Source organism: Onychomys torridus, chromosome 6, assembly GCF_903995425.1.
Source record: "Onychomys torridus chromosome 6, mOncTor1.1, whole genome shotgun sequence".
NCBI classification, from domain to species: Eukaryota; Metazoa; Chordata; class Mammalia; order Rodentia; family Cricetidae; genus Onychomys; species Onychomys torridus.
Genome location: NC_050448.1, coordinates 81,631,537 through 81,774,157, shown reverse-complemented (window position 1 = coordinate 81,774,157; position 142,621 = coordinate 81,631,537). Strand labels below are relative to the sequence as shown.

The window sequence follows — 142,621 nt, the reverse complement described above, 5'->3', positions numbered from 1 at the left end:
CATGGGTGGAGTTGGGGTGTTGTCCATCCTTGCTACGAGGCTGTTGAAAGACATGAGTTTAGCATTCTATTGGAATGGGTGCAGGACTTAAAGACGGATGGCAATGGGCCTCAGCTCCAAGCTTTAGCAGCTGGGTGACTCTGGGTGTGCACTGATGATTAACTCTTGGTTTCTGTCATCAAGCAAGGAAGATCATAATTGCACCAGCCTCTGCTGGTTGCAGAGAGGTCATTAGATTCAGTAAGTCAGCAACATTTATGGACACTTCACTGAGTCAGAATCAGGTATTTGGGAGAGCTCCCTGCCTAATGGAGGAAAACCATCCCCTGGCTGACAGCACCCAGCTCCAGGACACCTCCTAGGAGCCCTTGCAGCCCTCCAAGATTGAATCTTTCCTTCCCCAGCTCTTACCTACTTCATATTTAGACTCCAAACCACACCCTGTTTCATGGAGCATAAGTAATCCTAGTAAGCTTTGCCTGAATTCTCTGATGACACCCCCACAGCTGTCACCCAAGGCCACACACCATCACACCTGATACTGAGTCACTGCTTATTGACCCACTGAATCAGGGATGGGGTACCTGCTCCTATCCGTGTTTGTTCTCTGCAGTATTCTACCCCTACACCCAGGTGGAATTCCTTCCTTACCCAGGCCCTTTCAAATGGGAAACTTCCCAGACCATTGTTTCTCTTCAGGGATTCATCATTTCCCAGGTGGCTGAGGTTGGAGGTTTCAGAGCAAGGCCCACAGACTTTGAGGTCTGGGTTATTTCTCACGGCGTTGCCAGCCTTACTGTTCGCCCTCAGCTTTCCTTGAAAAGCTTTGGCTGGAAACACATGCCAAAAGGCCAAAGTTCCTGTTGCCTGGCCCTTTGCAGAATTCAATCCAGTAAACCAGGGGCTTCCCTGGGGCCTGGAGACCGCCTCCGGGAAGCAGGCCAGAGCACCATCAAAGTGCTCGATCCTCAGCTGCTGTGGTAGGATGAGGCCTCGCCAAATCCCAGACAACAAGAAGCAGGCCCGGTAATTGAGTCTCAGCAGGCAAAGGGTTGCAGGACCTTCGAGGTCAATGTGCTCTGCTCATCCATAGAGGATGAAGGCACTAGGAAGCTCAGTAGCCAGAATATGGTCCCATAGCAATCAGACAGCACAAGCCTGCCGAGTCCTGCTTCCCAGCCTTTGGATTATTTGTTCTAATCATCAGTCCCCAGTGCTTGCACTAGAAGATTACAGAGACTGTCTTCCACCTCTTACCTTTTGGATTCTGCTGTTCAATTTTTCCAGGGAAAAAAAAAGAAAGCTGAACAGAATATTTTGTGGTTTTTAACCTATGGGTCATGCCCCCTTAGGGTTGAACAATCCTTTCACAGGGGTCACATATCACATATTCTGCATATCAGATATTTCCAGTACGACTCATAACAGTAGCAAAATTAGACTTCTGTAATATTGAAAATAATTTTATGGTTGAGGGTCACCACAACAGGAAGAACTGTATTAAAAGGTCACAATAGGAAGGTTGAGAACCGATGGGTTAAGAGGAACTGGGAAAAAAACTACACATACACACACACACACACACACACACACACACACACACACACACACACTTACTCATAAAGTAATTACTACTATTGTCTCCATCCAGATGTAGACACTGATACCTGAAGCTTGAATATCTTGTGCCAGGTCTCACAACCTACACAGTGGTGCTGGGATTCTAAATCAGGTGACTGTTGTTTATCCAATCATGTGCCCAACATCACACACCCCATGCAGGACCCATCAGCCTTAGGGTCCTTGCTGTACTCAGAGCTGGTTTGACTGGAAGAGTCCTAGCAGTCTCACTTGTGAGGTTGGGTAGCCCAGGCACGGACCAGAGTCAAATACGACGCTTTCATGAGAAGCATTCCCCAAAAGCAGAGACGCCTAGGTGTTGTCGACATCTGGCCAAATGTCCAAATGGTCACAGAGAAAGACCCTAACATCAATGGAAAAGGATGGGAATGTTACGTTCCCTGGTCGTGTGGTCTCTGAGCCTCATTTTCATTTATTTTTTAATCAGTGAAACTAAGAATTCAAATTAGTTCTCCAAGATTCTTACCTCATTACCAAGTAATAAGTATGAGCATATGTGAAAGCAGCCATGCCTGACTTCCCTCTGTTGGCATTGGAAGGTCAGCACAGCTCTGGCTGCAGTGTCTTAATGGAGAAAATACTCACAAGTTGGTCCTTTAAAAAAAAAAAAAAAAAAAAACAACCTCAAAATAACTGTATGTGTTTATGTGGTATAATGTGATATTTATAATACAAGTGTACAATGTTTATCAATTGGATTAAGGTAATTAGCATATCTGTCACCCCAAACATTTATCACTCTTTATGTTGGGAACATTCAAAATCCTTTCTTTTAGCTATTTTGAGATATATAATAAATTATTGTAGATTATATTCTCCCTCCTGTGATTATAGAATATTAGAATGTTTTCCCCCTGTGTAATACTATCCATTAGCTAACCCTTTCCTGGCCTCTTTTCCCTCCCAACCCCCCAGCCTCTGGGAACTACTGTTCAACACTCATCTTCAATGAGATCAACTTTTTAGCTTCCTCATAGGAAAGCATGCAGTTTTGTCTTTCTATGCCTGGCGTGTTTCCCTTAACACAATGTCTTCCAGGCTCACTCATATCAACCAGTCCTTGACTATGCATTCAGATGGCCCTTCTAACCAACACAGCAATCCCTCTTATTTTACCATTCCAACTTACTAATTTCTCAGCCCTCACAGACTTTACGACTTGAGGGGCAGAGACACATTCTCCCCAGACCCTCACATCTCTTTGAAGCAGAGTGCTGTGTACTTGGGTGGAGATGAGCCCACTGGCTCTATTTTAGCTGCATTCCTGCAGGATGAGATCACTTGAAGGACTAATAGCCTAGCTGCCTCCTCCCTATCCTGCTCAAGAGGTACTGGCCACAGATGTGATTCCAGTACATGGTCTCCACCAGTAAGGGCAGAAAGAGAGGAGACCCCACAACTCTTTGACACACTGGGCATTTCTTCTGCATCATCTTTGTAACAGCTCTACCAGCTTACCGAAGAGAAAAATGAGGTCGGAAAATGACTGGTCCAAGGTTCCGTGACATCTGGTTGGCAAGACTAAGAGAAGAAGCCAGTCTGACTCCAAGTCTGCCTCCTAACCATTAAGAAATATGATCTGGCACTCACCTATTCACATCCATCCACTTAGCCCTCCCCCAACCTCCAAATGGAAGTTTCCTCCCAGCCTAAAGAGGGCCCTGAACGCTTCTGTGAACTCCCTTGAGGCAATCGGGCCCCATCCGTCAGTGCTTTGGAGGGTCTGGCCTCCCCTGTGCTCAAAACCCAGCATGAGGCATGCGTCCTGCCCTGCTACTTAATTGTTTGCTGGAAGAGTGCTCGCTAGCTTTCTTGCCCCAACCCTGAGCCATCCCACATGCAATGGTGCCTCCCTGTAATTCTAGCATTTCGAGGCAGGAGGACCATGAGTTTCAAGCCAGCTTGGAGCACAGAGTGAGAATTTATCTTAAAAACCAATCAAGTGCTACAGCAAGCTGCTTCAAGCAAAATAAAGCAAGTCCTGTTATCTGTCTCATCCTTCCTTCTAGAAACAGGGGTGACTTCTGCAACCCCAGAGGCAAGAATGCTCCAGTAGCCTTGCCAAGGTGGTGTGGGAGGCCTCACTGTTCCTGTGGCGGACCCATTGGGTCCTCGGCAATGTTGGCGCTTTGCAGGACCAAGTGACCCAGTTTCCCCCGCGGGGAAGCTAGGCAGTGTGGGCTGTGCAGGCTTTGGCATCTGCGTGTCTCTTCCGCCCTCTGCTGGTTGCTAGGCAGGAGGCTCGCCAAGGCTGGCCATCCCACGTGGGTCCACTGCGGGGAATTCACTCTCCGGCCTGTAAATGTTTGCTTGAGTTAACTAAGTGGATTGTGTGCCATTCTAGGCTCCGGGGGCCGGAAGCAGCCAGAGACAAGACTGCAGCTATACAAACCAGTTATCCAGTCAAACCAGGCCACGGTTCCCAGCCCACCTCTCTCTTTGCTTTCCTCCTTTTTACCTCTCCTCAAGTTCCTCCTCTCGCCCCCCTCTCAAGGCCTGGTGCCTTGCCCGGGGAGAATAAGCCTTTCTCAAGCCAAGTCAGCAAGTCGCTCCACCACCTGATGCATTACCAGTTCCTCTGACCAGTCCCTTAAAACCGTTTGAAGTCCCTCCCCGATTGCCTCTTTTCCTGTCAGAGCAACTGCTTCACTTTTCTGGTGCTGTCTTCAAAAGAGCACTCTCTCTTTTTACTTGATACCGAATCTGTCCCAGACACATCTCCTGGAAGTCCTGGTTCTTGCCCAGGTCATTACTCAGAAGTTTGACTGTCTACCTTCCTGACCACCTTTCAGATCATCGACTTCCACAGTCTTATCTCTGCGATTTCCGTTTCCCCAAACACTTGTGGAACGCCCACGTTGGGCCTGTATTTTTGAGAGATTTGTCTTGATAAAGAGATCTTGAAAACCAAAAGGTCTAGAAGACTCACAAAAGGACCTTCAGGTGTTAAAGATTCTGTAAGTCTGAAGGCCTTCCACGGCAGCCCTATGAACAGTCTTGGTAACAGATTTGGAGAGGCTTTTAATCTCTGTATATACTGTGTTTTCCATTTAGATTGTACAGAGCTCTTTCATGGGCTCTATCTCAGGGAGTGAAAGTTTCTTTATAATAATTTTAAGGCCGAGGAACATGAGACCACAGAGAAGAAAACACTCCTTTTGTGATTGCACAGAAGGGGAAATGCAGTGGCATTCACACCGGACCTTCCAATCCCCAAATCCTGGACGTTCACTCCAAAAACACTGCTGATCCTGTGTCCTGAGAATGGGAAAGAACAGACACAAAGCTGAAATAAAGCAGAGAAAAAGAATCAAGCGTTTATGTGCTGTCCTTTAACTTACTGTTCAAAACAACCAAACAAGGCACGGGCCATTCTTCTGCTTCCCGTTAGTTCCACAGTTAGTAAATCAAAACTTCATTTAGGGGCTGGAGAAATGAGCCAGTCAGTAAAGCGCTTGTAGTGCAAACAGGAGAAACTGAGTTCGGAGCCCCAGAACCCAGGTAAAAGGCAGTGACTCAAGGCAGCATGTCTGTAAGGGTGGTGTGGGGTGTGTGTTGAGGGGTAGATTTTGGGTGGATCCCTGGAGATCGTCAGCCTAGGGCAATCAAGGAGCTCCATGTTGCCTCCCATCTATTGCTATGATAAGTCACTCTGACCATAAGAAACTTAGGGAGAGAAAGGTTTGTTTGGCTTACACTTCCTGGTCAATGGTCCACCCCTGAGGGAAGTCAAGGCAGGAACCTGAAATAGAACAGCATACTATTTTTTGTAGCAACACCTCTGACCAGAGAATTCACTCACAGCCAAGGAAGCACAGCAGGAGCCATTGGAGGATGAGGTTTGCTAGTTTGCTAGCTCACAGGCTCATGTTTCGTTGGACTTCTTATACAACCTAAGACCACCTTCCCAGGAAACCATACTGTCCACAGTGGACTGAGCCCTCCTACATCAGTTCATAATCCAGACAATCTTCTTAGATGTGCCCACAAGCCCATCTGATCTACGGAATTCCTCAGTCAAGGTTTTCCTTCTCAGATAACCCTGGACTATATTTAGTTAATAATCAAAACTAACTAGGACAGACATCCTGTCTCAAAACCATAAGCTGGGTAACTAATATTGAACTCTGGCTTCCATGTGTTCCACATGTACACACAAGTGCCCATACCCACCTGAATATGTATGTTACATAACACACATGCACATGAATGCACACACCCAGAAACTCCTTCCAGCATAAAACCCTATGCATCCCAATTTCAGAGCTGACTCCAGCTGTACCACGCTTGCCTGAGTTTGTGCACACATCTTTGTGGACCTCTTCATTTGGTACTGTGAGGGAGCTAAAGGAGAGTTTCCTCAGAGAACAGGAGTGGGAGAACAGCCTTCAAAAGCAGCCTAGTATGGTCATCAAGGGGTAGTCTAGAAGCTGGTTCAAATCCTGGCTCTGCTGAGTGACCCTGGACACATTCCTCAACCTCTCTTCTCCCTCGGTTTCATCTGTAAAAGGAAGTTACCAACTTCATTATTTGTTGTTGCTGTTGTTGATCGAGACAGAGCAGGTTTTTTGTTTTTGTTTGTTTGTTTTAGCCCAGGCTGGACACCAACTCTTGATCCTTGTGTCCTTACGCCCTAAGGATCACAGGCACGCTTTTTAAAAAGTGTCTGGCTTTTTACTGTGCCTTGAGTTAACATTGTTATACCCAGGGAAATTAACAATATGCAATCTTTGGCCTTTTGAGATACCATGACAAACTTTAGAGAGTTAAGTAAGGTGGTGGCCATCCTGTGGGGGCATATGGGAAGAACCTCAATATTCAGATGAAGATGGGCATTAGGGTGAAGCAGAGGAGAGAGGAACTAGCCAAAAGAGGGCCTGAATGACTTGCTGTGGGACCTGGTCTGTGTGTAAAGTCAGTTTCTCTGAATCAGAAGGATTTTTCTGGAGCATAGAATGCAACCAGGCAGCCAATCAAGCAGGTGTTTCACCAGAGGCCTCAGAAGACCAGGAATTCTCTGCTTCCCAAGAGGTCATATTGCACTGAATGAACGGCACTTGCAGGTAAAGAGTGGGGAGATTCTCTATGGCCCCTTGGGGAAAGTGAACAGCAGAGATAGAGGACCCAGATGGTGTTCATTTGCTTTCCTAGCCTGTTCTCAGGGACAACAAAAATCTGTAGCAGACCTTACTGAGCCCCAAGCTGATAGCACCCTGATAGTAATAACTAAGACATGTGTAGAGTTCCCACACATCAGATCTAGTTCTGAAGACTCAGGTTAACTCATTTCATTATTTACCATTGCTTTGACCATGGGGTTAGCCCCCTTTGCCCAGGGAGAATTGACCACACCAAGGTTCCAACACTTGACCACCAACACTTGACCACCACCATGCAGCAAGCGAAGTAAGTTGGAGGGTAAGAACCAACCCGACCAACTCCACACCTGGTGTTCTTAACCATGATGGAAAGTTGGTTGTTACTCTTAGCTCAAAAATTATTAAAATTGTACATTGAAAATCTTTATCTGGATATATAAAGTTTCAGAAAAGCAGATTTGTTTCGTAGCTTGTGGCAGTATTTTACCAGCATGACCAAAGGGTGTCATTTATAGTATTCTTACTTCTCTGGCAGCTATTTGGATCTTGCTGCATGCCACACATTGTGTGAGGCCCTGGGATGCTCCACAGGGTGGCGCAGACTCAGATGTTGTCCCAGCGGAGCTTTACAATCTGGTGAGGACAAGAGATACTGCACAAATGCAGCAAATGCTGGGAAGGAAATGTTCAGAATGCTCTAGGAGTGCATGGTGGGTACAAGAATTCCTCTAGCCTACTGGGGAGTAGGGTGTTCACCAGAAGAGAAGTACATCTCCCTTCCCTGAGAGAACACTTTGCCAAAAGTCTTCTCTGAGTGAGTACAAACAATGGACACAGACTCAAATTTCACTCAGAGGATTAGTTAGGACTTACCTTCGACTCTCAGGCAAAGCTCAGAGCTAGTAGGCATAGAAAAGCTCCACCAAGGGACTGGAACTCAGTGGTAGTACATGACTAGCATGCATGAGGTTCTCAGTTCAATCTTCCATATTAGATTTTTCAAACAAGAAAGGAACAAAAAAGCTTTGTCAAGAAACTTCTGTGTACCTGCTTCAGAGGGTAAAAATGCCCTCCCAGTTTCCAGATAGCAGACACAAAGGAGATCCTCATTGAGGATTATTTTCCTCATTATCCTGCCTGGCTTTCCTTCATAGAAGTAAGATGTCCTACATGCTCTGGTGTGCTTCAGCTTAGAGCAAAGAGTTATTAGGAACCCTAGCTCTGGAACCAGGCTGATACTTGAGGGTAAATTACTTAATCTCTGTGGTCTCAGTTTCTACTCTACCAAATGGGTTAACAATAGTAGCTACTTCCAGGGCTAAAGTAAGATGTAATTGAGATAACATATACAAAGTTAAAATTATGCTGGATATGCAGTAAGTACTCCGTTGATGTTGAATAGTACAGCTTACACCTTTTTCTATGATAAGTAATGATATTGAGATGAATCTGGATTTATCTCCAGATGTAACATAGAGGAAGGGAGGGTGGCTGTGTAGCTCAGTAGTGGAGTACTTGACTGAGATGTGTGAGGTCCTAGGTTCAACATCTTGTTCTGAAATACATACGTGTGTGTGTGTGTGTGTGTGTGTGTGTGTGTGTGTTCCATTTTTCTAAACAAACCATTGTTTACATGATCTCTGCACCTTTCTCTCCTTGCTTGTTCCCTTTCCTACATATTTACATTTACATTCCTTCCCTGTCTATTTACATTATCTAATTCTATAAGCCTTCAGGGAGAAAGGTCACAGATATAAAATTTCTTGGTGTTTCTTACATGGAAAGAGAAACGGAATCAATATGGAAATTGAATTCTGTTCAGCATTCCCAATGGTTATTTATAAAATTTGCCCAGAGGGAGAAACAGAATTCTAAATATAAAAACCACGTAAAAATTTCCATTTAGGGAGCTCCAGAGTGCTTTATTTCTAATGTGTTATTATGACGGTAGAGGCTATTATTAAATTTCAGACACAGTGGAGGGGCAAGAGATTACCCCTTGGGACCCGAAGGAGGACAGGTGCCCATGAATGTCAATCTGTGGCAGTTCCAAGAAGTGTGCTCGAGAATCCCTTGCCTCCCTCCCAAACAATGACAGATCTGTAATGAAAAAGATAAGCATGTAGCAAGTACAGCCTAGTGTGCCCTATGTATAAGACCTGCACTCAGGGCCTGACCCTGAGAAGGCAGGAAAACAGGTCTCTTATCATTTCCTCACTCCATAACGGCTGGAATGCTTCCCTTCTGGGCAAAAATAATTACTCACCACAATTATACTTGGCATTTGGGCCACACTTTATAGCCACTAATTAGTTAAACACACACAGCAACCTGTTAGACCACAGTGAATTCTGGCTGGGTGCTACGGAAGGAAAGGTGAAGTCAGACCTCAGGCACAGTTCTAATATGGTAGACATCCCTTCCAAGCCCCACTCCTATCTTGGCCCTGCACGTCTCCTAAATCCTCACTATAAATGTGTGTGTTCATCCTCCTAGGCTGAGCATCATATGGAAATAGCTCATAACCTAGCTGGAGAAGGGAGGAAAACAAGATAACATCCATTAAAACAAAACAGTCAGAGGGTAGGGATGGGCTGGGCCAGTGAGATGATCCAGCAGGTAAAAGTGTCTGCTACTCAAGCATCTCGATTTGATCTCTGGAACTGATTGTGGAAGGAAAGAACTGACTCCTAAAAGCTGTCGTCTGACCTCCACACATGTGCTGTGGCACTTGCATCCACACACATCATTCATGGATACACATATACACCCAATTGTTACTGCTTACAGTAGTAATAATAATGATAGAATCAGAGAGGAGGTCAAAGCAGAGAGACTGAATGGAGTTTACTGAAGACTCACTGAAAGAAGGACGTGTGGCTCTGACTCCTGAGAGTGGACATTTAGCCATCCTCCTCCACGTAAGACTTCCCTAACTGCACAGAGATACAGTACCCAACAAGCTCATGCTCTTTTTCACAGTGGCCAAGCTCAAGGTTGAACAAAGCACAAACACAAAGACTCAACCATCTTGGCCTTCTCAACCTGGGACAACTCTGAAGGGGTGGTGTTCTACCCTGAGAGCCCCCATGGACAGGCTGAGTGTAGGGGTGAGTCTATACTGCAACTTTTCTTCTCGATTCTAGTTCTTGTCCTTTTCTTCTGCAGGGGTCCATCTCACAGTTACTCCTCAAAAAACACCACGCCATGGGGAGTCAGCAGAGCCCAGCACACTGAGCCTAGGCAGGTCCAAGCCCCTTCCCACTGCACCAAGGCTGTGCATGGTGTCACACCACAGGCACCGGGTTCCAGGACCTCTATTTGGGGGATGTGGGGATGCGGGGTGGCTTAGGAAAGAAGGCTAAGGCATGGGAGGAGGGAGGAGGAGGGATCTGTGGATAGTATGTGAAGTGAGTAGAAAACTTCATAATAAAGAAAAATGAAAAAAGAAAAAAAAGAAAGAAAGAAACACCATGCATGCTGAACTCTGTTCCAGAGCTCAAGTCCCAGGAGACACAGCAGTGGGAAGTTAGAAGAATGGGTTTCCATCAGGAATGGTCCAGCGGTAGGAAAGTGAGATGCAGGCAGGATCTGGGGATGACTGAATAGATAGGGTGTGTAAAATGAGTTAGGGACAAGGGAAAGGAGGATGCAAGGCGATCATCAGGAGCAATAAAGAGCTGCACCAGAGTCATGGCAGCAGATGCAGTGAGGCCATGAGACCATATAAGAACAAAAAATGAAAAGTCCACACATTGCTTTCAGAAAGGGAAACTCAAACATAAAGGGTTTCTGTTTCTTTTGTCAAGTTACCGCATTTCCAAATAATAAGAGTACTGGGAGCGGGTGTTGTTATGATAAATTATATTTTGGAATTGAATTTGAGTTGAAAAGGCATCCAAGGGGAGACATCTTGTAGGCAGTTGTATATAAAAAACTGAAACGGAGATAAGAGGTAAGATGGGAAGAGGTCAACTGGGAGCTGTGTCAGATTGTATTTCCCAAAGATGGGCCAAAAATGTCTGTGGTGATGTAATATTCTGAAAATATCCCTTACATTCCAACAGACTGGAACTTTTACTGAACTACATAGCAAGATTTAATAATACATCTTGAGGTCACAGCAACATTTAAGACCGCTAGCCTACTGTGTACTCAAACTGTTTAATCTGCCTTTAAGAGACCACTGTAACAATCAACCTTACTTGCCTGGATTTCCCATGCAGACAACTTTTACAACCTGAGCTAATGCATAGCTATGATCTTGCTATGTACTCTTCCATGCCCCAACCCAGATAATGTATGTGTATCATTTGCTAAAAACAGCAAATAGAGAAGTTGAAAGCAACTTCCTAAATCTACCGTAAAGGTTGAAAGAAACCATTTATGGGAATTCATTGAGAAACAATGTCTACCATCTCACCATCTCCTCTGTAGTGTGAATTGGCTGTGTCTCATCAGGAAGTGAAGTCTCATTCCTACCCTGCTGGATCTGAACAGGACTATGATCATTTCCTCCAAGAGAGTGCATACAAGAGACATTGTGTGATTTCTGAGTTTAGACCAGAAACGCTGGGCAACCTCTCCCTAGTGCCCTTGGAATGAAGCCAGAAGCCAAGTGAGAAGTCTCTGTGTCCTCAAATGACTGTGCTGAAGAGATTCTGTACATGAGAAGACAGCTGGTACCGACTGACAACCATGAGAGAACCATCTTGGATATTCTGCCCAGAGGAGATAGCCAAAGCCCCAGCTAGTATCTGTCCTCAGTGACATGGAAGAACTCAAGTGTAAAGTACCTAGTAGTGTCCTTCCCAAACTCCCAATCTGCAGATAGGGTAGCTCGTTCTGTAACACTAGTAAGGGGAACAGAGCCATCAGCAGGAAAAGAGAAGGATCTCATCACTGTGCCTGCACAGTGACCTCCTATCCTCCCCCCATTTGCTCCCCCTTCCCCCATTTACCCTACCCCATTGCCTCATACCTCCCACTTAGCTGCCAGGGGTTGTTCAGCAGTTCTCCATGAGTGTGATTGCATCATTCTCTTCCTTGAAAATCTGTGCTTCCAAGTGGCCTGCAGAGGGCCTCAAGTTTCAGTATGTGTATTCTGTGGATGGTTAATTTTATGTGTCAACTTTACTGGGCCATAGGACAGCCAGTCATTGGTCAAACAGTATCCTGGATGTAGTTTTTTAATGATGACATTAACATTTGAACTAATCACTGAGTAAAGCAGCCCAGTATATGTATGGATAGGGAGGGGTCTAACTGACAGCAGACCTGAATGAAAAGGCTAAGAAGGTACTCCTGTGCAAGTGCTTCAGATAGACATGAGCTTTCCCTGCCTTCAGACTCAAGCCAAACATTAATTTTTGTTGGGTCTCAAGTCTGACCGCTTTCAGTGTAGCACTAACATCCTTGGCTTCTTGTGCCTCAAGCTTGCTGACTGTAGATCATGGGACCCCTCAACTACCATAACTGTGCCATCCAGTTTTTTTGTTTATTTGTTTGTTGTTGTTGTTGAGATGGAATTTGGCTATTTAGCCCAGGCTGAACTTAACTCATGACCCTCCTGCTCTTTTATGTAAATGAGATTAGAAGAATGTTTCACCAAATTTTCCAGAACAAATTCCTTATAGTCAATAACACATATGTACCATATATAACAAATAACAGAAAAGGTACATCATATAAATTCTGTGTATGCCATGCACATGTCATAATAAATCATATACATACATATGACATCTCTTTTTTTTTTAAATTTGAAGCAGAAGTTTATTTAATAAAGTAAATATTCCAAAGAGAGTAGTAGGCTTTTGTTGTAGGGATCAACATTTTTATCAATATTTATGAGGTGAGTGGCTTATTCATGGAGCAAGATGAACCTTTCCCCCTCCTAAATCATGGTGGACGGAGTCTCCCTTGTAGGTTATTTTTTCCCATGATCCTCTAGAAAAGCCTACAAAGGGATGAGGATCAAAACAACAAGTACTGAAACTAACGTTTTGGAGGATCCAGACCCTTTGTTACTGAACATGTGTTTAAAAATGTCCTCCTACCTTAGCTTTTGATGTAGTGGGAAACACTTATCAGAAGCCTCAAGGACATTTGACTACAAAGTGGCGTTCTGACCGTCAGGATTCAGCTACCGAGGCCCAGCTGCACTTTTCCTGGTTACTTTGTATCTTATATCTTTTGGAGACTGCTTAGGATCCCATAATAAATCTCATGACTATCAGGTTAAGACCTCTTACTGTTTTTTAACTTTCTCTTTATTTGTGTGTGTGTGTGTGTGTGTGTGTGTGTGTGTGTGTGTGTGTGTGTGTGTGTGTGTGTGTGTGTGTTTCACATCATACTTCTCCATTCCATTCACTTCCCCATCCCTTCTTATCTGCCCTCTGCCCTTGCAACCTCCCCCCAAAATTAAATTAAAGAGAAAAAATAAGAAGAAAAACAACAAAAAAAGAAAAGGAAAAATCAGTTTCGTCATGGAAGCTGTAGCGTGACACAGTGAGTCACACAGTTAACCCTTTTATTCATGTAGCTTTCCTTGCAAGTGTTCACTGTTAAGAGTTATGGATCTGGTTCGAGGCCTCGGGTTTCTGCTACACTGTTGATACTGGACGCTCACTGGAACTCTCTTGGTTATCCTGCTGTTGCCCTGTGTTGTGGGGATCCTGCAGCATCATGTGCTCCAGCAGATCACAGAGGAGTGGATGTTGCGGTGGACCAACACATGACCCTGGTTCTGGTCCCGGCTAGTTGCGGGGTTGGTCGGCCTGCCAGCTCTCCCTTGTCCTCACCACCAGGGTGAGCTCTTCCTGCATTACCCTGGCTAGTTCACCCCTTGTATGGATGAGCAAGAGGCTGGGCCAGTTCTGCTGCTTTCATATCCTTAGGGTCAGCTCTCCCACTCCTATACCTCCAGGGCCTGTTCTACTGTGCTGCCCAGAAGTGGTGTAGGGGCCACTCTCCTGAGTGCTGCAGCTGACAAGGGGCAGGGCCAGCTCTCCCACCTGCCTCAGGCGTTGATGGGGGAGGGGTGGCTGTGACTATAAGGGCCAGGGCCCAGGAATTCTTTTAAAACAAGGTCCCAAGTGATTCCGATTCTAGCATGGGTGGCAAACTTTAGCCTGCAAAATCCATTCCTTTACAACCCAGCAATTCATTCCCAGTTTTGTTAAATATAAAAATCCCACCACCAGCCCTAAGAGGACAATGGCTTTACTGAAGACTCTGTAGTATATATGTTTATCAGCTTTCCAATTTGAGTTTTAGTTTCTGTATCTTGTTTTATGAAAATAATAATCTTACTAACTTATAAATGTACTACATTGGATTTATAAATGAATATTACTTGTAATACAGCCTTAACTATGTATTTGCACAGAACTTACAAGTGGTAACAACAGAATAACACAACTTTCTGACAAACATTATCTTCGTCTCCACCCCTTCCACTCCTAACACACTGCCCCTTGGGTTGGAAGTCACTACTTACCCAGCAAGGTCTCCCTGATGACGCTGTTGGTGCTACTCTCTTTGCCTAGAAGGATTTCTGTTCCTGTAATAAGTATTAATTGAAAGTATGGCACATGCCAGGCATAATGCTTAGACTTGTGTGTCCTGTGGAAAGTAATTGCTTCCTTTTCTGAGGGCCCCAGGCTCTGAGCGCCACCTTCTCATCACCTCACCATGCCATGATACAGTTAGCAGTGTCCCTCACCAAGAGGAACAGCTTCTTCTGCCAGGGACTACAGCTTGTTCATCTCTTTATTCTGGTCTCTGGCACACTGCCCGAAAGCCAATAGGAACTCAATTAACGTTGATGAATGAGTTAATAAATGAATGATGATAGCCTGGTGTCTGGAACAGCAGAGGTGGCCAATAAACAGTGGTTGAAATGAAATTGGAAGTGCAGGTCAAGAAGCAAGGACAGAGAGAAGCGAGAAGGAGGGGTTGTTTAGCACCATCAAAAAGATACCAAAGATCAAAAAAGTGAACACTGGGGGGGAAAGAAAACCCTGGCTCCGATAAAGAGGAGGTCAGTGGGGCCTGGAGAGACAGCGCAGCCATGAAGAGCACTTGTTGCTCTTGCAGAGGAGCTGGATTTGTTGTCTAGCATCTACACGGCACGCAGAACCATCTGTAATTCCAGTTACAAGGGACCTGCTGCCCTCTTCTGATAAAATAAATCTTTTTAAAAAGGAAGTTAACATTAAAATCTAGAATAAATGGCCATTGACAATGTTTATCACAAAACCAAGATCAGCATTTATTTACTCTTGAAGTGTTCATGGCAATTCTTAAAGTCCTCCTTTCTTTTTTTCTTTTAGATTTATTTATTTTATGTGTACTTCGTTTTATGTGCCTACATGTATGTATATAAGTGCATCACGTGTATATTAGTGCCCACAGAGGTCCGAAGAGGGCATTGGACCCCCTGGAAATGGAGTTGCTAACAGCTGTAAGCTGACATGTGGGTGTTAGGAACCAAATCTGGTTCCTCTGCAAGAACATCAAATGCTCTCAGCCACTGAGTGATCTCTCCAGCCTCTTAACTCTCCAAATCTAGTTATTGGGGGGGTGGGGGGCACTGTGGGAGGAAGGCAAGATGGCTTAGTTGGTAAATGTGCTTGCTGCCATACCAAAACCTGAACTGATCTCCAGGACCCAAACGGTAGAAGAGAACTGAATCCTGCAAGTTGTTCCCTCATCTAAACCACACACACACACACACACACACACACACACACACACACACACACACACTTTTAAAAAGGTAATAAAATCTGGTGACTGGGTAAATGCCTTTTAACCCTGTATGTGTGTTATGCTACAGTCTTTACTACCTAGTTAAAATGCCTACACACCAACTACTAAAGTTTAAAGGGCTTAAAGATTTCTCATTCACACCTTAATACCAGATTTAACTGCACAGTTTTCTTCTTCTGAAAAGCCTGGGACCATTAGCTAAGGGGCTGTCCTCTTTGTTACCTGCTCCTTCTATTCATTCACAAGTATTTAGTGGGTGGCACAGTGTGCTGCCCATTCTTCGGCCAGCGCTTCATGATCCACTTCTAAAGCTTGCTGTCAAGACTCTTAGTCCCACAGTTAGTTGCCTGGATTCCCAGGGCAGCTGAACTTCCTTTTAGGAGTCATTTAGAACTCTTGCCACCATTGCTGCTTCCAGATACAGCATGAATCCAGGCATCCAGCTTATCTCTTGGGAATAGAACGGTTGTCCAGCACGAGTCCTAGGGAACCCTGGTTTACACCCTGCAGCCAAATGAATGCCAAGTTTCCTTATTGTAGAGATTTGGGTGAAAATGGTCTAAAACATTTTCTAAACTCATTTAACTTTTTCTTGGGTTATCTTGTAGGATATTGGGAAATATTGTCATCGGCTGGATATATATATATATATATATATATATATATATATATATATATATATATATTTACACAACAAAAGTGTTCATGTGCCAATGATGTGCCTGGTAGTATGCTGTGGATACAACGGTAACTGGATGTGTAGGCCTGTTCTCAGGAAGTCTTCCAGAAGGTAGACAGGAATTAAATGCACCAGATGTAAGGTAAATAATGACAGCAAACATATTGTGACAGCTGCAGTGGAGAGACACATAGCTAAATAAGAGCCTATATTAGCAGGCTTCTGTCTGGTCAGGCAAGGCGTCTCTGGGGAGGTGACCTGGACCTAATACCTGAAGTATGAGTAGGAGTTCACCTTATGGTGAGGGTGGGAACACATGACCTGAAATAGGAACACTATGAGACAGGAAGGAGGCCAGCGGAGTAGATGGAGAACATCGTGAAGCTAGAGTAGTTACAGAGGTCACACTGCACAGGGGCTTGTGGGAAAGGACCTTATACTGAAAATTCATCTTTTTATCTGAAAATCTAAGGAGGTCACTAGATTTGTGTTTCAGAAAGATCATTCACACTGCTACATCAAGAACTGATTAGCAAAGGACTTAGGGCACAGTGAGCTATTTGGAAGGTTGTAGAAGTAGTTTGTTGAATAAAAAAGGACTGTACTTGGAGAGATGCTAAAAAGAACTCACTCATGTATCTTAGATAAAGTCCTTTGTTAAAAAATCAGCCAAGCCCACACAGAACTAGTAACTTTGTGCTAATTCACAGATACCCACCTGCTTCCCCAGAAATCTCTTCCTGGAGGACTGGAGACTGGAAAGGAGATGATCTGCTCCCTCTCAGTCCATCTAAACAAAGCACTTGCCCCAAACCCTAGAGAATCTGCCATTTCCATCCAAAGAGATTTTCAGAACTTTCTAGCCTAATGCCCATCTTGAATACCCATGCTCTCTGGGGCCCAGCCTTTACCCATGCGACTGCAAGTTTGTTTCCTGGGTCCAGGAATTTCAAAGCTGGGAGGGATCACAGAAGTACCATCAACTTCAACTATATGGAAGAATTCCTTCTGTATATCTGAAGCCATTTGGAACAAGAGTCAACTCTATGCATAATTACAGTAATGATTAGGCCCCCAGCTACTATTTGTTCATCCTGTTCCCAAGCCTCAGAGATCTTCCACACCTCTCACGATTCACCCCTAACGATTGCTCACATTTTTATTGTATACATACTCTCACAAAAGCTTCAGTGCCAGAGTTATACAGTGAAAAAATTTAGGGCTAGCACGTTTAGCAAAACATGACTTATTTACTCAGAATTCTACTTGGTGCATTCTGCATAGACTGAACTGTTAGAACAAACATATGTAAGTCTCCTGGCTACCTGGTTTGTGCTGAAGCTTTCTTTCACTAAACATTTGCACTGATCTTGTTTCAATTTGAACAGGCATAGTAGTACATGTCTACACAATCTCGGGAGATGGTGGTAGGATACAAATTAGGGACCAGCCTAGAGCAGGGAGCTAGAGGTTGCCTTGAAAAGATAAACAACAAAGGGTTAAATTCTCACTAATATTAAATATACCTGGGTTTTGGCCCCATCCAAGCAAATTCTGGATAGGGATCATGTCATACAATTTTCTTCCTATATTTTCACTGGAGTAGACACAGAGAACATATTAATAATTAGTTGGCTGAAGTAGCCCACGGTTTTAAATGTCATAGAACTATCATTGGCACTCATACACAAGCACTTGCAGACATCTGCATTTCTTTCCTACTACTGCAGATAATCTGCAGCTGGAAGGTGAGTCTGTGCTCCAGCTAACTGTAACTCACAAGTTCAGTTGGTCAGATTTTTGGTACCAGGAAAAATCTGGTCTACTGATTTGTCCAATTGAAATATTGCTTGTAACAAACACAACCATATTTTATCAACTTTATAACTATACCAACTTTTACTGGTGGGTGAAATTTGAGATGTGAGTGATAACAAGACTGCAGAGGTGAGTTACACTGTCAGGACTGGATTCCTGGAAAGACACTGGAAACAGCCAGAGGACATTGCCTAACACCCAACAGGAGGCAGTGCATTAAGTCTTCACCTCATGTGACTTTAGAACTTTATCCAGTAATTGAGTACTCTGGAATCTCCATATTTAAGTGATAATGGTCACTCAGAGATCCACCTGCCTCTGCCTTCCAAGGGCGGGGTTAAAGGTGTGTACCACCACCTGGCCAGGTGTAATATTTTAAGAATGGAGTTTTAACTCTACTAGAGAGTTGCTGGTGCCCTGACAACATTGCAAGGCTCTCATTTTAAAATGAAATTCTAACAATCATGAAAGGATGTTTTGTGTTGATTATAGGAGATTTTGAAATATAAATTCAAGGGCTGGAGAAATGGCTCAGAGGTTAAGCACACTGGCTGCTCTTCCAGGGGACCCTGGTTCAATTCCCAGCACCCACTCGACAGCTTATAACTGTAACTCCAGTTCCAGGGGATCCTAGCTTTAAAGAAGTAACATCATTAATGATATAATACACCATAATAGAAGACATCAAGGGGGACAAGTCAAAGACAACAGTAACCACCATCATAGCTCAGTTTTTGTTCCTGCAAAAACAACAACAAAAATAGTCCTCCCAAGTAATTCATCTATATGTAAAAATGAACTAAACCCATGGCATTCTCTACCTTCAGAGCTGTTCCTTTTTCTTGTTCTGACTGACATCAGGAGCAACGGACTTCACGGCTGATTTCAATTGCTTTGCCATTGTTCTTCAAAGTACACAAAAACAGGTAAATTCCTTTGGGTCTCCAGTAGACTAATAATGTGGTATTTGTACCTAGACCACTTGCTACACTTCCCAGATACTCTAAGCTCAGCATGACTATCATTTGGGGTAAGTAACTCCTGAGATAAATTATAAGAAATATTAAATGTACGAGGTTCTCCTAGCTGTAGCCTAAGCTTTTCATAGTTTTGTATTCCTTTTCTAGAATGTCAATGAATTTTAACTTTAATATTAACAACAACGATGAAAAAGACACTCAAGGGTATTCATAAAATAAAAAATTTGATGAAGGAAATAAAAAAACCTAATTAATTAAAAGATAGTCTTGTTTGCTGAAATGAAGTTTTTAAAAAATGTGTCGTATTTTTCTGAAATAATTCATAAATTTAATAGACCACCAATTACAGACAGCTGTTCATAAGGTTTCATTAATTGATTATAAAATTTATAAGAATAGAACTTAAGCAAAAACCAGTGACAGTACTGGAGAAGTGATGAGGATTTTTAAAATAAGATATAAAAAGTGCCAATTATAAAAGGTTGATAAATTCAATCATGAATTAATTTATTAAATATAAGCTTAAAGTAAATGAAAATATAAATTATAAATAGAAAAACATATTGCACTGCGAGGTGGAGGTGCATGCCTTTAATCCCAGCACTCAGGATGCAGAGGCAGGCTTATCTCTATGAGTTTGGGGCCACCCTGGTCTACAGAGTGAATTCAAGGACAGCCAGAGCTACACAGAGAAATCCTCTCTCCGAAAACTAAAAAAAAAGAAAAAGAAAAAAAAGAAAGAAAGGAAAGAAGGAAAAAACATACTGCTATATATGTACTCTGCAAATAATTAGAATCAAGGATTTATGAAAACTTCGATACAGATAAGATATAATTTAACAGATGAACAAAAGACATAAAATACATATTTTATGGATAAAGAAATACATACAGATGTAAATTTAATAGAGATATGTGACAATAGACAGCATATCTAGTAGTAGTCAGGGAAATAAAACTCCAAAACTATAAAGAGGAATAATTTTATACTCATTTGTTTGGTTAAAAAAAAGTTATAGAGGCTGGAGGGATGGCTCAGGCACTAAAGTACTGACTGCTCTTCCAGAGGAACTGGGTTCAGTTCCTAGCACCCACATGGCAGCTCACAACAGATTGTGATTCCAGTTCTAGAGGATCTGATGCCTTTTTCTGGCCTCTATGGGCACTGCATGCATGTGTTGCACAGGGATACATGCAGATAACATACCCATACACATTAAGCATAAATTAAAAAAAAAACATTTTAAAAGTTATAATGCCAGTGGTATGGATTAATAAGATTAAGATTAAAAAATCAATTTGACATTGTGTTGAAACTGAACATTCAAAATTCTCTGTCTCTGTCTCCCCTGGCCCCAAAGCTTTATTATGTAGCCCTGACTAGCCTGGAACTCACTATGTACAACGGGCTATACTTGAACTCATAAAGGTCTGCTCACCTCTCTTTCCAGAGTGCTGGGATTAGTCATGTGCTACCACACTGGGCTCAATATACTCTTTAATCCAGTAATTCCACCGAGTTTCACCCACCCTTCATCTCCCCAGTCCACTCTAGAGAATAAGATTAGTTTCATAGTTTCACTGCTCATAATAGAAAACAAAACAAAAACCCTGGAAATCATCCATGTGTCTAACAAAAGAAGAATACATAAATAAATTGCATTGTTTTTCCAGCATAATAGAATATTTTACAGCAATGGACATAAACTATAGCTATGTGTGATAATATGGGAAAACCACAGTAAGATGCTGGAATAAAGTTTTGTTGAATGGTCAGTTAGATGGCCCAGGGAGTAGGATAAGCCTGATGACCTGAGTTTGATACCTGGAAACCACAAGGTGGAAAAGAGAGCCCCAAGTGTTGCCCTGTGACCTCTGTATATGCTTGCTCGCACGCGCGCGCGCGCGCGCGCGCGCACACACACACACACACACACACACACACACACACACACACAATGTCAAAGGAGGAGGACAAAAAGGAAAGTCTTTCTGGGCTACAAAGTGAGTTCCAGGAAAGGTGCAAAGCTACACAGAGAAACCTTGTGTCGAAAAACGAAAAATTAAACAAAACAAAACAAACAAGGAAAAAGAGTTGTGGCTAATCTAATCTTAGGTAATCAAGTTTAAAGGGAGAAGATACTAGTAATTTCAAGCGTTCTGTTGTGTAGTGGTTTCCTCCCAGATTAAAACTTTCCATTTTGGAGGGAAGCGTCTTAAGACACAGGATGTTAGAAAGGAGGTAAAACATTCCACCAAACAGGAAGTAAACAATTCAAAGGCTTCAGGAACTTCCTGAAACTAAACAAATATACTAGGTCCTCCCTTCCCAAGCATATATAAGCTATAAGGACCGTTAAGAGACACTCACAGGTGAGCAAAGCCGCCTGGAAGTCGCCAATCATCCAAGGTACCTGGAAGAAGAGACCTGCCTAGAAGAGGCTCAAACCAACCTAGCTACCTGGAAAAAATACTCTTGAACTTGTTGAGCTACCTATACGTTGTATAGTGTGAATGACTAGGCTTTTAGTGACACAGCTATCTTTGAGTCATTTCTGCTCCTATAGTTAATCATTACCCATATTTCTGTAAGGAACACCAATAAAACTTGTTGATGCACCAAACTGGACTTGGGTGGTATCTGTACTTTGGTTTGTAATTGGTTCCCTATCTGAAATCAGTAGACATTTGTTCATGTCTTCCTAGTAACAGTGTCACACAACACATTCATATAGTACCTACCATGTGGCAAATGCTGTTTCTAAATTCTTTATATAGTTTAACCCAGTGGTTCTCAACTTGTGGGTCATGACCCCTTTAGGGGTTGAATGATACTTTCACAGGTGGTTGCATATCAGCTATTTACATAACAATTCAAAACAGTAGCAAAATTACAGTTATGGCGTAGCAAAAAATAATTGTATGGTTGGGGTCACCATAACATGAGGAACTCTATCAAAGGGTCACAGCATTAGGAAGGTTGAGAACCACTGTTGTAACCCATTTAATCTCAGTAAGAAGATTCCTTGATAATTCCTATTTGATAGTTAATAAAACCAAAGTTCAGAAGGGTTAATAGTAACTCTCTTCCAAGGCCCACAGCACAGCTGACATTAATCTAAACTGTCTGGTTTATGCCCTGTATCACTACCTTATAAGGTATATAAATAAAGGATACAATTATGTAGGGCTTAGTCATGAAGAAGTTACAGAATGGTGTTTTTATTTTTATAACAATAGTAAGAGAATACTCATGCAAAGCTCTGTAAGTATACTAGGGCTCACTAAATTGTATACTTTAAGTGGGTTAACTTTATGCTTTGAATTACATATATATTTTGAGACAAGATCTTTCTTTGTAGCCCAGCCTAACTTGGAACTCACAAACCTAGGCTGGCCTCAAACTTCTAATTATTCTGCCTCAGCCTCCTATATAGAAATCTGTCTTTAAAACTCCCCACAAACCACAAGTAATTTCATCATTATATAATGCACACTAGGTCTCCATATGACTGATTGTCAAATAAAGCAAATCTCACTGTCAAGAGACCACTCATTTTACTTTAGGAGATGAGACAGAAAATTTTAATCTTCTATTATGGAAGGGAAAAATGTTCAGTCTTCAGCTTTAGTTCTGTTGGCACATATCAGGAAATTAACACAACTCTCAACTTCTAAGATAAGTTCATATTGCAACATAATTGTGTGTGCACTGAGGATATACAAACAACAAAACCTAGGGAGAACAAAGATAGAAAGAACATTGAAATTATTTTGATATTTTTTAAGTTGTGCATAAACTTTTGCTTTTTCCTTTCATGTTTAAAACTGATTTTAAAGGAGGTGGAAAAAAACTTTATAGAGAAAAACAGTAGGAACTTTTCCCTAAGGCATTGAGTAGTATAACTCCAATGAGCCAACACTGAGGCAGAAATGGACTACAACGGCTTTTCCTCAACATTGTTTCTTGGGTTTTGGCAGAACACTAAAAGAACAGACTGACCAATGTACTGCTGTGGTTCTAGGGGAATTTGTTGCCCATGTAACTCTGTCATAAATATTGAAAGATTCTCCTCATCCAGGGCCGTTGCCTTCATGGATCTGGCCAATGATCCCTTGGAGACAAGAGGAAAGCTTGATTGCCTCTCAACAATTCCACTGACAACACCCAAATAAAAATCCAAGTCCTTGCCCCTTAAACCATGGGTCACTTTTATCCTTTCTCAGCCCTCTGCAAAGCACATGTGTTGTAGAGTCCAAGGAAACATTGAAGGAAGACCCCAGACTCAAACAGTATGCAAGAACAAAGAGCTTTTATTAAACCATCATTCACCTATACAAAATGGCGATGACCCCAGAGGGATGCACAGGTTCCTTTCAAGCACAGCTAAGGAGTGTTTCAGGGTGAACTACATAATTGGCTAAGCAGGCAGCAGTTACATTAGTGTATTTCTAATTGGCTGAGGTTTAGTCTTATCATTTTTAGATACATCTGCACAAGCGTGGACGTGACTCGGAGGAGCTGCTTGGTTTGTCCTTGAGATACTATTTGGCCCTATGTGTTTGTTCTGTCTCTTGACCCTGAATGTAAGGGCCTTGAAGATAAATGGCCCTTTGTTGGAAAAGACACCTGTTTGTTCTTCTCAGAGGACTGGAACCTAAATTCAGTTGTGAAAATGGGAGAGTTTAACCCCTTCAGTGTAAATACAGGCTGCTAAAACCTCACTTAAATAGCTCCATGCTTCAAAGAACACAAAGGAAATGAAAATGAAATAAATCAGTTAATCACAGCCTAACTTCTAAATGTTCAGTGAACATTTGTTTCAAGTCAAATCCGAGCAGAATAAAAAGACTATACTTTTAAGAAGCACTGTGTGCTTCATAGGTCACTATTCTATTCTGTCATGGGCAAACATACATAACAGGCTGTATCATGTCTCTTACTGGTGATGGCCTTTTACTGTTAGCTTTAAACTACCAGTCCTCATGGCTCCAGGCAGGTTACCGGCTCCCTCAGGAAGCCTTCTTACCACCATCAGATGTGGGAAAAGTTCTACCAAAGTACAACCCACCAAGCCTGGATTTCCTCAAGCACTGCCACACATATTGTCCCTTTTCATCCCCTTTTAGTTCTTCCTCCCAGTCTGGTGCTCCCTCAAACCCTAGCCGATTGGCCCTTATCTTTCCTTTGGATCAGTGAGTCATTTCCGTTACTCAGTTTAGGATCAACATAGTCACTACCCCGTCTTTCTGGATTGGCTATTACACCAAGTAATCAGGCTAAGGCTTAATGTCAATTCCCTTTTTGTAATATTCATAGAATCTTGAGATAGATTAACACCTATGAAAAGCTTTTATGCTTTTTATAGATTATGTGTATGAACACTTTATTTCCCAGTATCCAAATTTTTATCTTTCAGTATCACTTTCCACTAAAGAGAACCAGAACTTCTTGTAGGTATGATGGATTTCACATTGGAGGCAAAAAATGTATCAGGTATGCCTGGAACAAAACAGTGGAGCGGGGTCGAACGGGAATAGGATGGTAGATGGAAAGAGAAACAATTGACATGATCTTACAGTTTTGTTGAGACTTGTGTGCTCAGAACACGGGATGGTCTTCAATTAAAAATATAAGCATATGTATACATTACACATATAATTTTAGAAACCACAATTGGTAGTTTATTATCCACATTTTTCTCTGACTGATGGAATTTTATGGTAACAGCCTTTTTAAAAATTATCTTTGCAGGCCTGAAGAGATGGCTCCGGGGTTAAAAGTACTTCCTGCTCTTACAGAGGACTGCAGTTTGTCCCCCAGGGCCCAGGTTGTGACTCACAACCCTGTGACTCCAGCTTCTGGGGACCTGTCACTGTCTTTTGGCTTCTCTGGGCATTAGAACACTAGCATACACACACACACATGTGGTGGGTATTGTGTTCCCTGAAATATTGTGTTCCCCAAAATAAACATATCTGGGATCAGAGAACAGACAGCCACTAGAACAAAGCCAAAAATGGTGGCTAGAAAATGGGAAGAGTAAGCCGTAACAGAAGTTGGGCGGTGGTGGTGCATCTTTAATCCCAACACTTGGGAGGCAGAGCTAGCCGGATCTCTGAGTTCAAGGCCACTTTAGAAACAGCTAAACTTGGTGACCCACGCCTTTAATCCCAGAAACCCAACCTTTAATCCCAGGGAGTGGGGGCAGAAAGAGAAAAGTATATAAGGCGTGAGGACCAGGAACTAAAGGAGTAAAGCATGTAGTTAGTTAAGCATTTAGCTGGTTAAGCGGTCAGGCTTTGGAGCAACACAGTTCAGCTGAGATTCTTGCGGAGAGGAAAGACAGCAGAAGCAGTGAAGGGTAAGGCTCTCAGCTATTGCTCTGATCTCTTGGATTTTAACTCTGCAACTGGCTCTGTTTCTTACTTAACAAGACAGTTACATCTACACACACACACACACACACACACACACACACCACATGAATTTAAGACAGAATCTTATTATGTAGTCTTGTCTGGCCTGGAGCTCACTATGTAAACCAGACTCATCTTGAACTCAGAGATCTGCCTAGTCCTGTCTTTCATGTGCTGGGATTAAGTGAGTACACCATGCCCTGCTAAAAAATAGTCTTTTCTTTTGTTTTATTTTTCAAAACAAGGTTTCTCTGTTTAACAGTCATAGCTGTTCTGGAACTTGCTCTGTAGATCAGGCTGGCCTCATACTCACAGAGATCTCACCTGCTTCTACCTCATGAGTGTAGGGGTTAAAGGCATGTGCCACCTTGACCAGCAAAAATAAGACTTTTAAAAAGCATTTTTTCTAGTACTGGGGTTTGAACCTAGAGCTTCACACATGGTGCTTAGTGTCCTAGGCTGTGTCTCCAGACTTTTGTGTATGAGTGGTACATTGCTCAGGCTAATAAAACAGGATTACAGCTATTTCACAATGCCCCACAACAGTTATTTTTAATACAAGTATGTCTATGCATTACAGTATTTGGGGGTTTATAGTTTTTATATTGGGCTTCTTTCAAACCCTTTGACGTGATCAAGATACTTTGGCCCGAATGTTCGCCACTTCCAGGATTATATGCCGACAAATCAAAACGGTTGAAATAGGACTAGCCAGGTTGCTGTATCTAATTTTCAAGCGGTTTAAAAGTTTAGATTTCAGTTTGGATGCGGGGAGGGGCATTCCTGTTACCTTGTAAAATGTCCTGTTTTAAAACACATCCTTTACTCAGGAGTCTTGTAAGATGTGAATACCAAAATCTTCCCAAACTCTCTTGGGGAGACTGCAGGAAGCCTATTTCCCTTCACCAGAAAGTAAACGGCAATGGTACAGACCACCCGTCTAATCTCATGATCTCCAGTATTACACAAATTTATCCAACACGATTAAGGTACAGGGATGGAGTCGGGGGAATTGAGTTTAGAAGTTGATTATGATTAAAGGACTCAAGGAGGTGGACCCAGGGAAGCAGCAAGGTGGCCATGTTACTGGATCCCAACATGAATTAATCTGAGTGTTAAGGTAGAAGAAACCAGAAAAATGTGACGCGTCCGCACGGCGAGAAGCATTTACACACGAAAACTAAGTACAGCTATATTACGTTCCACAGCTCTTTAATAAATGCAAACCCTGCAGGGATTCACAAGCGAAAACAGGCGCCAGGGAAGGTCTGCAGTGGCCCTGCAGGTCGGACCAGCCAGGAGGCCTGGAGGCTGCGAGCACAGGTCACCGCGAGCCCTCGGGCGGCCACAGAGAGCGGCCAGGTCTCCACGGCGCCGTTTCCTGTGTCCGCGGGCGGGCAGTGAGTCGGGACCGCCCAGGGCGTCAGCGTGACCCGAGGCTCCGTGAACCCTGAACTCACCGCCCCAGCCAGCTGCACACACCCGGGCCGGCGCTTTCTCGCGCACGGGGGTGGGGCTTTTTCAGGCTGCTAACTAAGATGGTGTCGGCTGGACTTCCCGGGACAGCTGCCTAAGGGGATCGAGGGCCAACAGCCGGAGGGACCACCGACCCCATTGTCCCGCCCCGACAGGACCGTGCGGAGCCCGCAAGTTCCAGACTCGAAGGACCGAAGCAGAGCCAAGTACGCCGTAGGTCCTAACAAATGTTCAAGAGAACGCCGAAAGCGCGGGGAGGCGGGCCGGACTCACTGTCACCATCTCGCGACAGCTAAGTGACGTCGCACAGCAAGCGCGTGTTCCAGTCTTTCACCTTCAGACGCCTCAGTTTGTGGGCCTACTCCTTTAAGTAAGTGATGGACAGCGCTGTTGCCCAATCAGTTTCCTCGTCAACATCCAATCAGATTTAAACTTCCTCCAGCCGCCGGAGAAGTTGGAAGACTGGGGTCGAAAGAGAGCGAGAGAGTGAGCGAGTGAGCTCTTTGTCTCTCGCGAGATTGGGGAGAGCCAAGTTCTCAGAAAAAAACGCCAGAACTGATGTCCGGACTTCCCAAGTAGTGGTTTAAAGGACGTGGTCACAAGCCAATGAAAGGGAAGAGAAGGTGGGCTCGCTGCTTTCGCCGTGCTAGAAGTACCGTTACAGGGCAGACTTTTTGTCCAATCAACGCCTCCAGGCTTTGGGTCAGGTGACCATGAAGTGCGAGGGGGCGGAGCTACGGCCTGGCGCGAGGAACCGTTAAGACAGACAACGAATATAACCAATGAGGTACTCCGATTAGGGCGTTGGGAACCCAATAACAGCGTCGAGGCGGGCGCCTTCCCGGAGCGCGGGGAGATGTAAAGACGGACAAATACTTTTTCCAATGAGAAGGCTGAAGAGTGAATTAATTGACCAATGAGGTCTGCGGGGCGGGAGCCTGTGCCGCGGCGGAGTCCAAGATGGCGGCGTGCGAGTCCGCTGTGTGAAACGAGCGCGGGGTGGCGGGTTAGTCAGCTCCGCAGAGACGACCTCCGGCGACCCTCCACGATGAAAGGCAAGGAGCGCTCGCCGGTCAAGCCCAAACGCTCCCGGGGTGGCGAGGACTCCAGTTCTCGCGGAGAACGGAGCAAGAAGTTAGGGGGCTCTGGCGGCAGCAATGGGAGCAGCAGCGGGAAGACGGACAGCGGCGGGTCGCGGCGGAGCCTTCACCTGGACAAGTCCAGCAGCCGAGGGGGCAGCCGCGAGTATGACACTGGCGGGGGCAGCTCCAGTAGCCGCTTGCATAGTTACAGCTCCCCGAGCACCAAAAATTCCTCAGGCGGGGGCGAGTCGCGCAGCAGCTCCCGGGGTGGAGGCGGGGAGTCACGTTCCTCCGGGGCCGCCTCCTCCGCGCCTGGCGGCGGGGACGGCGTGGAGTACAAGACCCTGAAGATCAGCGAATTGGGGTCCCAGCTGAGCGACGAAGCGGTGGAGGACGGGCTGTTTCACGAGTTCAAACGCTTCGGTGATGTAAGTGTCAAAATCAGTCACCTCTCGGGTTCTGGCAGCGGGGATGAGCGGGTAGCCTTTGTGAACTTCCGGAGGCCAGAGGACGCGAGGGCGGCCAAGCATGCCCGAGGCCGCCTGGTGCTCTACGACCGGCCTCTGAAGATCGAAGCCGTGTATGTGAGCCGGCGCCGCAGCCGCTCCCCGTTAGACAAAGATACTTACCCTCCGTCGTCCAGCGTGGTCGGAACCTCTGTGGGTAGCCACAGGCACGCCCCAGGAGGAGGTGGAGGTCAGAGATCGCTGTCCCCTGGCGGTGCTGCCTTGGGATACAGAGACTACCGGTTGCAGCAGTTGGCGCTTGGCCGCCTGCCGCCTCCACCCCCACCACCACTGCCCCGAGAGCTGGAAAGAGAACGAGACTATCCGTTCTATGACAGAGTGCGCCCAGCTTATAGTCTTGAGCCAAGGGTGGGAGCTGGAGCAGGTGCTGCCCCTTTCCGAGAAGTGGATGAGATATCACCCGAGGATGATCAGCGTGCCAACCGGACACTTTTCTTGGGCAACTTAGACATCACTGTGACCGAAAATGATCTGAGAAGGGCTTTTGATCGCTTCGGAGTCATCACAGAAGTGGACATTAAGAGGCCTTCTCGTGGCCAGACCAGTACCTATGGTTTTCTCAAATTTGAGAATCTAGACATGTCTCACAGGGCCAAACTAGCAATGTCTGGCAAAATTATAATTAGGAATCCAATCAAGATTGGTTATGGTAAAGCCACACCCACTACCCGACTTTGGGTGGGTGGTCTGGGACCTTGGGTGCCTCTTGCTGCCCTGGCACGAGAATTTGATCGATTTGGCACCATACGAACCATAGACTACCGAAAAGGTGATAGTTGGGCGTATATTCAGTATGAAAGCTTGGATGCAGCTCATGCTGCCTGGACCCATATGCGTGGATTCCCACTTGGTGGCCCAGATCGTCGCCTTAGAGTAGACTTTGCAGACACAGAACATCGTTATCAGCAGCAGTATCTTCAGCCTCTGCCCTTGACTCATTATGAACTAGTGACAGATACTTTTGGACATCGAGCACCTGACCCTTTGAGGAGTGCTCGGGATAGGACACCACCCTTACTATACAGAGATCGAGATAGGGACCTTTACACTGATTCCGATTGGGTGCCACCCCCACCACCAGTTCGAGAACGCAGTGCTCGTGCTGCAGCTAGTGCTGTGACTGCTTATGAGCCACTGGATAGCCTTGATCGAAGGAGGGATGGCTGGTCATTGGACAGGGACAGAGGTGATCGGGATTTGCCCAGCAGCAGGGACCAGCCAAGGAAACGAAGGCTGCCTGAGGAAAGTGGAGGACGGCACCTGGATAGATCACCTGAGAGTGACCGGCCACGAAAACGTCACTGCACTCCCACTCCTGACCGAAGTCCAGAACTGAGCAGTAACAGAGATCGCTACAACAGTGACAATGATCGATCCTCCCGTCTTCTTTTGGAAAGGCCTTCTCCAATCAGAGATAGACGGGGTAGTTTGGAGAAGAGCCAGAGTGACAAGCGAGACCGTAAAAACTCTGCATCAGCTGAACGGGATAGGAAGCACCGGACAGCTGCTCCTTCAGAGGGGAAAAACCCTCTGAAAAAGGAAGAACGGTCAGATGGCAATGCCCCCAGTGCCAGCACTTCTTCATCAAAGCAGAAACCTCCTTCCCAGAAACAGGATGGAGGGACAGCTCCTGTGGCTGCATCCTCTCCCAAACTCTGTTTGGCTTGGCAGGGCATGCTTCTACTGAAGAACAGCAACTTCCCGTCCAACATGCATCTATTGCAGGGTGACCTCCAAGTTGCTAGCAGTCTACTTGTAGAGGGTTCAACTGGAGGCAAAGTAGCCCAGCTCAAGATCACTCAGCGTCTCCGTTTGGACCAGCCCAAGTTGGATGAAGTAACTCGTCGCATCAAAGTGGCAGGGCCCAATGGTTATGCCATACTTCTGGCTGTACCTGGAAGTTCTGACAGCCGACCCTCCTCTTCCTCAGCCACATCAGACACTGCCACCTCTACTCAGAGGCCACTTAGGAACCTTGTGTCCTATTTAAAGCAAAAGCAGGCAGCTGGGGTGATCAGCCTCCCTGTGGGAGGCAACAAAGACAAGGAAAACACCGGGGTTCTTCATGCCTTCCCACCTTGTGAGTTCTCTCAGCAGTTCCTGGATTCCCCTGCCAAGGCACTGGCCAAATCTGAAGAAGATTACCTGGTCATGATCATTGTCCGTGGTGCGTCCTAAAGTCCATGTGTAACTTGTATTTACTACTTTGACATGGTTCCTTGTTTTGTGATATGTAATGGGATACAGCATCAGATAAATTTCTTTCAATTAGTTTAGTTGATTTTTTTATATCTATATTTTTGTAAATCTCCTTAAAATAGATATTGGGGCAATTTAGCCATTTTAAGTGAAAGGGATTCCCTGAAAGTAGCAAGAAGATGGATTTGCTTTAATTAGGAGTTACTTTTCTTTTTCTTCGGTTTTTTTTTTTTTTCTTTTTCAGTCTTCAGTTTAAAAAATCCTCAAAATAATAAAACCCACAATTTTTAGAATCATAATTTGGAGAAAAGAGCTTTCTGTATTGAAAAAATAGTTTGATTGGTGCATAGATAATTTCTATACTAGAAGCATTGATCAAGTATTGCAAAGTTCAATTATTTTTGCAAAGTTCAATTATTTTAATCAGGTATTTGAGTATTTTTCTTTAAATAGTTTATTCCCAGAAAGTTTGCTTTAACGTATCATTAGTTTTTGAGTTTTGTATCCTGTGTTTGTAGCAGTAATTGGTAAAAATTGAGGCTTGGTTACAAACCATTTATATCTTAAACTGGTCTGCAAGAAATGAGTAAGTGCTTTTAAAAATGAGAATTTTTTGGTAAGGTGCACAGTGGTGTTTTTCTTGACTTTGAGAGGTGTAGCAAATGCAATTCTAATTGTGTATACTTCAAAAGCAAAAATGAAGTTTTTTGTATCCATTTAAGAAATTTCTGGTTTCAGTAATAGAAAGAAGAGTTGTCTGCAGGCTTGTATGTATTCCTTTTTTCTCCCCTTAGTTAGACATTAATCAAACATCTAAATTATCAGAATTTTTTAAAGGCTACTGTAAAATGCCCTTGATATATTTGAAGAAAATTCCTTCAATTTTTATTTTCATATTCAAACAGGAGTAGTGGTATTACATTATTGACAGTGTTTTGAATATCTTTGAGATTTAGTGTTTAATATTTTGACTGCTGTCTGGCTGTAGAGGTTTGAAATGTCAGTGTTAGAAAATCCTTTTTTATTTTGATTTCCCAGGTACCTGTAATTAAAATAATTTAACTTACCTGCACAGAACCCGCACCCCCTCACCCAAGCTGAGGATGATATGACATCTGATCCTTAATAAGGGCTTCAGTTACTTTATAGTGGTATTTTTTGTTTGTTTTATGTGCTCTTCTGCCACTACTTGTGATTTCTAAGGCCATTATTAAGTATGATTTTCTTCCCAATTTAAGTACTGAGGACTTCAAGTAGGGCCCAGTATTTAGTTATGATTAAGAACTTGAGTTTTTGGATCATGGTTGTTTTTCTATCCTATGAAAGTGACTTACTCAAAGCCTTGCAGAGCCCAACTGTTTTCTTTCTGTTATCAAAGCTGGTAGATTTGAAATAGCATCAATAATAGCCCAGAGAAATGTTACATAATTTTAATTTTTCATTGTGACAGGTGTGTAATTCATGTCAGTCCGAGAGCCACATCATCTACTACATCATACTTTTGTTTTTCACTATGTATTTATACTTTTTATTTTAAATAGGCTTTTGAGAAAAAGAATGTACTAGGCTTATGAGCACAAAGGTTCTTGGTGTGCCTATAGGAAAAATACCTGAAATCTACAACTAAGACTTTGGGTGTCTTTTGTTTCCAAAAACAGTAGTTGGCATGAACTAGACATTATTCAGAAGCTGATGCAAGTGTAGTCTGTGTACATGGGGGTTAAGTGAAGTTTTTAGTTAGGTAGATAGATTTTTTTCCAGTTTAAATACTTTTATGGCCTTTAATCTTTTAGGTTTTTTTGGAAGGTGGTTGGGCAAATGATTTTGCTGTTAGAGAGTGAAGTCTGTGACACCTAATTTTATTATTAATCAAATGTGGTGTGACGGTTTTCCTTCTTTAAGAACATTGTTGTTAACAGCTTATTGAAGAGTACTGATTTTTGTTCCATGTTTGAACCCTTAACTGACACTGCTACCTTTTGTTAGATCTGATCAATTAGTACTTCAGTGTTTTTTAAACAATGGCTTGATGCCATTTCCAAATATGTGTATTATGTAAATTAGTTTGGTGCTTACCTACAAAGTGCCATCATATTTGTGTTGCCCACTCTTATGCAGGTTCATAATATCTGTCAATTAGCCACTTAAACTTTCAGAATTTGATTGAAAGCAGTCTAAAACTGTTTCTAAATCTCATTAGCTGTATCAGAATCCCATTCAGGATATTCTTTAAAAAAATTTTAAAACATTTTGTACATATGGGTGTTTTGCCTGCATGTATGTCTGTGTACCACATGCAGGCTGCTCTTCCAGAGGACTCAGGTTTGGTTCCCAGCACCTAGTCCCAGGGGACCCAACACCCTCTTTTGGCCTCTCTGGATACTCATTTTAACAGCTCATTTTTTTTTTCCCTTTTTTTTTCTTTAATAACTTTAGTGCTTTAACTTTTTTTTTCTTCCAGAAAGTACTAAAATGAATGGAAAGGAAAATTTCTTGAATATTCTATTTATGTATTAAATATACTGGTAAAAATAAGATTAAGACTTTATGATCACAGCTTCAAAGTTTGTGGGAAGTTAAGCAATCACTCAGCTTCTAGCAAATGGTTCTACTTAATTGTGGAGTAGTATTTTGCTGGTTGTAATAGGGATTCCTCCTGTAAAGAATTTTTCATACAGAAACCTAAATTTTTAATGTGTACTTGTACACTATTAAACTGAAGATAATTTTCCTTTTAGAATTGACCTCTTAAAATGTACATCCTCTGGCTTACATAAGCTTTTGTTATATTTTGAAGGTTATATTCTTCCTTTGTGACTGACTCACTTAGATCATTTGCTACAAAGCAGTAAAAGGTTTTTCAGAGTCAGACATTTCTGGATTTATTTAAAAACTATGTTCATTGACTACTTTTTTTTTTAATTAAGGTATTTTTGTTCTGTTTCTTTTTTGTTTTTTTTTTTTTTCTGGTAAATTTGCTCATTTTGCAGGCACAGCTTGAACTGTAGTTTGTGTCCATATAAGAACCATTTACTAACACTTCAGTAGTAGAATTATGAGATCTCCTATGGAAAAGGGCCTTAATGACTTATGTGAGGGGGAAATGGAGACAGTTGCTGGACTCCACCCCCCTTCGTGTTTGTCACAAAGTCTGATTTTTGAAATAAGAGAAAGGATAAGAACAAAAACCAGATTAAGCCCTGTTAACTTTCTAGTTAGAGTGATATCCTTAACAGTGGGAAATGATTTCAGGTAACTACAGAAAAATGTTAAGTTTGATGAAGAGTTCTTATGTGTATAATTTGAGTAGAATTGAAAAGTATAAGTACTGAAGTGTTTTCTCTGACTGTTTAGCACATTGGATGTGTGTATTCTTAACAGAAAGTAACACCTGTCTTTGGTGACATAGAAAAAGGTGGTTTGTAAATGGCTTTGTAGCTTTGACCCCTTTCTACAGCCATGGAGTCTTTGTCTCCATATACATTACAAAATAAGCAAAGAGGGGTTGAAAGTTTGTCTAAACTCCATCTTTCTATTGTTACACTTCTTTAGTTATATTTAGGAGATGCTGGTTAATTATAAGTTGGTCATAAATTTGCTTTTTCCTGAACATTTGGCCATGCATTTAGTCAGTTTTTTGAGGATAAAGGATATTTTCAGTCCTATAATCCTTGATGACAGTCTTAAAAAAATACAAATCAGATTCTATTGTTCTCTTGTTATTTGTGTATCCATGTAGTAAATTCATTTCAAGGGTTGTGCCAGTGGATATTATTGGTGCTCTTTGAAGTTAAAGTGGACTATCCAGGAAGGTCTTGTTAATACTATGTTCATCTATAATGGCATAGGGAAATATATATATTTTTAATACTGTAAACGTTTGTACTGAATAACCTTTTTTTCCCCCTCCCGCAAGCAAAACTGGTGAACAGCGGATGAAGATACGGAATTCAAAGCTCTAATGGACCTTTTTGAAGAGAAGTTGTGGCTTATGTGGAGTTTACATGGGCCTCTGATGGAAGAAAGCTAATCTGTTTAGTATTTTGTGCATTTTACTAAAATGGCAGCTTAACATTGTGTATCTGCTATTGTGATGCCAATGCCGGTGTTTTAAGTGGAAAAATGACCTCTTTGCTTTGTGCTGTGTACACAAGATTTCTGGAAAAGTAAAGGAAAACCCTTTTTATGGCTCACACAGCTTAAAAGTAGCTGTCACTCAAACATGGGCTCACAGTTGAGCTGCTTTTGTTTTATTCTAAATAAATTGTTTCTTTTGAGGAAAATGTTTTTCTGCCTGGAAGTGAATTGACGGCAAACCTTGACCCCTTTGTTTGCAGCGGAGGGGGTACTTGTTGCTGCTCAGATCTTGTATGTCTTGAGCAAGAAGCAGGGAGACCATCAATTTCATTTTGACTATCACGGTGTGTCAATTCTGAAGGATCATAGTGTTACAGTGACCCCCTTTGTTTGCAGTGAAGGGGATCCTTTGCTTCTCGGTCCTCAACACGATGAGGGTGCTGTTTGCTGGTGTGCAAGAAGCCGGGGCAAGCACCCTAAACCTCACCACAGTGCACGAGTCGGGGGCTTTGCTGGTTTGAAGAGCCGGAGTTCCTGAAATTTAAGTTTTGATTTATTTTGTTCACCCATCACGTTTGGCTTTAGTTTCATTTTTTAATTTGAAGAAAAGTTTGAAATTGCATTATCTTGCACTTTTAACATTTGCACCAAATTGCCAAAAGAAGGAGAAATGCTCCGGTTGCTTTTTAAATGTTAATGATGTTAATAAAGCCTTTCCTGACACATTTGAGGAGCTCCTCCGTCTCCAGGGGCTTCTTACCAGAGTTATGCAGTGATGGGTTTAGTTCTGAATGGATGAAGAGTTCCTGAGAGCTAGCGTTTGTAATTAGAACCGTTACTTGGTATCTGTGCCTTATTTGACCTGTGGTTCTACATGCCTTGGATGTGCATGCATCGTGACGGTTTCATAGGTACGAACGCACACTCAGGCCCAGTCACTTCGGTTGGTAGTACAGAGTGTGAGGAAAAAAAATGGAGGCATCCTTAAGGAGGAGAAAGTGTTTGCCTTTAGTTCCTGCATTATCCTGTACAGGGGCTCTTGAGCTTTGGAAGCCTGTTCCCAGTACAGGAGAAAAACTCCAGTTTGCAGCAGAATACTTCAGTGCACAGTGACAACGCTGGAGTTCAAGAGGAAGCCAGCAATTCTGCACCTTTGGCTTCAGATACCATGGTTCTTTGCCAGTTTTAAACTTAACTAGTTGCAGACGAAGACCATCTTGACATGCAGGCTTGTTTGGGCTTGTTTTGAATTTTAACCTCGGATGGAAGAGCCCTAGTGCTGTCTTGTCTCCATGCGGGATGATGATTGCTAGGCAACAGGTGATTATCAACCAAGGATGCCACGGTTATACTCTGCAAGGTGGTGTTCCAGTGGTAAACAGCTGTATAAACTTGTAAACAGGTAAGAGAGTTTTTAGAAGTCAAAAATACAATTCCTAGGGTGAGAGCATTTAATGCTTTGGTTATGTTTCTCTGCTTGGAAGTCTCTAGACACTGTTGTTGTTAACAAGCATCTTCCCCTCACTTAGGTGTTTAAAAAATATTGCAACTTTGTTCTTGATAATTATTTTGTATTTTATTTTTGAGTCTTTTATCATCTGAAAAATATTTTAATGTGGGAGCCAAAGTGTTAACATTTTGATTATGGACTTGAGCCTTGGTGTCTTAAATTTTTGGCACTTGCCATTAACCTTTTATTGTGATTAATGGTGCAAGAGGACTTATGGCTATCAAAACACTCAAGGATTTTTTTTAAATTGTGAATTACAGATATTTTATCCAAATGGTTTTTTTTTCCTTGTCCCTCAAAGAGATTATGAAATTGAGGCAACCGCACCTTGAGGGAAATGAATAGGCAGTGTTAAAGTCTTAGCTATTTTCATTGTCCAGTTATCCTAGTAGCCTGAAGGTCCTCTGTGCACATTGATCAAATGTGGGCAAGCACAGCTTTCTTTGTATGTCATACAACTTCCTCACTTTGCTTTAAATGAGATGAAAAATTTTGAATAGAGTTGTTCATAACTTCTTCCATAAGATTTAGGGAATCTGGTAACTACAGTAGCTTGTCTGTACTGGCTTACTTTCCTCCATGGGTTGGTTTGGGCTCCATACACAGCTTAAATACCGGATTTAAAAAAACAAACAAACTAAACAACAACAAAAAAACCACTTCACACTGCTACAGTGAGAAGGACAAAATGAAGAAAACCAGGCCTTTTCACGTTCTTGGTGTATTATTTACAAGTGTTTTTAACCCAAATTTGCTTGTGAGGTGGTTTACGTTAGGCTTTGCTAGTTGAGCTCGCCTTGCATATCTAAACAGTTTATACCTGTTGGAAATGCCAGTTTTCGTTGTATTTTCTCTTTTGCTAGTCTTTTAAGTAGTTTACCAATCAGTAGTCAAATATTTTAAATAACTGGATATTTAGGATGATTATGTTGCATTGCTTATGCATTTCTACATGTTTAACTTTCTGAAGTCTCAGACTTCATCTCAAGAATGAGGGAAAAGTGTTTCAAATCAGCATTTAATGTATTATCTAAAACCATATGCAAAATGGGAAGATACACAGTATAACACTGTTTTTAAACCATGGTATTCATGAAATTATTCTTATCTACACTGAAGGACAATTAACTGATGGAATGTTCTGATTTTAAAATGTGGAAACTGCTCTTTGAATTTATTTGTGTGGTTTCCCAATATCTTTAGAATAATTTAGATGTAGCATATTGTTCTGAGACATCTCTGAATTAATTTGAGTTCATTATTAAAAGCTCAGGAATGATGATTAAAATTGAAAATAAGTATTGCCTTAAGTAAAACAACCTAGATTTTATAAATTGCTATTTCCATAGCTTAAATCGGTTGGTTAGAAGCTTTATGTTTACTTGGGCTTTTTTGAAATAGTCTTCTTGCTTATGAAGCCCAGACTGGTCTAAACTCAAGGTCTTCTTGCCTCTGCTTCTCTAGTGTTAAGATTACAGGCATGTGACACCATATTTGGGGCTTCACAGCATCTAATTAATAACTTGGATCTAATTTAAATTCTTTTTTTAATTCCTTTTTATTTTATGTCCATTGGTGTTTTTGCCTGCATGTATGTCTGTGTTAGGGTGTTGGGTCCCCTAGAACTAAAGTTATGGACAGTTGTGAGCTGCCATGTGGGTGCTGGGAATTGAAACGCAGTCCTCTGGAAGAGGTCAGTGCTCTTAACAGCCTCCTACTTTTAAATTCTTAACAGAGATGTATTGAATGGCAGTATCTTCAAACCTCAGACAAGCTTAGTCTTGGCAGGAGAAAAAGGTTCTGAACTTAAAGTACTTGCTATGCCTCAGCTCAAGTGACTAATACTCATTTTCCAGCTGAAGTTTTTTAAGAGTTTGACTATTGGCTATATATTAGGAACCAAGATTCTGAGAGTAGGAATGAGAGAGTATCAGGTAGTTTCTACCACTGTACAGTTTATTCACTAATTAAGGAATGAAGTATGAAGAGATAGTCAACCACCAGGGACAAGTTTAATAGTGTTTAAGATAATAGGAAAGATGTAACAGATAAGTTGCTGAGGATTTTTTTTTTTTTAAGGTGGTAATGGATATGACAATATGAATAGGTTTCTGAAGTTGGGATGGTTAAGAAAAGCTTAACAAAGAGCCGGGCAGTGGTGGCGCACGCCTGTAATCCCAGCACTCGGGAGGCAGAGCCAGGTGGATCTCTGTGAGTTCAAGGCCAGCCTGGGCTACAGAGTGAGTTCCAGGAAAGGTGCAAAGCTACACAGAGAAACCCTGTCTTTAAAAAACAAAAAAAAGAAAAGAAAAGAAAAGCTTAACAAACTTTGAGATTTATTGTGACCAGCATGGTCTGGAAGTTTGTTCCTTTACATGTTTCTTAGATAATTCTGCTAGGTTTTGTTCATTGGTCAATGGGCTTGTGTTGAATAACACTGTACTAAGAGCGTAGAGTGCTGAGTATACACCAAGGGTTATATGTTTGATGAATTAGAAAAAAAGATAGTATTTGAAAAGAAGTATAGGTAGGAGATAAAAAAAATGTTCTGTTTCAGAGTGGAGAAGAGGATCTTCTAGAAGATAAGCAATTGTTGGAGTAAACAAAACGAAACTAAATACTCTTAACTTAAAGTTACTACCTAAGTCCTAGATACTATGGCACATGCCTCTAATCTCAGCTCTTGGGAGGCAGGCTAGAGTTCAAGACTTTTCTGCAATGTTACATGGCAGAACCTTGTTTCAAAATGAAACAACAGAAGAAAGTTACCTTAAAGTAGCAGTTTATGATCTCTTATTTCTTCAAGGTCCTCATTCTTGCTTAGTATTTAATTTTGCCTCATCAGCAAGGATTGGGGATGTAGTCCAGTGGGTGAGCACTTGCCATAGAGTGCATAAGGCCCTGGGTTTAGTCCCAAGACACTAAACCTAACACACACACATACACTGAAGAAATGCTAAAGTGACCCCAGAAAAGTTGTATGTCTTGGCTATCCAGAGGACACAGGTTCCATTCCCAGCACTCACATAGCTCAGCTGCCCTCTTCTGGCCTGCACAAGGCACAGACATAAGCACAGAACTTCCATCACATAAAAATGTGTGTGTGTGTGTGTGTGTGTGTGTGTGTGTGTGTGTGTGTGTGTAGTATGTATGCGTAGGCATACATGTGAAGGTGAGAGGACAATTTTGTGGAGTTGTTTTTTGTTGTCTACCTTCATGTGGAATCTTATGGACTTTCATAACAAGTGCCTTTATTTTGTGGAAATCGGACCAACGCTTCTCCCATGCTTAAGTATTTGCTATACCATTGAAGCTTCACTTAATTTTCTTTATAGTCATACAGGTTTTCTTTTTCCTTTCTTTTTTTTTTTTAAGGTTTTATTTCTTACGACTTTTGACTGCTGACCACCCTGTGCTTTTAGAATGGTCTTCCCCCTGGTACATCAACATCATTTGCTGCTTGATAGTGTTTCTGTTTTATTAAATTGTCATCGCAATTTTCATTGTATTCATACATAGTTTCTGAAATATGCTTTCTGTTTTTCAAAACTTGCAATTTTTTAATGGTATCAAACCAAATTTTCATCCTAAAATTTAAAGGGTCTAGTTGGACATGGTAGTACACACCTTTAGTCCTTGCACTCCAGAGGCAGAGGCAGAGGCAGAGGCAGAGGCAGAGGCAGGTGGATCTCTAAGTTTGACGCCAGCCTGGTCTACGTAGCAAGTTCCAGGCCTTCCAGGAATATGTAATGAGACTATCTAAAACAACAACAACAAAAAAAAAAACTCAGAGTCTTTCTATTAAATGGATGTCATCTATGCAAAACAGATTTTTTAATTGTATAAATTGTGTAAATCTATTGTATGATTTCTCAGGTAACCAGTGAATTTTCTTTTTACCCAGGAAAAGGACTTAATGATTTTTTTTTTAAATAGATGAGCCTGTTAGTGCACCTATGTTAAATTTTGCTTATGATAGTTCTACTGTTAACAGTGAGGTGCTGTGTATTTTTATTACATATTTTAGTGCATGTTGAAAAATCAGGCCGGGTGGCAGCTGCGGCGCCGCCGCACACCTGCCTTTAATCCCAGCACTCGGGAGGCAAGAAGCAGGCAGATCTCTGTGAGTTCGAGGCCAGCCTGGGCTCCAGAGTGAGATCCAGGAAAGGCGCAAAGCTACACACAGAAACCCTGTCTTGAAAAACCAAAAAAAAGAAGGAAAATAAGTATCTCATATAATTGCATTTTAGTATGTTGAAATTGAATATTAATAGTTTTATTTGTCTCCCAAAATGAATATCTTATAGTTCAGTGTAAAATTTTTTGTTTGTTTTAGGCAGAGTGAGTGTCCGTTGTAGCCCAGGCTGGCCTAGAACTCTCCATGTAGCCAAGGGTGACTTGGAACTTCTCTTTTTGTGTCTTTACCTCCCAAGTGCTGGGATATGCCATCATATCTTTGTTTATAGAAACACACCAGTAAACTGTACTCCTTAATTTTTTTTTTTTTTAACTGCATCCTGTACATCCTGTAGCAGAGTTCTTTACCCTGATTATATGTGTCCCCTCAGGAACTTTGGGAATTTTAATTCAACAGCTAAGGTTCTTTCTCAGATTGATTTGAATTGGGGTAGATAGAATGACTCTGCAAAGCCTCCCTTGATGTAAGTGTGTGGGTATTCTACTGTGCTGTGCCAGCATTGAGAGCCGCTGCTCTAGAGACAAAGTTTATATATACTCAGAAATGCAAACCTTTTAAGAATTGTTAGAAAACAAAAATTAAAAAATTCAGTATAATTATGGTTGTTTAACTTTTAGGATCACTAACTGCCAAAAGTGTGGTCACAGCTGAATAGCATTACATTAGTATCCCTTGGAAGAGTGTTAAAAATATAGAATTGTAGCTCCTCACCTCAGATCCGGTGGATGAGGTGGAGCTCTGCTGGTAACTCGTGGGTACATTAAAATTTGGCTGATGCTTGCCTAGCATGTGGGAGGCACTGGGTTTGAGCCCTGACACCATGTACAAACACGCAAAAGTTTAAGAAACTGCTTTTGGGGTTGGGGATTTAGCTCAGTGGTAGAGCGCTTGCCTAGTGAGCACAAGGCCCTGGGGGTTCAATCCTCAGCTCAAAAACAAAAAAACAAAAAACTGCTTTTGATCTAGATACAAGTATGGTATTATAGGTTGATTTACCCTTAGATATTGGTGTTTAGTGGAGAATTAAATAGATGAGGGATTTTGTTGTAGGTTGTTTGTTGTTTTGAGACACCCTTGTTTTGCTTGCTTTTCTTTAGGGGTGGCTGAAGTGCGTACACACATAAACTTTTTTAAAAAATCAATATTGAATCCCTCTCCTTACTATTTTAGTTGCCAAGTTTAAAGGTAGCCTTAAAAGTACAGTAATTGGTTCAACATCTTTTTTTTTCCTCCTGGGTTTCTTTTTAGGAACTACTGACAAAACCTATAGCTGACTTTTGGATATGGCTTTATTACTCAGCAACTAAAAGATGAGTTCTAATGCCAGACTTCTGGCACTGGCATTGTCCTCCTGTTTCTATAGAAACTGGGTTGAAAGTCAGAGCTGCACAGAGGGAAAGGGTAAGTTTCTTTTAATTCCATATTATAAACCCATACCTTACCGGCCTGGTATCAGTTTCCACATAAAAGTGAGTGGTAAAGTATTCTCAAGTAGGAACTACTAATTTTCACTTGAAAGGAAACTGACATCAAGTCATTAAATATAATGAGGGTTTAAATATGGATTTATTTTTCTAGTGACTCTGACTTCACATTTCTTAAAGGAATGAACTCAGAATTATCACTGTCAGTTTTTACTCAAGGGGGTCACAGTATTGATTTTTTTTTTTTATCCTATTCTATTACACCTTTCTGGTAAGTGAAAAGTGAAATATAGAATATATATGGGGGCGTTGTAAAAATCTGCATGGTTTATGTCTCTTTGTAGATGTCCATTTCTTTTTTCCATTGTAAAACAAGTTCTATTCTACTGACCAGTTCTTAGCCTCTTTTTCTCTTTTAGCTAAAGGATGAGTACCTCTCTTGGGACATATGCATATGTTCTCATCTAGGCTCGGACGTATTGTTTGTAGATTTTAAGACACCTGCCAATTGGTGAGTCATCCTATTGCTGTGGCTTCGGAGGACTTTACTAGACAGCTGTAGAATTTAGATATGAAGTTGGTATACTTGATAATGCAAACTCCTACGATTTACAGCTTGGTGTGTTTAAATAACATTAAAATCTGACTAGCTTTGAGATGGAAAGAAAGACATTCTGAGCTTTCACTTTTAAAAATGATATTAGAGGATATATTATTACATACTATTAGAGGAAAAAATTGATCTTTTCCCCCACTAAAAGAACATGTGTTAGTTGTGCAGACCAAAGAGAAGCACACTTTGGCTTTATTTCCATCAAGATTTGTAGATTTGTCAGTTGTAAAAATAGTATGCTGTAAAAGTTGGTCAGGTATGGTGGCACGTGACTGTAATCCCAACACTTGGAGGATAAGGTTGGAGGATTATGAGATTCAAGCCAGCCTGAACTACATAGTGAGATCCTGTCTGGAAAAAGAAGTTTGTCAGTGGGATAAGTAAACTCTTATTAAATGTGTCCTTAGTTCATGCCTGAAATTAGGTTATTATTAAAAATTTTATATGACTCATTAGTTTTTATTTTGCTAGCTGGGGCTTATATAAGGTAGAAACAACTGAATTTATGATTTTTTTTTTTTTTTTAGGGGGAAGCAAGAGCAGGAAGATGGCTAGAAAGTTTGGCGTACTGCTTGCTGTAAAGCATCCAGGTGCATCTATTCCTTAAGAATAGTCAGTTTGTCCTGGTTTTAAAATGAAAAATCCAAGATTTCATCAGGCTGGAGAGATGGTTCAGTGGTTAAGAACATTTGCTGTTCTTCCAAAGAATCCAAGTTCCATTCTCAACACCCACTTGGCAGCTCACAACCCAGTCCCAAGGGATCCATTGCCCTCTTCTGGCCTCCATGGGCACTGCGTACACATGGTAAACAGACATGTAGGTAGAACACGCATAGACATGAAAATAATATCTTTAAAAATCTAGGGAACCCCCTTCTGAGCAGCCCAGTCAGTCACTCTGATCCTAGTTCACTCTCAACATCCCTGAAGAGTTCTCACTAAAGTTTAGGGTTTTGTAGTGTAGTCTTGGGACTTTGTTTTCTTTTCTAGACAAGGTCTTGCTATAAAATCAAGGCTAGTCTTAAGCAATTGACAGTCCCGCCCCCTCATTCTTCTGAATGCTGAGGTTATAGGCAATGTATCACCACACCTGCTACTAAGTTCTCACTGCTGACTGTTTTGTACTGAAAGATTTTATTGTATAATAGCTTCTGCTGGAGTGGGTCAGTGTGTTAGAGTTTTTAATTTGTTTTCTAGGTATTTGTGTTTGGCTTTGTTTGTTTTTGCTATTGTTTTTTGTCTTCATTTATTTCTGTTTACCACATGTGTGTCTGAAGCCTAAGGAAGCCAGACAGATGAATCATATCTCCTGCGACTGGAGTTACAAATAGATGGTTATAAACTTCCATGTGGGTGCTGGCAATTGAACTTCAGTCCTCTGAAAGAGCAGCCAGCAGTCTTAACCTCCAGTCCTGAGAGGTTCGTCTTTTTACGTGTCCTGTATTCTTTAGTGATTCTAGGCAATGCTAGTTTTTCCCCTGGTAATAAAACATTAAACATTCTAAAAGCTGAGTCCATGTAACTTGGTAATTTTTCGTTGTTGTTTTTAAGAATACAAGTGCTAAATGTGAGTCAACATGAGTGAATATTTGTGACAAAGTGGATTTAGCCTGTGGCTCAAGGGAATTTGCCACTGGGAGACTAGAAAATTATTAAAGCTATTCATTTATTCACTTATCATCTTCTGGAAGCTGCATTGTTGTTACATGGTAGCAGGTGATCTCTGATAATGGTTTTTAATTTTAGGAAGCGGGTTTATTCTTAGTATATTTTTAGGTCAACTTTGAGTTAAAACATTTATAGGTATTTCAGTGAAGTTAGTTTTTATATTTTGTTGGTACTTGCCAAGAAGTAAAGGTAATATAAAGGAAGAATGGGAGCTTTTGTGTTGATTGTTTGAGCTGTGACTTCACTATTTACTGAATACTGTGTTTCTTTGATTTTTAATACTCATTTGGAAAATGGGCACTACAGATAAAGCTTCTAAAGGTTGTGTGAAGATTAAGATTAGATTAGGCGAGGCAGCTGGGCCTTTAATCCCAGCAGGTGGATCTCTGAGTTCAAGGTCAGCCTGGTTTAAATCATAGGACTCTATTGAGGAAAAGGGGAAATATTCAGTGAATATTGTGCTTTTCTTAAACTTTGTATGTATTTGGAGTGATAGTCCTATATAATAGATTCCTGGAAAGTAGTTATGCAACATTGTCAGTTGATCTTTCAAACTAGAGAAAATTGAAATGTGAGTTCCTAGAGTGCTCAGTTTAAAACTAGACAGGGAGTTGGAGATGTAGCTTAGTGGTAGTGTGATTGCCTATGCTGCCAAAGGCTCAGTCTCCAGCACTGTAAAGGAAGTTAGATGAAATTCCTTCCACAAGTTGGGTAAGTTGTTCCATTTCAGTATTGAATGAGTCAGGTTGTAAATGGTAAGTAGACCTCAGAGAAGGCACGCTGCTGGAATTATAGCAGATTGCAAGTTTGCACAAAGGCTTATTTGGAAAGTATCAGGGTATGCATCTTGGAACCAAATTTAAGCATTCAGTTTAGGGTTTTTCTTTATTAAGGAATCAGATGTTTGAAAGTAAGAGAAGAGTGAAGGGTAGAATAATAATAGTTGAAACATTCTGAAAGATTTTTAGGAAGGTTATATTGGAGAAAATGGTTTTTATTTTGGACACAGTTCATACTGTGTAGCCCACATTAATCTCAAGATGTTCTTGCTTTATAGTCTTCTGACTACTGGGGCTTCTTGTATATGCCGCCATTCCCTGCTTAGAAAATCCTTTTTATCCTCTTAAAGATCACCCAAACAGCCAAAAGTTCATTATTCAGAGGCAAATGCTTAGTGCAAGAACCATTATTTATTAACCATAAATGGCACCCACCTTTTGATTTAAACATATTTCCTTCTAAGACCACCTCTTTAACTTCCATATGGAACTCTGAAGAGTCATCTAGATGCTTAATAAAAATATTTTAAATAATTAAATGTAGTGAAAAAAATACTGTTTAAGTGGACAGTAATACCATTCAAATGATCATCAAATAAAGATTTTTATCAAGTTTTATTTTTGTTAGCAGTTCACTAGAAATTTAAGAGACAAAATAATTGAAGATTACTTATAGTCCATAAACAACAATAAACTTGTTTTGGAGGGGATATACCGTTCTTGTCACTAAGTAAGGCTTTATTCAGATTCTAGAGCTCTAGTCAACCAATTACTATATTTAAATAAAAAATAGTTTACAGTTGTCACATTACCATAGCAGAAATGAAAGTTTGAATTTATTTATGATAGTACATTGTGATTTTCATTCAATAGGTAAGGTAGCTGCTTCAACTGATTCAATTTTTAGCTTGTTTGATTAAGTACCAACAATTTAAGTTGCTATTACTCTTCCCACCAATTGGACATCTTGGCAGTGCTAATAAAGCAAGAAGGAATCTTAATTATGTCTCTTACTTTCTCATTTTTACGAAGCCTTTTCTTCTAAGCTTTTGTTTCCAGTGGCTTGTTTAGATTTTCTTTTGTTAAGCTCTTACTTGATTGTAGTCCTTTGATGGTCAGACTGTTTGCTTTTCCATCTTTCAGCCAGTGGTACAAAGAACAGGGAGACTGAAGAGAGGAGATAGCAGGTGCCAGAGAAGTAGAAAGAGCCTGTGTATGTCTGTGTATAGTCATATATCCAGCCTAGGAGGAAGGAATGATTTCTGTGAATGAAGTGAACCTTTCTGTTTGTAATTCTCAAGCAAGTCTTCAACTTTAAAGGAAGGTGTATGTATTGTGAGCCTCTAGAACTAATAACAGCTTCTCACCTGTCTTACCTGTAACTGAATCATTTTCATCTGAGTAGAAACTTGCATCATTAAAAAAGTTATATGTCTAAGGGTGGAGATTGGAGAAAATTAGCACTTCATTTTATGATACTCTTACAAGAAGAATACTGTTTTCTTACAAGAAAAGTAATCATAACTTTTTTCAAAGAAAAAGGAGACTGAACCTTCTTTCATTTACTGAGCTAACATTTGAGTATTTACCATGTTTCTATAAGCTGTGTCAAGAATAGTGCTGAGCCAAATAAACATAGTCCCTGCCCTCATAAAGATTACAGTTTAGTGGGAAAATAGACATTAACCATTTAAATTACGTATTTGGTAAATTCTATGAAGGGAAAGCTTGGGGCTATGAGATTACATGATAAGGAACTGTTTGATAACTAGTTTAAAGGAGTTCTGAAATCTAAATAGTGGGTGTGTGAGCACACACATGTGCAGACATTGGATCAAGGCCCTGGTGCAATGGTAGTCAAGCCCTCTGCCATTGAACTGCATTCCTAACTGAATGCTCTTTAAAATAAAAGTGGAAGAAGCTTTGCAGTCTTCTAATCAATGGCACATACTAGAACTTGAGTAAACATCTACTTAGTTTCAGGTTGGGGATTTAGCTAAGTGGTAGAGCGCTTGCTAGCAAGGCCCTGGGTTCAGTCCTCAGCTTGGGGGTGTGGGGGTGTGTTTGTTTCATTGTGTGATAGCAAGAAGTCAATGTTTTATAATGTCCATAAAAAAGTCTATACTATAATGGCAGTGGTGGTGGCACACACCTTTTTAATCCCGGCACTCAGAAGGTGGAGGTAGGTAGATCTTTGTAAGTTGGAGGCCAGCCTGCTCTACAGAGTGAGTTCCAGGACAGCCACGGCTACAGAGAAACCTTTTTTTTTTTTTTTAAGACTTCTTTTTTTTACAGATTTTTTTTTTGCCCCAGAGCTGAGGACCGAACCCAGGGCCTTGCGCTTGCTAGGCAAGCGCTCTACCACTGAGCTAAATCCCCAACCCGTTTTCTTTTTTTAAAAAAGGTTTATTTATTTATTATGTATACAATGTTCTGCCTGAATATATGGCTGCAGGCCAGAAGAGGGCACCAGATCTCATTACATATGGTTGTGAGCCACCATGTGGTTGCTGGGTATTGAACTTAGGACCTTTGAAAGAGCAGTCAGTACTCTTAACCGGTGAGCCATCTCTCCAGCCCAAGAAACCTTGTCTTAAAATTTAAAAAAAAAAAAAAGTGTTGTAGTACAAATCTTAAAGGGTCTTATTAATAAAAACAAACCCAGAACCAGGTATTGGGGTGAATGCTGGAAGATCAGAGAAGCAGAACAAGCCACAGCTTCCTCACCCCGCCAGTTCCTCAGCTGATCCTATGTCCTCAGACTGGAAGCCTCTATGTCCTTATCTGAATGGGTCTCAGCTGAACTGCTGCTCAAAAGCCTAAAAGCTTAACCAGCTGAACTGCTGCTAAAAGTCTGAAAGCTTAACCAGCACTAGTTCTTGGTCCTCACGCCTTATATACCTTTCTGCTTTCTACCATCACTTCCTGGAATTAAAGATGTGAGTCACCATGCCTGGCTATTTCCAGTGTGGCCTTGAACTCACTGAGATCCATGCCTCCAGAAGGCTAGAATTAAAGGTGTGAGTAACACCATTTTCTAGCCTCTGTATCTAGTGACTGTTCTTTTCTCTGACCCCAGATAAGTTTTTTGTTTTTTTTCTACCTACTCCCAACTCATTTGATATAATGTTTATTGCTTTTTTTTCCGTTCTCTTATTTTAGCTCTGACTTCCAGGGTTTGTGGATTTTGTTATTTGGTTCTAGGGATTGAACCCAAGGCTTCATGTACATACATACTAAACATGTGCTCTAACTGCTGAGCTATACTCCCAGCCCCTTTTGTTTTGATAATTTTGTTTTCTATTTTTAATGTAATGCATGAATGGAATGTTTTATATCCTTTTAAATTCAACTGATTTTAAGGAATTTGCTTATTGATTCCTTGCTTGATTAGTGACCTCTCAGTTAAATGTTTCTTGGGGGTAAGTTGAGGGAGTGGAGTGAGGTAGATTGTGGGCACAGGTGAAAATGGGCTTAAGAGAAAATTGTTTATATCTGTAACATTAATTAAGGATTAAAATATTTGACATTTTTAACAAAGAAGGGGATCATTTGGCATATTTCAAGTTGGATGAAATAATTTGTTTTGAATGTTCTACCTATTTATACTTGGTAATTGAGATACCAGTAGCTTTAAAATTCTAATTGAGATCCAGAGCCAAATATATAATCTTTAATTTTTTTTTAATTTTAATTTTTTTTCGAGACAGGGTTTCTCTGTGTAGCTTTGCGCCTTTCCTGGAACTCACTTGGTAGCCCAGGCTGGCCTCAAACTCACAGAGATCCGCCTGGCTCTGCCTCCCAAGTGCTGGGATTAAAAGCGTGAGCCACCACCGCCTGACAATCTTTAATTTTTAATGGTGGACAAAGGTTCACTACTCCAAGTAGATGTTTTAATACCAATCAAGCTTGAATTTTTAACTTAACATAGAAGCCATTTAAATCTAAGCTTGTTTATTATGGCTAAAGGGTTGATCTTATCCAGGATACCTAGTATTAGAAGTATTTTAACATATGCATAATAAGGTATCTTAGGCATGGGACCCCAGTGTAAACAGAAAATTGATTTGTTTTATGTATACTTTATATGTGTAGCCTGAAGATAATTTTTAAAATTTATTCATTTTATATATGTGTATTTTGTCTGCATGTATGTATGTTATGTATTTTGTACTGTATATGTTCTTGGTGCCTTAGAGATCAGAAAAGGACATTGGATCCCATGAAACTGAGTTATGGATGGTTGTGAACCACCATATGGATGCTGGGAACTGAACCTTGGCCTTAACTGCTGAGCCATGTCTCTATCCCTCTGAAGATAATTTTATATAATACTTTTACTATTTTTGTACATGAAAGAAACTTACGGTAAGAAATTTTACCATTGTGACATCATGTCACTACCATCAAACATTTATTATTTTGAGTTTAAAGATGCTTAACCAACACATTATGTATATGGTTTTATGAGTTATGTAAAAGGGAATTTAGTGTGCTAAGAAGTATTCATTACCATATGTTTCAGAATTTGTTGTTGAGCTGAACTAAGAATCCTATTAAGAGTTTGAAGCCAGCCTGGTCTATAAAGCAAGTTCCAGGACAGCCAGGACTTAACACAGAGAAACCTTGTCTTATGCATGTCCATACACATAAAGTCATACAGTACGTTAAATGTTAAAAAAAGAAAGAAAAAAGTATCTATAGGCTTGTTATTATGTTTCCATTTATTATCATGTTAGAACTTGAAGTATACCCAGGAAGTCCTTGATCCCAAAGTTCCTTGATAGTAGTTTCATATATGAGGTTGATAATTCTGAGACTGGCCTGTTTAATGAGAACTTCCTCTGTTGGGTAGGAGATATAGTGACAAACTTCAAGGTGTATAGACACACTGATTTTATTTCCTTTTATAAAGGAAAATAAATGAGATGTGGGTCTCACCAGGTAGCCGTGGATGGCCTAGACTGGCTGTGTAGACCAGGGTGCCCTCAGACTTACTGAGCTGATGATATAGCTTATTTGTTAGAGCGACAGATCTCCTTGGATGAATGACTTGACATTTTATCCATTATCTTTTCCTGTAATACACAGAGCTAGAAAAGATAACCTGTTTCCCTGTTATTTCTGACTTACAAAGTTGAAGTACCTGAGAGGGGACAGGGAGAGAGGAAGGGTGGGAAAGGATATGTAATTGTTTGGACACTTATGGAAATTTTCTTTAGGACTTTAACCTCTTCTGGAACACAGCCAATTTACATCCATTTAGGATTAGAATTTTTTTACTCTGCACTACATAGAAAGTTCTAGGCAGCCTGCACTATAGAGTAAGACCCTGTCTTAGAAAATCAAAAAAGTTGATATAAATTTTTGAAGTTTTCTTAGAGGGCCTTGAGAGTGAAGATTCTTGTGTACCAAGTTGCAGCAAGCAAAAGGTGCTTGGTGGTTATTGTGTGAATATAGAGATAAAATCAAACTAATTAAAAAAGTTAGGAAAGCTTTCAAGGTATTTGTGCTTGATTTAAGTATTTATATGTATGTGCATAATGTATTTGTTTATTGGGAATGGGGGTATGTATCTTGTATGTTTTTTAGCAAGGGTCTGCTAGAAATACAACAAAGTTTCAAATATTAATTCTTCTTTTCCCCCACAACCTTTCAAAGCTGCAATCTTGGTGCTAAGGTGGAATTCTGGAGGCTATCTACCAGCAAAAATCTGGCAGGTTTGGGTACTCAGTGACATTTAACGTACACTTAGTTTGCTAACCACCCTCAGCCAGGGAACTGAGTGTGATTTGGGCCATATTCTTAAATAAAATTGGGTTTGTTACTAGTTCCTGGAAAAGGATAGAAAGAACCTGGCTGGAGTAGTACAGGAGAGGAGTACAGGAGAGGAGGGTTTTGGTTTTTTGACCTACGTTAAGGAATTGTGTTGCTGTTATATTTTTAGTCATATACGTGATGATAAAGGTATATAAATGATTTTATTTCCCATGTGCTCTATTTATAGATTTTTAATTGTGTATTTTTTAATTAATGGTTTCTAAAGGCTTCCTATGTTTTTTTTTTCTTTCCTAGAGTTATTGAAGTGTTGTATAGAGCTAACTTTTCTTTTCTTTTTCATTCCCATACAGGAAGGAGAAGTATATTGTTTATGTATTCACTGTTACCATTTTAAACAAACAGTTTGACTGAGGATATACTGTTTGCCAGATTCCTACTTAAACATGCCTATACTCTTTTATAGGAATTTCAGCTTTTCATTTGGTAATAGATATGGGTAAGTAAAAACAAGAATCTCTTACAGCTCTGAAGATTACCAGTAAACATTTAGAGTTAAAGGTGAATACAATCATGTAATTTCTTAATTTCTCTTAATAAAATGCTATTTTTATTTTGGTTTTTTCAAGTACTAGTAATTGAACCTGTGGCCTTACACATGTTAGGCAAGTGGTCCACCACTGAGCTACAGCTCCATTCCAAAGAATTGAGTTAATCTGAAAACCAATAATTTGTAGTGTTTTTGGTAGTTGCTGCCGAAGTCAGAACTTGGGAAGACATCTAATGGTCTTTATAAAGTCCTCTATCGTTTTATAGAGGAATGACTTACTGAAACAAGGGCTTCCTTGAAACCTCTTCCTTTAACAAGATGCTTAGCCATGTAACATCACTGTCAATGAGATGTCCTTAGTTTAGTGTCTTATCTTAATCTTACTTGACATACTATGAGCAATTCCAAGAGGAAAAAAAAAAAAATCCATGTGAGCTTTTAGCAGTAGCCTTATTACTACCCTTGACTTGTTAGAACATTTATGACTGCCCAATTCTTAGGATTAGTGGATACAAGTATCAGGAGCTCTTTAAGTATTCTACATTTTGGGTAAGAAAAAGTTATAAACATTTGTTCTGATTGATTGAAAACAAATAAATTTTATAATGCATTAGGTGTGTGCATGAAATAAAAGTTTCACAATAAAGTGGTTCTATTTTCTAATTTGCTCTGTTGTAGTCTGTTCTTTTTCATTTAAAAAAAATATTAGGGGGTTGGGGATTTAGCTCAGTGGTAAAGCGCTTGCCTAGCAAGCACAAGGCCCTGGGTTCGATCCTCAGCTTAAAAAAAAAAAAAAAAAAAAAAAATTAGGGGGCTGGAGAGATGGCTCAGCAGTTAATAGCACTGCCTGCTTTTCCAGAGGACCCAGGTTCAATTCCCAGCATCCACATGGCAGCTAACAACTGTCTATAACCCCAAGATCTGACACCCTCACACATACATGCAGGCAAAACACCAATGCAGATAAAATAAAAGTAAATTTAAAAAAATAAAATAGAAGCCAAGAATGGTGGCACATGCCTGTAGTTACTGCACTTGGGAGATGGAGGCAGGAGGGAGGATCAAGAGTTCAAAGCTAGCAAGCACCCTTGAGGTAGTGAGTTTAAGGTCAGCCTGAGCTACGTGAGATCCTGCCTCAAAAATAATTTTTTTAAAAAGTGCAAACTTGACACTATTACAAATGGTTTTTGTTTTTTAATGATAGGGCAGAATCACTGTTGAGTTATAGTCTAAAAGTAGCAAAAGTGAGGGCTGGCTCAGTTGGCAGATTATTTGTCTAATATGGATGCCCTGAGTTTGATTTCGTTTCCCACCTCGCCCAAGTAATTGATTTCACACTTGTAATCACAGGTGGGGACAGGAGGATTGGGAAGTTCTTAAGGTTTCCTGGGTACATGGGGAGTTTGAAGCCTGCTTCAGCAAATGAATCTTTGTCTCAAAAACAAAACAAACCATTTAAAAATAGCAAAGTGAATTTTAAGGTAAGCTCCTTTTTGTGGACAATGCAAATATAGTAGCAGTCAGCAAGATCAAATATATTAAACCTTTGGTCTGTGAGAATCTAACCTTTAAGCCTGTTCTCTAGGAATAATTTTGTGTGTGTGTGCAAGTAGTCAATTTTTTAATTAAATCAGCAAGCAGAAACTACCATTTAGGTTAAACTGGTTATTTCTAGTAAAGTAAAATAGCACATCTACAGAATTAACTCTCAGATTTTCCTGTATTGGTGATCAGGGTAGAGGAAACATGGGAAAGTCAAATACAGCACTTACACCTGGTACCATTGCCATAGATCCTAGACTATTTTCTTCATTGAAATTTGCTTAGAGTGTGGCTCAGTTGTTACCTGCTATTGGTGGTCCAGAAAGGACAGCCATTCCAGCAAAGAAACTGGCATATCCCAAAAACTTGTGTACTCTAGAATTCTTAGATAGATCAACCTGCAATTAGAAATCAGTGTTAGCCATTTTAAGGATTACCTTCTCCAGTGTGTTATGTTTACGAATTGACTCCTGGGATGATTTGGGTGGCCCTTCGCCCCCAGTGTTAGGAAAGCAAATAGAAGTCAACTAGGGAAGTTTGGCTAGGCAAGGTGTTTTCAGTTTCTTAGTGGGGGACATTGGTTTGATTTTGGTAGGTTAACCTTATGTGGTTCAGGAGTGTGTTTACCTCCCAAACATTAATGATTTTCCTTCTCCATTAGGAAATAGTATTTTGGCAGTCCATGCTTATAATAATATTAAATCCACCTATGACTGGCTACCAGCCATAGGTTTATAAGAAATCTGGTAACATGAGAAGCTGATTTCAGCCTTAGGAACCTGGAATTTTGCCTAGGCCTCGTACACTGTCCTATAAAACTTAAACAATTCAGTTCCATTTGAAATCAGGATTTAAGTCACTTTGCGATTAGAAACAGAGAACTTGTCAAAACAATGTTCTTAAAGTATACAGAAGGCCTATGTAAGACGACCTACATGCCTGTGTTCTAGCAAGAGACAGAGACCCTAGAGCCTGAAGGAGAGGGGTGAATAGAAGATAGTTGGAATCTTGCTGCTGATCTGTTGCTCCTTTTCCTGTTCTATGTGGGTAGTCCTCTCAGCTTCTCTTCTTCACATAGTAAGATAAATAATGACAGGATATAGCTAGCTATAGGATTTCTGAGGTCTCATGCCGTTTTTTTTGTTTTTTTTTTTAATCAAAAAATAATACGAAATTAAAATTTGCTTTCTGGAAAGCTGTTATTGATCTTTGTATTGAGTGGTTTAACATGAATGAATGAGTCTACTCACCAGTACTGGGAGTATTAGTGCCAGGTAGCCACCAGCAAAAATGGCAAAAAAGATTGTGTAGGCCATAAGGAGTGGGAATGTGGTGGCCAAAGGAGCAAGCAGGTTAGTTACACCACACAGAATGAGGTAAAGCTTGTGGTATTGATACTTCTTGATCCAGTTCTGATCAGCAATCCATCCAGAAATGAGCTGACTGACTGTCTCAGTGATACCTGGAACAGCGAATACAGAGTTAGACAATCTATCCTAATACCTTTTGAAAAATGTCAGTGTATAAGCACATCTTTCCCCAAGTAGTAGGACTCCATTTTGTCAGAATACATGAAGGAAACATGATTTTGTACCAAAATAGGATATATGTTACTTTCCTTTTCTAAACACATCTAATAAAATAGCAAAATGCTGCTTCCAGCGGAACATGAAACCATCAAGTTGCTATGTGTGTTTTCTAATTGTGTGTGGAATCCTTGCTAAAAATAAAAAGACCATGGGTTGAAGACGTTTTAAAGTCTCTTAAAAGGTACTACAAGTGAAGATATGAAACTTAAGTGTCTGTCCTGAGGAGTCATATGGTAAAACATGAGAAAAATTTTTAAAAATCTTCCATTAAAAAAGTAGACATGGAGCCTGTGGCACATGCCTTTAGTCCCAGAAGTGTGTGTGTGTGTGTGTGTGCGCGCAGATCTCTGAATTCAAGGCTAACAGTGTACATAGTGTAACAGCATTTTTTCACTGAATTAAGCTTCTACCCAATGAGTAATTGATATCTACTGTGTTAGACACCTGAAAATGAATAAGGTGAGTTGGGTCCACTTGAATCTGCAAGATAGCAGTTTACAGATCTGCTTGAGGAAATGCAAGGTATTCTGCTTAGCCTCAGAAAATGTGCTTTCCCTAGGTTTCTACAGCCCACTCATGATCACTCTTGCCTTTTCCCTCCTTCCTCTCCTTGCTTCAGTTTTAAAATAAAATTTAATAAACTTTTAACAAGTTAAGTCCATTTTTCCTTCTAGGTAGGAAGCTTGAAATAGGTTTTCTTACCAGCTACAGACACAAGGTAGGAGGCATCCATTACGTCAATTCCAAGTGTTTTGGCTCTGGCTACTAGGTGAAAAGTAGGAATGAAATATGCTAATTGACTGAGGAGAAAAGACCAGGTAAATATATAGAAGAAAGGATTTCTAAAGAGAGAAATATCTAAAAGATTTTGTTTACAGTTCCATGAAACAAACTTTTTCTGGTAACTTTTGTCATTGCTCATAAGTAACAGTCTGTTCTTGTGAGGCCCATTGCTGAACTCTTCACTTTGATTTTCTAAGACAGTTAAATTTTTAGTAGATGGTCCAGATTTCTTCATAGAAATGCCTTTGATAGAAGACTCTTGTGTCTCATTGCAGTGTGATGTTTCTGTCCTGTCTGATACCTCTGGTCTAGTTGCAGACAAACTGCTTCCTTTACTTTTAATATCAGAATTGTTCTCTGTTTGGATGTGGATGGGTCTTAAGAGCATACTGGAAGGCACCAAATTCAATGCAATAGCTCCAAATAATATAAGAGCACCTAAGTAGAAGAGAGAAATTGAGAAGATAAGAATACTGTTTGGTTCATGGTACTTTCTATTTATACACTCAGAAAAGGCCAATCTATATAGTCCAATAATTCTTGAAAACACTGCTTTCATGTTTACTTAAAAGTCTATGTGTATGTATGTGTCTCCATGTGCATGCATGTGTGTGCCCAACTGAAGCGAGAAGAGAGAATCAGATCCCCTGGAGCTGAAATTCTAGGCAGTTGTGAGATATCTGATATAGGTGCTGGGAATGGAATTCTAGTCATCTGGAAGAATAACAAAATGCCTTTAACTGCTTAGCCATCTCTCCTTTCTTGCCTCCCAAATGCAACTGAAAGCATTTAATTCTATTGACAATATACATGCTACAGAAAAATGGGATATTTTGGAGATAGAAAACCAGGAAGTTGGACCAAGAAGACATGCTAAAGGAAAGGGGGTTGGGGAGGCAAGTTGCTAATCTGAATGGCACAAAGTTATAATACATTTTAATGGGTTTTGGTTTTCCAGGTAGTTTCTCTGTATAATAGCCCTGGTTGTCCTGGAACTCACTCCGTAGACGGAGGCTGGCTCTGAACTCTCAGATCCGCTTGCCTCTGCCTCCCAAGTGAGTGCTGGGATTAAAGTTGTGCGCCTCCACATACTGGCTTAATGGGTATTTTAAATATATTTCAGTGACTGGATTTTGTTATAGGAAATACAGAATTAGTTGACAGGAATCATGGGGAAAAACACATTAGAAAAGGGAACAGGCTTTCAGCCTGATACTTTTTTAAATTCCCTTGAAAGAAGACATACTAGTCTTGCCTTTGATACTGAGTACTTGGTTTCAGTGTGTCCTGAACAAAGTTATGACTCGTGTTTCTGGAGAGAACAAACTATGTAGGCTTTCTTAAAGTTTGTCAGCTGGAGATTCCCATTCACCATGAGACTACATAGGATGGATCATGTGTTGAATTCCAAAGAGAGTTCTGCGTGGGCTAGCAAAGCCTCTAGGTTATGGAAGATCAATCTCTCTTTCTCTCTTTCATACTTTCTAATAAAGGAGATGTGCTTCTATTAAGTATCATCCTATTTCCCCTCCCATCTTCAGTACTAGGGATTAAACCCAGAACCTGTGCATGTTATAGCAGTACATTCTACAAGTGTTTGCACTGAAGTGGTGTGGTGCTTCATTCCTGTAATCCCAGCATTACCACAAGTTTGAGGCCAGTCTGGTCTACATAGCAAGATCTGGAGTCACCAGGGTCTCACAGTGACCTTGGATCGAGGAAGAGGAATTTACTAGTCTTAAGCTTCACCTTTTGGTGTTGATAGTTTAGAAATTTAGACTGACTCACCTGTCCAGTCATAAAGATCTATCAGGAATTTTGTAAAGGGTGCCAATAGAAATGTCAGTCCCATTCCAGAACGGGCAATCGCTGTTGAAAGACCCAATCGTTTTTTGAAATATTTGGTAATTACCACAGCAGCTACTTGGTACAAGAAAGCAGACCCCAATCCTAAAAGAAAAACAAGTTTGAAATTCCCTTTTTATTAGGTTATTAGTTAACCAGATCAGACCATCTATTTAGGAGCCTTGGGCAATAGGAAGGTTTCCTGTTTCATCTTTTATAGTCTATTTACAGTAGACTCACCTGGTAACAGTCCCATAGTCACACAAAGAAAGGGAATGCCTGTGGCCCAATTGCTGACTAGATAGCCACCAGAAACAAGGAAAGTCCCGAGAATGGACGTAGTTTTTTCTCCAAGTATGTCACAAATAATAGCAGCCAGGGGACCTTAAGAGAAGAAAGAAAGTGCTAAATTAATGTGTTCTGGCATCCCTTAATCCCTATGTGTGATTTGAATGAATGATTAGAAGAAAGTAAGATGACTACTTTAAAATATTGTATATTCAAGAAAATAAAGTTGTATTTGTACTAGTGACCTTTGTTTTGTGCAAAGTTGGATCACTAATCTCCATATTATTAAGTACTGACTAGAACCAGAGGAGAAATTGGTTTGTTTTGAATATGGTCACATAATTAAAACTGAAAGGTTTCACTTTCAGTCTTGGCTCACTGGACTGAAAGCCTTACCAGACTAGAAAGAAACCAGGCATTAAAAATGGTATTGGAGAGATGGCTCAGAGGTTAAGAACACTGGCTGTTCTTCAGAGGTCCTAAATTCAATTCCCAGCACCCATATGGTGGCTCACAACCATCTGCAATGAGATCTGGCTCCCTCTTCTGGCCTTCAGGGAAACAGGCAAACAGAACAATGTATACATAATAAATAAATAAGTTAAGTAAATAAATAAATAAATAAATCTTAAAAAAATTCCAGTCATGAATTAAGTAGTTGGATTCTTAATTCCTTTTTAACCCTCATTTTCTCAACTTAATTACCAAATTAAGTAGTGCTTAAACACTATGATGTCTTTCAATATTGCATATTGATATTAATGCATATTAATAAGTAAACTTGAATGTAACAGTACTTCAACCTTTGACAGTGTTGTCAAAGACCTTTGTGGTCGTTCTCCATAGACAGCAAACTTGTTGCCAGTTTCATACCTGCACAAAAACGGAGTGATGACATGATGGATCCAATCCAACCAATTTGCTCTGAAGTGCCTTCAAACTCTTCTTGAAAGACCACAAAGAAAATTGCAAATGTCTTGGTCATCCCCATCACAAACACATTTACCTAAACCAAAGCATATCAGGGTCCTCCTTAGGTGAGTAGGCTAGTGCTGTTACCAGAGGTCCTATTGCTCCAGTGTTTCAGTCATTACCCATTTTTCTTATTGGTGCTTTCTGATTATGTAATAAGGGTGAGAGAAGCGGTTCATTCCTCTTTAAAATGGTGAGACATAGTCATGAAAATATAGACTTGACATCCCCATTTCAAGTCTTATGAAAAGGATGTGTCACTATTGATTTGTAGGTGAGAAGGAGAAGTTTAGAGAGAGAAAAAAATGCCAATGATGGTACAGGTAGTGAAGTTTATATCCTAGATTGATTCCAGACTCACCACTACTTTGTTTCCTTATTGCATAGCATTTTAGGAGTTTATTCCATGTGCTTTGGGGGAGGGGGGAAGAACACAACTATTTCTATTTGGATACCACCATTCCTCAACTCCTAAAGAATCACGACCAACACCCACCTTTCTTTAATCAGCATTTCTAGTCTTATTTCAGAATAGTATTTCTTATCTGGAGGCAAGAGACCAAGAATTGGCAGTGCTTAGGGGCCTTCCAAAGTTCAGGAAGGAGTCCTAAACAGTTTTCTCATTCTGATTTGAAAGATACAAAACAAAACTTGGGACTGGAAAGATGGCCTAGCAGTTAATTTTGAGACAAAGTCTCAAAAGTTTTGGCTGTCCTAAAACTGTGTAGACCATGTTGATGTTGAACTCACAAAGATCCTCCTATCTCTACCTCCCAAAACTGGGATTAAATACATGTGCCACCACTCCTGGCTTACCTCTGTTCTTAATCATCTGAATTTGGCTAGCTATTGGGCTTCAGTAAGAACTTTTCTTCTTTGTTCAGGTTGTTTCTTATTCCTTCTAACTCTAATGTCTGGGTATGCCAGCCATGAATTGAATGTGACCTGCCCAATAACAGGCTGTGTTGTGTATTCACTGAGTATCAGAAAAGGAAAGGCAGAGCTCTTGCATTTACCCAGCCAGCTCTCTCTAACTCTTAACTTCCTAATTCATTACTATTTGGACTCAAAAAAGATTCTAAAGACATCTCCCAATGTATTTTCACTTCATTAACCAAGCAGACTATTGTATTGGACCCATAAGAATAAGTGGGCCAAGGCTGGGTGGTGGTGGCACATGCCTTTAATCCCAGCACCCAGGAGGCAGAGCCAGGCAGATCTCTGTGAGTTTGAGGCCAGCCTGGTCTACAGAGCGAGTTCTAGGACAGGCTCTAAAACTACACAGAGAAAACCTGTCGCGAAAACAAACAAAAAAGAAATACTAAGTGGGCCTGTGTGTGTGTGTGTGTGTGGTCAGCCTTGACTCATTTTGAAATCATGCCAGTTGTTAGGGTCACTTTTATTTAATGGCAACTTCTTTCTCTCCCAGGCCCTTTTGTAGTATTATCCTCCACAGACAAGTTTCTTCAAAGTCTATTGTGTTTACTTCCTCTTATCATAATATTCCACTGAAAACTGAAGTTCACTAACTTAGTGCCCATCATGTAAGGGCTCTGACCAAGGTTATAACTTGCTTGTTGCTAAGTCAGGAGATTGTTGCTATTTCTATTATGTGACCTCAGCAGTGTCCACACATTGTTTATCCCTGATAATTTCTAGACATCTGCCTACTTCTCCATTTTCCCTCTCTGAATGATTACATTTATCCCCACAATGATTACCCTCAAGATTTGTCTTATTCCTCGTTTCTCTGTTGATTTTATCTACTTTGCCCTAAAGTTCAAACAGTATATTCCTGGTATCTTCCTTAAATTTCGGACCTTACTGTTTTCTTGCCTGTATTGCAGTGTGTCTAGGTACAATCCTCACTAGTCCATTATTGGCAAAGCAACCACAGATGCAATTCTAAAATACTTTCCCGATTAATTTGCCTCATTAAAACTTTATAACCTCAGAGCAACCAATATTCCTGCTCAATCTGTTATTTTTCTGACATTATCTCACTATGCTGCCCAGGCTAGCTTTGGACCCATGATCCTCCTGCCACTGCCTAATAGTGCGGAGATTACAGGTGTGCACCACCACACCTGGCTTTTAATGTGTTTTCTGTAGGCTCTCTGCACCTCTGGCTTCATCTGTCCTCTTGTTAATTATAAATATGTCTGTCTATCAGATTATTCATCCTTAATTAGTGGTTACTGTGTTTCAAGCTGTATATTCCGAGTAGGCATATATGTCTGGTAAGACATACTAAACATAGAAACAGTTATATATTAAAGTATGGTAAGTTACAATGTAACCTTCCTCTGCCTTTGTAGGGGAGCTTGCAAAGTACACTGAGAATTTTTTCACTTTTTCAGGAGTTTAAATTTTAAAGAAAAGCACTCTTGTAATTCACACAGAAATAAATGCATTGCCCTAAGGATGCACATTATTACTATGAGCAGTGAGTTAGCTTGAGTTCATTGTTAATAGTTTGGTATATTTTTTTGTGCTTCAATAAGCATCATCATATTACCCAAGTAAGACATTACTACCCTGATTATGAGGTACTTTTTCTTAGCAGTAACTAATCAAATGACTTGCCAGCCATTAAGAAAAATGTAGAAAAAAGGTGGGAGAACCAGAATATCCAACAATACCAACACTATACACCATTATTTGAGAGGAGGCCCAACCAGGTAGAGCTCTCAGGGTTAAGGCATCTTTAGTTTCCCTGTTAGTAATGTTTCTATGAAAGGAGAGATGAATTTCTGTTCTTTGGTAATGAAGCCAGAATTTAACAAATTATGCTTTATTAAGATTTATAATACACAAATCTTAGCTGAGAAGCTCTGCCTGCTCCTTTCCTATCATTATGGAGGAGTAATGCATTATGTTTTCCACCTCCAGTTTCATACAGATGTCTGTTACTCACCAGGACTTGGGCTCCCATCATGTGGCCTCGTACTGTAAATCTAAGCAGGAGAGGAGTATCAAGAAAAAGTTGTTTTCATGAGTGTGTCTCCAAGTTTATAGACACGCAGGGTTATTTGAGGTACAGCTATGATGGGATCCATCAATGTTTAGAATGGGCATCCTGATAATGCACATAACCACCACTTTTTTATAAAGCAACCCCAACAGTTCTTGGAGGTGAGGTCAAGAAGTCTTAGCTTTACATGTCAGATCTATAATGTTTAATTCTAGTTTAAGTTATGGGGAAGTGGGGATGTGGACAGCAGACTGAAATGTTCCCAACCCTATCAGTGAAGGGGGCTGTCTCACTTGGCTTTCTATTGATATGAAAATACTTGGGGAGAAAAAGGTTTATTTCAGCTTACAGTTTATAGACTATCTTGAAGTCAGGGCAGGAACTGAAGCACAAGCTATGGTGGAATACTGCTTACTATCTTGTTTTCCACGCTTGCTCAGTTTGTTTTCCTAAACAACACAGGACCACCTGTCCAGAGGAGGCAGTGAGCTGGGCTCTCTCACATCAATCATTAATCAAGAAAATTCCCCCCCAGACTTGCCTACAGGCCAGTCTGATGGAAGCAGTTGCTCAAATGCCATTCCTTCTTTGCAGACATGTGTAGGTTTGTGTCAAGTAGACAAACATCAGCACAGGGACGACTGTCAGAAATACTGGTACATGTTAGGCTGAGTGGGTAGTTATTTTGAGAAAGGGTCTTGCCATATATGACTGGCCTTGAACATCCAGCAGTCATCTTGCCTTGACCGCTGAGTGCTGGAATAGTCTCATACCTGACAGGGCTGACTGAGTACTTTCAGAAATGTCCAATGCTAGCCTTAGTATAGTAGAAAATGCAATGTCCTCAAATCCCAGTTGCCATGCTGCCAACGTAGAACTGCCAATCAAGCCTGGAGCATTCTCTGATTAAGAGGTCAGAGAGGCAGAGGAGAGGACTGGATAAGAATGTTTCTTTCTCTTAAGGGAAACAGCTCAGCTGGGTTTAGCTGGGTTGGCCTCTGATCTTAGTAGTTTGGGGAAGTTCCTGGCTGCCTGTCTATTCAAATCCCATTATTTCTGAAGTGATTTTATTATGTTGTTTCAAGCTTTTCTCCAGACAGTTTAGCAGTTTGAAAGGGGAGAGAAACTTACCAGAAAGAAATGCAACACGATCATCCATCCCCATCCTCCATCCAGGGTTTTAGTGTAAGGGGGGGCCTTTTCTTCCCTCTTCATCATGATGCTTCCTTTATGTTATGTATGGAAGATCGCTGGGATAGAGCCAAAACATAGTTGCTTCAGTAGCCAAGGAAGTGATCGAAACTTATGTGGGGTTTGTTTGGTTTTGTGTGTGTTTGTTTTTAAGACCTGGTCATGGTCATGCTATGTAGCTCTGGCTAGCCTAGAACTCAAGGCAGTCCTGCCTTCTCCTGAAAGCTGGGGATTATAGGTATGCGTGGATAAACTTTTAAATTTTATTTTTTATCCATGGTATAAAAGCAATTGTTCCTTCTGTTATTTTACTTTTTCCTTCCCACTTAGTTACATATGAAGTCTGCCTGGTGTAAAGAAGGACTCAGTCTTACTCCCTTGACAGGAATGGCCACTCCACTTATGCTCAGAATCTCTACCACCTATAAGCCAATTCTAGAGGAAGCCATATGTTACCTTTCCAGTTCTGGGAACCAATCCTTGACTTTAAAGAAAAATAAATGGGAGGGGGACCTTGGGTTTATACAGTCCCTTTATATGGCATTTAGGTTTTTTAAAGAACTAGATACCCCAACAAAGTACTTTATCTCTTTGTTAACTGGATACTAGATCAGGAAAAGAAATTGGGAAGCCCAATTGGGAAATATGAATGAACTGAAATAGAGGGTACTGTATAGAAGTTAAGTATTTTGCATGTGATAATGGAATTATGATTCTGCAGGAGACTAGTGTCCACTAGGTATTCAAGATTGGAATGTCATACTGTGCTACCTTCAAACAGAGTTGAGTAAGTAAATACCTATATATTGATAAAGAGAAAATGAATGTGTTCTGAGGAATGGTGTTACTCTCATTTCCAATTGTTAGAGCAGGCTGGTTTGTGTGTGCGCGCACACGTGTGCGTGCTTTCACTCACACTTGTGTGTAACATGTTAAACGATTAGACTGGACAGAAAGATGCCAGGGATGTGTGTGTATCGTGCATGTGCGTGACATCTGTTAGATGATTAGGCTGGACAGAGATTCCAGTTATTTCAAGGCCCCTGAGAAGACCAACCCAACGCCCAGTTCCATTTCCACCTTACCTTTAAGGATGTGTTCAGCAAATGAATCCTCTATAGACAAGGAAATCTGGAGGAAAAATAGTTACTTTTCCTAAAACGTTACTTTTTTCCCTAAGGAATTTCATTCCGCTGCTTGGTGAAAACAAGCAGGCATTGTAGTCAGCAGCAGTGCAGAGTGGTTTAGGCACTCCAGCCAGTGGACTTTACTTCCTGAGGGAGGAGGAAAGGCTGTAACTTGAGCTCAGGCCAGCCTTCCAGCCCGCCCACAAAGGAGACTTCGCCACCTAGATCAAAAAGTTGGAGTAAACCAAGGAGAAAATCCTCCTAGTGACATCTCAAGCCTGAGGGGTGAGGGTGGGGATGAGACATCAGATTTTTGAAACACTTGTCCAAAGTTCGCCACGGAGTCTCAAGACTGGCTTCTAAAGGAACAAAATTCCAGAGATGGGAGAGTTTTTTATTGGGCCACAGATGTTGCTCTCTGATAGAGTGCATGCTTAGCTTGGGTACCTGGGTTTCGTCTCTAGTAGCAAACACACAAAAACCTTCAGTAAATTTTGCCTGCTGTGTGCTCTATTGTACTCACTAAGTAGTATGATTACTAATTTGGGATTTCAGGTCCCATTTTAATTGCTTTTTTGAACCTGATTACTTTAATTTCGGATATTTCCCATGAAAAATGTATACTTACAGTAATTTTAATGAAACATTTTTTCTTACTGCATTTTGGAAATGATTAAGGCTGAGTCCTAGAAAATTACCTGAATAATTCAACATTCCAGTCCAATTTCCTTCCTTTGCTCCACCTTCCACAAAGAAAAAGTAAGTCACCAAGAAAGTGCCTTTGATCTCCTTACACCAACATTCCAGATTTTTAAACCAGAGTGTATTTTAAGCCCAAGTATGAGTTGTTTGATCTGGAAATCTGTACTTTTTGTTTGTTTTTTAAACAAGGCGTTTCTCATCCTCTTAAAGCCCAGCTCAAATACTTTTTTTTTTTTTTTTTTAATTAAAGTGCTTGGAGTAAGGCTTAATTTGGGAGGATGTTCAGTAAGTGCAGCCATGGAAAGATGATGCATGTATGTGGTGTTGGTGGTAAAGATCAAATAAACATTCAGAAGGCAAAACCCAGAGGAAGAGGAATAATTTTCAGAGAGCTCTGTGATAATTATGTACCCAAGAAAATGTTTTTAGTGACCATCCACGGAACTGGTTTCAAGGTCTTTGGTGACATACTAGCTACTCTTTTAGAGCAAAGCTATGATTTAATCACAAGAGATGGAGTTGAGCTTGATGCTGATAGCCCTGCCTGGAGCCCTGGGACCAGATTTGAAATGGAGTGGGACAGTCATCTATAGACCAAGAGGACTTTGAAATCCTCAGAGATGAGCCCCTTCAGACATACCTTTTATATCAACACCTCAGTGGAAACCATTGAGACAGTGAGTAATGATGGTCTGCTTAGAATCTCAACTCTGCATTGTAAGTCCTGAAATTCTGAGCAAGTTAACCTCTTTGAATTTATTTCTGAAACTATAAAATGTAGCTAATGCTGTTTTGCAAGATGGTTGTTAAGGATTAAGAATACTTCTTACTGCCATGTATGGCAGCTCACACTTAGAATCTCAGATGCTGAAGCAAGGAGGACTGCTGTGAATTTGAACAAATCTAGGTTGAAGTCAGACCCTGCCTCCCCCCACCAAAGAACAAAAAATGAAATAAAAACTCATGAATCATTCTTGTTAATCAGAACAAAGAATTATTAAGGTATCTGGGATATTAGTTAACATGTCAGCACCCATACCCATGGACTTAATGAAGCTTACAGAGCCTTTAAACATACGATTAATTTCTCAGCTTATAACCTTTTAACTCTTGGCGATCAAGCTATTTGGTAAGAATTTACCATAATTTCTTATTACTATTGTTCTACTGTCAGGTAACTTATGAGTAGTGTTCAGTCCTTGGGACTTAGTTTAGTACAACATTACCAAATTAAGAAAATGATCCAGCTGAACCTTCCCTTGTTCTTGTTCAGTCCTTGCCTTTAAAAAGTTGGCTGATGGGGCTGGAGAGATGGCTCAGAGGTTAAGAGCACTGACTGCTCTTCCAGAGGTCCTGAGTTGAATTCCCAGCAACCACATGGTGGTTCACAACCACCTGTAATGAGATCTGGTGCCCTCTTCTGGCTTGCAAGGACACATACAGACTGAATACTGTATAATAAAATAAATCTTTAAAAGAAAAAAAAAAAGGTGGCTGACAAAGCCAGACAGTGGCATCTGCTATTGCTCCCAGCACTTGGGAGGCAGAGGCAGGAGATCTCTGAGTCCTAGGCCAATCTGGTGTACAGAGCGAGTTCCAGGATAGCCAGGGCTATGCAGAGAAACCCTGTCTTAAAAAAAAAAGAAAAAGAAAAAAAGAAAAGAAAAAGAAAGAAAGAATTAAAAGAAAAAATTAAGTTGGCTTACAGAGCTGGCCTCTGGCTGGCATTTGGAAACTTAGGATTTCAGGAGAATTCCTACCATTTCATAAATCATGAGTGGATAACTGTTCCCATGGTGAACAATCAAGACTTAGGTTTCACTCCCGGAAACCTGGAAGTTTGTTAACAGAAAATGCTCATGTGTTAGCCTCCTCTGGGCACTGTCTAGTGAACTTCTCTGGCTGAAGATGTTTAATAAATATTATCACACTCTGTGCTGTAGAAATTAAGTACATTCTATATGACTTGACTGAAGGAGAATTCTTAGTGTACCTTGCTTCTTTTTCATTTTCTCCCAAATACCATTTGCTTTTGTAAGTTCTCTTTTTACTATAATAAACATGACGACAGGAAAATGTTGAGTCCTAGTTAATCATGAGAACTAAGTGTCTTAGTTAGGGTTTCTATTACTGCAATGAAACATCATTATCAAAAAGCAAGTTAGGGAACAAGTTAGGGTTTATTTGCCTTACACTTCCATATCACTGTTTATCTTCAAAAGAAGTCAGCACAGGAACTCAAACAGGGTTGGAACCTGGAGGCAGGAGCTGATGCAAAAGCCATGGAGGGTGCTGTTTACTAACTTGCTCCCCATGGCTTACTCAGCCTGCTTTCTTACCGAACCCAGGACCACCTTAGGGATAATACCACCCACAATGGGCTGGGCCCTTCCCCTCAATCACTAATCAAGATATGCCTTATAGGTCTGCCTACAACCTGGTCTATGAAAGCATTTTCTTAATTGAGGTTCCCTCCTCTCAGTTGACCCCAGCTTGTGCCAAGTTGACATAACACTATCCAGCTCACTGAGGAATTGTATGTGCCTGCCATCTCCCAAGAAATGATGTTCTCCAGAGCCAGAAACAGTTGGCAACAGAAGCAGGAACAGTAAGGTTTACTATAAGTAATTAGTTCGCATAACAATAGAGACTAAGAAGCCCAGCATCTGTACTCAGCAAATGGCATGGTAGGATTCCATTCCAAACTAGGACAACAGAACTAAGGTGTTAAGTTCCAGGCACAGTCTGAGGATGGAGGGCCAGTGCCCCAAGTCCAAGAATCAAATGGAGAGAAAGGATGGAAGATTTTTAGTCTGTTCAGGGTTTTGCTGGGTTACAGGAGACCCACAAACACATGTTCAAATGGCCTTGTCCAGACACACTTAACTCAAGTATCTCGAATATCATAGTCCAGTCAAGTTTTAATACACAAAATTAACCATCATAGGGGAGGGGCTTGGGAAACCCCATGCAATCATACTTGGGTTTTAGTTCTGTACAGATAGGAAATTACCTATCTCCAGTGTGGTGGTTTGAATGAGAAGAGATGACTCCACAGGCTCATAAGTTTGTGGCTCCCAGTCAGTGAAGCTGTTTGCAAAGAATTAGGAGGAGCAGCTTGCCTGAAGATGTGCTCTGAGAACAGTCTTGACATTTCAAGACTCTTGGCATTCCTAGTGTGCCTTTCTCGGCCTCCTATTTTGGATCAAGATATGACCTCTCAGGTGTTCCTACCACCATGCCTTTGCTCTACCATCATGGACTTTTTTAATGACCTGAAACTGTAAACCTAATTAAAGGCTTTCTTTTCTAAGTTGCTTTGGTCATGGTGTTTTGTCACAGCAATAGAAAGTCACAAGACCTCTAGCCTTCAGGTCTTCCCAGCACAAGTCTTGCTTTATTAATAAGTTGGATATACTTTTCCCTACCTCAAATGGTTACTGAATGAGAAAATGCTTGCTTCACAGGCACTGCTAAAGAAAGGAGTTACGAGGTAAGCAGGTGTAGCATGATACATGGCATAAGCCATGAGCAGGAGCTAGATCTCGCAGGCCATGTTATCAACTTTGAATTTTGTTCAAAATGCAGTGGATGTACTTGTTACTGAGCATTATCATCACCAGGATGCCCTGTCAGATTCAATGTGGCTAAAATTGAAATCAGTCATCTTCTGTTCTGTGATGTTGACTAGAAAATTAAATCCTTGTTCCTATTCTGTTTGCTCTGTTGCACCCCCCCCCTTTATTTAGTACATTATTTTACAGAACCCATTCTTTTCTAAACTAGGATAATACACAAGATTAAATGAACTAAATGTATATAAATTGCTCAGTTTATGTTTAGCATGCAAAAACTTCATTAAAGACTGAATTGTAAAAGCCAGGCATGGTGGCACACACCTATAATCCTAGCACTTTTGAAGTGGTGCAGGAAGATCAGAAATTCAGGGTCATCTTTGTCTGAATAGTGTTTGAGGCTAGCCTGAGATACAAGACCTTGGTGTGTGTTGTGTTTTAATGGCTCATTACATTTAGGCTAGAATTGGAGATAAATGAGCAGAACAGTTTTACTCATTGGAAACAAATGAACTTGGAAACCCCAGGATTTTTCTTCTTCTTCTTTTTTTTTTTTTTTTTTTGAGAGAGAGAGAGGCTAGTCTGGAATTATGTAGCACAGACTAGCCTTAAACTCGGAGCAATCATGTCTTTGCCTCCCATGTCTGCTAGGTCTAGGATTGTGTTTTAGGTTTTTTGTTTTGTATGGTGTTTTGTTTGTTTGTTTTTGAGACATCCCTGTATATCCCTGGCTGTCCAGGAACTCATTCTGTAGACCTAGCTGGCCTTGAACTCACAGAGATCTGCCTGCTAAGTGCTGGGATTACAGGTGTGAGCCACCACCATCTAGCTAGGTCTAGGATTCTTAGGGCATTTTCTTGAGTTAGCTGCCTTCTAGATTTTTTTCACCTCCTGCCTAACAGACTAAAGCATTTGCTGTTATCTAAGTATTCCTTCTGGTTTGCCTCTTACTGCTTTCTTCTTGCTAGAAACCCTTACTCATTGCATCCATTCTATTCTTGGAGGCCCAGTTTGTACCACAAAACCCTTGTAGTCATGTATTCAGCAAGAGCTTATTTAGTGCCTACTGTGGTGATCAGAATGTAAGACAAAGGTCATGCTCTCACAACAGATTTGGCAGTGGTGCAGATAAAAACTGGGGCATGTAGTGGGCAGCTGTTCCAGCTTTGACCTGCAAGTACTACCCCCAGTGAGGCTTCTGGTAGCTGTCAGCCTACCTACGGCCTGCCCCTGAGGTGGGGCATAGATGGGAGCCCTTAAGACTCGAGATCCAGATGTGCAGGCTCTCTTGGTTCCTGGTAATCCTGGATGCTGGATGGTAGACCAAGCAGAGCTCTCCAGAGAACACCCCCCAAAAAGAATGTAGGCCCTTGTTCAGATAGTGACTATGCTAATCCCTCAGCATTTGTTACACAAATGTAAAAACAGGGCACATTACATGTAGGACAGTGTTATCAGGAAACCCATTTTTGTGTACACTAAAGGATGAATTTAAATAGAGGGTAAGAGTACCTACTGTATTATATAATGAGAAATAGTTTCTTATCTCATTAAGGACATATTACCTATGTCACTTAGGTTAAAGGAAATGTTTGGTCCATGCACCCTTGTATAAAAACACAGACATTTCAAGGAACTTCTGGAAAAGGTAGTTTGGGATAACGATCTTTTTGGAAAAAAAAAAATCACAATTCAATCACTGAGAACATAAAAGTGAGCATGAAGTGCTTAAAGAACCAGAAAAGAAAACTTTCCTCTAAATGGATTTATTGACCACAACGAAGTTCTATATACAAAGTGACCTGGACCTTGGTGACAAATGCCGATACAGGATGCAGGAGTAGGAAGCAGGAAGTCCGTGAGTTGGAGGTCAGCCTGGGCTACACAGTTCTAAGCAATGAGGGCCTGCAATACTGGACTGCAGTGACTGTCTCCAAAGAGCAAAATGACAAAAGCCCAAACAAAACACCTGCAATCCTTTCCACTAACATCTTGTAACTGGCTGTCACATGGATAACAAAGTCCACATTTAGGTGAAGGGCCTAACTTCTGGACCTTTCCCAGCCACACAAGTGAACGGACACAGGAGGCCTGAATCCCTAGGCAGGCTGCCGGAGAAGTGACGGGAGGTGTCAGGAGGCCATTTTGTGCACTGCCACTGTGATGCCATCGTGTTTCTGGATCATAATGTTCCTGAAAGGCAAAAAGGAAAATATTCAGCAAATTCCTAATAGATGGGACTTAAGACATTTGGTTTAAGATATAAGACAACAGCTTTATATATATAAAATCTAAAAACAAGTATGAACAGCTGCTGTTGAGAAATGGCAGCCACAAACCCCTACTTCCATAACCTCTGCCATGCTTTTCCCATCCATAAAGGGGACTGCACTCTCAAACTGAGACAAATCTTCCTGTGAGCAGAAAAGAAAGTAAATCAACAGCATATATGGGCATGAAACAGTTGAGAATTATGGGAAGTCTGTAACATAAAAATGAAATTAACCCTTACCCTTACTACTCAACATGGTCCTGATTTTTTTTTTTTCTGGAGGTTTTTGTTGGTATTGTTGGAGTTAGAATCTAGGACCTTGAATCACTAGTCTAGCCTCCTGGTTCTATTTTTCGATTAAAAACAATTCTTTTTTATTCATGTGTGTGTCTGTGGGTGCCATATGTGCATGGGTGCCTGAGAAGGCTAGAAGAGGAGGTATCGGATCCTCTGGAGTCAGAGTTACAAGTGGTTGTGAGCAGCCAAATGTGGGTGGTAGAAATTGATGCAGGTTCTCTGGAAGAGCAGTATATGCTCTTAACCAGCCCTAATTTTTATTATTATGTTACTTATTTTTTGGTGTATGTATGTGTGCCATTGCTTGCATGTGGAGGTCAGAGGCTAACTTCAGTCTGTTCTCCTTTGACCATGTGGGTTGCAGGGAGCGAACTTGGGTCATCAGGCTGTTTACAAGCGCCTCTGCTTGCTGAGCTATCTTGCCGGCTCCTGGTTCTAATTTTAACCTGGTTATATATTATATATACATACTTAATATATTAATATTATATATTAATATCCTCTTCATTCCCATCCCCCAAACTGATTAGAGTATGCATTTTTAAAAATGATTTATTTACTTGCATTGGTGCATCTGTATAAGGGTGTTGGATCCCCTGGAACTGGAGTTACAGACAGTTGTGAGCTGCCATGTGGGTGCCGGGAACTGAATCCAGGACCTCTGGAAGAGCAGCCAGTACTCCTAACCACTGAGCCATCTCTCCAGCCATAGTATGCATTTTTTAAGGTTAATTTTTATCTGTGTCTGTGTAAGTGTGCACATACCTATATACATGCATGGAGGTCAAAAGGTGTTGTTGTCCTCTGTTGCCATGTACCTAGTCCTTTGATGCAGGTTCTTGTCCCTGAACCTGGGACTCCTTTTCTCTGCTAGACTGGAAGTCAGTAAGCCCCAGCAATCTTCCTGTCTCTGCCCCTCCATCTCTCAACTTGGAGCTGAGGTTAAGGTATTTGTGGGGATGCCCAGCTTGCTACATGCTGCTGAGGTGCTAGAATTTAAACTCAGGACTGTGGATCAAGCTCTCATCTTAAACACTGACATCTCTCTAGCCCATATAGTTTTAGATTCTTAACTTTATTCATTTACCATTTTTATAAAGACCTTTATCTTGGAATATCTTTAACATTTATATTATTTTAGAGAATTCTATTCAACTAATAATTTTTTGTTTTTACTGTTTCCCAATTTGTTTTTGGCAAATTGGCAGCTCATTTTTTCTTTCTTTCTTTCTTTTTTTAAGAATTTTACTTTTTTTTTTTTAAAGATTTATTTATTTATTATGTATACAGCATGTATGACTGTAGGCCAAAAGAGGGCGCCAGATCTCATTATAGGTGGTTGTGAGCCACTATGTGGTTGCTGGGAATTGAATTCAGGACCTCTGGAAGAGCAGCCAGTGCTCTTAACCTCTGAGCCATCTCTCCAGCCCCCTTATTGCTTATTTTAATGAAGGCCTGTCATGGGGCCTGCATGCCCACTGGCCCTACGGTATACTGATTAAGGAACTACTACTGATGGACACAGGGGAAAGCCCAGTCAAGTTTTTCTAAACAGAAAGAAAGGGGTGTGTTGTGATATATACTCACCCATTATCTGATTCTAAACAGACCACAGGAATATCAGTGGGGTCAGAGGTTAGCTTAGCTGCTTGCTGGGCTAGAACAGATATCACTCCAGCATGCTCATCTGACAGGGTACCACGACCTAGAAAACAGGGATGAAATTGTTACCTAAGTGTCTAAAAAGGAATATAAACCTATAGTGTAGTATCTCCTACTGAATTATTCAGGAAAAAGAAACTTAGCTCATAGCCTTTTAGGTTAGGCACGACCATGAAATGATTTTCCCTACCTGATATTCAGCTGATCTCATCAGTGAGGAAGTCTGTCAATTGTTCTTAAATCAGTAAAGTTGTAAATAGCATGCAGTTTTCAGTTGACCCTGTCACCATACTATCTCTAAACATCTTCTCAAGCATATAAGAAAGATGGAATTCAAATCAATGATGATCACACATTTATTTTATAGGAATTATGCTGAAACCAAGAAATTTAAAGGTGAGAGTGTCTCAATGTGGGTAAGGGACTTGTTGAAACTAATTCCTTATGGGAAATCTGATTTTCTAAGCTCAACCTCAATGAACAAGTCATTATTCAGAAAGTTCTGCTGTAAGATCACCTTGCCAGCATATGTGAGGAACTGTAAGCAATTATTTCTGCCAGCATAAGCTAGCTGGGCTATTTTCAAATGTCTCAAGGATTCTTTACTATTGCTTGGGCATGTGTTATTAACTAAATCATGTCCTAGATACTAAATGTAACCACTAAGCTTACAACAGATCCCTGAAATAAAGGCAGCAAGAGCTTGCTTACATCTGAAACTAAGGTAGTAGACAATATACCATCCTGGCAGAAAATCTGGCTTCACTATCATTACATAAAAAAGCCCACAGGTCAAAGTGCAGCCTGAAGGTCTACAGCAAATAGTAACTTCACACCTTGAAGGTTTCACTTACTCAGTTTTAGAGTCTCACATGAGAATTTAAACATTTTCCATTAGTGACCTGGCGAATGCTTCAAGAAATTTACCTTTGTTCCAAATGACTGGTTTTTGTAGATGACATAACCTTATTATCTCTGTCTGTTACTATACCAGCAAAAGTTCAGACTCTAAAAAGGCCTCCATTCGTTATAATAATTCCTAGGTTTACGAGTTTCTGACATTCATTAACTTCAGTCTTTAGCTATTTGTGGTGATATTTTATTTGTGTTTTAATAGACAAAGCTTGCCTGGAGATCAGAGGAAAAAGGCCATTGTAACTAAACGAAGTCAGGCTGCAGTAGCACATGCCCTTAATCCCACCACTTGGCAGGCAGGATCTCTGTGTTCAAGGCCACACTGGAAACAGAGCCAGGTGTGGTGGCACACGCCTTAAATTCCAAAACTAGTTATCCATGGAGGTCTTGAGAACTGTACTGACAGACAGGAAGTGACAGAGCTGGGCAGAAAGAGGAAATGTTGTAGCTGGGTGGAGAGAGCAAATCAGACGGCAGAACAGCAAAGCATATAGGTGTAGGTAAACAGGAAGTCTCGGCATTTGGAAGCTGCAGAATTGGTGAGGTAAGGTTGGCTGGTGGCTTTCCCTATTTCCCTGATCTCTTCTAGGCTTTCACCCGTATATCTGGCTCCATGTTTTTTATTTAATAAGACCATTTAGAAATTCATCTACAGCTCTTCATTTTTTTTTTTTTCTTTTCAAGACAAGATTTCTCTGTGTAGCCCTGGCTGTCCTGGAACTTGCTTTGTAGACCAGGCTGGCCTGGAACTCACAGAGGTCCGCCTGCCTCTCAAGTGCTGAGATTAAAGGCGTGCCCCCCCCCCCCCCCACTATTTACCTTTCTGGACTTTGTTTCTTATCTGTAATTGCTACAGTTTATTGAACATCACATCTTGGTTCTGCACTGAGTGTTTTAAGCTTTGGAGGCAGCTAAGGAATCCTACCTCAACCATTCATTAGTTGTAAAACCTTGGGCAAAGTACTTAATTAAGCTCCATATTTTAATTTCTCTACCACAAAAGGCTTTTCTGAGGAATATTCATGTTTGTACAATGTAAAATACTAAGAACTGTGTCTAGCCAGGTGTGGTGGTGCACACTTTTATTCCTAGCACCTCAGGGGGCAGAGGCAGAAGGATCTTCGTGAGTTCCAGGCCAGCCTGGTCTATATAGTGAGTTCCAGGCCAGCCAGGGCCAAGCAGAGTAAGAAAAAAGAATGGTGCCTGATACTTAAGAGTCCAACACATGTAATTCTTCATTTGTTGCATCATCAAATAACCCAACGAAGAAGGGGGGGGGCGACGGGGGACAGGACATGACACTTCTGTTCTGGGCTCACGTTGCTAGCAGACAGAATAGGAGAATGGGGTTAAAGTCAGATGTGTCTTAACTGTAAAGTCCCTACTTTTACTGACACTAAGTTAAGAGGGGCTGTATTAACAGCTAGCCTCATCTATTTTTCAGAGTTATTGAAGCAATTAAGGAAATAACATGGCCTGACAGACAATCCCTGCATATGGAATGCATTCAGTAATGATTACTCTTTATCTAAAGCCCTTTTCTAGACCACGTGAAAATTACTCAAAACCACTTTAGTAGGGACAGTTGTAGAACCGGGAGGAACATTTCTGCCTTTTAAAAACAACTGAAAGGCTTCAATTATCTAGTCTTACTTGGAGGTATTCTCTATGCTCAAAAAGTAACAGGAATAAAGCTAGAAAATAGTAACAAAGTAAAACTCCCAGTGAACCTCAAAGGGAGGCTGGTATGAGACACTTACAGCCCAGATTAAGTCCTTGTGAATCTGTGCACAGGACTCCAACAATGGATGGATTCTTCATTCTAATTTTAGGAGCACAAGAAAGACGAGCCAGATGATGTGAAGAAATACTTAAATTATTGTAGTACAAATAAGCTTTCTATGCATTAAGTATTAAGCACTTCAAATCAGACTTTTTTTTTTTAAACTAAAAAAGAAAAAGAAAAACTGTGAATGTTAAGAAACCATTTTCTCACAACGGACTGTGCCAGGTACCTCTGGGCTTCTGAGGGCCACAAACACTGTAGTTATCTATAGGGTTTTGTCCTTGGTGTATAAGCATGCTCCAGGATAGCAACTCATTTCAAATAACTGTTAAAAATCTTAAATAAAAGGAACTGCTCCTGGAGGGGATTATGAAGCTAAAGGGGGAGGCGCCTCCTTGTGAGCCACTTTACACTTCCCAATTTTAAATGTTACAGAGATAGCCGAAAAACTTAATGGATGTCTTTACTTCATAAGCACCAAGTAATCGATGAGTGACGCACGCGGGAAGATATGCTTGTGCATTTGCATGGCAGCGCTCAATTTAGCACATCTGGTACATCCTTCCCCCACTTAATCCTTTTCCCAAACTTCTGAAGAGCTACTCGGACCCTATGGACGATTTCGAGGCGACAGGTGATTCGGGCCCCTCTCGCTTGGGCCCGCAAGACTCTTGCTCCACAAGGAAGCGTACAGAGCCTGCGAAACTTTACTTGGAGTCACCCGCGGCCCGGACTCTGCCCCGAGGCGCCCCAAACGTTTCCGCGGACACGCGCAGTCCATGCCACTGGTCCCGCTCCAGCTCCCCGGTCCGGAGCGCAGGACTAGCTGCACGCACTACTCACGTGTCCTCCAAATGCTGCTCCAAAGTCGCTTCCATCCCGCCCGCTATCGGCCCCAGTGCTAGACCCCACAGCAAAACGCTTCCTGCCTCAATGAAAGATTCGGTCATGTGATTTGAGCAAGGCGGGCGCCCGGACGGTGTCTCCAGAGGGACTAAATTCAGCGCGGCGCTGCGTCCGCGCTCTTTACGGAACGTTATAGCTGCTGCTGCGACGTGACCCACGCGGTGGCTGGTGTTCGGCTCACGGTCCCGGGCTTTCAGGTTATTTTCACCCTCAGGGAGGTCTTCAGTCGGGCCTCAGGGCCTCTGTTCCTGCCTTAGCACTTGGTCTTAGTGATTTTTAACCTTTGGATTTCAGTTCAAAGGACTCCCAGCCCTAGCCAAAGTTGGACTTTTTACAAGTAACCCCGCAGGTTTGACAAGGTCTCACCTGGCAGTAAGGCAATCACCAAGAAGACACAGGACCCTTGGGAAGGGGTGCACACGCGGCTCTAAAGGAAGAGATGGCACAGGTTGAAACCCTAAAGTGGGTGCTGGGGAAGTGTCAGAATCTTAACATGTCAAGACATTGGTAGCTTCTTTGCTCACCTGGGCTGGCCTGGAATTCTGGGTCCTCGAATTTACTGCCGTGCTCCACCACACTTAGTTTGCGTTGATACTTCTACTAACTAGGGCTTAGAAAGTTTTAGGAGAAAGTAGGTTTCAGTTTTAGGTGATAATGAAGACCAAGTATTACTACTTTAAAGTAACTTTAATTTTTAAAATTTATATTTCCTTTTTGTTGTTTTGGAGACAGCATCTCATATAGCCCCATTGCCCTCAAATTTGCAATGTATCTGAGGCTGGCCTTGAGCTATTGATCCCTGTGCCTTCAGCTCTCAAATGCTGGGATTATGCCAACATGCCTGGTTTAAAAACTTTAGAATAAACTAACCACCCACAGCCCTACTGTCCAGAGATGGCAGTTCCATAAGGATGTTTTGGAGAATATCTTTTCCATATGGCTGTCTTTGCAAATGTATTATTTCTAATATTTTTAAAAGCAAAATCAACATACATACTGTATATACAATTCTGAATTCCGTAGCAGGCCTTCTTCACAGAATTTATTATAAATACCTTTTCATGACAGTAATTATTCATTTACTTTGTTTGCAGTAGTTGTTATTATAGCCACACCTAAAGTGAGTTTACTGTTCACTAGTGACCAGTTCAGTTGCTCTTGGGTCATCGTTGTGTCCCCCACCTCCATCCTACCCCTGGCGGTGCCATTGCAGTGATGGTTGAGTATTCTTATACCCAGATATTGTGCCTTTACATTTTTTCCTATGGTTAGTTACTGGAAATAGAATTATTGGGTCAAAAGGTATGGTCATTTTAAAGAATATGTATGCATATTATTCCCCAGAAAAATAGTGCAGATTTACACTCAGAAGCTTTGATGAATATGGGAGTGTACCCATGGCTCCCCACTCTCCATTCACCTCTACCTCCTTCTGTGCAGTATGCCTTGCACTAAGTCTCCTCCAGAAACCTGACCTGGGGCATTTCCTCAGTCCTGTTTCTAATCTGGTACCCATAATATAAGGGGTCAAAACCTAGTCCTTGAATTTGGAGTCTGCTCATTACTGGATTGTTAAAATGAAGCTTGCCAATTGATTCTATTTAAGAAGAAGAAAAAACAGAATGAAACACTGCAGGGCAGGCTTACTTCTGACATGTGATTCTTCTGCCTCTGCCTTCCTAATGCTATAATGCTGTTATGCAGGTGTGAGCTACCATGTTTGGATATGCTTCCAGAATTATGTGTTTGTATGTATGCTCATGTGTGTCCTGATGTATGTGTATGTTTGGGATCAATGTGTTTACAGCTATATAGTGTGTGCCTGTGGAGGTGGAGGTCAGAGGTCAGCCTCAAGTCTTGTTCCTCAGGTGCCATTAACCTGGTGTTTTGAGACAGTGTCTATCACTAGTCTGGGACTTTGATTAGGCTAGCCTAACTAGCCAGCTAGCCCCAGGGATCTTCTGGTGTCTACCTGCCTCATTACAAGTGTGTGACACCATGGCCAGGCAGTTATCCATTAGCCCTGGACACTAAATCAAAGTCTTCATGTTTGCAAGGTAAGAATGCTGACGGAGCCATCTCCTCAGCTCCTGGTTCTAGAATTTTAACTTTCTTAGGATTCCAATTTGTGTGTTGTAATTTGGGCTTTTGGGGTGCATACTTTGGAGAAATTACCTGAGTTATAGGTTAATACAATGTGGGATATCCAAATTTTAGAACATCAGTTTAAAGATAATCTTAAAAGATAGTATTAGAGGGTTGGGGATTTCTCGATCCTCAGCTCAAAAAAAAAAAAAAAGTAGTAGAGTTGCACACCATAGGACTTGCGAGGCTGAGGCAGGAAGGGTGTAAGTTCCAGGCTCACCTGGGATTCACATTAAGACTTTGTGTTTAAAAATGTAAGTATTGCTGGGTGGTGGTGGCGGCACAGTTTTGATCCCAGCATTTGGGAGGCAGAAGCAGGCAGATCTCTTGGAGTTTGAAGCCAACCTGGTCTACAGAGTGAGTTCCAGAACAGCCAGGTCTGTTACACAGAGAAACCCTGTCTCAAAAAGCCAAACAAACAAACAAACAACAACCACAACAAAACCAAAAGGTAAGTGATATGATTCCAAGCAAAGTTTGCCCCGGTTATCTGAGAGAACCTGCTCCTTGCCAACTCTATGCTTGTGGAAACAGTATCAGTTCTGCCTCTCTGTGGTCCCAAGGGGTTAAAAATGTTACTGGGTTAAGACTCCTCAGCTTAGCCTTTCTGTTTTGTTTTGTGGTGCCGAGGAGCCTATCTAAGACCTTGATGATGCTAGGGTAATTACTCTACCACTGAGCTCTACCCTGGGCCCAGTTCTGGCTTTCTAAACCTCCACCTCACTGTCCAATATATATAATATGAGTCACATTTGTAGTTTTAAATAACCTGGGATGCACATAAGAAAACAGAAGAAATTTTGACACAGTTTTGTGTATCTAAAAAGTCATTTCAACATCTAATTGATTTTTTAAACAGATATTATTTTTCCCCCGTCTTAAATCGTTAAGATATGAAGTATATTTTGCACTTTACCACATTGCAGTTCAGACTGACCACATTTCAAGTAGTCAGTAGCCTTGGGTGAACACTGGCTCCAGTATTGGTGACTATATCTCCAGGGTATCTCAGATGATCTCAAAGACAGATAAATGATTAACGGGTTTTCAGAAAGGCTACAAATTAAGCCACATTTTTTTTTTTTTTGAGCTGAGGCTCAAATCCAGGGCCTTGCGATTGCTAGGCAAGCGCTCTACCACTGAGCTAAACTCCCAACCCATTAAGCCACTTCTTAAGGTTTTAGGGGTTTAAGTTTGCAGGGGTGGGGGGGACAGGAAGAGGAGGGTATTCGGTATGTGGGAGGTGACAAGGGACAGGATATTGTCTCCTTCTCTGTCTTGCTTCCCTTTTGCCCCCACAGGTGGGTGGAGTAAAAGAAAAGCTGTGGGGTGAAGTGAGGGGCTGGGGACTGGGGTGGTGCTTATTGAGGTGTCTGTGGATTTCTTTCTACTTTCCTTAGCATTCAGGGTACTTGATTACTTTTCTCAGTTTTGAATGCTGGAAACCATTTCTAGAATGATGGGGGAAATCCCAAATACCCATATCAGAACCCTGGTCTCACTAAGTTGGAGTTTTTCATGTGTTTACTTTGCAGAAGTGGAAGGAATGCCTTCTCTCTCTTTGCACACAAGGCTGGCAGAGAAACAGAAGCTGGCTAATCGCTTCCTGGGGAGACCCCCCTCCCAGGGGTTTCTCTGTGTAACAGCCCTGGCTGTCCTGGAATTCATTTTGTAGACCAGGCTGGTCTCGAACTCAGAGATCCATCTGCCTCTGCCTCAGAGTGCTGAGATTAAAGGTGTGTGCCACCACAGCCACCCGGCGTGACTTTTTAATGTCTATGTTTGCACACAGAAACAGGTTTCCTTGTGGTGATGTTAGAACACTCTCTCCCCTATCTCCCTGCTCTGACTTTTTGTACCATTCCATCCTCAATAGGCCAGAGTCTGCTCTTCCGTTATATTTATCTATCACCTTCCCTCTAGTCCTTCCTTCAAACATATTCCCTCCATCTCCTTGTTAGAGGAAATTCTAGAAGGCATCCTTTGGGGAAAAGAACTATATAAATAAAAAAACATTAAGTCCTTAACTTCAATTTCTTTGATGTCTTCCCTCTCCCCCAAACAAGCTCTGAGAAATGAAAGTTCCTGGTGGGTACAGCAGAGAATCCCAACTGAGAATGGGAAGGAGGTACTGGGGTGGGATCCCAGATGTTACATACTGTCTTGGTGCTGTTTCCTCTGCCTTGACCCCTGCGGAGTCTTCCTGAGGGACTGACTGAGGTACAGTGTTGGTGGGCCATGGTGGCACTCCCCTGTAAGGCACTCAGGGTTTCAATAAAGTTGAGGCCTACCGAGACTGCCTAGTAAGTTTGAAGACAGCCTGAATTACATAGAAAGATCTTTAATGGTGGGTCTAGCTGTCCTCTGGGAGCAGAAAGATGTGCTCTCCCAGGGCCACCCACATTGGCCTTTGGACCCAAGTGCTTAGTCACAGGCCTTCGGTGCAATGAGCCATAATGAGCCACTAGGGGGCACCAAGACCACAGAAAGCTGCACAGTGAAGAGCCTAAGAGCGCAGCGTGTGTGTGTGTGTGTGTGTGTGTGTGTGTGTGTGTGTGTGTGTGTGTGATGAGAGTCGATTTGAATAAGAAAATCTGCCTCTTCAGGTTGATGATGATCCAGATGATGCCACCCATGAGAAAATAACAGCGCCGAATGGTAGCTGTAGACATCAGTCTGTGTCCACGGGAGGAGCTGAACTACATAGCTTTATTATGCCAAGTGAGATAGTCCTATTAATTTTATTATTAGATTTTTCTATCTAAAGCTATACATTCTATGTAAAATTATAAAATGCAGTGAGAAAAAAAAAGTCAGCTGATGCTCTAGCCCTAACTCCAATGACTTTAATAAAGGATGAAGTAGAACAGGACAGGAAGGGAGAAAGGGGAGGGGGAAGGCATGTCACAAGGATTGCCCAAGTCTTGCTAGTTCACTCTGAAATGCAGCAGAGGGCCCTGGTGGGGGCTGGGGACTGGAGGACAGGGTGTCCTGATGGCTGACTGTGGCCACCACTGAGACCTGACACTTAGTATAAAGCTTGTCTCCTGAACATGGTATAAATGCCATTAGTGGTTTGTATGTAGGAGCCGGCAGCTATGCGCTGAGCAGCTCACCCTTAATCCCCACATTCTCACTCTCTCTTTTTTTAAATGGTAGCTAATATTGCTATCTCCCTCTTATAGTTAAAAACACAAAGCTCAGAAGACAGTGCAGTGTGTGAGCTGGGTGTGCTCTCACACAGTTATACTCCCAGAACTCTGGAGGCACAGCCTACATGTTTGAAGCTAGTCAGTTCTAGATAGAGTTCCAAGCCAGCCAGGGGTACACAAAGAAACTTGTCAAAACCATAATGAAACTGGCCAGTTCAGTGTCATCCTGCTTGAAGATGATGGTGCCAGAGTGTTACCTTCCCTCCTACACGGCCCCAGGCTGCCTAGAACCTGTCCTAGAACTCAGGGGCAGAGGTAGTGGAAACCCAGTCCACATCTCTTGCTCTAGGCAAGAAATATGAGAGTCAGAGAGGAGAGGTGTCTAATGTACACCTTAAGCCTCATTTGGACCAGGAGCTCCAGTCTTCCACTCCTAGCATGCTGCCTGGTGCTATGAGCCATAGTTAAACCTGCTTCAGAGAAATGCACTGTTGAACATTTATTTCCCCCAAATTCACATGTGAGGAGTCTAACGCCCAAGTACCTTAGAATGTGGCCTTGTTTGGAGACAGGGCCTTTAGAGAGGGCAATCAAGTTCGCATGAAGCCATTAGGGCAGGTCTTATCCTTGTGTAATTGACATCCTGATATAGAGACATGTACAGGGGAAAGACAGGCTCTAGCTATGAGATGTCTGTAAGCCAAGGAGAGAAGCTCTGAGCAGAGCTCTTTCTCACAGTCCTCAGAAGGAAACTACTCTATTTTCAAAACCTTGATTTGAGGCTTCTATCTTCCAGATTTGTGGGTAAACCACCCAGTTAGTGGTTCATTATAATAGCATCCCTGGGGAATGAGTACATTCACGTATCCAGGAAGTCACTGAGTGACTTTTTGTTAACAGAAGGACTAGTTGGAAAGATTGCCCTCCCAGAGACCAAAGGGGAGAGCAGATGAGCTTCCCAGCTTGCTCACTAGAATAGTCTTTGGCTAAGATAATTTTCTTCCATTGGACATTGGCCAACAGTGGTGACATGACCTATTTAACTCAGGCTTTGAATCTTTAAAAATTTTTATGGACATATGTGCTTATGCATGTGTAGGGGTGTATGGTGTATGTGTGTGTGTGTGTGTGTGTGTGTGTGTGTGTGTGTGTGTGTGTGTGAGAGAGAGAGAGAGAGAGAGAGAGAGAGAGAGAGAGAGAGAGAGGTGGTGTCATCCTCAGGAACCTTGTCTACATCCTTTGAGACAGCATCTCTTGTTGGCTTGGAGCTCATCAACTAGGCTAGGCTGGCTGGATTCTCCTGTCTCTGTCTCTCATTACAAGCATGTACCACCATGTCCAGCAGTTTTACATGGGGATGGGGGTTGAACTCAGCTCCTCATGCTTGCAAGGCTTTACCAGTGAACCATTTCCCCATCCCTTTGAACCTGTTTTTTATCTGAGCCTCAGCTAAATAAGGTACTCAATAAATGTGTATTGGGGAAAACAGGCTGATGGCTGCTCTTCCCCAAGCTTCTCCAAGCCACAGAGTGGTCAGGGAGTAGGGTATGGGGCTGTCAGTGAATGAAGGATAAAGTTGGGCACTGTATCCTAAAGCTGAGCTGAGTCTCGATTCTAGAAGACACAGTGAAATACATTTTAGATGAGTAAAGGTGGGCTAAGAACATTTCAGGACAGGAAGCTATCTTCCAATTGCTTTATTAATTTTGCTCCCGAGGATAAATGAGATACAGACTTCTATATCCAAGCCTTCATTAGATGTCCAGTTAATGCAACCATGAAAAATGGGAATGAAGCCCTTATGAATAAAAAGATGATCAACACCAGCATAAAAAAGTTGCAGACTAGAGAAAAGACAGTTTAGGGGAGCTGATAAAATACCCTGGCCTTAATTAGACTGTCTGCATCACATATCAAATCAGACTTAATGTTAAGATTTATTGGCCTGGAATTGGGTAAGTGAAATGAGTTCTTGAAAATAAATGGAAAAGAACTCACCTGTATTAAATGTGTTTTCAGGCAGGCCTGTGCACTGTGCCAAAGCAGGCTATGTTTGCTTTGGCTATGTGCCACTCTACCGGGGACATGCCTCTTGTGGGTCCAAGGTGGGTTTCAGAGATTCCATCTGTGGGGCAACAATGGGTACCATTGTCATCTAGCCCTGCTGTTGCCCTAGCAGAATCCTTGATGGACAGAGAAATATCCCCATGTCTTTATCTCATCACCCACTCTTTCAGTAAGGAATAGTAATAGGAATTCTTCCCTCAGAGAGGGAGATGCTGTAAAACACTGGTTCTCAACCAGTTTGCAACCCCTCTGACAAACCTCTATCTCCAGAAATACTTACATTATGATTCATTACAGTTATGAGGTAGCAATAGAAATGATTTTTTGGTTGGGGTTGGGGTTCACTACAATGTGGGGAAAAGGGTCAAAGCATTAGAGAGGTTGAGAACTACTACTGTACAGACAAGAACTGTTCAGTTCCGCCCACTCCACCATGGAGCAAAGTATGTTTTCTTCCTGGCTGCCACAGTCTACCCTACAGTCCACATTTGCTTCAAAGAGTTATCTGTTATCACAGCATCTCATGCCTGTATGCTACTTAGACAAACTCATAACTCACACAAGGAACTCAGTACATTCCTGGTCTTTCCTCTAAGCTTTCAGGGTCCAGGAGAATCAGGGAAGCCTCCACAATGGTCAAGAGCAGAGAAGGCGGCAGATGTTCTTTCTTTTGTTATATTTTATTTTTGAGGTAGGGCCTTACTCCTGTAGCCCTGGCTGACCTGATTGAAGTAGGGCTTTTGACAGGCCTCCTACTTCTGCCTCCCAAGTGATGGATTACAGGAGGGTGCCACCACACCCAGCAAGGCAGACACTCTTTCTAAAATGCTTAGCTGCTACAGATTCCGACTCTCAGATCTCAGTCTTAGTATCCGTGAACTTGATAGTCACTCTTGTATTTAGAGATGAAAGACAAGTTTTGTAAAGCATATCTATTCAAACCTCTTATTTCATTTTAAGCCTACAGTCATCCCAGGAGAGAGTTCCCAGGAGAGAGTTCCACCTCCATGTTGTGGATAAAGTAGCTGAGGGATGGCAAGGTTAACTGACTTGTCAAGGGCATAGAATGTGAAAGTGTTCAGGCTGTAGGACTCCCAGGCTGGGGCCATCTACCATTCAGGATGTTGATCCCAAGTGAGTCAGCCTCTCTGAAACTCTGTCTGCTCAGCCAGCTTCCATATCACAGACCAGTGAATCAGTCCCACAGAGTGGCCAAGGACTGACTGCCTTCTTATTTCCCTGCCCAGGAACCCAAGGATTTGAGCAGGTGCCTTCAGACACCACACAGTAAATCCATTGCCACATTAATTCTGGGCCATTGGCATTCTACTTTGGGAGAGAGTCTGAAGCAAGAGACTAATGTCTTATTGGTATTTAGGTTGCCAGAGGAGAAGTGAGACAAGTATAACCCCATCCATCAAGGTGGAGAGGGCTGATCTGAAAACAGTGGAGATCACTTTAAGGAATGTTTTTCATTCTCTGGACAAGAGAATATGGAATAAATCAGTCCTTCCAGGGTTGTGCTTGTCTCAGTTTGTATACTGTATATGCAAGCATAGTATTCCTCTGTTAATCACATGCCTGACTGTCCCAACAGCATAGTGCCATGTCTTTTATGAGCTGGGGAAAGTTTTGATCAGAGACATACAGCGAGTTTTCCCCTTGCTTCTTCCAGCATTGTGTGTGCTATTAGTTCTTTCTTCCTCTCCTATCCTCTTTCCCTTCCTCTCACCCTCCTTCCTTCCAGCCGTGTGTGTGTATGTGTGTGTGTGTGTGTGTGTGTGTGTGTGTGTATTGTTTCAGCCTTCTGAGTGCTGGGATTACAGGCAGGGGCCACCATGCCTGGTTGACATTGGCTTTTTTGTTTTTTGTTTTTTTTATGCATATACACATACAGATAGAAGAAGAACTACTCTGTTGCACTAAAGGAATAGCTAACATCTGTTAAGTGTTGATTATTGCCAACCACCAAATACACACACACACACACACACACACACACACACACACGCACACACACACATGCTATTGTATGTGTGTAGAGATCAGAAGACAACCTGCAAAGGTCTGTTTACTCCCTCTGTCATCTGGGGCTTAGGAACAGAATAGAGGTTGTCAGTCTTGGTGGCAAAGGTCTTTACCTGCTGACCCATATTGCCAGTACTGATATGGGCCCTTCTTGAGTTGTTTGTGTCATTGAAACAGGTCCTTCACAGCTTGTGGAACTCAGTCATGTTCTTCAGGCTCATAGTCAAGGTGCTGTGGGCATGCCTGACTGCTGAATGATTCCTATTGCCTCTCACCTCTTCTGTTGTCCTAAGTCACTTTTTAAAAAAGATTTATTTATTATGTATATAGAGTCCTGCCTGCAGGCCAGAAGAGGAAACCAGATCCCATTATAGATGGCTGTGAGCATCATGTGATTGCCGGGAATTGAACTCAGGATGTCTGGAAGAGCAGTCAGTGCTCTTAACCTCTGAGCCATCCCTCCAGCCCCTAAGTCACTTTTAATTTTGTCAGAACAAGGCCTCTTGCTGGCCACATTTGTAGTTTTGTATATTTGAGGGCTATGATGAACAAAACGAGGTGGGATTAATTAAAGCAAGAGAGAAAGTGATGTGACCAAAAGTGAGGTGGATACCAAATGCATGAGGCTGCACAGTCAGGACAATAGGGACCCCCTCCACACCTCCACACCACATACCATCTTCCTAAGCAATAGGAGGACACTCCAAGTTAATAAGAGAAAGTTTGGTGCAGTAGATACATAAGTTAACAACACGCTCATTCATCACCTTCACCAAGTCGTAAGAACTGTACAGGGGGCTGGAAAGATGGCTCAGAGGTTAAGAGCACTGACTGCTCTTCAAGAGGTCCTGAGTTCAATTCCCAACAACCACATGGTGGCTCACAACCATCTCTAATGAGAGCTGGCACCCGCTTCTGTGTACATAATAAATAAATAAATCTTTAAAAAAACTGTACAAAAGGTGTTTTTATATGATTGGCGACACAGCAGACTATTTTCACCAGCATCACCACAAACACAGAGTATGTTGTACTAAAATATTAAGATAACTGATGTCACTAGTTGATAGGCAATTTTCAGCAGCTGGTTGTCCAAGGTCAGCTAGTAAAGGGTAAAATCAGACATAGATGGTAGACTGCAAGCCTGCCACTCCTCATACACAGGATGTGCCAACGATGCATCTCTTGAAGTCGAGAGCCTTGTGTCTTCTTTCCACCCCACCCGTTTGTCCTTGACCAGCTTTAGCCAGCCTCACGCAGATCAAGGAGGAGGTACCCTTTCTTAGCCACCAAGGCTGAGGCGCAGGAGAGGGTCCTGGTCAGGGGTCTGGACAGCGAAAGCTCCAGTAGCAGTGGGCAAGCAAGGGTTTCAGCAGCTTGTAGGGCTCAGTGAGTTGAACGTCCTCCTGGTTGCTCCTGGAATGGATTTCTAGGAGAAGAGAAGAGACCATGGGCCATGGGAAACTGAGCAGCCAACATGTCTGGCCACAGCAAGTGTCTGACCATAGTGGCCTCTGAGAACAGATGCCCTGGCTGTGGGATAAAAAGCTTAGGGGACTACAACACTGTGAATTTAAAAAACCCTAAGCAATCTGCATACCTGATTTTCATACCAACTCTGGGGAGAAACAGCCTCCAGAGGAAAGAGCCTGGCTGGGGCGGAAGCCAAGCTCACTCCTGGAATGCAGGGCTCACTCATCCTCTCTCCTAATTAATGCTGCTTTGGATCTGACAGAGATGACTGCTCTGTCTCATGCTTGTTTGCTGCTTATCCTGTGATTGATGTTGGTAACATTTAAAGTCTGTCAGGAAATATTTCACGGATGCTCTGTGTGGTGGGTGGAAACAGCCAGGAAATGTGATTCCCTAGTTAAAGCAGAATGGGAGCTAGAGGGAATTGTGATGGAAAGGCCTAGAAGCTTGTGGGGTAGGGCAAGCATGCCCTGGGAGCTGGGGGAGGGGCTGGCAGCCCAGCAGAGAGGGAGCCATGGAACTCTCTTTTCTGGGCTTTCTGGTGAAGGTGGGCTCATCTGCGTTGACTGTTAGCTCCCGTTGGCTAAGACACAGGAGGTACAGGATGGAAACTTTGTTTCCTGCCATTCCCAGCATCTGAAATATGTGCCCCACACCCTGCTTCTCCTTACTAGAGCCTACGAATTCACAAGGCTGATCTCAAAGGAGATGGGCTTTTCAAATCTCTAACTTCCACAACACTGGACAGTACTGATAAAGCCCAGGGTTCGAGAGTTTAAAAAAAAACATGGTTCTACAAATATAAAAAGGATGCATGCCAAGGGCCTGGGGACTTAAGATCACAAAGATGGTTCGAAGTGCATTTGGGGGAGCTAGGTGTTTATAGGCATTTACAAGGAAACGCTAGAAACTAATTTCTAGCCTAAAAACAGAACTAGTTGATTATTTTTGCCAAGAATACCGAGATAATTCAGTGGCAAAGACAGTCTTTCACCATAGTGTTGGGAAGTTGTATATCCATGTGCAATGTACCAAGCTGGATCTGTTTACCGTATATAAAACCAAACTCAAAATGAATCTAAGATTAACATACATATTAAACCATGGAACTCTTACAAAACAAAACAAATCAAGTTGAAAATGTCATAGCATTGAATCGCCTGAGCTAACATGTGAGATCCAATGTGTAAGCAACAAAAGAGAAAATAGGTACATTGGGCCACATAAAAACTAACAACACTTTAGTGCATCAAAGGGCACTGTCAACAGAGGGAAAAGGCAACCCAATAATAGGGGAAAGCATTTACAAGTCATAAATCTAATAACAGCTTAATGTCCAGAATATCCAAAGAACTCCTAAAATTCAACAATGAAGTATTCAATCTGAAACATGGACAGAAAGCTTGGATAGGGATTTCTTCCAAGAAGGTATACAAATAGCCAACAAATATGGGCAGATGTTCAATATCACTCATCATTAAGGAATTGCAAATCAAGACCACAACCATCAGAATCATTACAGTACTATTAAAAAATCAGAAAATAATTAAGTGTTGACAAAGAGGTGGAAAAATTGTTGGTAAAATGGTAAGCCATCAGAGAGAATAATATAATGTTTCCTAAAAAAAAAATCTAACATAGGTTATTGAAGATTCTGTAATTCCATTTCTGAATATATGTAAAAGGGACTTGAAAGCAGTTTTGCACACATACTTGTGTATATCCACGTACATAGAATCATTATTTATAATAGCGCCTTAACTTGCTTTCTGTTGCTATGATAAGCACCATGACCAAAAGCAGCTTGGGGAGGAGAGGGTTTACTTCAGTTTACAGTTTATAGTCCATCATTCATGAAAGTCAGGGCAAGAACTCAAGGCAGGAACCTGGAGGCAGGAACTGAAGCAGAGGCCTCGGAGGAGCTCTGCTTACTGCCCTCTGCCCTACTGGCTTGCTCAGCCTGCTTACTTATACACCCAGGACCACCTGCCAGGGATGGCGTGGCTCCAGTGGGATGAGCCTTCCCAAATCAGTCATTAGTTTAAAGAATTGCCACATAGACTTGCCCATTGCTAATCTTACGGGGGCATTTTCTTAACCAAGATTTCCTCTTCCAAGAAGACCCTAGCTTGTGTCGGTTGACAAAAATACTAATCAGAACACTAGTTAAAAGATAAGAACACTCCAAGTGTCTACCAGTGGATGAATGAAAAAGCAAAATTGATGAATAACATACATTGGAATGTATTTTAGCCTTTAAAATGGAGGAAAATTCTCACATACACTACAACATAGTAGACACTGGGCTATGTAAAATAAACTAGTAATATAGAACAAATACCATCTAGTTCCCCTTAATATGAGGTACCTAGAATAGTCAGTAGTCAAATTCATAGAGACAGACTGCCAAGGGGATGGAATGGGAAGTTACTATTCGGTGGATGGAGTCTCAGTTTTGCAAGATGAAAATGCTCCATGAGGATTGGCCGTGATGGTTGCACCACACCGTGAATGTCCTTTATGCCACTGAACCGCACAGTGAAAAGTAGCTGCAGTGGGAACTTCTAGGTTACATGCATTTTAGCACAATTAAAAATTTAAAAAGTGAAACAAAACTGAAGAATCAAAAAACATCATCTTTGGTGTTATCTGCTCTATTATTCTGGTCACAGAATAATTTACATTTTTACTGGACAAGATCTACAAGGTAGCATACAGCTTCATAAAGAAGAGGCTTTGTAGCCTCGCAGGGAGATAGAGTCCCCGAGGTCATTATGCAGTCCTTGGGTAGGCTTGTGAAACAGTGCCCCAAATGAGGTTGGCAGCACACGAAGTTCTCTCCCAGCCTCATTGCCAGGGCTTGGATTATTAGTATTATTTTTTAACATCACAGTCATTTATGCTCCATTTTCCTCACTAGTCTCTTGGGGCTGGCAACTGTGTCTTACGTTCATCTTTGTCTCTTCAACTCATAACAGGCTTGTTAAATAGAAGGAGCAGCAGGGCAGTGAGCCAGGAACAGCAGGCCTGTGTCCCCTTTGTTTGTGTGACCTTGACTGGTCCTGTGAGCAACCGGTGCCCCCGCTTTTCTCTGCATCAAATGACAAGCTGGCACCTAAGTCCCAATTGCCCTGGTAGGCTCTGGGCTTTGAGATCCATCTCTCTGGTTCCTTCCAGTTGTACGGTGCTTGGGTTCTGGTTTGGTTTAACCATCTGCACAAAAAGGGCATTACTCAACACAAACACATAAACCAAACATAATGAACAGATGAGGAGCCTGTTTGAGACCCACAAACACCCGGAGGCATTTTTCTAGTTTTTCTTGAAAGAGACACCCTAGATACCACTTGAAGCCTGTGTCTGGCTCCTGGGCCAATGCAGGGGTGGGGTAGGGGTGAAGGCATGCATTTCTTGCTTTGCTAGCCAAGGAACAGCTGTTTGTTGGTGGCAGGAAGTCTTTTCCCAGAAGCCTGGGGGCCCTGGGTCAGCAGGCCCCAGATGGCAAGAAGCAGGAATCTGAGTCTGCCCTTGAGAAAGCAAATTACTGTCTTATTACAAATTCATGAGCCTCTCACTGCTGTTTTCAATTAAATTCTTGACAAATTCTGCCTGTTCCCTTTCTTGTTTTTCTTAAGGAGTCTGGGTGACACAGTCGGGAGCTCCAGGGAGCTCTTAGTGAAATTAATTTGAGTGCTTTGGAGCGAGATTTGGACGGCAGAGCAGAGCCGCCTGGACCTGCTCCTCTGGCAGGCGCCTTGGGGGCACTGTGGATGTTGCCACCTCTTCTTCTATGCTGTGCAGTGTCCTGAAAGGCCTTTGGGGCCGTGCATGGCTGCGTTCCCACATGTCCCCCTGCCCCTCGTCTTTTGTCCTGGTGCCTTGGAAGTCTAGCTACTTCACTTGGCCATGGGTCTCACTGGTCTGCAGGCACATCCACCTACCCGCTTGGACTGGATCCCCCACCCCTCACTCTCTCTCTCCCTGTCTCTCTGTCTCTCTGTCTGTCTCTCTGTCTCTGTCTCTCTCTGTCTCTGTCTGTCTCTGTCTCTCTGTCTCTGTCTCTCTCTCTTTGTCTCTCTCTCTCTCTCTCTCTCTCTCTCTCTCTCTCTCTCTCTCTCTCTCTCAGAAGCACTCACAGGGGTCTCAGAACATGTCTGCTGTCTGCATACTGAGACAAGTTCCAGATTTCTATGTTTTGGCTTACATTAGTCGTCGCCACAGAAGGATGCGGAGTCTTTCTGCTGGACTGGCTTTTGTTCTCTGTTCCCTCGGCTGTTCTGACAGTGAGGGAGTGTTAGCTCACTCCAGTCCCTGGTTCCCTGGGACTAGCCTTATTCCTCCCTAGACTTTCAGTCTCCACAAAGGAAACTGAGACTCTCTTCTTAACACTATCCACCTTTGGTCGGCTGCTAAGAACTTCTGCTCTGGAAACAGCAAAATTGCAGGTCTAGCCTTTTGTTTTAAGCATGTAGTACTTAACTGATTTAAGGGAAGACTAAATTAAAGGTCTGGAAGAGTTAAATAACGTGTCTAAGAATGTCAGCTAATAAAGACCCTAAACATGAGACTCTGAGCTCAGTTCTAAAGGACTCACATTCTGTTTTATGTTTTATTTTCCCTCCCTTTTATAATTATTTAAAATAAGATTTAATTGGTTTTAAGTGCTCAAACAGAAAACTGAGAAAATCAAAACAACCTAGTCATGGGCAATTTCACTGTGTTAAAACAGAAAATCGGCATTTTCTTTTCCTTTCAAGCCATTTCCCTCTGTTCAGACCCATGTGTGCATGCACACACAGGCAAAATGGAACCACGCAAGCTGTTTCCATTCTTCCATAAATGACCACCAGTGCTGTGTCTGTGAATTCTCCAAGGCAGGTTCTGCCCAACTTTCTCCCTGTGTCCAGTCCCAGACCTAGTTTCTGGGCTGTGTTGTTAAACCTGAGAATTGGAGGAGAAAGACCAAATCCACAATTGCCCAATAAAGCAAGTTGTATTTTGGGGTGCACCTGGGACTGGCCAGTGGGCTGTCTCACCTTAAGTTGAGATTTGGGAGAGCAACCCCTACTGGCCTCTTGAGGTCCTTTTTACAAGAGAGCTAAGGCATTCAAGGGGTGAAGGAGTGGCTGATGGACATTGTTAGACAGATACAATGAAGAGGAAGGAGCTGTAAGGCTATGACTAAGGACATACACCATGTGAAGGGGTCCCAGGTTTAATGTAGGTTGAAAATGTTTTGCAGTTTATATCAGATCTAAGAGACAGGAACTTATTCTTAATTACAAATAGAAACCTTAACCTGCAAGGCATAGTTTTCCTGTTTTAGTCTCCCACTGACTTGCATGGTATATTGTTCCTGTTTTGGTTTCACAGTGCCCTCAAAGACACTAACATTCTTTCAGTAGTTCTTATTTTCCATGACCCTTTAAAGTTTATTTAGCATGGGTTTGTTATCGTATTCAAAGTCTGTCGGAGAGATATAGAAAAAGAATGAATCTACACTCTGAGTGCTCTTCCCAGAAGGACGCTCCACAGTCAGAGTGTTCCTTCATGTCATATCCACAGTGGATTCAGACCCAGTGAGGCATGCACATCCCTGTTAGGTTGCCTGGCTCCTCGCTGCCACTCTACTTACATTCCTAAAAGGAATTCTCCAGTGACCTCTGAGAAACAATTCTCAAAAGTGAACTTCTGTGGGCATGATGGGAACCATTGACCTTGACCTGAAGCCACTAGATCTTGCTTTTCTCAGAGATGAAAAGAACCATATTGAGAGAATAATTATTAATCTAGGAAAGAATCAAGGCTATCTCCACATTGGGGAAAAAAATCTCTGATCCTACAGGAGTCATGTTGGGCCATGTGTCTTATGACCTCTGTCCAAGGTGGCTAGAGTGTGGTGATGTTTCTAGAAGGGACTCGTATAAAAAAAATGGAATCCCCATGCAGCCTTTAAAAGAAATTCCTTTAAGAAGTATCAATGTTAATCTTCTCTCCCCCACACCCTACCTCTCATGTGTTTGCCATGGCACATGTGTGGAGGTCCGAGAACAAGCTTTTGGGAATCAGTCCTTACCTTCCACCTTTTGAGACAAGGTCTCTCTTGTGATTTCTTCTGCTGCACTGTGTACACCAGGCTAGCTGCCCTCAGCCCTCAGAAGTTTTCCCATCTCCCTCTCCCAGATCACTGCAAGAGTGCTGGGATCACAGATGTGTACCATTGCATCCAGGCTGGTACAATGGTACACACTTTTTAAAGCTCAGATTCGGATTACCAGGATTGCACACCAAGCAAGCACTTTTATCCTCTGAGTTACCTTCCTGTCCCTCATCAGCCCTTTTCCAGGGCCAACCTTTGGGTTCTTCGTCAAAAGACTTCCTTAAAATAGTTGATCTTGTTGTTTCTGCTTGTTTTGAGACAGGGTTCCTCAATGTCTGTTTGTTTGAGGGTCTCACCATGTAACTCTGGCTGGCCTGTAGCTCACAGTGATCTTGTCTGCCTCTGATTCCTGAGCACTGGTATTTAAAGGTATGCATAGTAGGGGGCTGCTGTGTAGCCTAGGCTGGACTCAAACTCTCTACCTGCCTCGGTGCTCCAAGTGTTGGGATTACAAGCATGCACTGCCATACTCAGGCAGAAGTTAGTTTATTTTGGGAGCCACTCAGGATGGAGAGGAAAGTGTTGATAATCTAATCTCTACATCATCAGTCCACAGGCAGCTCCCAAAGGAAGAAGTGTGATTCCGACCGAGAAACCTGAACTTGGGGGCTAACTCCATTGCTTGAATTGATTTCTGTGACCATAGGCAAAAATCTAACCTTGGGGCTCCCACTAGGAGTTGAAACACCTTTGATCCTGGACCTATATTTTCTATCTCATTAGATCCTGGACCTATAGTTTTTGTCTCATTAGATCCTGGACCTATAGTTTTTTATCTCATTAATGTTTTTTTAAGCCTAAATGGATAGCTTCTTTGTAGATTCCGTTGGTTAGAAAATACACTTATGGATGTCGACATTTTCCCACTGCCTCAGACAGACACCAACAGTTAACACTGGCATCCTTCCCACTGAGCCTAGAGGTGGCTTCAGACTCAGTCTCAAGGCACTTGCTGAGCAGCTGTTGTTATTCTCCCCCCTCCCCCACTGCCCTCGGGACTGAAACTCGGCTATTTCTGAATTCATCCCAATCACAGGATAAACTGTACATTAAGTTCTTGTTGGATAGAATCCTCAGAAGGCTTCAAGTTTGTTCACTTGCTTTCTCCTAGGATGAAAGGCGCAGGACAGATGGAGGGAGCTGTGTTAAAAAGAATTCTTTTTCTTGCCTCGTCATTTTCTGATTTGAGTCAAGATGTAGATCTTTTGGCATTGTCACAGACATCTTCCCTCCTGCCTGTTCCTAGTCCCTCCTAGTCAGAAAGTGTTTTCTTCCTTTACACAGGGCAGCTCAGCATTGGAGCTAGGCACCCTCTCCTTCAGGGACAGCAAGTGACAGAGACCTGTCATTGCTACTACGCATGTGACTCAGGTCTTTAGGCCACACAGTGAATGCAGACTATATGGAAAGCCTCCCCCTTCCCCATCTCACTCCTTAAAGAAATGCACATTCACCTGCCAAGTTTTGTCTGGGGAGAGAAAGAAGACAGAAGCCAATGTCACTGTGTTGAGGAAGGTTTCTAATCTGCCACCAAGGAAATTGTTTTGAATTGCTTTTATTTACTTTAGTGAAACATTTCAAATGTATGAAAGGCCATGTAAGTTTTTATTAGGTAAAGATACCACACCAATAACCCATGCACTCTCTATGCAGTTTAAGAAATTGAAGGATTATTCTTTAATGAGAAGTGGTGAAGTTCCTGAACTGGGCCAGCTCCCCTCTCCCCAGGGGACTCTGCAGGGACGTGTGGCAGACTAATTGTAGTGGGATCTTGGCTAGCACAGATTTATCATCCGTCTAAAGCATTGAGTTTCAGCAGTCCCTGGGCAGCTCCGTTTATTGCTGCATTCAATCAACACTGGATGCAAGTAATGTCCTCTCCAGGGTAAGACCCTGGTATGGACTGCTGATTGGCGGTCCACAGGTTCTGTCTGCCTGCTCCATCTGCATCATACTGAGATCACTTTAACCCTTGAGTATTTGTGTGCCTCAGCCAGGGTGATCCTGAAGCTCTGAAACTCCAAGGCACTTTCCCAGGGTCTAGCAAGTGACCATTTGCTTCCTCATGGCAGCTCTCTTACCACAATCTCCAGGTGATCTTTTGGATTTATTGTTGCTGAGCATGGGAACTGGCTGTGCCAGGCCTTGGTAGGTCTCTTAGCTTTCCATGTGACAGGTCTATGAGGAGGTAAGACTACTGCATGCTGTACAGGGGAGGTAAGGGCCTGGGTTACCTAATCTTCAGGGGTTTTGCTTGTCAAGGAGAGACTTTTGCCCTCTGAGAACCTGAGTTATGACTTTGCTTAGTGATTTGGTGTGGTGATATATTGTGTACCCTAATAAACTTATCTGAGGATCAGAGGACAGAGCCAGCCACTAGATGAGACTTTGAGGTCAGGCAGTGGTGGCACACACCTTAATCCCAGCACTTGAGATCTCATGCCTTTTCTTGAGAAGCACAGACACCTCAATCCCAGGAAGTGAGATGGCAGGGCAGAGAAAGGTATATAAGGCTTGAGGAAACAGGAACTCACTCTCTTTAGGCTGCCGTTCAACTGAGACCCTTTTGGGTGAGGACTCAGAGGCTTTCAGTCTGAGGATTTGTAAAAACAGGATCAGCTGAGGAGTTGGCAAGGTGAGGTTGACTGTGGCTTGCTCTGCTTCTCTGATCTTTCAGCTTTCACCCCAATATCTGGCTCCCATGTCCAGGGGCTAGAAGTCAAAGTCTGGGCACACAGCCCTCCACAAAGCTCCTGTATGCTTATATCTGTCTCTAACTTTGTCTGACTGCTCCCCATATTAATTTTTTTTGCCCTAAACACTGGGTTTATCAGTATATTTCTCCTCCTTCCCTCACTTCTAAGCAAGTCTTTGCTAATTACCAGGACTCCTTCTAACACACCCGACCAACTGTATCACACTCTTACAGAGGTCTGTACTTAGACAAAGCTATTGAGGAGGGACCCTGTGCTCTTGTAAGGTGGCACAAAGGTTGAGCACAAAGGTTGGTCCTTACCCCCCATTGTCTGGCCTCTAGTCCTGAGACAACCTCTCACATGGTAGCTACTACTGAATGTCCAGCAAATTGACTTAGGGGCTTCCAGCTACCTCTCAACACTGTATTCCATCTCTTCTGGAGCCTCTTCCTCCAAGCTGTCTTCTGTTGTACGAATCCTAATCTTAATAAAAACCTGGACCCAGACATGAGGGTAATTGCTGAAAGATCAGAGAGACAAAGGAACAAGTCACAGCCACCTCTCACCTTACCAACTCCTCAGCAGAAAATGTCAAGCTCCTCTCTCCACCCTGCCTAATCATGTCCTCTCTCTGCCCAGCCATATCACTTCCTGTCACCTCCTCTCTAGTGCTGGGTTCGAAGGTCTGTGTCACCATTGCCTGGCTCTGTTTCTCTTTTAGACTGGATCAATCTTGTGTAGCCCAGGGTGATGGCCTCGAACTCACAGAGATCTATCTGCCTCTGCCTCCCGAGTGCTGGGATTAAAGGTGTGCGCCAACCATCACTGCCGGACCTCTATGACAGACTAGTGGCGAGCTCTGCACGCTGATCTTCAGGCAAGCTTTATTTGTTAGATGGCAAACTAAACAGCACCACAGTGTTTTTCCTTATGTCACCTGTTGGTGGTTGCCGTGGTTCTCGGAGGCAGAATCTCAGTGTTATTGTTCATTCTCTCCATCAGTTAGGGGCAGAAACACATCAGCCCCCAGCGGCTAGCAGACAAAGGTGCTTGCATTTTCCCATGATGAACATGGGAGAAAAGACTGATAAAACGCCTAATGCGGACTGTAGTGACGCACCTGCAACCCTAGCACTTGGGAGAGGAAGGCAGGAAGATCAGTCATTCATGGCCAGCCTCCTCTACATAGTGAGTTTGAGGCCAACCTGGGCTACATGAGACCTCTCTCTCAACAGGGAGACAGGGTGTAGTGGGGAAGTTGAAGGGGAAATGCTTTAGCCAGAGGAAGAAGCCTCCAGCTGCCTATGATGACTTCTCAGCTCTATCACTAGCAGTCTCTCCTCAGCCTCTCCAGGCTCCGCTCACAACCTCCACCCCCGCCATGTGATGCCCTCTCTAGGGGTTCACAGTCACACCTGTGCATCACATCTGCTTCCACTGATGCTTCTTGACTGTTCAGTTGCCAATGTCCCTCTGAGGACCAGAGAAGTAAATAAATGGACCAAGGTCCCACATCTAAGAGTGAGACAGACAGTCCTACCTAAGGGTGTCTGACTAGGAGTTGAGCACCGCTAGTGCTGTGAAGAACGTCAGTGTTATGGCAGGTCTTTATTTAAGCCCCTTCAATCTTCTTTCCTTCATAGGCTAAGCTGCTCGATGCTTGATTGGCTGCCAGACCACCCTCTTGTGTGCGGCTGCCCAGGCAGGGTGACTGTCAATCAAATAGTTTGTCTTCGGTCAGCAGCTAGACTACCATTATGGTAGCCCAGCTGCTTCAAGCACTAAATGGACACCCCCAAGGAAACTCCACCCCAGGTATGAAAACTGCCGTGGAAAGGCCGCTACTGAAGTCATGGCTCTTTTGGGAGGCCTTGCTCCAGTGACTTGCACCAGCTCCTGGAAATTTCCCTTAGCTCATGGTTAACTTCAGTGACCTCGAGGTGACCTCACCGGTACTTGCTTCCCTCTCTGCCCAAGAGAAGCAGTGCCCACACTGAGATTAAGCAAGATGCCCATGAATGGTAGATGGAGGCTACATGTGAAGTCTGTGACTGGAGACATCGGCAGCTGGGCATAAAGATACCATGCCCCTTTCCTTGCGATAAAAGCAGCCTGATTCCTTAGTCTCTCCTGATCAACCGGAGAGGCCTTCTTTCTAGATGTTATCCATGTTATTATTGCAATATCAGGCCCCAATACAAGCCTCTCCTGAATGGCCTTTTGTCTCTATCACAGGTTGATTGGGCTGAGCTAGTTGCAAGAACAGCAGGCAAAATCCTGGATTTTTTTTTCTTCCCAAGACACTCAAAAGCTGCAGCAGCTAGAGGGGCAACTGGAGGATGCTTCCTGTGACTATGGCCAGGCTTCCCCCCCCCCCCCCCCCCACACTCCCCCGACTCCCACGGCTCCCACGGCTCCTGGCGCAGTAAGTAAACCTTTGGCTTGCTTAGCAGTGGAATGTGGCTGAAGAGTTCTAGAGAACTGCTAAGAGCAGAGACTCCAAAAGATGGCAAAGTGCAGATGGCAGAGAGCTGAGACTGTACCAGGCGAGAGGCTGTGAAGAGCTGAGTCAGCAGAAAGCAAGAGCTTGCGAAAGCCAAGTGGAAGAAGTAGATGGCAGTCGCTGGAAGAGTTCCAGAGAGTCACTGGTGTCTAAGAGCTGAGGGCACCAAGACTGGCAGCTTGGAGCTGTAATATTAGTTGCTGGGCCCAAGGCTGATGGCGCTCAAAGTCTAGAGTAAGTCATGAGTCTCTGGCTTTCCAAGTCCAGAGTCATCAGCCTCTGACTTTGAGATGTTAGAGCTATAAATAGCTGGCTTTAAAAGCCCAGAGTCCCAAGTCTGATTCTTAAGGCCTAGAGCTACAAGCCTCTGGGTTTGGAAGTCTGGCCGATGATCCTCTGGTGTTCTGGGCTTCCTACACCAGGGGAGCTCTTTCTAGCCTATTCGTGATGTCCACCTGAGCAGAACCAAAGAACTTCCAGCTGTTTCAACATCAGCAGGTACTGACTTGCTCCAGTACCACACTGGCTCTACTTCTCCAAGTCTTCTCTAAGACTCCGGTGTCTGTCTGCTTCTCCAGTCCACCCTTGCCCTCCTCCGTGTCCTGGGAGGCCGACTTGGGAGCTCAGCAGCAGTGGTTCCAGAGCTGCCTTCTGATTGGGTTTTGTTGGTGGAGTCCCCACACAGGGACATGTGGCAAAAGCAAAACCAGGTTTTCACCTTGCTGCCATGCTCCCTCGTGAGATCCCTGGGTGGGATGTCCTTGTCTGAAGGGTTACAGACCTGCTCAAGGGACATTTTATAGAAGACATTCCCCACTCTGTTCCAGGTCGCTTTTCCATGGGTGATGGCCCTAGTTCTTCCACTCTGCTGTCCTGTCTCCACTCCATCCCTACTGTCCTGCCTCTACTCCATCTTACTGTCCTGCCTCCACTCCATCTTACTGTCCTGTCTCCACTCCATCCCTACTGTCCTGCCTCCACTCCATCTTACTGTCCTGCCTCCACTCCATCTTACTGTCCTGCCTCCACTCCATCTTACTGTCCTGTCTCCACTCCATCATTACTGACCTGTCTCCACTCCATCCCTACTGTCCTGCCTCCACTCCATCTTACTGTCCTGCCTCCACTCCATCTTACTGTCCTGTCTCCACTCCATCTTACTGACCTGTCTCCACTCCATCTTACTGTCCTGCCTCCACTCCATCTTACTGTCCTGTCTCCACTCCATCATTACTGACCTGTCTCCACTCCATCATTACTGACCTGTCTCCACTCCATCTTACTGTCCTGTCTCCACTCCATCCTACTGTCCTGTCTCCACTCCATCCTACTGTCCTGCCTCCACTCCATCCCTACCATGATGGACTGTGTCCTCAACATGGGAGCCCCACATCAACCCTGCCTTAGGCTCCTTTTCCTAGGTATTTTGTCATAACAATGAGGAAAGTAACTAACTCAGCTGGTCTCTCTGTTTCCTGCTGGGACCCAGTGATGCGGTTTCGTCCCTGTGTGTGTCAAATAGCATCCCAGTCTACACAATTCTTCTGGCTCGACTTTCATCATGCTCTTTTCTTTTTCACCCATTCTAGGACCCAAATGCCATCAAAGTCCATTATAACTTCACTCCACTCTGCGGGGGCTGGGCTCCTCCCCTTTTCTCGCCATTTGTGGAAAGAGCTGGTGGCTGGCTGGCCCAGATCCTCCGGGCTGGATCCTATCTGTCTATCTTATCCTGGCTGAAGGTCTCTTGATGTGTTTTTTTTTTTTTTTAAATTAAAATTCTCTGCAGTTATTTATCTCTGTGCGTACATGTGCAGATGCAAGGGTGTAATGTGGAGGTCAGAGGACAACTTGTGGGAATCTCCTACTATGTGGGTTCTTGGGACCCAACTCAGGCTATCATGTTTGGCAGCAAGCACTTTTGCCTGCTGAGACATTTCACCATCCCAGGTCTCTCTCTCTCTCTCTTTAAATTTTATTTATTCTATGTGTCTTTTACATCATATATCTTGATTCCATTCACTTCCCCAACCATTCGCATCCATCCTCCACCCCTGCACACACACACACCCAAATAAAACAAAATTTAAGAGAAGAAAAGGAAAAATAAAATAAAATAAAATACAGCCAAGCGGTGGTGGCGCACACCTTTAATCCCAGCACTTGGGAGGCAGAGGCAGGCGGATCTTCATGAGTTTGAGGCCAGCCTGGTCTCCAAAGCAAGTTCCAGGAATGGCGCAAAGCTACACAGAGAAACCCTGTCTCAAAAAACAAAAACAAAAAAAACAAACAAAAAAAATTAAATTAAATTAAAAATAAAATAAAAAGGGAAAAACTTTAAAATCTTGTCATGGAAGTTGCAGTGTGAACTGTGAGTCACGCCTTGTACCCCTTTTGTCCATATATCTTTACTTTCAAGTGTCAATTGCAAAGAGTCATTGATCTGGTTTGAGGTCTCTGGTTTCTACTACCCTGTCAATGCTGGGCACTCACTTGGGCTCCTCCTGAATATCCTGTTGTTGCCCTGTGTTGTGGAGATCCTGCAGCTTTGGGTCTGCAGGTCAGGTCCTTTCACGGGCTCCAGCAGAGCGTAGATTGGGTGGATGATGCATCCTAGGTCTCTTAATACACTAATTCCCTCAGCTGTTTCTTCATCACCCACAACATCAAGTCTAAGCTAATCAGCATGGTGTATGGGACTTCCACTGCTCTTCACTTCCAATCTACATCCTTACTGCTCCCAACATGCACTGGGCTTTGCTTGTACCCCCACAATTATAAACAGTTATATTCAGGCTGAGACAACTTCTCCTACGCCTGCTGAGTGATCTCCACTCATCCGTTTATTTGAGTAGCCTTCTTCCCCGGAACTTTTCTTTTGTTCACCATGGGATTTGATGCTTCTGCAATAGATATATTTACCGAACAGGAATCTGTTGGCCTGTGTATGTCCCTAAGCTGAGTAGAGTGGACGGGGATTGAATCCAAATGCTGATTTCAAAGCTGATGTTCTTTCCACCACTCTGAACCCTGCTTTCCACAAGGCTACCTGTCCCATGGGGGTTATTGGGAAGGTTATGTGAGATGATACAGGGTAGGTGCTCAAATGAATATAGCTGTGAATAGTTTCACCTCTTGTCTCCAAGGTGTCTGCTGATCCCCTGGCTTCCTGTATTCACCTGGAACATTTTCTGGTGGTTATGATAGTCGAGGCTCCAGCTTGGATAAAGCTCCTGTCAACAAAGATTGGGACGGGGCTAGCTGTGAGAAAGCGAAGCCTGTCAGGTCAGAAGATAAAATGTCGCTGATGGGCAGCACTGCTGATGTGTGTGTGTTTGGTGTGGGGAAGAAGGGGGTATGCAAGCTCAGTGGTGACAAAGTGCTGGCTACTCAGGGCAAGAAATGAGATTTTTGTCTCTGCATTCTCGTCCTGCTGCTTGCCTCCTTTTGGCCATGTCTCGAAATGTCTTGAAATGTTTATTTTATATCCATTTACTTTCTACATACCTGCTAACTTTCATCTTAACAGAGGCGCCGCTATAAGACTTTGAGGTGTTGCAATGGAATTTTCCTCACAGGTCAGCCTGCAGAAACTGAAGGGAAGGGCAGGTGCCTAGTCACCTGGATTTATGGGGCACCTGGTGGACTGTAGTTGGTGGGAAGACAGCTGTGGTACCCCCTTGTCTCTTCTGTCTGCACTCAGATACCAAGGGCAGGTAGAAACACTTGCTGCCCCCAAACCTGTAGGAGCACATCTGCTTAGAGCCCCCAATGTGTTCATGTTCCCAGGTTGAGCAGTGCAGTGACAGGAGACAAATGCCTTCCTGTCTTCTTCCTTACCTTCCTCACATCTTTAGTGCAGGGAGAAGCCCAACTGCCCTGGTGCCTGGAGATCTAGGCACCATTGCTAGGGGCCCGACCGCAAGGTGCAGTTAGAACCAAGTTCTTCAAGTCCTTAGCAAACTTGGTCTGTTTTTTTTTTTTTTTTCTGGTTTTGTTTTTTGTTATCTTTGTCCCTCTGCCACTTAATGGACCTGTCACAGCTTCTGGTAACTGCCTAGGGGACTGGGACTCACAGCCAGGACCTGGGGGCAGGGAAGCTGTCTCCTGCTGGCTCTGTTGCTGTTACTCAGCTTCAGTCCATCCTTCAGGTCCTTCCTCCCTTGGCCAGCCCATCAGCCTGGTGCCTCTGGAGCTAAACTCCACCCAGGTCTTTTTGGAAGTCAGCCTGTACTGTCAAGGGGGTTTGTTAGGATTTGAGCACATCCTTATCCGGATCCTGTCTTTGTAACCATGTCTGAGTGTATGCCTCAGTAACATTGAACACTCTCTTCCCTTCTAGCTCCTGGGCTCCAGGCTGCCTTAGTGAGCATGCTCCAGTTTGTTTCTTTTCCAGGCCTTGGGGGGTGCATCCCCTTGGATGCCCAGATCTCCATCTGGATAAACATCACTGTCCCAGTAACCGTCCATTTGCTAACTGGACCTCCTACTGAGTCTGTCCTCCCTCAGCTGGAGTCTAGCGGGAGGCTCTCATTGTAACCATCAAAGTGGGTTGGCTCTGGTTAGAAAGTGCTCACCTAATCTCAGTTTATGTGGGTCAATACAGAGCTCTGGTCCCATGCCAAACACTTTGGAGGCTGGTAAGCATGGGAGGTGATTTATCAGGGGCCCTATTTCGTTTGTTTATGTACAATCCCCTATTGTAATAATGGAATTAGCAGCCTATTTCCTTCACCTGAACATATACTCCTCCCCAAACAAATGACCTAGCAACCTCAGAACCCACTGGAACTTCCTCCTGCACCAGGCTACATGCACTCACATCTCTGAACAATAATATCCATTGCCCTCACTTTGGGTGCCTGCTGGAGCAAGGCGAACTTTGTCTTTCAAGTAAACTTTTGGGAAGAGTCCCTTCATAACCACATATGCCTGTGCATTGCTGGGCATGATGAAAATCAGATTCCTTGGGAGAAGAGATATGAATAGTAGGAAAAATGAATATGTGACCTAACCTATCAATCAAAAAAGACAACCACCAAACCATGCCCCTTAGTAACCAGCCCCTCCTTCCTCAGACACCATAAAAAGAGACCCCAGGCTGAAACCTGTAACACGGGGAAGAGCACAATGATTGGTAGGTGAAGGGCTTGCCTCTCACTTGCTGGGAAGTGAGCCAAGAACTGAACTGTGCTGGGAATTGAACCCAGGGCTTCTGGCATTTGAAGCAAACCCTCTACCAGTTGAGCCACCCAGCCAGCCCCCATTGTTTTCTTTTTTTTTTTTTTTTTTTTTTTTGTTATCCTCAGCAGTGGCTTTTCCCTAAACCTTTCTCTCCAGATGGTTTCTACGCTCAGATGTGTCTGGTGCCATGGAAGAATGGGGCTTCACACTCTCCTCCTTGGATTCATCCAGCCATAGGAAGAAGCCACTCTCCTGAGCCTGGGATTTAAACTCTCCACTTCCGGATGGTTGAGCCAACCCAGCTCACATGTGTACCTCTGGACCAACAGCAGTTGCTGGGTACATGACGTGGTTGGTTGACTTTGATCAAGAGTCAGTACTGCTGCTGGGGATGCAGTCACAGCTGGTGAGCTCCCTGGGGAAACTACTACTCAGAGAAGAGGTGAGGCTGAACATAGGAAACCCTGATTTCCATCGGGAAGAAAGATGTGGGAAACAGGGTCCTGATAGCAGTGTTTCACAAATGGCAGAGAGATTCAGAGTGGGCTCCACAGGTAAGACTTCAACTCCTGGCCCAGTGTCAGCCATCACCTGCTTCTGTAAACACAGTTTAGTGGTAACTCAGCCACTTCAGTTGGCTTCCTGTTCTGGATAGCAGGTTTCCTGCTATGTAGCAGAGTTGGTTGTGACAGAGACACTGTGGTCCTTGTGTGTGTTGTGTTAAACTGGGTTAGACCAGAATAGGAAATAACAGAGCCTACCTACTCCATGTGAAGACAGCCGAGGTGACAGAGAAGATGCTGCAAATGGCAGGAGCTACAGGACCTGATGTGGGCAAGGGAATGTTCCCCCCAAGACTGTGGCCTCACAGGCTGCCTCGATTTCAGACTTCAGGACTCTTGGCCTGTATACAAGTAATTTTCTGGCTGGGTCATGGTGGCGCACACCTTTAATCCTAGCACTGGGGAGGCAGAGGCAGTTGGATCTCTTATTTTGGGCCCAGCCTGGTCTACAAAGCAAGTTCTGGGACAGCCAGGGCTGTTACACAGAGAAACCCTGTCTCGGAAAAAAAGAAAGGGGGATTTAAAAGAGTAAATTTCTGTTGCTTAAGCCACCAGATGAATATGACAAGCTGAGAAAACCAACACAGACACCCAGGGGTATCTGTCTCCATCCTCCCTTCCTTGCCCTGCCATCTAGGATGCTGTTAAACAAAGGACCAAGAAAGCCAGGCCCTGGCCAGGGGCGGGACAGCAAAAGCCATTTCCTTTATAAGCTGTCTAAGAAGAAAGCCTCTCTGAAAGGGTTTGAACAGTCACTGCCCTCCCTCCCAGGAAGGGAGCTGGTTTCCACAATGTCCCACAGTCAACCCAGGGAGCCTCAGAAAATGAGCTATGGTTTCTGGCCCCCCAGTTTCCCTGATTAAGGGCAGAACAAAGGGGTTAGTAACTAGATCACATTTAACCAAGCTGCTAGAAGACACACAGGAATTATTTTTCTGTGCTTGCCTGCCTGCTGTCTGTCTGTCTATCTGTCTGACTGTCTGCCAGTTTTGGTTGTGGCCTGTCCTGGGTGTACAGAACAAGCTGGATCAGCCCTAGTTGGACACAGGAGGCTCCCTGCTAGGAGGGAGGGTGATCCCCGTAGGACTCAGCAAACTGAGTCCTGCTGTGGTGACTGCCATGCAGCCAAGTGAGTCTTCTAGCCTCCTTCAAGCTGAGGAGGCTATACAGGTGATTTCGAAGCTTCTTCTAACATCCACATGGCAGTAAACAGTGGCCTGTAACTCCAGTACCAGGGATCTAGGGCATCTAACAGCTTCTTCTGGCCTCCATGGGTACTCTACATATGTGATGCACAGACAAGAATATAGGCAAAGCACCTACACACATAAAATTAAAATTAAGCTGGGCTTGGGAGGCAGAGGCAGGAGGATCTCTGTGAGTTTGAGGCCAGCCTGGTCTATATAGTGAGTTCCAGGACAGCCCAGGCTACCTAGAGAGACTTTAAAAAAAGAATTAATTTAACTTAAAAACTTCACAGTTTGTAATGAAATAATAAAGACATATCTTTTGAAAATACCACCCAGTCACTACAGTGTCCAAACACTTGGGTGAGCAATGACTCAGGTTTAGAGAGACAAGATGACTTGCCTGCATTCACCAGTAAGTGATGGACCAAGACAGAAACTCAGTGTTTGGCCCCTGGCCAGGATGGGGGTGGGGACCGGGCTGCGGACCAGGCTGCGGGAAGATCCTGGTGCTAGCATGAGCAGCTGGAGCAGTTTCGTCTTGTTGAAAGGTGAATGTTCCAAGGAAAGACAGCTGATACTGAAGGAGAGGAGGGCCAGGTGCTTCCAAACCTGGGACTTGGCTCAGGATCTGGGCTTGACACTGAGGTCAGTGGGGAGTTCTTGGGGTGACTCCAGGAGGTAAACGCAGATCTCTGGGCTTCAGGATGATGGATGGCAGAGGGGTCTGACTCAGGGATGGTCCAGTTGGGGAAATGGAAAAGACAACAGTGGTGAAGATGGGAAGTGAAGAGGCTGTGGAGTCCACTTGATGAGATCGATGGCGAAGGAAGGCAGGGAAGTTCGGGGATCCAGGAATTCACAGGTTCAGCTATCGAGTGTACCATGGGACCACTAATTGAGCAGAGAGGGCCCGGCAGTGTGCAAACACAATGTGCCTTTGCCTGAGAGCTTTGAACGCTCTGTATGCGGCTGAGTCTGGCCTTGCAGAAGGTAGGGCGGCCAATTAGGAGCCACAGTTACATGGTATAGTAGAGAGCCTGCCACAGGAATGCAGCAGAATGCAGGGAGAGGCTCCTGGCCTGGATGTTGGCAGAGGTCTGGTTTCAGAAGGTGTGGTCCTCCTTGGGCAACTCTGTGCTGTGCTTCTGGGCTTTGTTCTTGGGCACAGGGCTCCATCCTGTTTCTCAAGCTATCCGACAATTCAATGAGCTTCTTAACGGCCTCATTAAAACTTCTTTTCCACTTACCCCAGCCGGGCTGTATTCTGTTATTTACAATTATGAGCCATGAGAATGAGTTTAGGAGGGTGGATGGAAAGAGGTGCCAGGGGACAGGGGTTTGTTAGGGGTGTCAGAGAGGTACCAACATGGAGTGATGTCCAAGAGGCCGTTAGCCAAGTGGGCGGGGGAGCACGGACTTGAGATCCTTAGCACTTTGGGGGCTGTGAAGGCATTGGGATGAGTCTGAACCCTCAGGAAAGTCATTGAAGGGGTGAGAAGAAGCAGAGGAGACTTCAGAGAAAACAGGAAAACCTAGAGGAGATGCTAGCGCGAGAGGAGAGCGTAGGTATCTGTGCCGAGAGACACAGAAGGGCACGCTGAGGGAAGAGGTGTTGGAGATGGTGTGTTAGGCACAAACCAGGTGAAGGGCCAGAGAAGCAGCTTCCTCAAGTGATGGGAACAAGAGCGGGACTGGATAGGATCAGGAGAAAATGGGAAAGGGAAGCAAAGCCTACCCTTTCTAGAAGCCACTGAGCAGAGATATCAGGAAGAAGTGCCCGGGACAGGAGAGCAGCCTGGCTTCATCCATGGGCTCAGAGGAGGAGTTGCATGGTCTGGGCCAGGTGGAGATAACCAGGAGGTGGTCCACATTGCCAGGTTTCTCATCTGTGGGTGATTGGTGTTCTCTGGTACTACTATAATTCTTCTCTTCACACATTCCAGTTACAGAATAAAAAAAAGTCCTAGTTACTTGAAACCCAGGTAGGTTGTGGGGTGAAGATCATATGGGTGGGGAACCAAGCTCTCAGGACTAAGCGGCACTTGGTCCTGAGTTTTTAAAACCTAAGACAAGGTGGGATGGGATCACGAGTTGTGCAAAGTCTGGAGAGCTCAGGCACCAGGGGTAGAGTCTATCTGACCCAGATTAGAAGCCATATTTTCCATGACCTCTCCATGTGGATATACTACAGTGAGACTGCTTGTGTTTCCTTAAAATCTTATGTTGAAACCAAATCCTCAATGGGATAGTGTTGAGATGCAGAGCCTTTGGGTAGGGATTTAGTTAGGAGGGCGGTACCTTCAGAAATGAGTTCGGTGTCCTTACAAAGATGCTGGAGGACTTGCAGCGAGGAAGGGGGTGCTGTCTATGAAGCAGAGTGGGCCCCCACTTGATGATGAATTTGCCAGCATCCTGATTTTGAACTTCCCAGCCCCCTTGTCTTGAACGCCCTAGACTCCATGACTGTAAGCAGTAGGTTTTTGTTATCTATAAATCTCCCAGTCTGAGGTATTTTGTTATAGCAACAGAGCATATTGTGATACTCCCAACTCTCAGTCCCTTATTGGGTCTGGTCCCTGGAGACAACTTTTCTTCTTGTTCTAACTGGTTTCTCATCCCCTTCTGTCACTTTTTTTTTTTTTTTTTTGACAGTTTCTTCTTGGCTTTGTGTAGTTCCAGGTTCTCTTTGATGGCTAGCCTGAATTTATGACCCTACATACAATAAGCCAAGCCCTTTTTCTTCTCTTCTAAGTCTACATTGTCTACCTTAGGAGTTCTTGCCATTTTGTACCATGTATCAAAGCTTATGGTCTGTTCTGGTTTAAGGGTTTTGATGCATAAAGTAATATTACAAAGGAAATCAATCATATCGAACTATAGTTATCAAAATATCTATTAAAACATATTTATAATGTGGTAGTATATAAGCTTCTTCATTAATATGTCAGGAACCCAACTTAGAAATGCTCTGACAGGCATCACAATTTCCATGTATATGGGTCTGAATCCTGGTCACACATTCCTTGGGGGACGGTAGCCCCAGACTAAGAACGCCTGGTCTGGATGCCTGAGCTCTCTTTGTTCTATTGTTAACTTCTTATCTTTGTTCTAAAATGTGTCACAGCCGCCTCAGCAGAACCAATAACAGAAGCGATACATTGTAAGCCATTTATACAAGCTCTACCACAGTTCCCGCTGAAGAAGCACAGTGTTAAAAGAGGTTTGGGGTGGGGGGCTGGAGAGATGGCTCAGAGGTTAAGAGCACTGACTGCTCTTCCAGAGGTCCTGAGTTCAATTCCCACCAACCACATGGTGGCTCATAGCCATCTGCAATGAGATCTGGTGCCCTCTTCTGGCATGCAGGCAGAACACTGTCTACATAATAAACAAACAAAAAAGGAAAAAAAAAAAAAAAGAGGTTTCCTTATGTTTGTAACATAGTTACCATGACCTCAAGACTATCTCAGGAGCCTAACCAGGTCAGGGTTTACACTTGCCAATCCTGTCCCCAGACACCACACACACATTCCCCCTCCCTCTATCCCTCCTCTTCTCTCCTTCCCTTTCTCGCTCTGTCTCCATGATCTGCACATGTACACATGGCTTTTTCACCCAAACCCTCTACTACATGTTATCTGCTGCCCACCAGCCCCTACCATGTCTGCAGATGTGTAGACGTTTGTCCAATACACCTTCTCCACTAGCTTTTTTCCCTCATAAGGGAACCCATATTTTTAGACTTTCTGTCATTTCCCCCACTCCCTCCAACTTGCTTCTCAATTCACCCCACCTCCATCTTCTTGCCTTTGAATTATTGAGGTGCCATGGCTTAGTCCCCCCAACTCACCTCTTCATTCCACATCTGTCAGGCACAAAGTGACCCTGACTGTGTCAAGAGGGTTAACCTTAGCACATCTGATGTTGTGCCCAGCAGTTCCAAGTACTGACACAGGGGAGGGTCACAGTGAGTGCTTGCTTAATGGAGTTTCTGAAGAAAGAAGCAAAGTCACATCTTTCTAAAGCTCCCAGGGTCTCTTCTGAGAACTCCACCAAGTCACCAGCTGTCCCCCCGCCCCCCCCCCCATCAAGCCGGCTCTTCTTCAAGCACTATCATCCAAGACGAGAGAATGTTTTCCGTCAATGCCACTATTTTATCAGATTTCCTTGTTACAATTTCCTCGTGGTAATTATGTGTTCTGGGAAGGAACTAGGGGAAATGGCGAGAATTGGAGGTCTCAAGGTCATGACGCCAGCAAGCAATCTGCTTCAAAGTCAGCGTGTCTGCCTGTGGGGGCCTGGCGACCAGCCACGGTGTCCAGATCCACCGGGATTCTCCTCTTATTAGTCACGGATGCCTGCTGACATTTCTACGTGAGAACCCCATTTTCCACAAGATGCTTTGAGAAAAAGACATTGTGGATGAATAAACCACAGGTTGTGTTTCCCATGTCAACATGAAGGACCCTGGAAAATTCTGCAGAAAGAAACTCCTTAGGTAGGTACACTCAGTGTTCCCCAAATCTCTGGCTGTGGAAAACAATTGTCCATGTAACACCCATAGACTGAGTACCTCTTTTCTGAAATCCTTGAGACCTGGAGTGTCCCAGGTTTGAGGACCACCTTTTCAATTTTGAATATTTGCATATATATATATATATATATATATATATATATATATATATATATATATATATATATGTAATCTTGGATGGGGCATAAGTCTCAACTTGAATTCTGTCTATTTCATGAACACCTCACATACATAGCCTAAAGGCAAATTTCTATCATATTTTAAGTAATTTTGTGCACACAACAAGGTTGCACTGTGTAGAATTCTTCACATGTCACATGATGTCAAAAAGTTCTCCATTTTGGAGCTGTCTTGATTTTAGAGTTTTGGGTTAGGGATGCTCGTCCTGAATTAACATACTAGAAAACACACCTTGGAAAAATACTAGCTTTTCTTATTTATCATGGAGAGAAGATGGACGGTCCAATAAGGATCCAACAGTGTTTCTCTGATCTGTCAGAAGGTTGGGACCAGGGTCTTCCCTCCAGTGAGAAGGGCTGTGCTCTGAGGCACCCTCCCACCAGCCTGCCCCCTGAGCTCACTGTGTGTCTGCTTGCAGACAAGGCTGCTCTCATGCTCACCCCATGCTGCAGGAACCACCAATATGGCTTCTTTCGGCAGCAGCTCAGCCCAAGTTCACTTCACTACAGGGTACTGCCAGAGTAGAACTTGTGTGCTTTCTTATCTTCTGATCCTGGTTCCCGTACCAGGGGCGCTGACTGCTTGTGTGAGTTACCTTTTCCACTGCTGACAGAAGGAAGGAAAGAAGGTTTTATTTTGGCTCACAGCTTGAGTGTACAGCCCATCATGGCTGGGAGATCAAGGAGCCGGGAACCTGTGGTGGCAGGTCACATTGCATCCGCAGTCAGGAAGCATAGGGAGGGGAATGCCAGTGCTCAGCTCTCTCTTTCATTAGTCTGAGTCTAGCTCATGGGATGGGCCTCGCAGACATGGTAGATCTTCCCTTTTCAATTTCTTTTTTTCTGGAAATATCCTCATAGATGTACCAGGAGGTGTGTTTCCATAGTGATTCTGAAGCCTACCAATTAGACATCGAAGACTCACCAGCACACAGGTATTACAGGTCTAGAGCCTGGAAGAGAGCAGACCCGCCCACGTATCTGAGAAGCATCAACACGACTGATGCATTTTCTCACTGTATACTGTCTCCATTTTGGAAATTTTAACCTTTTAGGGGTCAGAAACAGACACCACCTCACCCTCTGTCTTCTCAACCACCTCTGTGCTGAATTCAGGGTAAATGCCCACATGATGCTTGACGGCTTGCGTGTGAGAGAATAAACACTCCTGTAGGCTGCTCAGTGCAGTGTGGGTGAGGAAAAAAAAATCGATGTTGCGAATCTCTTAATTCATGACTGAAGCCATTCTCCTGGCCCAAGCAGCGAAGAAGGATGCAGAGACAGAAATGGATAGCAAGTGAATTGCGTGCAACTGTTGGAAGCGTGGTGCTCTCGGAAGAGTTAGAGCAACCGTCAAAGTACCCTGATGTGTCCATTTTTATCAGTTCTGACGGTGATGCGCTGCTGTTAGAGATTCAGGTCTCATCTTCGCGTCTGAGCTCATTTGAATAACGCTGGTGATGGGAGGGAAGAGCGAGATGAGGCGTCCAGAGGCAGCCCTGGATCCGACTCTATAAATGTGAAGGAGGTAGGGGCAGGACAGCCTGGCCTTCTCTGCTTGCCCAGCGCAAGGCAGGGCAGCAGGAAGTGAGAGGCACTGGAGTGGACAGCGTTTGTCTACACTCCGAGAGATCATGAGAGGTACCATGCAAGTCTTCATCATGTTCCTCCTAGCAACTGTGTCCCACTGTGCCGTGATCACAGGGGTAAGTTTCTAGCCTTCTCCATAGGCTTGGGTTGGGGGTCAAGAGCAGGGTTCTGCATAGGATGTGAGCTGAGAACCACGAAGGCCCTGCTGCTCCAATTCACCTAAACCAAAGGTTTGGGAGGTGGTCACAGTCTAGGAGTTGGGGTGCGGGTAATCTTTTGATGGGTCAGACCTCACCCTAATAGACAGAGTGGGGTTTTGAGAAGTTGTGTGTAAATATAATGGTTTTAAATACATTGGGAGGGCACTGGGATTTTGACAGTGAATATTTAGTAAAATGAGGATTCCTTAGTGTGTGCCACGGGAAGTTTCTTTATGGGGTGGATTAGTGCCTCCCCACCCCCACCCCCACCAAGCCCCATTTGGTTTTCATCGGTGTCTGGTCTACTTGTCCGTGTTAACTTACAGAGCATGCTGGTGTGGCTCAGGGAAGAACACGGTCCCACCTCAGGTCTACTTTCGCTGTTAGGAAGAATGCGCCAAACACCTCCGTCCACTCTTTAGTGGGTTCCCAGGGGAAGATGGGTGGCACTGGCATTGGCAGAATACACCCCAAACGAGTTAGCAGGGGCTCAGCGCAGGGCCACTGAACACCTCACTCTGGGCATGGTGCCTCTCAGATGTCCCATGGAACCCGTCCCCGTCATGTAGACACATGCTGTGTCATGAGCACGACCAGCTTTATCACAAACCAAAACACAGTGCTTCTCCTGGGGGTTTTCCTCGTAGAAGTCAGGAGAAAAAAAAAAGAGAGAGAGAGTTAACTTTTATTTCAGGTAAGTGTGGATAATGCCGGTCAATTCCTGGAACTGGATAAATTTTAATTTTCACAGAAAAGGCAACCTGACTGTCGTTTTTGTAGGAAAGGGACTCCATTCAAAGTAACACACAGTGCAAGCAAATGCTTTGAAGGCAGAATTGCGTCTAGTGAGTGTGACTGTGGAGAGCCTGCTTGTGTTTGCCCTGAAGACAGGGGTGTCAGACTCAGGAGAGACGAGAGGATTGCCACACAGAGTGAGGTTTGGGAGTACACAGTCTGAGGAGCTGCTCAGTGTCAGGGTCACCAAGCCAGCTCCAATATCTATCCCAGAGTAGCAACAGGCACTAAGGGAGGTGGGGCTTTCCTTAATAAGGAGCACAATGAGGTAAGAGGGTCTGGTCAGTCAGATGGGCGAATGAATGGCCCGATGAACGCTTGGTCAGAACAGTGTGGAGGGGAAACAATCGAGGAGTGCCCAGCTGCCCTCCGTTTCCCACGTCCCTCTGATGTCCCCGAGAAAGACACCAGGTCCTGACCTCCACACTCCCTTGCTCCTTAGACAGCCACAGTCCAGGCTGTAGGTCCCAACCTCCCAGAGTGCCACGCCTGTCACTGTCAGGGGAGGACTTATTTCCCTCACCCTTGCTTCTCAGGGGACTGGCTTGAGTGTGAGAAGCACATCTGTGGGTCAGAGAGTCACTGCTGGTGACCTTCCCCTGTACCTTCTCTGGTGGCATCCTCACCTCCACATCTGGAAAGGCCTAGAGCTTCCAGGTCCTGTCCTGACCCAGGCTGGCAGCCTGAAGGTGCTTTGTGGCCTGCCACTGGAGAAAACAAATCACAACTCAGCTTCCAGCTTCCAGCTTCCACTCGGAAGCCACATGGCTTCTGTGCAGTATGGCCAGGCTGGCTGTTTCTCCGTTTTTCCCGCCTGCCTTCTTGACCCTGGCTTTCATATAAAGTGGGCACCTTTGACCTTTCCTTACATAGGCATTACCCAGGAACCCAGCAGGTCCTAACAGTCCAAACCAGAAGGGCCCATGTCAGGGGTCCAGAGAGGCCAGTGGAGAAGCACTGGAGGAGATACCATCCACCAGGCCCCTGGGTTAGGTGGTAGGACTCAAGCAGAGAGGCAGCTGACAATGTCAGTGCACTTCGGAAGACAGAGAATTCTCCACATCCCCTCTCTCCTGAGATAACTCAGCAGGAAGCATCCATGGCCTTGGACCACCGGGGACTCCCGAATGGGGACTGCCCTTGTCACTGAGCTGGGATGGTTCCCCACATTGAGGTTGGGTACTCTGCTGAACCCTGAGTGTCCTGCCTGAGACAAGCAGTGGTTTTCCAGCCAACATGTCCTGTTAATCCCAGGCACTCAGTCACTTCCTCCAGACTCTGACAAGGATGGCTTAGTGGTCCCTGTCCTTTGTTCTCTTGATTGCACTAATGGGCTGGCCCTTTCTCTCTCCTGTAGGCCTGTGAGCGAGATGTCCAGTGTGGGGTGGGCACCTGCTGTGCCATCAGTCTGTGGCTGCGGGGGCTGCGGTTGTGCACCCCACTGGGTCGGGAAGGAGAGGAGTGCCACCCAGGAAGCCACAAGGTACTCTGCTGGCACGGGATGGGTATGCGTGTGAATGAGCATGGGCAAGCAGACAGGGGTCCTGGGTCCTGGATGCAACTTAGACCATGGAGTCTATGGCTTCTGATGATGATATGGGGAAGATTAATACTGCACCCCCACTGTGGATCCAGCCTGACTGAAAGAAGGGTAGCAGACAGCCATGGGGATGCTGCTCCAGGCAGCAGCCTTACTTAGGCCTGCAGATCCTGTCCGGACACTGGTTTGGGTGCTGACATTGTCCACCTGCACCTTCTAGACAGGCTGGAGAAAAAGTTAGGATTTGATCTTTACAGTATTCCTGGGTTTTCATTAGCAAACTGAGGTATGATAACAGATCATGTGACTCACTCAAGAGTCTATGAGATGGCTGGGACTAGAATGGAGTTTTCTGAAGTCAACCATGGCCCTAGGCCACTGACTGGTGTGGGGTACAGCCTCCTTGGTTTTTGTGGAGTGCTCCAGCAATCACAAAAGCGGCTAGCCCTTCAGGCTGGCCACCCTCAGCTCTTTACCTGCTGTGTTTAATGAGAACAAGGGAGTTAATCCTGAAGTGATAGTTTTAAAGGCTCCCAAATGTCCTTTGTTCTTAGGAACCGACTCTCTTTAAGAACACAAAATGGCCTCCTGTACAGGGCTGCAGCTAGAGCAGACTACACTCTCTAAGAGGGACGCCCTCTTCTGTGCCCTAAGCAGCTAACTCTGGGACTGTCTCCAGCCCCCAAGGGCACAGGACAACCAAGAGGCTCTTGGCTTTAGGAGAGTCAGAAGATGTAGCTGCAGCCTGTAGCCTTTGGAGTGCGGGGCCACTAAGTGTCAGGGACCTTGCTGGGCTGGACCTAAGCATATCCAGTTCCCCTTAGCAATCTTTGGAGCTCTGGTGACTTGTCTGTATGAGTTCAAGGCTCATTTGGAGTCAGAGAATCTTCCAGCAATCTCTCCTAATGCCCCTCAAGGCCATTGATTTGTTTCTAACCACCTTGGGCTCAGGGAGCTGAGAGTTGAAAGCTCTCCCACCCTCATTGCCTTGGGCTATGGGAGAGATTCAGAATGATTCACGCTCCCAATAAGGACGTCAGCATTAACATAAAACAAATGCTGAGCGCTCCCTACAGGCCATTTGTCCACAGTAGGTGTTCAATAAATACACAGCCTCAGTCTCCGTATAGCCATATAGCCATTTAGGAGCTATTAACCCACTTTATAGATGATAAAGTCAAAGCACGGCAAGGGTAAACGGGTTGTCAGTTGTCACCGATATGGTAAACAGCAGGTCTGGGATTCGAACCCAGGTAGGCCTAGTCTCCTTATCACTCTATTTAAAACCCATGGGGGTGGGGGTGGTGAGATGATTCAGCAGGTAAAAGAGCTTACTATGAAAACACGGTGGCCTGAGCTTGGTTCCTAGAAAGGACAGAACATACCTCACGAGTTGTCTTCCAATCTCCACAGGCATGCCCTCTCCATTGCGCCCCCACACATACAATAACACATATATAAACAAGTATCTTCCCCAGCCACAGAGCTGAGGACACCAAGGTAAGCAGAGAGATCCACTTGCCAGAGGTGTGAGAGTGTTTGCAATCGTGTGTGTGTGTGTGTGTGTGTGTGTGTGTGTGTGTGTGTGCGCGCCCGCGCGCATGGCCACAGGTATTCATGTGAGTGCAGAGCATCAGCCTTACCTGGGTTCAAACCCTAGCTCGTCCACGAATTAGCTGGACGGTGTTGTCATGCCATTTTGTCACTCTGTGCCTTGGAGTGGTCTCCTATAATCACCGCTGTTGTTGGTTGGGAGGAGACATTTGCAGGCCTTCCTTGTGGCTGATGGACGGCTTCCTTCTCTCTCTAGGTCCCCTTCTTTAGGAAACGCCAGCACCACACCTGCCCCTGCTCACCCAGCCTGCTGTGCTCCAGGTTCCCGGACGGCAGGTACCGCTGCTGCCGGGACTTGAAGAATGTCAACTTTTAGTGTGTCTGGGCTCAGGATGCCTCCTGGGTGGCCTCTTCTGCATCACTTCTGTGTGATTTAGTTCCCTGAAACTGCTCCACTTCCCACCCTGTCCACTGCACACGTGTGAGCGGATGGGCACACCTTCCACTGTGGAATAGCCCACGGGTGTGTGCAGAGGAGGCTATGGCCCCGAGAAGTTGGCTGGCCCTGCTCAAACTGCGCCAAGTTGTGACGTTGAGTCCCTCCATCATCTGCCCTTCCTGCATGCACCCTTCTTCCTAAATCACACCTTCTGGGCCACTGGCCCTCGGGCACATCACCAAATCACAGGTCCTGTGGAGAGAACAACCAACTGGAGGATTCACTTCTTTGGCTGACTAGCTCCTTATTTTAGGACCATGGATACAAATCCAGCTTTTCTCGGGGCACCATTCGAAAGCAAGAGGATTTCAGGGTCTCTGAATTAGGGGTGGGAGGCAGCTCAGAGGGCTTTGGCTACGTGTGTGTGGGGTCTCCTGGGAAGAGCTGGGAGTGTAGGGAAGCTCCGCTGAGGGGGCAGCATGGGTCTACTTCAACGCTCAGAGCTGAAATTCAGTCCCTTTGGGCTTATGTCAAATATTTGACCCCAGCAGGCCTAGTGATAGGTAATCTGTCAGAGAGGGAGCTGGCAAGGCCTGGGAGCTTTCTCTACATGCAGGTATAGCCAACTCTTCCCCACCTCCACTCCTATTCTAGATATTCCAAGAGCCCTGTGATGAAATGTTGCCGTCTACCAAGTTCAGAATGGGGCAATCAAGTTGCAACAGCAAAATCTCCTTTTAAGGAAGCACAATTTTGTCTTGGGCCACATTCACAGCTATCCACAAACAAACAAAACAGAACAAAACCAAACAACACCAACCAACCAACCAACCAACCAAACAAACAAACAAACAAACAAAACAAAACGAAAAAACCCTAAAAGAATGAAAAATGAGAAAGGACAATGTGTCCTACCCACTCTGTTTCTCAGGAGCCTCAAGGGGAGCTCCCTGCAGTTTCCAAGGTCCCTGGTTCCTGTCCTCTACCCCGCCCCCTTATCTGCTCCCAGGCCTACCAGCCTGGGCCTTGAACAGCGCAGGGACCGTTCTGTGCTTTTCCCCCAGTTCTGCTGACCTGCGCCACCTTTCCGGCATGCAGCCTACAATCTTTTTCCCTCTGGGCTCCAGGCCCAGACCCACGCTGTATAGTTCCTTTCCTAGTGAACAGTCCCATGATCCTCCTTGTCTTACGGATCTCCAGGCTCCACTCACTGCCCTTGGGTATTGACCTCCAGCTTGTGTCCCTACCTGCTCACAGAGCATCCCCGAGTGCAGTGGGCAGCAGCCAGTGCCTCGATGCCCCAGGAACAAGACACTGGGGTGCCCTGTGGCGCTCCCTAGCACACGCCATGTTGCCCTTCCATCCTAGCCTCAGAGCAGGCCACCTGCAGACCCAGAGGGTGAACCGACAACTTAACATGACCGCTCTCATTTTCATTTTTAATGTTCTAATTTTGAGGAATGAGGGATGAGCCTCTGCCTCACTTCTCTGCTGTGGCAAAACAGAAGGACGAACAGCGGAGAGGTTGGAAGGCTTAGGGAAATGTATCCTTTGCATTCAGTAATATGCTCTTCAGAAATATGGCTATAAAAGCTCCCTATAGAGAAAGTATGCCCCTAAGACAAATGTTTTCTAGGAGAATAAGGTCGGGTGAAGTTGACACCCACAACTTCAGTGACAGTCCTGAGGCCCAAATCTTTCATCCTCAACCACTGGTGTCTGGCGCCCTCTCGTGGACAAAGTGGAAGTAGCAAGGAGCGTGAAGGCGAAAAGAGGACGGGTGCTTCTGTTTGGAATCCACTGGAGGTCCAGAACAATGTTTATAAAGAAGCCTGCCACCAGGAGAACCACCAGAGCAACTCTTTACTAACACTCGGACCCTGCCCCACTTTGAAGTGGCCTTGGAAGTCGCTGTCCCTTCCTGTTTAGGGCAGGTGCTGTGATTTCCCTGACCTCAGGTTCTCTAGAATGAGAGAGCAGATGTGGATAAATTCGCCTTCCCCCAGATGTAGCAGGGTCAGCAGAGCCGCCTCGGAAGTTCCTTCAGCACTTGGGCTCCTCCTCATTGCTGTTGCTCATTTAGCGACTATTCCCATCATCACCACAAGTCTCTAGGTAGACAGGGTCTAGAGATCCCTCTGCTCCAGGACGAAAGGGCCAGACACAGAAGGGCCGAGGCCAGAACGGAGACTGTGCAGGGACATATGCTGCCAGGTCTGATGCCAGAGCCTCCTGTGTCTGCTGTTCAGCTTTGAACCCCTCTGGGTGTGGTCCTTAGCATCCTGAGTGAGGTCCGGGTAAACACCGGTTAGCTGTAGTTCCATGCAGTTATCACCTGCTAATGAAGGGGTTCCTGAAGACAATGACTAGAGGGGAGACCCAAGGAGGAGTAAGAGGTTCCTAAAGCTGAAGAGAAAGATCGCATAGGGGAGAGAGGATGCAGGGCTAGACACTGGCTCAGAGCTGAGCCTGCAGAGTGGACCCAAATCATTGACCCAAATCAGCTCTCAGAGCAGCCCAAGAGTCAACACTGAGACTCCGTTCGGAATATATAAAAAATAATAACAACCAGAACCTGCCTTGTAGACAGAGAAGCACATGCTGGCCCGGGGCACACTCTGGGTGTCTTGAGGGACATTTTCCTGGACCAGGGATTGGCAATCAGAGCGAAGAACTTCCCTGACACAATTAGTTCCTTTTCATCCAGATGAGTACAATATGATATCCAAACATGGACTATTACTCAGCCCTGAAAAGAAATAAGGTACACATATGCTTCATAGCATGAATGGCCCTTGAAATCATTAGCCGAGAGAAGCTTGTCATAACCAGGCACATTTGCACAATTCCACTTATGTGAAATGTCCGCAGCAGGGAAACCCACAATAGAGAAAGTACGTCATAGTTGGCTAGGATTGGGGTGGGGTGAAGGCATAAATTTGGAGTAATGGTTAAGGGGTTCAGGCTTCTTTGGGGGTGACAAGAATGTTCTAAAATTAAACTGTGGAGGCGGCTGTGTAGCAGTCAATATCTCCAACGTCATTAGAGTGTACAGTTTATGAGGGTGAACGATGTGCTGAATGAATCATACCACAATAAAACTATTTTTAAAAACTTTAAGATCCACAAAGTTGAAAAGAGAAAGGAGGAGAGGGAAAGCTTCCCCCTGAAGGAAGGACCAGGTGTGGTGTGATGAGGAGACCCTCAGTGTCTCCTGTTGGGGAAGGTGGGCACTGTGTGTTGAAAGATGGCTTGGCTTCCCTTAAAACAGGAATAACCATTTTCTAATTAACACTCATTTTGTGGTGGGCAGGAGAGTAAGTACCTAATTAAGTAGAGCTATACATAGTATCATGTGACCCAAGCTACATATAGTCACCATCTGAACCCTGGGGGTTCTTCCTGCGAATCCCACCAACTGTGGATCAAACATATTAAAAAGTGCATCTGCATTGAATGTGTGTACTTTTTCTTGTTATTCTCTGAACAATACATATGACTGTGGCATTGTGTTGTGTTGGGTTTTATAAGGGACTCAGGAAGGGTTAAAACATGTGGGAGGGTGTACATATAGGTACATTGCCAATCTCATGCTGTTTTCTACAAGGGACTTGAACACCCTTGGATTTTGGTATCCCTTGAGGGTCTTGGAACAATCTTCTGTGGTTTCCAAGGGATGTCACTATCTCTTTTCGTATTTGGAATTTGTGGTTTTCTACCCCAGGCAACGTCTTGAATGGAGGTTTGGATGCTGCAATAATCCACATGAAGTCACTAGACCATGCATGGTAGGCCAGGGCGGGGTTCCAGTGGGTTGTGACTGTGGTGTCTTTAAATGAACACAAGGACTGTTTCCTCTTCCCTGGAGGGCACTGCCTTGCCTGCCTTGGCAGGAGCAGAGAGTCTGATATGCAGTTAACGGGCACCAAGTCCTCTCTCTATCCGGGGATGTTTATACCCTGGTTAGAATCACATCATGCAGGCTGAGCCCTGGGCAGGGACAGGCTGTGGTGTATGAAGTTAACCCTCTCTCACCCTGCTCCCCAGCTGGGGGGCTGTTTAGCCTCAGAAGCCCAGAGCCGCTAGACCATGGAGGCGAACAAACTTCAGATGGACAAGAGTGAGCTCCCCGGAATGATTTTCCCTTCCACACACGTAAAGAAAGGGCCCTGGTTCCCCATTCTGAGCAGTTAGCACTGCTCCAACAGTCCCTAGCTCTCCTGCTTGTCTCGGGAGAATAGCGCAGTGCTTGGGTCCTGGGAAAATCATATGGCCCAGGTCACACTGGGCCTGTGACTCGATGTCCATCTCCCTGAAAGAAGTTTCTCTCTCTCTCTCTCTCTCTCTCTCTCGTAGCCCTGGCTATCCTGGGATTCATTATGTGGTCCAGACGGGCCTCACCCATGTCAATCCTCCTGCTTCTACCTCCCAAATGCAGGGAATCACAGGTGTGACCTCTATAGCTGGCTGCCTAGGCAGGGAGAGGCACTGATGGATAAGGAGCTGTGAGCGTGCTTCTGACAGAGAGCCAGAGAGGAACCCCTGAAACCTGTCCCAGAAGCAAAGCCCAAAGGTTAAAGTAAACAGACACACCTATAGTTGCCATTTCCTTTGCTCACGGTGCTGGTTGGTTGGTGTCGCTCAGCAAGCTGCTGCGGTCTTCTTGTCTGCTTCCTGACAAGGGGTCGTCCAGCGCTTAGCCACACAGCCTGCACAAGCTTGAGCCCTGCTCCAGCTACTTCCTAGCTGGGGACTTTGGTCACTTTACTGAACTCTCTGTGCCTCAGTTTCCCCCTCTATTAATGACAACAACAACAGTAGCTCCTGCCTCTTGGGGCTGCAGCGAAGATGAAATGTGACTGTATGGGAAATGCTCAGGCTGTCATCCACTTTCGGATGCAGCATGGGGACCGTCAGTTACTTACTCTTCTTTATCGAGACGTTTCGAAGGAACACTTGCTCCTTGGCCCAACCTCGGGGTTTTTTTTGCCACACCCCTCTCTAAACCACCAGAGCTTGGAGGTCCCTCCTTAGTGGGGGAAACCAAACAGCTGGGAAGGATGGAAAAGCATTTTGGATGCAGTTCAAAGGCCCCAAATCTGAACTTAGCGGCAAGAAACCCCAGTGTGTTCAGTGTTCATTCCTTGCCAAATTCAAGTTCACACATGGGTTCCTGGAGGCAGAGCCTGATAACAGCTGCGATTAGAAAGAGATACACCCACCATATCTCTGTCCCCACCCTGGCTTGTCCCAGACCGTGGGTAGAGCAACTCTATCACGAGCACACATTCCTTAGAACAGGCCTCGCCAGCAGTTTCCAGCTAAGGTAAGTGGCACAGGGTGGATTCTGGGGTTATCAGCAGGGTTCAGTTGCAATTACCAGGCCCCTCATGAGCTCTCTAGCTGTGACTCCCATAGGGTAGTTCTATATTTTTTACCTTCGTAGAGGCCTTACCTCAGCATGTCAGTCAAGCCAACCGTTGGAGGAAATCAATTCAACAAATAACAAAAAATCGACTGCTTTACAAAGAGCTGAGGCAGCTCCCATTTGCTAAAACCCCAGTCCATGTGTGGACTTCTGATTAGAACAAGGCTCAGCACAGCTGCCGGCCTAGCTCAGTCAGCCAGGCCTGCGCCGTGTGAGCAAGAGGATGTGGAATTGATTCCCACGTTAAAAAAAAAACAACAGTTGGGTGTGATGGTGAATGTTTGTGGTTGCCGTGCTGGGGAATCCGAAGTAGACTGGCTCTTGGGGCTAGCTAGCCAGGCAGCCAGCCTAGCTGAGTCAGCAAGCTCTGGGTAAACGTGAGAAATCCTGTTTCAAAAACAGAGTGGAAGGCTGATGTGATGGGTCAGTGAGCAGAGGCGTTTGTGTGCATGCCTGGCAACTTGAGTTCACACCTTAGATCCCACAAGGTGGTGGAGGATAATCAGCTCCTGAGGGTCGTCCTTGGACTTCCGTGAGCCATAAACACAGAGAGGGGGGGGGAGGGGGAGGGGGAGGGGAAGGGGGGAGGGAGAGGGAGAGGGAGAGGGAGAAGGAGAGGGAGAGAGAGAGAGAGAGAGAGAGAGAGAGAGAGAGAGAGAGAGGGAGAGGGAGAGGGAGAGGGAGAGGGAGAGGGAGAGAGACAGAGAGACAGAGAGACAGAGACAGAGAGAGAGAGAGAGAGACAGAGAGACAGAGACAGAGAGAGAGAGAGAGACAGAGAGACAGAGAGAGAGAGAGAGAGAGAGAGAGAGAGAGAGACAGAGAGAGAGAGAGACAGAGAGAGAGAGAGGGAGAGAGAGAAAGAGAGAGAGAGAGAGGGAAAGGGAGAGGGGAGAGGGAGAGAGGGAAGTTTTAAAAATAAGCAAGGCAGAGAACAACTGAGAAAGATACCCAGTTTGGCACTGGTTTCTACCTGCATACACACATGTGCACCCCTGTGTGAACACATATCCACATCCACACACCAAGAAGTACCAGGCTAGTAAAGAAGACAGATAGGAAGAATGGGGCATGCTCCTTCCTCCTCCTTGATGTTTGAGACAGGATGCTTGAATTCATGTAGTCCAGGCTGGGTCTCAAGCCCAGGTTGTCCTTAAACTCACTCTGTAGCCAAGGATGACCTTGAACTTATGATCCTATTGTCTCTAGCTCCCAACTGCTGGGATTATTCACAGGTATGTGACACCACATCCAGATTTCTTCTTTTCCATAATGTTTTAGACTTTACCCTAAATAGATCCTTCTAGTATTTTTTTTTCTCGTGGCAGCCCCTCCAATCTGTGAACTGCCTTCATGGAGCCAGTCAGTTCAGTTCAGGGTGAAGACTGTAAGAAAGGTGATTCCTAATTCCCACAGTGCAGAAGCCTTAGGTTCACAGCACTTATGCTGGATGTTAGTTAGGAAGTTAGGAAGGAAACAAGCAGTATTATAAATTAATGTTGCTGGTGATTAGTATTTGCTATTTTTTAACACATATTCATCTCAGGAAAAAGCCTTCCTTAATGAACATTGGCTCACCATGGCTGGTGAGCAGTGTTTTCACTGATGTGGGCTTCCTGAATGTCTTCAGGTAAGGATCTACAGAAGACAGTATGTGCAGTCTCACGCCAGACTCTCTGGTGTGTGATGGTTTAGCTATATCTACAGAGCTGCACTTGAGGCTGGGCCTGTCCTCCACAGCACCCCACCCCCCAACCCATCCTTTCCTGTTCTGGAGAAACCCTAGTTGATTCCATCATGTCCTGGGGGTCCAAAGGTATTTCTTTAGTCTAGGTTTTGCTAAGGCAAGGGGCCTGTCCCTAGGTTGTTATTGGGGTGGGGGTTTGCTCTACCTATCTTAGTTCATCTGTATAATATAAAAGTTAATGCTTACCCTTGTTTCAAAGGTGCACATTTGCCTCCCAAATCCACATTTCTGGTGTTTCTTGGAAAATGGCAAACCCTGGAATCTCTGTTTTGGGCTCTCTTCATGGAGCTAACTGGTGATCCACCTCTCTTTGTCTCCATGTGGCCAAATCCACCGTTATCTGGGTGTCTACCATCTGATGGCTGTGTAGATGTTAGATAGTCTGACATATTTTGGTCAGCATGGTGTTTACTTGTGAAGCACGTTAAAAAATTAATTTAACTTAAAAAAAAGGAATGGAATTGAATTCACTAGATTTTTTGATATTTATTTTTGAAATTGGAATACAAACAGTATTATTGTAGTAAAAACGGAGGGAAGAATTCCGACAGATTTCCTTCATATCAGCCACCATATGCTTTCACATCACCCGCCTGGCCCCAGTGAGCACCTGCTCCCTCCTCATGCCCAGAGTCACCAGGCCAGACTTTCTCAGCTGCCACGTGAGGCTGCAGTATTCTCACAGGTCTTGCGCCACTGCCTCTGACTTGGGAGCTGGGTGAGCCATGGAACCCTCTGAGCTTCCTTTTTCTTAGACGCAGACCACGCAGGACATCAACCGGCCTGCGTCCTTTAGGCAAAGGGCGAGGGAAGAGGAGTCAAAGCCAGGCACTGTGGCTCACAACTGCAATCCCAGCACTTGGAAGGTGAAGTCAGGTGAGCCGGAGTTCAAGGACAGCCTGGGCTATATGACACTGTCTTCAAAAACAACAGCAACAACAATAAAAACAAAACCAAGCAACAGCCAAAAGAACAAGTTTTAAAAAGAAGAGGAGGAGCATAAATACAAGAACTTGCATGTTCTGGACACTTTCAAGAACCTTCTATGGCCTCACTGGTTATGAGAAAACCCTAGGAGGTGGAAGATGGTCCTCCAACCCTCTCTCTCTCTCTATCTTTTTCATTAAAAAAGCAAAAACAAAACATTTTGATTAGCAAACAAAGAAATGGGATTCATCATGACATATGATGACATCTGCTTTCATGCATGTTTATCTTTATAGGTTGTCTTACTCACGCCCTCCACTGCCCTCCCCTCCCCACGCCACCTCTCGTTCATCCTCTTCCTCCTTCCCAAACAGTACCCGCTCCTGTTTTCATAACTCCATACTCCATTATCCCCTCATGTTTCCCTCCCTGTCCCTCTAGACTTCTTCCTCTCTCACAGCCCCTTCTGCCTGGCTTATATCACTTAGCATCTGGTTTCTAGTTTTATCTGTTTTCCTACGAATTTCATAAATTTATTCTTCTATGCAGCTGAATAAAATTCTGCTTTGTATTTATTCCACATTTGCTTTATCCATTTGTGTTGATGGACGTCTAGACTGGTCCCGTATGTTTTCTGTTTTGAATAGTGTGGCCCTAAACATGGATGTGCAGATGTCTCTATGAGTGCTGACATGGAGTCTTCTGAGTATGGAGCCGCCATACTGAGTTCCATCATGGCTACACTATGTCCCCAAAAGCACTGTATGAAATTCCTCTTTCCTACCTCTTCTCCAGGACTTGTCTTTGTTTTCTTTGTGTCATTTCTTCCCTAAGATGGATTTTTATTTTTAAGTGTGTGTGTGTGTGTGTGTGTGTGTGTGTGTGTGTGTGTGTGTGTGTAAACTTAAGTACCAGTGTCTGTGGAGGCCATAGTGTTGGTTTTGGGAGCCAAACTTGGGCCTATGCAAGAGTAATCTGCACTCTTAACCCCTGAGCCATGTCTCCAACCCTATTATTTATTTTTTTGATGATAGTTCTGACTGAGGTGAGATAAGAGTCCACAACAGTTTTAATTTGTATTTCCCTGATGCTAAGGATGTTGAACCATTTGTGTTGGCCATTTGTATTTCCTCCTTTGAGAACTAATTTATTAGCCTATGGATTAGATTTTTTTATTATTATTTAGCTTTCAGAGTTCCATTTATAGATTGAAGACATTAATTTCTTATCAGATGTACAACTGTCTGTCTGTCCAGTCTGTTGATCATTTCCTGTACTGAGTAGGAGCTGTACTGCCTACTCTCCTGTAGCTGTGATAAAACACCATGACCAAGAGAAACTGAAAGGGAATTTATTTGGGTTTACAGTTCCAGAAGGTCGGAGTCCATAATGGCAGGGAGCAGGAGCAGGAAGCTGGCTGATCACATTTCCATCCCCATGCGGAAGCAGAGCAAGTGAACTGGAGTGGGGCAGAGCTACAAACCCTCAAAGGCTGTTCCCCACTCCTGTGGTGTACGTCCTCAGTCAAGTTCACAAGATGAAGTCTGCCAACTCATGAGCATGGGAGGTCTTTACTCTTTTAGGATCTTCTCACATTTCTTCCTTCAGTGTTTTGAAGTTGTCATTAAGGAGATCCTCTGCCTCCTTGGTTAAGTTTACTCATAGTTTTTTGTTTTTATTTTTGAAGCTATTGTGAATGGGATTTTTTTTCCCTTGATTTCTTTCTGGGCAAATTCACTATCGGCATAGAGAAAAGTTACTGTGTTCTTGTGTATGTATTGTGGGTGTACGTGTGTTCATGTGAGTGTAAGTGCATATATGTATTTGGATATGAGTGCACTTGTATGGTCATGTATGTGGAGGCCTGAGATCCACCTTGGGCTTTGTTCCTCAGGAGCCATCCACCTTGTTTTTTGAGACAGGATCTCTCACTGGCCTGAAACACAATGAGTAGGCTTGGCTGCCTGGTGAACAAGCGTCAGGGATCCACCTTTCTCCATTTCCCCAGTGCTGAGATTACATGCATGAGCCACTGAGCCTCCATGCTCAGCTATTTATGTGAGTGCTGGGGATTGAATTCCAGTCCTTAGGCTTGCAGGCAGGCCTTTATCTACTGAGCTTTTCCCTAGTCCCCTGAGTTTTGTTGTGTGTTGACTTTATGTCCTGCTGGTTTTCTGGAAGTGTCTGTCAGGTCAAAGACTGTGGTGGAGTCTTCACAGTCTTTTAAGCAGAGATTGTGTCATCTGCAAATAGGAAACACTTAACTTCTTTTCCTGTTTGCATCCTTTTTATTTCTTCCTCTTGCTGTTGCTCTGGCTAAGACTTTGAGTGCCATATTGAACAAGAGTGGGGAGTGGGCACCCATCTTAGTCACTGTTCCATTGCTGTGAAGGGACACCATAACCAGGGTGACTCTCATAAAAGAATTTAATTGGGGGCCTGTAAGCACAGTTTCCTGTAAGTACAGTTTCAGAGGCTAAGTCCACTATCATGACGCGGGGAGCCTGGCATGGCAGGCATGGCGCTGAAGTAGTTGGGGTCTGTATCCTGATCTGCAGGCAGAGAGAAAGGAGAAAGAAACTGCACCTGGCATGGGCTATTGAAAATCTCAAAGCCCACCTCCAGTGACACACTTCCTCCAACAAAGCCACACCTCCTAATCCTTCTAATCCTTTTTGAATAGCACGGCTCCCTGGTGACTATGAGCCTGTGGTGGGTATTCTTATTCAAACCACCACAGCACACTTGTTTCTTTGCTGATTTTTATAGCAAACGCTTTCAGTTCCTCTTCATTTAAACAGTATCGTCTGTATTTGTCACACGTAGCCTTTATTATGTTGAGATGTGTTCCTAATATTCTGAGTTTCTTCAAGATTTTCATCATGAAGGGGTGTTGATCTTTGCCCAAGTCCTTTTCTGTATCTGCTGAGAAGATTATGTGATTTCTGTTCTTAAGCCTATTCATGTGCTGTCCTACATTCATTAAATATGTTCAACCAATTCTGCATCCCTGGAATGAAACCAACTTAATCACGGTGCATGATCTTCTCCATGTATTCTTAATTCAGATTGCAAGTGTTTTGTTGAGACATTTTTGTTGCTGTGGTATAAGGGATGTTAGCACTGGATACCACGTAACTCTCTCAATATCATTGTCTCTGCTTTTAGAAGAAGAAACTGAGGCACAGAGGGGTAAGGAAATTCACCCGTAGTCATACCACCATGTAGCTCACCCTGGATCCAAGGCCATGATGGCCACATATGATTTTTCCAGAAGCCAGCTTGCAGTGTGTGTGTGTGTGTGTGTGTGTGTGTGTGTGTGTGTGTGTGTGTGTGTAGGGGAGGATTCCTTTGGATTTTCTCTATTAGATCACTTGGGCTCACCTGGCTGTGGACTCCCCAGGTGCTGAGATGACAGCTGCTGTCCTCTTGTGTCTAGTTGTAGACACATAGAAGACGTTGAGGAAACTGACCTCAGCTGGTTTTGTCAATGCCAGAATCCGACTGGAGAACAAAATTTTGTGCTGGGGAAGGCGTGCCCTTGGGTCCTGAGTTGTTTCAGCCACTGTGAGTGAGTCCCCAGACACAAGTTGTCTAGACCAAGGTGATAAGTCCTTGTGCCGTGCCAGGTAGTGAGTTCTCAGTTCTTATCGAAGTCTTTCTTAAAAGCTTTTTCTAGATTGTGGCTTGCCCCTGCAGATAACCTCTCGTAGCCCCATGTCCTGTGGGGCAGTGTTCCAGCACGCACTTGAATGTTGTCAGATGGCTGCCAACTGTGTGAGCAAATAAAGGCAAACAGCACTAAGGGATCTTTGATTCTTGGCTTTGTGGTCACCTTCCAGGGGGAGAGGTGGTGGCACCTAACAGCTGTAGTCATTGTCCTTGAGAGGCTGTCACTGGGTCAGGCTGGGCCGTTGGCAACACGGAGCCACAATCACCCTCCCTCCTTTCTGAAGGTGCTCACCTCAGAGGGTCTTGGTGCTGGACATTGCAGCTTGGGCCCACCGCACATACTGTAAAGGCCCACTGCACATACTGCAAAGGCCCACTGCAATACTGTAAAGGCCCACTGCACCTACTATAAAGGCCCACTGCAATACTGTAAAGGCCCACCGCACCTACTGTAAAGGCCCACTGCAATACTGTAAAGGCCCACTGCACATACTGTAAAGGCCCACCGCACATACTGTAAAGGCCCACTGCACCTACTGTAAAGGCCCACCGCACATACTGTAAAGGCCCACTGCACCTACTGTAAAGGCCCACTGCACCTACTGTAAAGGCCCACTGCAATACTGTAAAGGCCCACTGCACCTACTGTAAAGGCCCACTGCAATACTGTAAAGGCCCACCACACATACTGTAAAGGCCCACTGCACATACTGTAAAGGCCCACCGCACCTACTGTAAAGGCCCACCACACATACAGTAAAGGCCCACTGCAATACTGTAAAGGCCCACCGCACCTACTGTAAAGGCCCACTGCAATACTGTAAAGGCCCACCACACATACAGTAAAGGCCCACTGCAATACTGTAAAGGCCCACCACACATACAGTAAAGGCCCACTGCAATACTGTAAAGGCCCACCGCACATACTGTAAAGGCCTACCGCACCTACTGTAAAGCCCCACCGCAATACTGTAAAGGCCCACTGCACCTACTGTAAAGGCCCACCGCACATACTGTAAAGGCCCACTGCAATACTGTAAAGGCCCACTGCACCTACTGTAAAGGCCCACTGCACCTACTGTAAAGGCCCACTGCACCTACTGTAAAGGCCCACTGCACCTACTGTAAAGGCCCACTGCAATACTGTAAAGGCCCACCGCACCCACTGTAAAGGCCCACTGCAATACTGTAAAGGCCCACCGCACCTACTGTAAAGGCCCACCGCACCTACTGTAAAGGCCCACTGCAATACTGTAAAGGCCCACTGCAATACTGTAAAGGCCCACTGCAATACTGTAGAGCCCCACTGCAATACTGTAAAGCCCCACTGCACATACTGTAACTGTCTCAAGGGGTGGCTGGAGGTTGGGAAGAAAGACCTGGAAGCAGACTTGGCCTTGCCACAGAGTGTGCAGGTGTTTATTCAGGATACTTCAGACAAGAGAAAGCTCTTATTACAGGCCTCTCTGAACTTCTGGCTCCTCATCTGCATCATGTCACACAGACATCACCAGCTACTTTCTGCTGCTTATCGGGGCAGTGGCAAGGGCACTTGGTCACTCACCTGCTTGCTCAAACATTCCCTGAGCACCTCTTATACATCGTGCTCAGTGATGGAGGATCAGAGGAGATACAGCCCAGATGCAGGGCCTGGCCGCCCATCAGAGCAGCACCTTAAGGGGAGAGCACAAGAAACAAGCTCCACCATTTCTTACTAATTTTGCCCCTTACTTCTCTGTTTTTTTTGGGGGAAGGTGCTGAATGGCAGCTGCATGTTCTTGTGGTCACCTCCCAGGAGCATGAGAAGCAGCAGTGCTCTAGCCTTCTGGGGCACTTCTGGTGGCTTTGTGAAGGGATGTGTGTGAAGAGGGCATTGCCACAGCAGGGGTCAGGCATGCCTCCTGTCCTTACTTCTGTTCAAATACTCAGGGCTCCTTTGTCTGGCCTCTTGGGTCCTTCCTACAGCCCCCGCAAGCCAAATGTGTGAAGTTTCAGATGGCACCTCTTTCCGAAGTGTATCCAGATCTACCACCTTGGCCATCCAGCTGTTGTGTCCTGCCCTCTCCCCCTTTCCAGCCTTGCCAGCCTTTCTCTCCATGCAGATGTTTGTCCTGTCGATACAGCAGCTCTTGTTCTCTTGCACATCGTGGTCCTGAACCCCTGGCCTGCCAGTTTGCTGCCTTATCCTGGCTTCTTCCTGATTTCCCAGTTCATAGGCCTGGGACATAGCTGTCTCCATCACTATTATGGATATAGACTTGAGCTGCTTTCCTGCTTAAATCTCTCTTGCGCCAGAAGGCATGACTATCTGGCTTCTGTGGCCTGGACTCCAATAGGACACTCAACATACCCACATGTGTGCTTCTCCATAGCCTACCCTGCTCCTTAAACTGTTGCTGCCATATGTCCCCTATCTTTCATGTGGGGCATGCATCTGCCTTCCCATTTTGTCCTCCCCAGTTATTCCAACTGACACTGTGAGCAGACATAGGTCACTCAACATCCCTTTCCCAACATCCCTTTCATTTGAACACTGTCTCTAGGAACGAATGAGCCTTCTCTTTTAGACATTGATCTTTGTGGAAACTTGGAGTATGGTTATTCTGGGCTCTAACATTGAGCTTCCTCCACTGGGTGACACCTTGAGACTAGGCTAAGCCCCTTCTGGAAAACTGGCCTGGGAGAGATGGAAATCAGGAGCACCTTGGACATCCAGTGAAGTCTGGCCTAGGGAGGGGGTCCAAGGAGGGGAGGTCTGGGGCCCGGCTGCTCACAGAGCAGAAGGCGGAACATGAAACAGGTTCCTGGTAGTAGCCCCACCTGTGTTAGCTCAGAGAGCCTGTCTAGAGGGGAATTTGGTATAGAGGGGTCCTTGTTGACTTTTCCCAGCTTGAAGGCCTGTGTACCCTTCAACTTTGAAGTCTTTAGAATAGTAGAGTTTGCAGCTCTTATCTTTATGGGTCTTGAGTAGTCTAGGTGCTATCTTACTATGTTTGTGGAGCAGCCTGAAGTTGGGGGTGCCGCTGAAGTCTGGGCACCCAGCCAGAGGGAGCCCCACTCTATAAAGTCTGCAAGGATGGGCACTGGCTAGACTGGCGGTCGCCTGCTATCAGAATGAGGTGCTTTGTGCTGCTCCTTGCTCTCCTCGCCATCTCTCAGAGCCATGTGGTCACCAGGTGAATGTTGGACCAGGGGAGGGCATCACGCAGAGCCTCCGTGGGCAGGTGGAGGGCTGTATTTCCAGCCCTCAGTTCCTTTGGGGAGACTCCAGAGGGACCGGTCTCTCCTGTCTTTGCATATTGAGTGTGATCCTGAGGACAGGGAGCCAGACAGGAAGCCCGGGGATAGGAAGGCATGGTTTCTAGAACTGAATTACCTGGCATTTGGCCCTCAGCTCTATCACCCTTTGGACAGTCTGGTCCTTAGTTTCTTCCTCTGCTATGACATTAGGGTCATTGGGTTGCCCATCTTTTAGGGCTGTTATAAGACTGCATGAGTTAATATTTATAAAAATGCTTCAAATAGTACTGGACATTCTATGGGAGCGAAATATGCATTCATCAAAAGAGATACCTTGGTGTAAGAGCTCCTTTAGAGGTCTGTAGGTTCTACTCCACACTAGGACATCACCTATACTGCCGTGGATTGGGTGACTTGCATTTTATAGATGAGACCATTGTTCAAGGAGAGTCCCTGAGCTGCCCAATACCATGTGGCTAGTAATGGAGAAGCCAGGGCTCAGCCTGGCTGGGCTTGTACTACTGCTGTCTCCCGCCCCAACTCAGATGCTCATATGTGTGTTCTGTCAAGGCCTGAACATGGAGAAGACGGAATGCTTTCTATATTGGATCCGCAAAAATAGGTTGAATGTCTTTGCCCAGTGAGGGCTTTCTAGGAGGGAGCTTGTCCTGACAAGGATGTTTCCCCAGGTCCATTGTTTGCTGGAAACTATACAAGAGACAGAGCTGGAACTGAGGACCCTGGGGTGAATTCCAGGCAGGGCTGGCCTCCTGGCTCTGCATGAGATGGAGGCTGCGTTCTGTTTGTAACTGGCTTCCATCTGGAGGAAGGGACCCCTGAAGGCACTGTGTGGCACTTACACTCTGTAATCTCAAACTGTCTTTTCACCAGCCCCCCAGGAGGATGACATGGTTGTTATGATTGTTGTTAGAGACTGTGCACAAAGTTCTACTTCAGTCTGCAGGGGAGAAAATGGTCAGTGGGTCAAATACAGAATAAAAAAGTGTTGGAAATGCAAGACCAACCCTACTATATAAGAAGAACCTGAAGATGAAGGCACTTGAACTCTCCAATGTGAAGATCAGAGGGCTTTGGCAGCCTCCTAGTGCCGAGGACTTGGGGAGTCTCCCGGTGGAAGATCAGGGGCCTCTGACAGTTTTCAGGTTGCCAAGGAATATGGCAGAACCAGGTCTAGAACCCTTTCTTCTGCAATTTCCTCTTTTGGTCTCTCTCTCTTTCTTTTTTCTTTACAGCTGACTTGCTCCATTATCCCAAACCTTACCTGGGCCAAGAGGTCCTGTTTGATGTCCTTACTCTTGCTGAGGAAATCTCTGAAGAATTTCCAGTCACTTTAGTGACAATATTATCAGAGAGAAAAGAAAAGGGCTTGGCAAAGGGTGGTATCAATGGCAGAAGCAGGTCCCACTGTGTAGGGGACATCATTCTCTCTGCACAGAGAGCTCTTTCTATGTCCTTTTCACTGTGTGTCCTCTGTGCTCTGGCACACAGTAAGGTCATAGCAAGCATTTGGTGACCAGTAAATGATGGTGTGCTTAGCATCTTTCAAACCATGAGTAACAAGACTTACTAGTTAATGTGTCATACAACAAATAAAGTGAGTCTCTACCACACTGGAACAGAAAAGGAATGAGAACTATCAGGGCATTGTATTTAATGAAGCTAGACAGTGATCTGTAAATCAACATAGAATCTATTATTTTACTTTGGGTTATGCTTTTTTAAATTGGAAACATCGTTGGCATTGGTGGTGGAACGTTGGCCAGAGGCTGGGCTGGGAACAACAGCATGGGGATGGTTCATGGAGCCCAGTCTCCCTTACTGTGAATCTGCTCCACCTCAGGATCCCTCTGCACAAAGGGAAGTCTCTGAGAAACACCCTGAAGGAGCGTGGACTGCTGGAGGACTTTCTGAGGAGACACCAGTATGAGTTCATCAAAAAGGGCTCCAATACCGGGATGGTGGCCAGTGAGCCTCTGACCAACTACCTAGATGTGAGTGAGTGTTCCTGCAGGCCTTCTCAGGGACGGATTCTCATGCTCCTAGGTTCTTGCCTTGCCAGAACATTCCCTCTTTCAGGAATTGGGGAGCCCGTGGGGGCACAGAGGCCACCTCCCTGCTGTCAGTAGCTCTACCACGGGTCAACAGATCCAACAAAATCAGCCCCTCTGTTCTTCAGGGCTCCAAAAGCCCTGCTGGGATGGGCCTGAGTTCAAATGACCTCTGTCATACAGCCTGCTTCCCTAGATCAGGGGAAGCATGTTTTAGTGTGTGGTGACAGCAGGTGCCCAGTCTTCAGCTGCTAAGGCATGACTTGTGTTTTGCTCCTCTTCCCATCTAGACAAGAATACCATTGTGCCCTTTTCCTCTCTGGAGCCCCTTCCGCCTGCTTCTCTGGCAGCAAACAAGCAGTGCTTTTGTACCTGTGTGTTCATTTCTATATCTAGGTCACAGTACTACCCCAGCCTCAAGGGTGCTGGTGGGGGCAGGTGGGGCAGGAGCTGGGATGGGCTCCTGGGATTTTGCCCTCAGCAGATGCCCCACCTCTGTGGCTAGCTTCTTCCTGCCTTGGCAGCATAACCTGATCTCTTTCCCCGGCAGGACTTTACTTCTGGCACATGGCGTGCTTCTGAGCTGATTCCAGACTGCTGTAGGGCTTGGGACGGGAGTGCAGAAGGGCTGAAGATGAGGAGCCCTCCCCCTGTGTAGGGGGCACAGCCTTTTCTTTTCTCCTCCTTGACGCCCTTCTTCCCGGGTCTCTGAGTAGAAAACACAGGAGCCACAGGAGTCTGTGCCTCCCATCAACTCCTCCCCAGTGCCCTCCACCCCTGACTACACCTCTGACCAGAGCTGTCTGTCTTTAGAGTGAGTACTTTGGAACGATCTACATTGGGACACCACCCCAGGAGTTCACGGTGGTGTTTGACACGGGCTCCTCGGAACTCTGGGTACCCTCTGTCTACTGCAGCAGCAGAGTTTGTCGTGAGTGACTTCCCACCCTACATATACCCCTCTTGTCCCTTCCTTTCCGGTCTCCCAGATGTGGAAATGGAGGTCTAGAGAAGAGAAGGATCTTGGCTAAGTTTACTCAGATAACAGAGAAAATGGGCATGGAATTCACACACCTGGGTTTTCTTCTCTTTCGTGTTTAGAATTGCATGGGCAGGGGGTGGGGGTGGGCTGGGCTTTCTTGACTAAGCTAGGAGACCATGCTGCAGAGAGACCAGACTGCTTGGTTTACCCAGAGAGAATGGCTGATACATAGGTGGCCCTATTCTCACAGGGTCTAGTGAGGGGTTCCACCCAGCTTGGGAATGTTGAGGGCAAGATGACACCGAGGATCCACTAATCTGGGTCTTTGTTACAGAAAACCATCACCGCTTTGACCCATCCAAGTCCTCCACCTTCCAGAACCTGAGCAAGCCCCTGTATGTCCAGTATGGCACTGGCAGAGTGCAGGGCTTCCTGGGCTATGACTCTGTCACAGTAAGTGAGGTGGCAATGGCCTGGGCTCACTCTACCTTCCCTGCAGCTTTCTTTCCCCCAAGATACCCTGGTTGCAATGGGTTGTGCATTTGGTGGGAATGAGGATCCCATGGGTCCTGTCCACTGATGGCTCAGTGGATGAGGATTCTGAGAGGAACTCACATTGATAGTCATCTGTGTGACACTTCCTTCCTTCCTCCATTGCTTCTTGTTTCTGTTCTCAGAACTCCACCTGAGCACCCCCCCCCCCCCCCGCAGTTCCTGGCGTTCATTTCCCCATCTTGGCTACACTTGGCTTGTGTCACTCAGTTTACCCCATGCACACTCTGTCTATGGCCATGTCACCTCTAGCTCCCTTCCCCTTGGCTTGGTCTACACCCAGCCTTTGCTTCTCAGCAGAATGTCACTCTCTCAACAAGGTCTCCCACTGTCCTATAAAATCACACACTGTCTGTGACCTCACCATGATACAGTTTTCTTCCGAGGGCTCATTGGTACCTGCTCTATCATTGCTTTCAAAAATTCATCGCTGGTCTCTCCTGTTGGATAAAACCTTCCCCAGGCAGGGACTTTTTTTTATGTGCATTGCTACATTCTCAGAGCCTTACATCTGGCACATCAGAGACCCTCAATAATAGTTTGTTGACCAAAAGCAAGAGAATGGAGTTATTCCTTAGCACTTAGCCACTGTTCATTGTCTCGCACCATGGGTGCTTGCTCTAAGGAAGGTGCAGTGATGGACAAGAGGAGAGCAGACCTGCTCGCCTTATGCTTCCTAGCAAAAGGCACTCAGGCAGCCTTGGTTGAACACGGCCTGCACACAAAAGACAAGTCAGATGGTTTTGAACACTGTTGAGTAAGGGTAAGAAGAAACCAAAACTGGAATGTGTGGAAGAGAGTGCTTGGGAATCAGAGGATGGAGATTTAGCGGGCAAGGTGGTCTGTTGCAAACTGGAGCCCAAGTGATAGACTTCCGGAAGCCAGGCTTGAGATGATCCGGGGTCAGCACTGCAGAAGAGGGAGTGCAAGAATCCTGGACCTGGGAGGAGCTGGGACAGTTGAGGAAGGGGCCAGGGGCCAGCATGGTGGGGGGAGGGAGGCAAAGTGAGCTAAGGTAAGTTGTGAGAGCTGGGGCCAGAAGGCATGATTCTGTTCTGCCTCTACTGAGATGTACAAGGCAGTTGTAGTCTGTGTGGCAGGCTTGATTTCAGATTTTAAAGCTTACATTGGCTGCCCAGTGTGGAGGCTGATGAATTTTGTGGGACAGAGCAGAGGCAGGAGACCTGCTTCAACCCTTTGTGTGGTTCTAAGCAGGCTGGTGGACACATCTACCCTCTGGGGAAATGGGCAAATCAAGAGCTACCTTGTTTAGCATGGTACCAACAGCTGTTCAATAAACAGACATTCAGCGAACACTCAATGGGTGTTCAGTTATTTAGCTTGGGCGCCTATTTAAGATTCAGGCATTATTATTCCATTTATCAGATAAGTGATGGAGAACCGGAGAGGAGCTTGTTCAAGCTCAGTCAGTAGGTCACTCACCCGCCTTGTGAGTGGTGATGCCTCCGAGGCTGGTGTCTGAGAGAGGACCAGGAAGGCGAAGGCACAGCTGCTTCTTCAGGCAGTGCTGGGACAGTCACCATCCCACTTCCTTTGGGCTTGTCCCCAACATGAAACCTGTGTCTGCACCGAATGCTGTCTCCTCTTCCTCTCCTTGTCAGACCAATTCTTCAAAACCAAGCAGAAAATGTGGAGGACCCAGCTCACTCCAATCTCTTAAGCTGAAAATAAGCCTGCATTATCTCTAAAAGGGTAGACAGGCCAGTGAGGGCTGGATGCCGACTCTGACCTGTGAGCCTAGGCTGGCTGCTCCATCCCTGAACTTCTCTGTCTCTGGCTGCAGAAGCTCCCAGGTTGAAGTCATCATGGCATTTTTCTTCTTCTTTGCAGGTCTCCGATATTGTAGTTCCCCACCAGACTGTGGGCCTGAGTACCGAGGAGCCAGGTGAAATCTTCAACTACTCTCCATTCGATGGCATCCTGGGGCTGTCCTACCCTTCTCTGGCCTCCAAGAACTCAGTACCCATATTTGACAACATGATGAAGAGGCACTTGGTCGCCCAAGACCTGTTCTCTGTTTACATGAGCAGGTAGGAGCTGCATCCACCAAGGGCCTGACTTTGTACCTGGTAAGGGCTGCTGGCGGAGGGGAATGTCTACCCCTTGGAGACACTACCTGTCAAGGTAGCCGCCACCATCCAAACCATCTCCATCCTGGTTTCCAGGCACCTCTACCTTCTGTCCAAAGACTCTGCTGGAGTCATTTATGTTGGAGTTTACTGGGACAAGATGACTTTCAGTACCTTAAGTTAAAAAACAAAACAAAACAAAGCCTTGCTGGAGATGTGTTAGAGGGTTTGCTTAGCATGTGCTGGGCCCATTCAGTCTCTGGTACTACAAACCCCAGCTACAAATAACAACAAAAGCAAAGTCTGTTCCCATCTCTAGATGAGGGCTTTCAACATGTTCTTCTAAAGACACAGGATCTCACGAATCTTTTGTCATCATCTTTGAGATCCTAGAGAGTCTCGGCTTCTCCTTCCACCAGGGAGAGAAAAAGAGGGATGCTTATTCAGGAACTAGTGTCCGAGACAGGCTTGGAGTCCGGGGACCCTGCTCCAGTGCCCCTCACTTCACCTTCCTGCTCTTAGCTAGCTCAGTTCAGACTCAGGGAGGTGGCTGCACAGGAGAACAAGAACACCCCCCAGGAGAAGAGGCTGGACAGCTGAGGAGAGGGGACCCTGGGCAAAGAGGAAGGTGGTACCTTTCATTCATGCATGCATTTAGATATTCATTCATTCATTTATTCATTCATTCACTCCATGCATATTTACTAGGCCGTCTCTATGCAGAGGTTATGTCAGGACATAGGCATACACATCCGCAATCAAGACAAGCTGGAAGATAGATTTTAGCAAAGGGAATAGTCAGTACACAGCAATTCACATTATAGCCAAGCAATTGTGAGAAGGGCACCCCAGCAAAGGACGGGGCATATGGGTACCTTAAAATATGAATGTCCACTCTGACATGGGTCTGTATACCTGTGTGTACATGTGTGAACATGCACACAGGACAAAGTCAGGGCAGGTTTCACCAAACATGAGTGGGAATTACCCAGGCGAGGGCCAGAGAGTCAGCATGTTCTAGGCAGCAGGTACTATGTTCTAAAACCTGGAGGTAGGAAGGGCTGGGGTTCCAGGAGGTGAAACAGTGTGAGTGGAGGAGGATGTGTGCGAGTGTGTCCCACTGAGCGTGCAACAGTACCCAGAGGGAGCAGGAGGGATCTGGCTCTGGGAGGCGGTTTTAACCCCAAGTGTAGGGCCTTATGGAGATTCCTTTTCTATATGCCTTGGGGTGGAGGCTCCTGGGGGTGCTGGGAAGACCTAGGGTAGCAGGTTAGAACCTGGTGGTCCCCTCACCTGCGTGGTGAGTCATTACCTCCTCTCGCAGTGTTGAATCAGGGCTGTGGATCAGAGGAACAGGAACTACAGTTTTTGGGGTGGGGCTGGAGGGAGGTAGTGGAAGGCCTTTGGGTTTCCATCCATCTGCCTTGGGGTGGGATGGGGCACTCCTCATCAGCAGGGCGTCTGATGCCACAGAGAGGCCTTTCTTGGTTCCAGGAATGACCAAGGGAGCATGCTCACGCTGGGGGCCATCGATCAGTCCTACTTTGTAGGCTCACTGCACTGGGTGCCTGTGACTGTACAGGGATATTGGCAGTTCACAGTGGACAGGTAGGTGAGCGGAACCTTGCATGCGCCCCTTTGAGAGGCTGACTCTTGATGTGTGGCTATGGGGGCTCAGGAGTCACATCACAGGGCCTGGAAGAACTGCACCCAGTAGCTCTGAGATTATTGATTGATTCTGATAGCCAGCTGTGAGGCCAGCATCCTTTGCAAATGGTGACGCTGCACATCCACCTTGCACTGGCCACACTGACACCTACTGCCTGGGAGACACTGTGCTGAGTGGGTATATGGCTGTTTCATTGGTTCCCACTGAGCCTGTAGGAGGCTGGTGCCGGTATTGTCCTTGGTGTGTAAGTCATAGACTTTTGGTCTGAGCCTTATGACCATCCTTAGTTGATTAAGGAATTGCTCATGTACCCATTTTGTTCATGAGAAGCCCATGTACACAAATGTTGGGAGACTCGTCTGAGACATGTATCAAGCAAATGGCAGAGAAAACTGGGTCCTCAGGCAGCTAGTTAGTCCTGAGTCTGCTCACGGAATGGCACACAAATGGATCATTTTGTTGTTATTTGGACCCTTGCAATTTGAGCTGTTCTCACTTTACCCACCAAATGAGGGGATAGAGTTCAGCCTTTTCTCTGAATTTGGAAAGTTTGGGGTGGTGGTGGCGGGGTTCCAAGAAGAGGGTAAAAAAAAAGGGTCTGGACTTCCTTCCATCCTTGAGGATCTTGGCAGGGGCAGGAAGGACTCAGGGAGATACAGGTTGGAACTGTGAAGCCCCTCTGCTTAATCTTCCAGGATCACAATCAATGACGAAGTGGTGGCTTGTCAAGGTGGCTGCCCTGCCGTTCTGGACACAGGCACTGCCCTGCTGGCGGGTCCTGATGGAGACATCCTAACTATCCAGCAGGCCATTGGGGCTGTGCAGGGCCAGTATGGCCAGGTAAGGTCAGGCCCTCTCCTTACCTCCAGAGACCCCCTGAATCAAGAACCCCTTTCTATACAGAAGAAATGCTGAAGAAAAATGTTGGGTGAGCCCATTTTTCCAGAGTGAGCAATGTATCCCTTCCAGCTTTGGTCTGTTCTTGCTGTGGGCCAGTTCCTGGTCCTCTGAGAGGCTATGCTTTTTGTGACCTTTGTTGTGACCTTTTTTGTACCCTCTTGTTCCATAGTTTAAAATCGACTGCTGGAGGTTGGGCATCATGCCCACAGTTGTCTTTGAGATCCATGGCAGGAAGTTCCCACTGCCACCCTCAGCCTATACCAATCAGGTATGAGCTTCAGGAGAGCGATGCTCTGGGTCCACCTAGCATCCCTTCCCCTGGAACTTTGCCAAGTCAGTGAAGTTGGTGAGGACCAGACCAGACAAAGCATGCAAGGTCTTTTAAATGGGCCATGACATTTGTCATTGAGCCTATTTGTGTGGCCATGGCAGCTTCTTGCTGAAAGAAATGGGGAACAGGAAGGACACCGAGGGCTTGGAGGAGGGACACAGATTGGACCGAAACCACCCACCGAGACCCCCATCCGCTGTTCAAACTTCCAAGCCATGCTGGCTCAGAATTCTATCTAGGATTTCCATAACTCATTTTGGCTGTTATGGGGACTGCTGGTATCAAAATGGCCTGATCTTGAGTCCCCCAAACTAATGGTTATTAGGGCAATGGATGTTCAGTGTGATGGGAAGGGGTTTGATGTGGGGTACAGTACATTGGGTCAGGACTTAGAGCCATAGGACCTCACCAAAATGACTTCAGATTAAGTCAATTTAGTTCTTTAAAGATTCTTCGCTGCCTTTGATCCCAGCACTTGGGAGGCAGAGGCAAAAGGATCTCTGTGAGTTTGAGGCCAGCCTGGTCTACATAGTGAGTTCCAGGACAGCCAGAACTACATAGTGAAACCCTGTCTCAAAAAATAAAACAAAAATTTATTTTTTAATTTTCTTTCATGTGCCTGAGTATTTTGCCTCCTTGTATGTATATGCAATATGTGCGAGCCTAGTGTCCATGGGGATCAGAATAGGATATCAGATCCCTTGGAACTGGAGTCACCAATGGTTGTGAGTCACCATGTGGGTGCTGGAAACTGGGACTGGGTTCTCTGGAAAAGCAACAGGTGCTTCTTGAATTCCAAGTGCTCTCTCCATTTAATACATTGTTTTTAGTGTGTGTGTGTGTGTGTGTGTGTGTGTGTGTGTGTGTGTGTGTGTGTGCATATAAATGCAGTTGCCTGTAGAGACCAGCAGAGGGCGTAAGATTCCCTGGAGCGGGACTCACAGGCAGTTTTGAGCCACCTAATGTGGATGCTGGGAACTCTGATCCTCTGCAAGAAGCAAGTGCTGGTAATTGCTGAGCCATCTCATCAGTCCCTACTTTCTTCATGTGATGAATCCTGTTCTCTCTGGTTGCCTGGGAAGGTGATTTCAAGGATGAAATGGGACAAGAGAGAGTAACTGGGCGATGGGGTAAAAACTCTTGTCGTTGAATCCGACTTCATCTCAGTGATGTCTTTTCCAGGAACCGGACTCCTCCTGTTCCAGTGGCTTCAAGTTTGGTACCCAGATGTGGATCCTGGGGGATGTTTTCATTCGGGAATTCTACAGTGTCTTCGACAGGGCCAATAATCGTGTTGGGCTGGCCAAGGCTATCTGATTATACAACTACACCTGCCCATGTTTTCCCTAAACACACACACACACACACACACACACACACACACACACACACTCGACTTACCAAGTGGAAAGCTCCCAATAAACACTGCATTTCTTCAAAGACCGTTTTCTCTTGTTTTTAATGTCACTGGAGCTCAGCACTAATACGGGGTTGGGCTTTGCCCACTGTGTACCATGTGGGCAGAGCTGTGGACAAATGAGTTGGGGAGGGATAGGGATGTGGTTGGTGAGTAGAAACTTTCATGAAAGGAATGGCTATTTCAAGCTGAGGTGGAGGGTGTGTTGTCCACCTGTCTTCCTACTCTAGAGCTTTCTAGAAGAGGGTATCTGAGGATTAGAGGCCAGGGTGTGGTGTTAGGGCTGAGTAGAGAACACTCAGGCCATGGTGAGGATCTCTGCAGGTTAACAAAGAGTGGGACTTCATTGCTGTTGCATACAAGGGTGGGAAATACAAAACGTCTTGGAAGGCTCCAGGGTCATAAGCTGCTGTTTGTCGTGGGTGGTTGGAACCCTAGACAGTGTCCTAGTCCTTCTTAGAGCCACAGGTCAATCATCGGTGCTCAGGGCGTATTCATGTTGGTCTGCTTTGAGGCTGGCAGTTGAGGCCAGGTGCCAGCAGCCAAGTTCCCAGGGAGGACTGTGGTGTCAAGTAAATGGAACGCCTTCGCCCTCAGCCTTGCACATTCTTCCTGTTAGGGCCATCACAGAGCGAGAACAGGGATTGAAGGTAGATTTGCTGTTTTTTTTTTCTTGTTGTGTTTCAATGAACCCTCAGACACCATGGGGAACAGGCAGACAAGCTTCCAGGGGAGATCCCCAGAGCTTGGAGTCTGTGGACTCCCTAGGAAGTACTCTTCTGGAGGCTGCATGGGTATGCTTCTACTTGCCTTTCTCTTTTTCTTTGTGTGTGTGTGTGTGTGTGTGTGTGTGTGTGTGTGTGTGTGCGCGCGCGCGCAGGGGCATGCAGGAGCGCGTGTGGGAGGTCAGATGACAACCTCTTGAACATCATCCTCAGGAACACCATCCACTTCTCTTGAGACAGGATTTCTAATTGGCGTGGAGCTCGCTCACCATGTAGTCTAGACTGGCTGATCAAGGAGACCCAGGGATTCTCCCATTTTTGCCTCCAGTGCTGGGGTTATACATGTGTACCACTATGCCCAGCATCTTTACTGGGTTCTGGGGCCCAAACTCAGGTGTTCGTGCTCTCAAGCAAGTGCTGTATTGGCTGAGCCATCTCCTCAGCCCAGGTACTGCCTTCTTTTGACTGGCTTTTCCCTAGGACAGTGTAAGAATTCAGACTTCTGTTAACTGGAGTCAGCCTTTTATAGTCATAGTGACGTCACGCAGTGATAGTGAAGGATTAGACTTGTTTTCACTTGTCTTGGAAGGCCTTGAAGCGGGGAGGCCTCTTGCTACCTAGTCCCATCCCACTTTGTCTTGACAACAGGCAAATGGAGGAGGATGGGTAAGATAGACAGGGTCTCCCGGTTGGAAGCTCCTGGCTTGGTAGTGATGCTTCAGAGGAGACTAAAGAGGGAAGTGGGGTGTTCTTGACAGTCCCAGTGGGGGTGATGCTAGGAGTTTATTACTGACTTGACCATCTGGGGGTCTTTCTCAGAAATGACCCAACACGAAAAGGTGAGGGACCAGGGCAGTGGAGGCACCGCCCATCCACGGTACCCGGGAGGGTCTGTAGAGGGGCAGGCTTGTCCTCTAACAGGGAAGGTGCAGAACTGGGCTATGGGGGTGAGGTGTTGGAGAAATGGCTCCGGCTACATTCCTGGGGAGCTGAAAGTCTGGGGTGACTTGGGGCAGAGGCCATAAAAGAGTATAAAGGATTTCAGGACAGGGGTGGCACCTTCAGTGTTTAGGCCCTGGTCTCTGAGCCTCAGGGGGCTGGAAAGGAAGATCATTGTGGGGAAGGACTAAGATACACAGGACCAATACTGTCTGTTTGTGAAGT

The 142,621-nt window shown here is 44.2% G+C and overlaps 5 protein-coding genes across 7 annotated transcripts; 3 read left to right on the top strand and 2 right to left on the bottom strand.

Moving 5' to 3' along the window:
* Window positions 1–26,958: 26,958 nt before the first annotated feature.
* Window positions 26,959–43,724, top strand: Rbm15 (RNA binding motif protein 15). The gene is made up of 3 exons (XM_036190721.1): window positions 26,959–30,664; window positions 34,613–36,175; window positions 41,730–43,724. Exons 1-2 carry the CDS (start codon window positions 27,805–27,807, stop codon window positions 34,633–34,635), a joined length of 2,883 nt encoding a protein of 960 aa, XP_036046614.1. The 5' UTR covers window positions 26,959–27,804; the 3' UTR covers window positions 34,636–36,175; window positions 41,730–43,724.
* Window positions 43,725–45,405: 1,681 nt separating this feature from the next.
* Window positions 45,406–63,760, bottom strand: Slc16a4 (solute carrier family 16 member 4). 3 transcript variants are annotated; one of them, XR_004945270.1, is made up of 10 exons: window positions 63,563–63,760; window positions 62,418–62,536; window positions 58,214–58,346; window positions 57,293–57,436; window positions 56,996–57,157; window positions 55,127–55,645; window positions 54,086–54,297; window positions 53,140–53,233; window positions 46,342–46,399; window positions 46,142–46,207 (listed from the first exon to the last, which is right to left on the bottom strand). XR_004945270.1 is itself a non-coding variant. In XM_036191086.1 (9 exons), exons 2-9 carry the CDS (start codon window positions 62,502–62,504, stop codon window positions 46,056–46,058), a joined length of 1,503 nt encoding a protein of 500 aa, XP_036046979.1. In that variant the 5' UTR covers window positions 62,505–62,536; window positions 63,563–63,760; the 3' UTR covers window positions 45,406–46,055. The 3 variants fall into 3 exon arrangements, 2 of the variants coding, with proteins under 2 accessions (XP_036046979.1, XP_036046981.1); XM_036191086.1 differs by lacking the exon at window positions 46,342–46,399 and having other exon boundaries at window positions 45,406–46,207; XM_036191088.1 differs by lacking the exon at window positions 46,142–46,207 and having other exon boundaries at window positions 46,238–46,399.
* Window positions 63,761–69,631: 5,871 nt separating this feature from the next.
* Window positions 69,632–90,430, bottom strand: Lamtor5 (late endosomal/lysosomal adaptor, MAPK and MTOR activator 5). The gene is made up of 6 exons (XM_036191373.1): window positions 90,320–90,430; window positions 76,086–76,146; window positions 75,657–75,909; window positions 74,788–74,849; window positions 72,038–72,155; window positions 69,632–70,074 (listed from the first exon to the last, which is right to left on the bottom strand). Exons 1-6 carry the CDS (start codon window positions 90,428–90,430, stop codon window positions 70,014–70,016), a joined length of 666 nt encoding a protein of 221 aa, XP_036047266.1. The 3' UTR covers window positions 69,632–70,013.
* A 20,794-nt stretch (window positions 90,431–111,224) lies between these two features.
* On the top strand, window positions 111,225–115,645 carry Prok1 (prokineticin 1). The gene is made up of 3 exons (XM_036189451.1): window positions 111,225–111,296; window positions 113,533–113,658; window positions 115,526–115,645. The coding sequence occupies exons 1-3, from the start codon at window positions 111,225–111,227 to the stop codon at window positions 115,643–115,645; spliced, it is 318 nt and encodes a 105-aa protein (XP_036045344.1).
* A 14,951-nt stretch (window positions 115,646–130,596) lies between these two features.
* LOC118586401 (chymosin-like) lies at window positions 130,597–140,632 on the top strand. The gene is made up of 9 exons (XM_036191595.1): window positions 130,597–130,658; window positions 132,584–132,734; window positions 133,605–133,722; window positions 134,108–134,226; window positions 136,177–136,376; window positions 137,910–138,023; window positions 138,780–138,924; window positions 139,154–139,252; window positions 140,498–140,632. Exons 1-9 carry the CDS (start codon window positions 130,597–130,599, stop codon window positions 140,630–140,632), a joined length of 1,143 nt encoding a protein of 380 aa, XP_036047488.1.
* The last annotated feature ends 1,989 nt before the right edge of the window (window positions 140,633–142,621 follow it).

Excerpts from the sequence above, each read along its gene's own strand:
- Lamtor5 (XM_036191373.1), bottom strand. The coding sequence starts at position 90,430 with ATGTGGGAACGCAGCCATGCACGGCCCCAAAGGCCTTTCAGGACACTG. Across the intron at positions 75,910-76,085 it reads GGTGATTGCCTTACTGCCAG|CCCGGGACCGTGAGCCGAAC; the intron begins GTGAGACCTTGT and ends ATAACCTGAAAG. Across the intron at positions 70,075-72,037 it reads TGTTTAGAATCAGATAATGG|GAACATTATGATCCAGAAAC; the intron begins GTGAGTATATAT and ends TTTGCCTTTCAG.
- LOC118586401 (XM_036191595.1), top strand. The coding sequence starts at position 130,597 with ATGAGGTGCTTTGTGCTGCTCCTTGCTCTCCTCGCCATCTCTCAGAGC. Across the intron at positions 132,735-133,604 it reads CTCTGACCAACTACCTAGAT|AGTGAGTACTTTGGAACGAT; the intron begins GTGAGTGAGTGT and ends GTCTGTCTTTAG. Across the intron at positions 136,377-137,909 it reads TTCTCTGTTTACATGAGCAG|GAATGACCAAGGGAGCATGC; the intron begins GTAGGAGCTGCA and ends TCTTGGTTCCAG.
- Rbm15 (XM_036190721.1), top strand. The coding sequence starts at position 27,805 with ATGAGGTCTGCGGGGCGGGAGCCTGTGCCGCGGCGGAGTCCAAGATGG. Across the intron at positions 30,665-34,612 it reads GGTCATGATCATTGTCCGTG|CAAAACTGGTGAACAGCGGA; the intron begins GTGCGTCCTAAA and ends CCCTCCCGCAAG.
- Slc16a4 (XM_036191086.1), bottom strand. The coding sequence starts at position 62,504 with ATGATGAAGAGGGAAGAAAAGGCCCCCCCTTACACTAAAACCCTGGAT. Across the intron at positions 58,347-62,417 it reads TCGTGTTGCATTTCTTTCTG|GTAAATGTGTTTGTGATGGG; the intron begins GTAAGTTTCTCT and ends GCTTTGGTTTAG. Across the intron at positions 46,208-53,139 it reads TTCTGGACCACCAATAGCAG|GCTGGATATATGACTATACA; the intron begins GTAACAACTGAG and ends CCTTCCTCCTAG.
- Prok1 (XM_036189451.1), top strand. The coding sequence starts at position 111,225 with ATGAGAGGTACCATGCAAGTCTTCATCATGTTCCTCCTAGCAACTGTG. Across the intron at positions 111,297-113,532 it reads ACTGTGCCGTGATCACAGGG|GCCTGTGAGCGAGATGTCCA; the intron begins GTAAGTTTCTAG and ends TCTCTCCTGTAG. Across the intron at positions 113,659-115,525 it reads GCCACCCAGGAAGCCACAAG|GTCCCCTTCTTTAGGAAACG; the intron begins GTACTCTGCTGG and ends TTCTCTCTCTAG.